Genomic DNA, 144,179 nt, shown 5'->3' with positions numbered 1-144,179 from the left:
ATCCTCGTCCGATGTCATGAAGCATTAAAGAGACAATGAATAAAGATATGTATATGGTGTATTACAGTTAGTCGAGTCTCCTTTTCAATCTATGGTGTTATACTCCTGTTATCATGATCACAGGCTGGGTGCGTTCGTCTAGGTCTCCAGCTGCCTCTACAGTTATCTTTTACGTGTATGTCGATGTGTACACGAGACCCCGGGTTGTCGTCTCATTCGAATGACAAGAGACTGTTCCTTGTCAGTCCCTTCGTTCTGGAATACTCACATGGGGGAAACCATGGCGGAAAAACCCTGGGAACTTGCCAGACAACACCGGGAGCGGACCCAAAACCTTCCTGTTCACGAGCCAGTTTATTACGCACTGAGCCAATGCGCCTCCCAAATTCCTTTTAAAATTTTCAACGTTTGCAACATTAATTGATGCACTATGGATTCAAAACCCCTGTTTGAGACAAAAATAAAATTTTGATGCCCAAAATGTGTTTATTTTTGTCCAAATAGCCTAGATATTATAGGAAATAATTTTAGGAATGGTATAAGTACCTTTGGGTCTAAGTGGGTTATAGATGCACAATGGATTCAAAACACCTGAAATGGTGATCAGTGGGTTTAAGTTCCCTGGTATAGTGTTGTGTGTACCGTATTTCTGTAGAATTGTATAGGAAATGTCAACTCGGCACCAAACCATAATTCAGATTGAATCCCCTTTTCTTGTAATGTTTTATACCACTTTATACAAACTGTTGTATTTTAAAGGCACATTATGTAAGAGCTGGCCTCATATATTATATAAATTATTATGTAGACATTTATTCACAAAGGAACAGTCTATAATCAACTCTCTAGACCATCGGCAATGCCCGACATTCAATACATAATGAATGACCTAATCAAGCTGCGGCAATGTACAGGAGATATCTTACTCCTTATAAACTAATATTGGAGAAATGTATTGCTTCTCAGAGAAAGGATCGTCTGATAAAGGATCATTTCAAAGTGCTTATAAACAATTTCAAAGTACCGAAACAGCTTTAATCCCGGTTTCAAATGTTATTTTACTGGAAATTGATAATAGAAAATATACATTTTTAAATTTATTAGATTTATCTGCCGCTTTCACGTAGACTTCATTTTAAATTCGGTATTTGTGGCTCTGCATTAAGTCTTATAGAACGCTTGTGGGCAGAAAGCAGTGTATCTTAGTTAATTGTAAAACGTCGTCTGAATCTGTTTTCTCATCTGGGGTTCCTCGAGTGTATCTCAAACGGTTTATAAATTAGATAAAGTATTCGGAAAGAAACCTTTATTCTTCGCGTATGTCCTTCCCCAGTATAACCTCGGACTCGTTCTTTATCAATTACATCATGATTCTATAATACGAATATCATATAATGGCCTGAAAAGTTTGGGACATGATGTGAAAATAGAGAAAATGAATTTGAATTCACATTTAAGTAGCGAGCTTGTACAACGAAGAGAGCAACATAATTTCAAAATTCAAAATACTTAAATGGATGGTCGGGCGCGTCACCCTTCTGTCCTCACACTGCACGCCACTTTATTAGACCACATACTGTCTATAATCACAACTAGCTGGTACTAATGGTCTGGAATTAACTATAGTCGATACTTCAGCAAAGACTGTAACCAATACTTCGTGTTCTTTTAGGTAAATTACATTTATTATATGTCAGTATAAATCATATTTTTAGAATACTGGGTTACCCCTTCCCCCGTCAATACAAATTATCTCCCCCGTTATAAATGATGATTCGTCCGAGAGAAGAAATTTAACCAGTTTAGCTACATCTTCTGACTCGGCTATTTTTCCCAGTGGTGTCGCTCTCACGTTGCTGGCTATCATCTGAAGAAGAAATATGAATGGTAGCTTTAATTATAAATCTTTGAATTTATATGGATCTACATGTATAGCTTCCAACTGGTAGCCTCGCCTACTGAATCCCTGGTATCCCCAGTGGTCTCATTCCGCTCCACTCTACTAACCCATGGGTTCATTCATGGGGGAGACACGTATTCAACAACAGTTATCTAGTCGTTCGGATGGGGTGTAAAACCGAGGTACCGTGTATACATTTGCATGCACGTAAATGAAATGAAATGGGGGTTTAACGTCCTACTGTTTGCTCCGAACTGGGCTAATGAAGACAGGCATACGCTATACAGTGTGCTATAAGGGAAATTTTGCGCGGACAGTGGCACGCCAATGTGTACACGGGACCTCGATTTTTCGTCCCATCCGAGCTACTAGGCAGCTGTCCTTGTCAGGCCCTCCGCCCTGCATCATTGACAAGGGGGAACCACGCCGGAAAATCTGGATGAACTTTCTCGGCCACGGCAGGAATCGAAAACCCGACCTCCAGACTAGCGAGCCAGCGTCTTACCCACTTAGCCACCGTGATCCCCGCATGCACGTAAAAGAGCCCATGACAATTTGAATTCGATATATGAGTGGAGAGTAGCGCCGCTGTCCAGGCAAAATTAAGTGAAGCTTCAAGTGAGTGTCAATGGGACAATAACTTCTGTTAAAGGCGCTAAGTCTCTAACTCAATATTTTCCATAAAAACAGAAATTAAAAACATGGATTAGAATTCAATATTCATCAATTTCAATCAATATCTTGCCGTGAAAATATAAGATCCTAATATCCAATATTTAACAAACATTTTGTAATCAGTACACGAGTCATGTACGCTATGGTTTCGGGTTCCATTTTGTAATGAACAAATAAAAACATATCCTACAACACAATGTGGAAGTAAAGACTGATTCACAAACGACAAAATAATGATTTAAAAAACGTGTAGAATACACTTAACAGGCATAAACGACTGTCGTTCAATTTGACTTGTTCACCTATTTCGCCGAACATAATTGATTGGAAATTACAATATTGTTTTCAACAATTGAATATAAATTACTTTAGATATATTCATATTACATCAAAATGGGCTTTTAGAACCATTTTTATCTTTTTGAAGGTTCCCCCAAAATAGAGAAAAACGCCCTTTAAAGGCAGAGTTCCAGAAGAATTTTCTCCGTCACTTGCTTCTGGTTTGTGCCAGTGAAAGTGAAGTTGGTAATAATTCGCATATGGTTAATATATTTCGACAAGAGGAATTTATATCTACCTCCGCTTTAGCTTCTTCTGACAGTCCTATTTTGTCGATAAATTCTGTTCTAGTAAAACCAGGACTGAAAGAATGAAATGAATCACATAATTATCTAGGAGGAACCAAGCCCTTGTAATAAACAGAAATAAAATTGAGTCAACTGGCGTGGTTTCGAATCCCCGGTCGTACGTGTCCAACCTCGTGGGTTTTCCTCGGGTCCACCAGTTTCCTCCCACTGCTAAGGACCCCTACGCGCAAGCGAATTATTGAAATAAAAATAAAAAACATATGTTAGTCTTTACAATCTCATCAATATTCGTTCAGATGCCATATAAAACCGGGGTGCCGTGTACATGACAGGCCAACGATCCCGTAGCAGTTGGAATTGAAAGAAACCGAGCTGTGTGGGCAAGGTGTATAACCGTCTTCATTATCCCAGTTGGTGTAAAACGGATAAGACGTGATTTCATTTCTTGTATCGTATGTAGGCTTATGTCCTTAACAATAATATTTACTACATCTCAACAGGAAACTTATGGCTGGGGATATTTGCCCCAGACCACAATTATCAACCGATATCCATGAAACTTACAGAATATGATAACATGAATAATATCTCAGAGTAGGCAAAATGTCGTCGACCACTTCCGGTTAGAGTTTTCTGAGTTATCAGGTTACCACACATTTCATGTGGCACGACTACAGACCACAGTTATTAACCGATTTCCATGAAATTTACAGAATATGATAACATTAATATTATCTCAGAGTAGCCGAAATTTCGACCACTTCCGGTTAGCGGTTTCGGAGATATCAAGTTACCACACATTTCATGTGGCACGGCTACAGACCACAATTATCAACCGATTTCAATGAAACTTGCAGATTATAACCGGAAGTGGTCGAAATTTTGGCTTCTCTGAGATATTATTAATGTTATCATATTCTGTAAGTTTCATGGATATCGGTCATAATTGCGGTCTGTAGCCGTGCCACATGAAAAGTGTGGTAACTCCCATATCTCGGAAACCGCCAACCGGAAGTGGCCGAAAGTTTTGCTACTCAGAGATGTTATCAATGTTATCATAATCTGTAAGTTTCATTAAAATCGGGTAACAATTGCGGTCTGTAGTCGTAAGGCTATTTTGAAATTCTTGCTTACCTCATGTGGCAAATAGCCACTGCCGAATTTTATATTTGAAGGAGAATTATTGCATTTTTCAAAAATTATCAATGCAATCTGGTGAGTTTAAAATTCAGCCGCTGCAATTGCGATTTTGTGTTATTGTAGCCCGTGAGTTAAGCAACATCAGAGTTGGCCAGTGGTTTTGGAACCGAAATCCCCCTCCCATTCTATGCCGATCTAAATAAGATCATCCAATTAGACTGTTTTAAAATATAGAGTTAAATATTACTCACTTGACACTGTTAACTCGAACACCAGATGGTCCAATTTCTATTTTAAAACAAAGATTTATTACAATTTATTACGTAACATCAATGTGCTTTTTTAAAATTTATGTTTATGTTTAGTGGCAAATAACTGAATTATTTGAATAAATATATTATGTTTTACCATCTGCCAATAAATGAGTGAAACTGTCCAAGGCAGCTTTACTTAGACTGTACGGTGTTACACTGGTCATCTGTAATATAAAATATATTATTGATTATTTATCATCTCTTCTGACGAGTAAGTACACGTTTCATCTTTAAGAGGGAGAGGGAGAGAGAGAGAGAGAGAGAGAGAGAGGTGGGGTTTTACGTCCACTCTACACAAACTAGGTCATTTCGGGGCTAACACACGGTTCAATTTTTATTTCAATAATTCGCTTGCACGTAGGGGTCTTTAGCAGTGGGATGAAACCAGAGGACCGAGAGAAAGCCCGTCAGGTTTGATAAGGCGACCTTACTCCTTTACAATTACAACCGGGGAATCGAAACCACGCCAGATGACTCAATGATAGACCTTATGATACAGCACGCACGTGCTAACCATTCGGCCATCCAACCCGATTTCATCAGTAAATCAAAACATCACAGATTGATGTGTGTTTGCCATAACCTTGAACGAAATTGTGACACATGCAGTACAAGAACAGAGTTCTCCAAAAATAACACTAAAGATGTACAACAATTACAAGTCATATTAAATATTTTACGAAATTTTATAACCTGGAACGAAAGTGTGATGCACGGAGTACAACAGCGGGGTTTTCCAAAATTAACACTAAACATCTAAAACAATTACAAGTCATATAATATCTATGTTATTACTTATGTTCTGGGACAATATTAGTTCAATAACCAATGGTCTTGAATTGTATGTTGAGGGAACTCTGCCTATTGAATCTCTTAAGGGGAGTAACGTCATAATATTTAATGTCTGCCGTTAAACGCCAGCATCATGGCATTATAGTATACACTGAAAAAACCCTTGTGTTGGATCTCAACACAAGAACTTGTGTTAAAAATATTTAACTCATGTTTTTGTTGTATTGCATTGCAATGACACAAGTTTGTGTTCTTTTCAATGTCTTAACACAAACTTGTGTACATTTATAAAATCTTGTGTGTTTCCATATAATTAATTACATCGACATTAAGGATAACATTTATTATGTTACTTTATCATATGATGTTTTTTATTTATTGAGAAAATCTGAATGGGATTGGGGAACTGGATTAGGGATCTGGCCTAGCCTATATGTAAAACCACTCTTCCTGAATTTGAATGTCGAGTAATTCGCTTGATTTATTTTTTAATATTTCTAATTATCTAAAAGGATATATTAATTATTACAAACATTAAGTATGTATCGCAATGTATGTATCGTGCGATGCATTTAATATCTCTTTTAAAACAACGTATTTTATAACAGTTTACTGATATAAAGAAATCAAAGTTTTAGTCAATTATTATCTAATTATAAACTATTTATTTAATTAGACATAATTAAAGATTATTCTGATTCTACTCTGTTTATTTTCACATCTTGTCTCAGACAATATACAGAGACAGACATGACACAATTATATGGAATACAAGTTACTTAAAGAGTTTATTACAGCGACGTTTCGACGAGGGTTCTCCCGTCTTTATCAAGCAAATAATGACCATCATCGTTCGTTCGTTCTTGGTGTTTAACGTCTGCTTCCACATAAGTGATATCGCAGACAAGACATAGGAGAGCCGAAGCTGAATCCTGTTTTTTAGAATATGATTTTGCAATCTTTCCATTTGGCCTTAGGCCATGGATTTGGTTTAGTGGGAAGTTCTTCCCTTTATTTAATATAAAACATATCGTTTGATAGATGATCTCGTCTGCTTCTGGATTGGTAGATGTCATCGTTTTAGTGTTTAGGTGCCAGGCTCGTCTTATCGTGGCCTCCCCTTACTCCACTATCCCACTCTCTGGGTTTGGTATCAGTTTTATTTGCAGAATAGTGTTTAGGTGCCGAGTTCGTCTGACCGTGACTCCCCCTTACTCCATTATTCTGCTAGTTTGGTAGATGTCATCTTCGTGGGGTTTGTGTTTAGGTGCCAGGCCCGTCTTATCGTGACCCCCCCTAACTCCACTATCCCACTCTGTAGGTTTGGTGTCTGTTTTTGGTGGAATAGTGTTTAGATGCCGAGTCCGTCTGATCGTGACTCCCCCTTACTCCACTATCCTGCCAGTTTGGTATAAATCCCATATGTAGTTTAGTGTTTAGATGCTGGGCCCGTCTAACCGTGACCCCCTCTTACTTCACTATTCTACTTAGTCCAACTGTGTCCATTAGGGCGTGGATTTGTTCGAAGATTTGCAGTTTCAGATCTGGTCTCGGGAAGAGTAGGTTCTTAGTGTTGAATGGTATGTTGTTGGTCTCCATTGTTCTCACTAGTTCCCTTCTCTCCTCCTCGTATACCTCGCAGTCTACCAGGACATGGTTGGTGGTACATTCTTCTCCGCACTCACAGATGATGACTTGGTGTTTGTAGTCTCGCAGCCGCTCTTTCACCCTTAGCTTCGATATAAGTCTACAAATATCTCTTCTAGGCTGATTGAGTGTTGTCTTTGTGTAGATCTTGTCATCCAGCCGGAATCTGTATGTGTCAAGTTCAACGAGATTTAATTCCCAGATTGAATTGACCTGTCTTTTGACCATACTGTAGATTTCCGTGGTGCTGTAGTCTATGGTGCGGAGTGGTGCTGTGTCCTTGAGACCTTCATTGGCGAGTCGATCTGCCTCCTCGTTTCCTCTAATGTTGACATGTGATGGAATCCACACGAGTTCTACTTTGCTTCCCTTCTCTATAACCCTCTGGTACAGCTGCCTGATTTCCAAAATGACTTCTGGTCTTTAGTCCGAGTTGTCATTTTGGATTGAAATCAGACTGCTCAGAGAGTCGCTTGGAATGACGAACTTACTAGTCTTTTGATGGGAAATCAATGATATAGCGCCACGAATGGCCACAAGCTCTGCAGTGTACACCGAATAGTTATTGGGCAGTTTCCTGCTTATTCCCTGTTTCCCGTTTGGCAGGTATATTCCAAACGAGCTGGTGCCCTTTTAGGATTGTGTGAGCCATCCGTGTACACATGGTCCCAGTCATCAGACGGCCAGTTGTCTTCCAGGTGTTCTAGAGAGAAAGCACGTGCAGCAGTGGGGTTGTTTTTCTTGTCAGTTTTCTGTAGGGGTCGTGTTCATTTATCACGAGCTCCCCCAGTTGCAGTTCCTTGATTGTTTCCCTGATACCCTGGCCGAAGCCTTTCTGTCTAGGATCTCTTACATATCTTGTCTTTTGTAGACTGACAAAAGTATGGGATCTTTCGCCCAGTTGCGAGATCTTGGCCCAATATCTTGTCGCTAGTTCTTTTCTTCTTAGGGATAGGGGCAACTCCCCGGCTTCCTGTAGTAATGCCTCTCTCCTAGTCCCAAGCCCTACGCCGGTCGCAATACACAGAGCTTTGTATTGGATGGTGTCAAGCTTACTTAAGAGTTTTGGCGCACAGTTCATGAAGGCCAAAGAGCCGTATAGTACTTTTACTACCTTTCTTAACTTTTATAATGTTATTTATATGTCTTATCTTGTATATTTTTGCATTTTTTGTATTTTACTCTGTAAAGTCCATCGAGATGTATATATGGTTGACTATAATCAATAAATTATTATTAATTATTAATTTGTGTTTCAAAGAGGAGTAAGCAATAATGCTACCTGACTAGAATACCCCCCCCCCCCCCCTTGAATTCGCATGTAGCCATACATATGAGTCTCAAAATAATATATATTGTTAAATTATGCTCTTTTCAACTCCCCCGCCCCGCCGCCGCCCCCTGCTCAATGGGTTATTTTACTTTTATTCTGCCATCTAAATAACTCTATACCCATGACTGGTGTACCAAGTTAAATCCACATTATTGTAGGATGAAATCAACCTTAATTTTTAAACATTTATTAAAACATTTCGAATGTTAATGCCTCTTTTATATGAAATGTTTTTATTAATTAATCAATTTTTGTTTTACAAATTTTTAATTTTCTCCATTTTATTTGATTTTTATGCTATATTTATTTTATCTATCTATAATTATTTGCCTATGCTTTATCTATTATTTCCCATTTATATACTGTAGAAAATTTTGAATTCCTAATCTGTTAAAGGGACTATTTTTTCTTAAAAGTATTTCAATTTAGTGCATTATTAATGTCTTAAGAGCTTGGTTTGGTTGATATTAAATTTAGATATATTTAAAATGTATGTTTTGGGACCATGGGTTAGGGATATTGTGAACATATATATTATATTCTCAGTTATTATTGAACACAATTTTATTAGTGTTGGAATTAACTTTGTTGATTTATATTCCAAATGTCTTGGTGCTTTATTTTTCAATTTAAATAGCTACTTTTTATTTAATAATTGGGAATGGGGGGTGGGGTATTTTTTCATTGTATAACACAATTTTATTAGTATTGGAATTAACTTTGTTTATTAACCTTCGAGATGTCTGTATTGGTATTACTTTGGCATTAATTTATTTTTTCATATCATTTATTGAATAAATAATAATTTAACAAACAAAATTATTATATGTCATTTATCAATAATTACCGTTTAAACAGAACGAATGGAAGAGGTTGCATTCGAAAGGTTGTTATACTGGATATAAATTGGTAAAATACAACACAAGTTTTTGTTATACACAAGTTTCAGAAATTTCAGAAATTTCAACACAAATAATGTATAGAGTTTCACACAAGTTTCAACACAAGTTTTGTGTTGTTTCAACATTTAACACAAGTCTTGTGTTGTTTCAACATTTAACACAAGATTGTGTTGTTAAATAGAGACATCTAACTTGTGTTGAAAATAACACAAGTTTGTGTTGTTTCAACACAATTCTTTTTCAGTGTAACTAAACTGTCTAACAATTTTTTTTATTGCAAATTGACCCGAAGAAATTGATGAGATAATTTTATTCTTATTCAAATAAAAAAGAAAAGAAAGTATAACAATAAACGAGACAAGAAGGTCTTACCCCTTTTTTTGAGGCGACACTAGAGATGTTGACCACACTACCTATAAGTATAAACACACCCATCATGTATTGTATGGAAGGATATCTCTGCCAATATTAAATGCTCTGCTACAATGTCTTTTCCGTTAATTACGTGTAAAAAGTACAATGTACAAAGTCTGAATACCGGTAATGATAAAGTCAAAATACTTCTAAGGCCAAAGTTAAATCTAAAACGTCAAATACAATGTGTCGAACGTCAAATGTTTTATTGGAAAATGCTGTTCTGACGTGTCTACATTTGACATTTTCCTTATCACATTTTACATTTGCGTTCTGTCGCATCTCATTTTGCTTCACGCCTTTTACATAGCATCTTAAGCACAGCGCTAAGTTCGATATGCTAATGTAGGATATCACGTGACTTAACCTGGCACACTATAAGCCAGCACACTATAAGATATTTACATTGTCTGCGGTGTCACCTCGATGGAAGCGAACTTTACACTTTATACTTTTTACATATAATCAATGGAAAAGACATTTTAGCAGAGCATTTAGTATTGGCAGCGATGCCCTTCCATAGTATTGTACTTATATCTCTCAGTGCCTGAATCAGAGATATAATGTTTTAAAATCAGGACAACAACATTTTAAGATCAGGGCAACAATGTTTTAAAATCAGGACTACAATGTTTTAAAATCAGGGCTATCAGGACAACAATGTTTTAGGGTAACAATGTTTTAAAATCAGGGCAACAATGTGTAAAATTAAGACTACAATGTTTAAGAATGCCACATTCCGAACACTGACTGTGGTCCATGTTTAACTACAGAGGTTATTTTTCATATATATATTTTCATAATCATTTTTATTTTCTGATTACATCTTTGGAAAAGTTGTGCAGGAGCCAATTTCACCGAGAAAATCAAAATAATTAACATGTCAGAATATCCGCACTAACACTGAATGCTCTAATTGACATAATCTGATCTACTTGGAGTACATTTTACAAGCACCCATAAAACTGAAGACATTTGTTTCTATAATTTGAGTTTCCCCGACAATGAATAATATGATAATTTCAGAAAGTGGTAGGTTTCCTTGCAACGAGATACGTGCCTACCAACAGCTTTCTTATCTGGTCAGTAAAACAAATATTCAACTGTTATCTTAAAATAACAGGTCAAATTTGAAGTGTTCTTTTAACAAAAGAATCTCGTCACAAGGCAGAACTTTGCGGATTAATGCAAGACAATAAAATACACGAGGTTTTATCTAAGGTTTACATCACCTCTTTTCTTGGGCAATGCCGTATTTACAGATACACCCTTACCCTTACTCCCTTTTAAATGTGATATACAAAGTTTACAGTTGAATCCTCACATTTGCTTTGTTTTAGATAAGGTATACAGGGTTTACAGTTGAATCTTTACTCCCTTTTTAAATGTTATATACAAAGTTTACAGTTGAATCCTTACTCCCTTTTAAATGTTATATACAAAGTTTACAGTTGAATCCTTACCTTTGCTTTGTTTTAGATAAGGCATGCAGAGTTTGGACAAATAAAACGGAGCTCTAAAATTGACTCTCATAATTTCATCAAAATCTTTCATGTCCGTTTGTTCCGTATTTCCCATTCTACTGTATCCAGCATTATTAACCTGTAAAATATCCATGAAATATGGTTTGACAACCCACTGCTCAGCTCCGCTTGGGCTGATGAAGACGGACATGGGTGATAAAGTGTGCTATGAGGGAAAGTTTGCCTTGGCAGCGGCGCTACGTCCTACTGCTATATCGAATTTTAACAGCTAAGAGATAGTTTAGGTGCACGCCAATGTGTACACGTGACCTCGGTGGTCGTCACATTTGGACGACCATACGTTGTCCACAAAGCCACGCTGGAAAATGCCGATGAACTTTCTCGGCCAACACAGGGATCGAAACATGGGACCTCCAGGTTTGCTAGCCAACATCTTACTCGCTGAGTCATCGCGCGACTCCAACTCACGAAGCCGGTCAAAGTTTCTAGTCACGGAATGGACAGTTATTTTATCTACATTCTCGAGTTGACGCATGTCGTACCGTCTAAAAAAAACCCCCAAAAAAACCCAAAAAACATGCCGTAAAAGTTGAATTAGGTAAAAGCCATTTATACTCTAGCCATAACAACCGTACATTTTTACTGTTGGCCATAACAACCGTGCATATATTTTCCGCAAAAATCTAAAACCAAAAGTCGGGTATTCGGAACGTATGCAGCCTGGAAAAGAATGTGTGTCCATTTTAGGTATACGCCGACGGATAGGTGTCGATATCCAGGAATTCTTGAAATGAAATGAAACGAAAAAAAAAGTTTCCGCCTGTCCATCGAATGATTCCAATTGTCAAGGGTTCTGTCATGTAGATACAAGTGAACACGGGAATTCGACCCACTCTAACGACTAAACCTCATTACTTTCCATGTCCTCCGCCCTGCATCACTGGAAACCTGGTTAGCTTCAGTGAGCCATCACCTTAAACACTGGGCCACCACTTATAAGGAATTACTAAAGCCCAATATGCGGGAATTACTAAAGCTCAATATGTGGGAATTACTAAAGCTCAATATGTGGGAATTACTAAAGCTCAATATTTGGGAATTACTAAAGCTCAATGAGTGGGAATTACTAAAGACCAATCAGTGCGATCCTGCTGAAACAGGATGGACTGGATCATTAGGTTGAACATCGACATAATAAAATAAAAACTGTGCTTACCAATCCATAAATAGAACCAAATGTTTTTATTGTTTTATCAACTAAATTCTGTACATTATCATCTTTACTGACGTCACATTCTACTATCAAAATCTAGAAATAAAATACACGTGCATTATTTATACGTTTATAATTAACCACAACAGATCTAGCCTCGAGATGTTAAAATGGCGTCGGTATACCGTTGGACACCGATGAAAATCAATAAGATCAGATCAAATTGTTACACCCAGTGTGTTCACAAAGAACAATACTGTCAATACTGCCCTAAATTAAAGCATGGAAACATTCGTCACGTGATACTAGAAATGAACACGTTATAAGTTTTTGAACATCTTAGAAAGGTCGATAAATATAGATGTTTACCGTCGATTATCGTGTGGTCGCAATAGCCAGGATTGAAATGAAATGAAATGAAATGAAATGAAGTTTAACGTCCTACTGTTCTGCTCTTATACTGGGCTAATGAAGACGGGCATACGCCATACAGTGTGCTATGAGAGAAATTTTGCCCGGGCAGCGGCACTATTGCCTACTCTTATACCGAATTCCAACTGCCAAGGGATCTTTTACGTGCATTCCAATGTATACACGGGACCTCGGTTTTTCGTCTCATCCGAAGGACTAGACAGCTGTCCTTGTCAGGCCCTCAGTTCTGCACCACTGACAAGGGGAAACCACGTCGGAAAATCCAGATGAACTTTCTCGGTCAATAGCCCGGATTGAACACGGCGACAAAATGATATATTTCTGTTTTGTTTTTTACCAAATTCTTCATGAAACTGATTTTCAGAATTTCTGTTATTTACACCCATGTCATAAATATCAAGCTTCGGAACTCCCAGATGAGTTACAACAGTCAGTTAGAAAGATCAACAACTCGTTGTGATTAACAAAAGTTACTGACACTTCAAACTATCGTGAAGATGATCCTGAAGTCATTAATCCCGAAAAGAGCAGAACGTACAGAATGCTGCGTAATGACAAGCGACATCGTACAAAAAGATGCGATAGAAATGCCTTTCGCAACTCCCAGCAAAATGTAAATATTCTAAACTATTAGTTACGATCGGAACCGCTACCCGAATAACGGATTGCTATAGTAGCTGAATCACTCTTATCCAGTTTGAAATCTACCATGTTATCGTATACGGAAAAATGTTCAGATAAACTAACCAAACAGACAAGAAAAGAATATAAATGATATGCTTACATTATCTGTAGCCAATCCTTTATCTTGACACTGTAAACTTGTATCCTTTAAACCAGCGATACGTCTAGCAGCTAGAACTAACTTGGGTTTGTATGGAGCAAGATGGACAGCTATTGCCCTTCCTATACCTGAGCTCGCACCTGTAAAGCCACAATAATAATAAAACGTATTAAACTAGGATGGTGTCTGTCTGCTTACCAGATCGGGTTTTTAAACAGATTCACCAGGCAAATCAGTTCGTTCATCGGGATTACTGTTTTTTTTAGTTGGCCCCCTGCACTAGGTGATTCGGTATCATCTTAATAACTCGTTGATCTTCGTATCGGCTGCAAACGTCTGTAGTTGGTGCCCTAGTCTAGGTGATTTTGCATCATCTGAATAATCATTTATCTTCATATCTGCTTGAACGTCTCTAGTTGAACTACAGATATGGATTAACAGAACACAATTGTTATGGGAAACAATCACTAGTTTTATTCTAAAAGCACGACGTTTCGACAAATATCGTCTTATCGTTGTCAAGCACAATGACTTTTAGTAAACCTTAGGTCAATATATACAAAACAGGCCCGGCGGAGTGGGGGCCTGGGGGTGGGGGATCTTTAGCACCCCCCACCCATCCCCCCCAATAATTTGACCGCACGTAATTTTTTTCTCCAGGTTATTGCACGCACGTAACTATTGAATGAGACTTCTAGAACGTAGACCTCCATAAGAAGAAAACCCTGCTATGCTCTATACTGATCTCTGGGTTAAGAAACCAACGGTTGCGAGGGTCGCGATTAGATAACTAACAGCCGATCTTTATTTTTCAAGTCCATCTCACGTCTGTTGTATCTATGACATATTAGGTAATTAGAAAAACGACGAGATAGTTTAATTATACTCTTTCCCCGTGTCACTTATCCATCAAATAATTCACTGCTATCAGTTATGGCCAGTTAAATCAAGGGTTTGCCTAGCAAGATATGCCCACGTTTTGCAAGAAATGAATGGGGAAGAGTTAAAATCAATAGGGTTTATCCTCTCATTCAAGAACTTTTGATCCTTAACATATTTAAGTTTCAACAGAATGGGACAACAATGGTACCCCCCCCCCCCCCCATGGAGAGCCTATAAAATCCGTACATATTTCAAATTTTGCGCGAAAAGCAGGGGCTATAGCTCTAGAATGTACGGTCTAATGCTACCATAGTCGAACTCATCCAAGAACTTCTGATCCTTAACACACAGTTTAACTTTCATCGTAAAAGGTCCACAAACTTCATTCATGTAAAAGGCAGGGGCAGATGCGCGTGATAGTTGAACTCACCCAAGAACTAGTGATACTCGTTTTAAGTTTCATCTAAATCGTGCATACTTTTTTTGTAAAGAGGAGTGGCTATTTGACGGGGAAGTTTTGGTCCGTTTTTGAGGAAATAATTATGGTGTAATGGTGATATATTTGAACATCTTTGAAAAAAAGGTACACAATGTGACCTCTAGGCGGCCCATAAGCCAAAGACATGATAATTCGTACAACCAGGGGGGTCATAATCTAGAAATTTACGATCCAATATGCGCCAATATCGAAAGGAACACAGCAGAAGTTTGGATTGTAAATATATATTTTAAGTTTCATCAAAATTGTATAAAAAATTGCAGCGGCTGGATGATCTACAACCTGTGTATGTTCAGATTAAATATTAAAGCCACCAGGAGATCACGAGAAGTAATCAGGCCGGGGGCTAGATCTTGGGTTAGGATTGGTGCTATCCTAATATGTAGGTAGCCTTGATATTTAGATCTAAAATTGGTATTACATGCGTTTATGGGGCCGGCCATTATATCGGGCAGCTCTGTCCTATTTTCAGAAAATGTGAACTCAACCGTAATTATGGTATAACGGAGATTTATACGAACGCCTTTTAAATATTCGAAAGTAACAAAACCGAGAACTTTGGGAGAAAGACCTATATTTCAAGTTTCGTAAATATCGGATAAAAATTGTGACCTGATATAGTTGAACGGTATTTAAAATCAAATAAAAACTGTTACTTCTATGGTGTCCACAAACTAAAATGTGATTGTTCGTACAAACAGTGGCCATAATCGGTCCACAATCTTTGTATTTTTATGCAGCATCACAGGAGTAAACCACAATCGACTGTGTTTTTATGGTAAGAGAGTTCAAAAAGGAATACAATTTCACTTCATTGCTGAGTAGTTTTATCAGCCAGAAATCGCTCAGAAAGCATCTCCGACGATCTAGACCCCCAAGGGATCCCCATGGACCCTCGCCTAAGGACCAAGGATGGTAGACACCCCCCCCCCCGCCCAATCAAGAATTGCTACCGCCGGCCCTGCAAAATTCATAGTGAAACCACCATCAACATGGATTAAAATAACAGTAACAGTAACAATAGAAGGTGGTGATTTTGTTTTACCTTAGGGTGCGTTTGGGGATTTATTCAGATAGCATTGAACTAAGATATTCTGGGGCTTTTCCATTTAAACATTTATGGGCCATACACAGGAGTTTGAAATGGATTCTGTGGGTGATTGGTAGCCAGTGCAGTTATTTTAAAACAAGTGTAATTTGACAGTTTCTGTCAGATCTGCAGACGATCCTGGCTGCAGTGTTTTGCACAATTTGAAGTTTGTTTATCAGGTTCTGATAAATGCATGAATGTGTGTATCCTGCGTGCTACTTGGCCACAGTGCTCAAGTTTAGCTAAACATTAGTTACTTTTAGCTTTTCGGATAACGTTGGTTAAGTAAGAGTACTGAGAGCAATACAGCTGTCTGTGGATCTCCAATTTAGATTTACGCCATTTTCGCTCTGCTCGGCGTCGAGCACGTTTTGCTTCTAGAACATTTGGGTCATACCATGGTGTATTAAGTCTGACAGCTACAGTTCTGTTTCTTGGAGGACCATGTGTGTCTAGAAGGTCAGACAGAGTCTTGTTATACAAAGTGGCAAGATCATTCACAGATTGGGGTGGATCTTGAAGAAGAGTTGAACTTAGCAAGTCAGATCTGAATTCAAAAGTAATGATTAAATTCCAGTCTTTATCACGGTTAAAATCACATCAAATATACACCTTCGTGATTCATAAAAATGGCTGCAGCACTATTCAGCGTGTAAAAGTAGCAAAAGATATGGTAAAAGGACGACGATTTTATACGAGCCTTTTCCGTATGAAAGCTGTTCGATGCGTGCTGTCGTATCCGTGTGCCGTATCCCGTATGAGAAATACACACGCATTGCTGGCATCACACGCAAAAACGATACGGATACGCGATACGGACCAGGTATTTACGCTTGCCAAAAGTCTCTAATTTTGGGTAGATCGTGCGTGTGTGTGTTTCAGGCTTTATGTTCGCTTCGACCTTTCGTCATATCGTAGACAAGAATAGAAACTTGCCTGAAGACCGACAGCATACGCGTCAGAAAATCCCGACAATGGGTATATTGTTTCACTTAGATATTTCTATACATGTAATTGTATACCAATGTTTCAGTGATATTTTAGTGAAGAACACTTTGACATTTGGACTTGATTATACTTATATATATATATATCTATCCACACTTATCAGTAGTGAATTATCGCTAGGCAGCTACAATCACTGATAAGGAGAGAGAGAGAGAGAGAGGGGTTAATGTCCACTCGACACAAACTAGGTCATTTCGGGACTAAGATTTGGATTAATTTTATTTTATAATTCGCTTGCGCGTAGGAGTCTTTACCAGTGGGAGGAAACCGGAGGACCCGGAAAAACCTACGAGGTTAGACAGGCGATCTTACTCCTTGTTACGTACAACCGGGGATTCGAAACCACGCCAGTTGACTCAATGACAGGCTTTATGATACAGCGCGCACGTGCTAACCATTCGGCCACCCCCCCCCCCCACTGATAAGGATGACATCAATGCGACTTAATGAGTCTCAAATATTAACGTCGACAGTTGTACTTTAATATAGTCATAAAATGCGCCTACCTGTTATAATAACAACTGTTCCTCTCAATGAAGCCATCTTATTACGTCGTGCTATTCGGACTGTTGAAAACTACGTTATGCTACAATACAGAAGATGAATGAATGTGAGACCATGCTCGCTTCTGAATGGCCAACTTGCTTTACCAGTCTAATTAATACCTGCCGATCATGTGATCTTATTTCTAAAAATATACCTTTTACCCGGGTTTCGAATAGTATCCTTATTTCTAGCAATATATACCGGGTCTACCCCCTTTTTCTATCAAGATATACGCGTTCTCTAGCGCTGCCCTTACTTCTAACAATATATACCCGTCCTCGAACGGTGCCCTTACTTCCAACAATATATACCCTTCCTCTAACGGTGCCCTTACTTCTAACAATATATACCTGATCCCTAACGGTGCCCTTATTTCTAACAATATATACCCGTCCTGGTCTCGTACCCATACTCCCGCCTTTATTAGCCCAGTCAGAGTAGAACAATAGGTCATTAAATCCCATTTCATTTCATTTGATGTCATTTGTACCCTTACTTGTCTTACCATATGTCTCGAAATCACCTCGATGTTAATCTGCAATATGAGGACAAAGGACAAACGCTGCACAGCTATGAATATATCTTATCTATGTAACATTTTATTTAGCTATGTCATCGCACGTAATTTATGTAACAACTGTCGTCTTGCCGTTGAATGAATGCATAGTCAAGTATAGACCGTATGACTTCCTAGAGGGGTAGCTATTGGGAGCACCAATTGTTTACATTCTATAGTTTCCTAATTGTATTTTATATCCGAAGTATAGATGTGTTTATTGGTATATTTTATATATGAGAGTAAATAATAAATATGTACATAATTATTCAGTTAATTAAATTATGATTATAAATATTTAGTTCGAATTTGCATGTGTACTTTATTAGTTACTCCTATAGATTGTGGTCTTTCGCCTGGGATCAAGCATGGCAGCCAAATTTGTGCGTTGCGGAAAGGGGTAAAGTCAAAAAGTTTTCACGTGTGTTTATTTGTGTAATCAACGTGATATTCATCATACATGTAATACTCAACTTAATAATTGTCTGTCAACTACTGAAATGATGATGATATAAAGATAACGAACTTGCGATTTAATCCCAGAGAATATCACACCTCTGTTCGTTAGTGTTTAACGGCCTGCATAACGAGGTGTGCTGTTACAATGTATAACATACTTAAAGGGGCTAAATCGCTAATATTTGGGACCTAGAAATTGACCCAAATGGGTCGAAACGCATATAATAATGTAATCTGGTTGTATATAAACTTGTATATTTACATTCAATTGTTTCCGTTTTAACTCTAATTTCAAATCAGTTAGATCCAGCGAAATACGAATGTCAATTTCTAGCGGCATATAATAATGTAATCTGGTTGTATATAAACTTGTATATTTACATTCAATTGTTTCCGTTTTAACTCTAATTTCAAATCAGTTAGATCCAGCGAAATACGAATGTCAATTTCTAGCGTCTGGTTATTCCAGTCTATTGCGCATGCTCTCATGGCGTCACCGTTTGACATGAGTTGTGGAATATGTCTAGCATCTCTCTTTCTGGTCACTTGTTACAAATGACGATGAAACGCCCCATGGTACACGATTCGTGTACCAATGGTAAAATGTTTATTTTGTCTTAAATATTGGATATAAGCCTACCTTTTCCCGGTAAGATAACAACATCAATGTTGATTTGAATTGACAAATAATTCGTGTTTTCAACGTGTAAGACTTTGGATGATATTGAGTTCGAGACTTAGCTACTTTAATATTATGTTTAAATGAATAGAATCTATAATAATATATTTTGCTATGTGAAAACACGTATCGAGTTCATTTTATTTTTTATATGAATCGGCATATAATATAGCTAAAATGTAAAGGGTCATATATACACTACCACTTAATTACCTTGTCATCATTCAAATTAATTACCTTATGTCACCATTCAAATTAATTACCATATGTCACCATTCAAATTAATTACCTTATGTCACCATTCAAAATTAATTCACCATTCCATGATTAATGTGTGATCATATGAAACCAATTAAATATTGGGTATCACCAGAAGTGATGTCACTCTAGCCTCTGAATCAAATATTTATTTGTTTGAATTTAAGACGTTATATATAATGCACCTGGTTAGTCCAGTCTAATCGGAAGTACGTTTCGGCATTTCAATTACGAACTGACGTTTGACCTCGATCATCAATTCCCATCATTACAAACCGCGCTCGAGTACACACCAAGTTGTACTGGTGTTAAACGTGTTCACTCCGTCTTATATATTTGATATCAGTTGCCTATATTTACACGGTAAGATAATTAGCAGTGGGAGCTAGGAAACCGGAGGACCCGAAGAAAACCCACGAGGTTGGACCCTACTCCTTGTCACGTACAACCAGGGAATCGAAACCCCGCCAGTTGACTCAATGACAAAGTTTGCGGGGAGAAATGCTGAAAATCAATAGGATTCGTCTTCTCATAACACCAATGCTTCTGTCTAATCCGTTGAAAACTGTAGCCTCTATCACGGTAACAAGATATATGGACAGGTGGCTGGATATTTAAAATAGAGTTTGTCCTCCCAAGGCACAATGGATTAAATATCCCTCCCAAGGCACAATGGATTAAATATCTTCTCGGCTTCTTGCCTTTCATTCTTCCGATTACGGACTCAAAGCAAGGCGATGAAGGAATAACATCAATCTATGCAGTGATTCGGCTTAGCTCATAGCCACGGAGTCGGTTAGAGCCATTTGTCGCAACTTGCCTTCGATATTATAAACGGGAAAGAAAGAAGGAGTACATATCAATTAAGCTTGGCATTAATTAATTTGACCTGACCTGATCTGCAATATGTCCTGAAACTGTCATTTTGTGTAAAGAGTAAGCAAAAGTGGTGCAACGTCAATACACTTACAGAAACATCAACAGGTGATTCTAGGCAGTAGGCGGATTAATATGTGATGATGGTACTGGTAACTATGATGATGACAATGTTGACAATGTGTTGATAATGATGAAAAGGTTGACAATGTTGACAATGTGTTGATAATGGAATACTAATTATGAATGTTCACTGAATATGTTGACAAATGATTGACTGATATATATTAAAATTCCTGACATAAATACATGTACAAGCATTGACATGCAACAATAAAATGTTAAAGTAATATTATGAAATAATTATTCCGTCACAAAACACAAATTCGTTTGCAGGCCTCTTGCATGTATGCCATCGAGTCAGATTTAGGTTATACTGGGCTTGTCTAAGAGAACAAGTTGAATAGGGTTACTTGGCATTCAATGCTACCATTTCCTGGAAGGCTGAACCAAATCTAGGAATACATAAAACAAAAGGAAATCAAACAAATAAAATACATACGGGACTTAAGTCAATAATACAACGAAAGGTGCAATTTGACCGTTACATTGTGCAAATCCAAATTCCCTCTTCTAAAATGGAATCATATTTTTGATAAACAATATTTGTTATTCAGGATTGGGGAACAGGCGAATCTATATTAAACCCCTCTCCATGTCAGATATAGACACTTATATTTACATTTTATAAATAAACAAACAATTTACAAGTTTTAACGCTGGTGTTATCCTTGCCCGTGGTGATAGTTTAAAAAATAATCAATGAAATGGAATGAAATGAAATGTGGTTTTGTGGCACGTCAGCTCCAACCGGGCTATATTGCGCCAAACATATGGTGAAAAATACAGCTTGTTTATTGTATTGTTGCTGGTTCCTGGATATAAGGGGGACAACCAAAGAGGGTGTTTAGTGAGGATCGTATTTATGAATTGCATTGTCAGCAATATGACGTAACAAATATATTGCCGCAAGAGGGACGCAGCTTACATTGAATGATTTGGTTTGCTCGCGACCCAAACGAAAATAATTTGGTGGTGTTGAATGTTGTGCCATTAGTTTCGATTTTAAGAGAAGTCTGCACTTATTGTATTACAATTCACTAATTGTCGATATGTATTTCACTTTAATATTCGAGTAATTTGGTTTTATAGAGATTAGAATGTGCCCTGTCTTTCACAGAGACAAGACGGTTTATATATCCCTTTTAGGGTAATAAAATCGGTTTCATTTTGACTGTCTATGGCTGATAATTATTCTTGATAAAATAGGAAGCAGGACAAACACTTAGTCATCAGGTTTGAAGTTTCCCCTTGTCAGTGATGCAGGACGGAGGGCCTGACAAGGACAGCTGTCTAGTCGTTCGGATGAGACGAAAAACCGAGGTCCCGTGTACACATTGGCGTGCACGTAATAGATCCCTTGGCAGTTGGAATTCGATATAAGAGTAGGCCGTAGCGCCGCTGCCCGGGCAAAATTTCCCTCATAGCACCTTGTATGGCGTATGCCCGTCTTCATTAGCCCAGGTTAGGAGCAGAACAGTAGGACGTTAAACCATATTTCCTTTCATTTCAAGTTTCGTTCAACTGCATTTTAGTCATACTTGTTTAATTAGATGTAATAACTAGCTATCGTTAACCGTGTAAAATGGTTCTACTTTTCTGCTACACGAAGACGCGAGAGGGGGGGGGGGGGCGGTGTAACGTGTTAACTCGACACAAACTAGGACATTTAGAGACTAAAATATGGTAAAATGTCAATCGTTGTTAGGGGTTTTAACAAACTTGGGAATGAAACCACGCTTATAATCTAGACCAGCCCACTTTAATGAATTGCACACTTTATACTATAATCAACCCGTGATAAAAAAGATCCTCATTAACATATGAATACGGTTGTTCTTTTTATATGAGTTGAAAAGAATAAAACACGCGTAGTCATACAATCATGAGATATGAATCATGATGTAGTTTATTTTCTATCATTAAAAAGAGACACGTGACGTTATAAATTCAATTTTAATGAGGTGTCAAATATAATACCCGTACGAAATTTAAACACACCTGAATATAAATAACGATGTGCATTAAATTTAAAGACACCTGAATATAAATAGCTGAAATCAAATGGGGTTTAAGATCCTACTTTTCTGTACTAACAGGGCGAATGAAGACGAGTATACGTCACACGATGTGCACATGTGGGATATTTTGTATTGACAGCGGCTCACCGTCTAATAGTATTTTGAATTCTAACTGTCAAAGGCCCCTCAATTCGTCCTACATCACCCATGAGGGAAAATGCCTCCAGAAAATATCGCGGAAGAAATACCGGGGGATGGGGGGGGGATTTAGAGTGGTTCCGAAATTTAAAGTGACGGAAATGTAAATAAATTTTGTATGATAATGTATATTGATAATTAGACAATGGGGCAGTGAAGGTTGCCATGGTTATATGGTTGTAAGTTCCTTAATGAATCGCTATAGGGTTTGTTCGCTTTAATAATAATCGTTTTCTATAGCGCTGAAAATTCAGTCAGTCTGACTGCTCTGTGGCGCTTTACAATGTAGATATGATTATGATTAGTCAAACAATTATCACGATTCTCCTTTTCCAAGTCAAGATAAAACAACAGTACATGAATACAGAACAATCTCAACATATAAACATAACACGACTACAGCACAGCCAATATCAACATAACGTAAAATGAAATGGGGTTTAACGTCCTACTGTTCTGCTCCTATACTGGGATAATGAAGACGGGCAGACGCCATACAGTGTGCTATGAAGTAAATTTTGCCCGGGCAGTGGCACTATGACCTATCCTTATATCGAATTCCATCTGCCAAGGGATCATTTACATTCACGCAGTGTGTACACGGGGCCTTGGTTTTTCGTCAAATCTGAACCAATAGATGGCTGTCCTTATCAGGCCCTCCGCCCTGCACCATTGACAAGAGGAAACCACGTCGGAAAATCTCGATGAACTTTCTCGGCCAATGCGGGTATCGAACACACGACCTGCATAGATATACTGAGCTCTAAACCCAGAAAGTATGGTGTCTACCTGTAGGTTATAGATATCATTGTTTTAATAGATCACATCTATTTTTCGTTATGACGTCATTATTTGTTAAACTCTGGCACACTGAGTGGCGACGATCTTACAAGTTACAAGTTAATGGTCCATCCGATTCGCCCAGTCAGCAGAAATAGCCACCGTCAACTTTAACAAGTCAATTGCCGTCTTTTAATTGGATCATTAACAGTTTTTTATGCTGTGGTCAGGTTATGGAAGATCCTAATCATCCCGAGAGAAAACAGGTACATAAGATTTGGACAATTGTTGAAAAATGAATAAAAAACATTTCGAATTATGTGACTCTGGCCATGCAGAACAAACAGTGCATTTATAAAAAATATAGACAATTTCGACTAGAACAAACGGAACAGATAATGTTAACATAAAATAGAACAATCGGAACAGATAATATTAACATAAAATAGAAATGAAATGAAATGAAATGGGGTTTAACGTCCTACTGTTCTGCTCCTAACCTGGGCTAATGAAGACGGGCATACGCCATACAGTGTGCTATGAGGGAAATTTTGCCCGGGCAGCGGCACTATCGCCTACTCTTATATCGAATTCCAACTGCCAAGGGATCTTTTACGTGCATTCCTATGTATACACGGGACCTCGGTTTTTCGTCTCATCCGAAGGACTAGACAGCTGTCCTTGTCAGGCCCTCCGTCCTGCATCACTGACAAGGGGGAACCACGCCGGAAAATCTGGATGAACTTTCTCGGCCAATGCAGGGATCGAACACCCGACCTCCAGGCTAGCAACATAAAATAGAACAAACGGGACAGACAATCTCAACATAAAATAGAACAAACGGAATAGACAATCTCAACATAAAATAGAACAAACGGAACAAACAATCTCAACATAAAATAGAACAAACGGAACAGATAATGTCAACATAAAAAACAACAAGTACATGGACACTTTAAATATTACACCTGAATAAAACATGTTAGCTATAAAGAAGAAGACACAGGAAGTAAAAGATATTCATGAGTCGGTTTCGTAATGAATCAACATTCACTACTTCTTTACATAATGATAAACAAAATGAACAGGAAGAAAATGTATTTTTTACAACGTCTGAGTCAGTTTGTTGTTCGTGTAAATCATTGGTATAGGATATTATCCAGATATCGTTAGTTTATTATAGTATCCAGATATCGTTGGTGTGGTATATTATCCAGATATCGTTGGTGTGCTATATATGTTATCATGAATGTTACACGGATATTTATACTGTTGTCACTTTCAGGTAACCCATATTTCTCTTGTTACGCCAGATAAACTATATCTCTATCTAGTTTATAGATTAATGTTATTACGTCAGGTAACCCATATCTGTATATAGTTTATAGATTAATGTTATTACGCCAGGTAAACCATATCTCTATATAGTTTATATATACTAGAGGTAAACAAGTAGTTAAAATCTATTTATATATATATATATCCATAGCAACATTTGTCAAAAGGTACGCATTCAAATCCATAAAGCAACATTTGTAAAAAGGTACTTTGACAGTTGAATAAGTCAGGTATTCGGTTCTGGTGGTTAGTTTATAATTATCGTTCTATACATGCATGTAGACATACCATTGAGATATGACATAAATCTGCACTCAACCATTCAATCGTTCAAATGATACTAAAAATATATTAAATACTATCACAATATATACCAGTCTGCTTATTAAATATACTATTCAAAAAAAGTAGGGGATATTTGATTTTGGGGGCATAATACTAAAATATGCAAATGACTACGAAAAAAGTCACTATAGAACCTAACAGAAGAAACATTTCCAGTTACATGTGACGCCCAAACGCACCAATAGCTACCGCATGGAATGCAGGTGATGCTTGGGATCATCATGGGGGTCCAACCCAAGATTTGCACGACTCTGACTTTGAATGTTACAGTCATTGTGGCATTGAATTCCAGGGTGGAAACATCAGTTTAATTGTTTTAGTGACCAGAAAACAAATTTTGATATGCATCGGCTTACCCAAAATGAAAGGTTACGTGCCCTTGGCATGCTACAGATCGGCACAACACAGGCGGTTGTGGCGCGGACGATGAATGTTTCTCAGTCTGTCATAAGCAGGCTATGGACCAGATACCGTGATACACAATCTGTACAGGACAGACCACGCTCAGGTCGACCAATGGCGACACCTCTAGCCCAGGATCGATTTATCCGTACCTTGGCCTTTAGAAATCGTGTCATCACAGCAAATCAGATCAGCGCTCGTCTTCAAACAGACACTGGTGTGAGAGTGAGTGGCCAGACGATTCGGAATCGACTGCATAGGGGTCACCTTCGCGACCGACGTCCTCGCGTGATCCCTTGTTTGAGAGATCATCACATTCAGGCAAGACGTCGTTGGTGTAGGGATCGTCAACACTGGGATAATCGACGCTGGAGCAATGTGATGTTTTCAGATGAGTCAAGGTTCACTGTTGATTTTTTGGACAGACGTAGGAGGGTGTGGCGTCGTCGAAACGAGCGCTTCCAAGACGTTAACGTCATCAGACATGATCGATTTGGGGGTGGTTCTGTTATGGTGTGGGGAGGCATCACTGTTGCTGGAAGAACGGCTTTACATGTTGTTGCAGGGCGTGTTACAGGCCAGTACTACCGGGACAACATCTTGGCAGTCCATGTTGTGCCGTTCGCACGACGTCGTGGCCGCCGTTTCATCTTCCAGGATGACAACGCAAGATGTCACAGGGCCAGGATCGTTACAGGTTACCTCCAACAACAGAACATCACCACATTACCTTGGCCAGCACTGAGTCCCGAACTCTCCCCCATCGAGCATGTCTGGGACATGCTTGGACAGAGGTTACGTCAACGTCAACAACGTCCTGCCAATGTCCAAGGACTTGCTGCTGCGTTGCAACAGGAATGGGACAATCTGGACCAAAATGACCTTAGACGTCTCATTAGGAGTATGCCACGTCGGATCAATGCTTGTTTGGCAAACAGAGGAGGATTTACCCGTTACTGACTTGGTTGTGATGCTGTGGTAACTTTGCTGTTTGACCCCGGGTATCATTTTACCCTTATAATGGTCAGTCTGTGCCTTACTTAGTCTAACGATCATTTGGAATAGATCGATGAATGTGAACTTCATTTCATTTTGTCATTTGTTTCTTCGTCAGTTTCATTAGGTGACTTTAATAACACTTAAAAATCAAATATCCCCTACTTTTTTTGAATAGTATATTATTCAAAATATGAAACAGCCAATGATTATTTATACAGAACATTGACAAACGTCTTGTTGAATTATTGAATCAAATATTGACATCTATAGAAACACAAGAGAATATACAACTAAAATATATTTAATTGTTGATGGTTCACTAACACACCATCAATTATAATAATATTTTTATTTCACTTCTTTCAGTGAACATGGTAGATGGTAAATCGGCGTATGCTTGCTATAGGCCAAGTAGTTCACCGTGTACGAGTACAGCGTTGACTTGTAAAGATGGTCAGGTGATTGCTATGGAAGGGACAAGCGATAGAAATAAAATCGAAATGGGACATTCCAATAAACAATGTGAAAGTGAAACAGGATGTAACTCTGGAGAATGTTGTCGATCATCAGAAGAAGATGAACCAACAACAGCTCTTTTTAAAGACCGTGTTAAAGTTTATGACAGATGTTCCAATCAACAATCGTGTAATGTGACCTCGCCTTATGTTAATAATACAGATTATGGTTATATAAAGTATATCTACTACTGTACAGACGGTATATTACCTCACCTTATATGGTTATATAAATTATATCTACTACTGTATAGACAGCAAGGTTCCTCTAGACATTATATATCGCTAAAGATCTTGGATGTTGATGATCATTTCCCGGTACTTTACGGCCGGTTATTTATACCGTGAAAGAGTTAAAGGGGAAGACCAACGATTTTCAATAAGGTTTCCATAAATAATAAATATATATTTAGAAATAATCCCTCATATAACATATGCAAAAAATAATTTGTAAGCGAGAAATTAATTTTTATTGATACCGGAAGTGACGTAGTTGGTTCGACACGCTCACTGGTCACTATAGTAAACATACAAATTTGGAGTAAGTTTATTAAGAACAAGAACTTACGGTGTTTTGAAAGTATAATATACAACGCGTTTGTGTAAATTAAGTTTCTAAACCGGACACTGTGACACAATTTAAGCCACATGGCTAATTGTTTACATCACGTGATAGCTGGCACGTGACAGATATTAACCGAACACAAATTGGCGACCTATTCGGCTAGCGACCTATTCGAACGATCCAGCTGGCAACCTGTTCGTTGGCAACCTATTCAGAATAAATTCAACAGTCGCCCAAACTCATCTATTTTTATCAACCAATAAAATCCAACGTAACGTCTATCAAATGAAAGTAGAATATATTATCATTTATCCATTCCTTTAGCTCAGAATAGAGATGTAATTTCGCATTATCTTACAAAATTCTGGACATTCAACTAAATATATTCCGAAAGCTGATTAAATAAGCTTTTGAAATATTATTAGTAAAAGTTGGCACAATCATATTAAAGGGATGCGCTCTCATTCTGAATAGGTTGCCAACGAACAGGTTGCCAGCTGGATCGGTCGAATAGGTCGCTAGCCGAATAGGTCGCCAATTTGTGTTCGGTTAATATCTGTCACGTGCCAGCTATCACGTGATGTAAACAATTAGCCATGTGGCTTAAATTGTGTCACAGTGTCCAGTTTAGAAACTTAATTTACACAAACGCGTTGTATATTATACCTTCAAAACACCGTAAGTTCTTGTTCTTAATATCCTAATAAAGATTACCTTTCATCAGATTTTCTGCCAAACGGCGAAACGAACACAAAATACAGCGCTAAACTTGCTCCAAACTTGTATGTTTACTATAGTGACCAGTGAGCGTGTCGAACCAACTACGTCACTTCCGGTATTAATAAAAATTAATTTCTCGCTTGCAAATTATTTTTTGCATATGTTATAGGAGGGATTATTTCTAAATATATATTTATTATTTATGGAAACCTTATTGAAAATCGTTGGTCTTCCCCTTTAAATAGATTTATGAATTTGGTTAATTCATTGAAACTGTTACTAATTACTATACGGTAACTAGGGTTTATATACAGTAACCGTGCTCACAAAGTGGATTAAAAGGTATACACGAGGAATGAAGTATAGATTATTCCAAAAAGCAAATAAATTATAATGAAAATTTAATAAACGAACAATTCTTAATCATATTTGAGTAAACGTGTATAATGAGGGCGATAATCCAGATAGAAATACGGAAACCGCTTTAATCTGTAACAATTAAGGAACATAAGGGCATTGTTCAATTATATCATTGCACAGAATGTAATCAGCTATATACTTGCAGGAAATGTCAAACTTGGCATTTTGCAGAAATGGGAGTTTCGAAATTTCTTTTAAAATAAGCAATCATGCTTCCCTGGGAAGTGCATTTAAAATAAAGAGTTCTCTATCGCGAGAGTTTGATCCCCGGGCATGTATATTGCACAATAATAACCTTCTATACTATTACACCATTAATTATAAAGATGCTGCCATAGCATTGAAATGAAATGAAATGGGGTTTAACGTCCTACTGTTCTGCTCCTATACTGGGATAATGAAGACGGGCATACGCCATACAGTGTGCTATGAGGGAAATTTTGCCCGTGCAGCGGCACTATCGTCTACTCTTATATCGAATTCCAACTGCCAAGGGATCTTTTACGTGCATTCTAATGTATACACGGGACCTCGGTTTTTCGTCTCATCCGAAGGACTAGACAGCTGTCCTTGTCAGGCCCTCCGTTCTGCACCACTGACAAGGGGAAACCACGTCGGAAAATCAGGATGAACTTTCTCGGCCAATGCAGGGATGCACTTCTTGAAATGTTGACTAGCATGATATAATACAGTATTTACTTCGTTTGGTCTAAGAGAAGATAAAACAGTATTTATATAATTACTTTTATTTTGTCGGATAATTTGTATAGTCTTTAATTAAAACAGATCTAAGTTGTTTTTTATTTTTGCCTTTGTACAGATCAACAGAATATAAACATTAGAAATGATATTGAAGACAGTTTTAAAAGGGAAATCTACATCTATCTCAATGGATCATCTGGATCTTGGCTACCACGATGTTGTCAAATCACCAGCTTTGTTACTATAGCTGTAAATAGTTATTATATCAACCTGGGTGCTGAATCCTGTCGGGGGATTAAAATAAACAACCAGACCTTGTTTAACTGTAGTACAGAAGATAGATTGATTAGGTTACGTAAAAAGTTGATTTCTGGTGTAGAAATTGATATCGACATTCTACAATTTGAACCACAAGACCTTATATGGATAAACCTACATATAGGTATTATGTTGTTTATTTTCTATATACCCAGCGTGATAATTTTAAGTGTATAGATAGAGTTTTGTGGGGGTAATGTTTCGACCAAATGAATTTACACAGTTTACTCTATGACAACATGCAATAAAACACCAGACCAGCCCAAAAACATAGATCAAAGAGGTTTATCATCTTTTTATAGATTAATATATATGCCATAAGGCAATATGTCTGCTTCTCTTTTTTTAGATCCTGGGTCTCAGTTACATGTACGATGTCATTCTTGTAATTCATATGAAACATCTTCACAGGAAACAACTTCAAACGGTAACGTACACTTGTATCCTATACCACCAATACGTTAAACAACTTCACAAATCTTAAGTTTGTGATAGAAACAGACAAATGTATTAAACCACCAACAATTAATGATAAGCTTACAATTAACTATGTTAAAACTTAATTATTATATCAAACATTAATGTTCACCTATTCCAACAAGATAACGAATCTGCTACTTTTAATTTACAATCAATCAATCAGTTTAGTATCAATATATTTCTTTACCATATAATTTTACCCTTAAAGAGTTATTCCTGTATATCATGTGTATCTTTATGTCTACCCTTTGATACTTACTAATGTTTGTTGTATTATGGGTACACACACCACCACCTCGCCTAAACATAGCGGTAAATATATTTATAATATGTTAACGTATTTACTTATTTATGTGATTGAGGAGGGGAGGGGATATTTTAATTTCTCTCTTTACTTATCCCCACAACATAACATAACTTATTTTAACATATAGAGATAGGATTGATTGAATTAAATCTACTCTAAGCTGCCTTCTTTATTCTTACTACACAGCCATCTTATAAGGTGAAGGTCTATTGACTGTAGGCCTATTGTGTTATTTATGACAGGCTATCAACTTTCTATTCATGTTTACTACTATTAATAATTGTTGTATTACAGGTGAGCCCGGTTTCCAGCATACCAAGATAATACTGTCCGTGTTGCTGTGTGTATTATGTGTGATAATTGTTGTCATGGTGTATTTATTCAAGCAAGTAGTTTTAGTTTTGATACAACTTCACATGCTAACTGGTTTCACTGTGAATATAATTAGACCATTACGTTAACTGGATGACGTGCACATAGCCATGTTTATGAAGGGGATGTTCATCATATAGTCATGTTGTCGTGCCAACATTGTTAATCAGGGGATATCAATCATCTAGATAGGTTGACTCAATAGCTATATATACATTCACCTGTGGACTACTTGCACGTGCGTTCAGCGGATGAAGACGTTTTCCAAGTCAGAATAGGTACAAAGGCGAAGTTTATGAAAAGTAGGTGACACATTAGCATAGATGAAACACATTAGATGTGGTGAACACGTTGGTCACGCGGGGGCCTGACGAATTTGACTCTCTTATATATGACAATCTAACGAATTATATGACTTCGTAATATGAAGAGGACAAATATCCCCTTTTATACGACGATTATTGACCACCCAACTCAATGTAAATGTTTTACCGATATGTTTTATATTTCATCAGTCTTTTAGGAAAGAAATTCATTCAGATTTTTCGGAGTGGTTTCCCCCTTGACAGCTGTCTAGTCGTCGTTGGATGGGACGAAAAACCGAGCTCCCGTGCACACATAGGCGTGCCCGTAAAAGATCCCTTGACAGTTGGGATTCGATGTAAGAGTGATCCGTAGTGCCGCTGTCCGGGCAAAATTTCCCTCATAGCTCACTGTATGGTGTATGCGTGTCTTCATTAGCCCAGTCGGAGCAGAATAGTAGGCCGTTAAACCCCATTTCATTTCATTTCCTTATGAAAGACTATAGAGTGATAGTGGAATCGCCACTCAGTAGCTAACAGTAATTGTATTCCATGGAATTATAGCCTGTGTATTCTTAACTCCTGTAGAATCATTCAACATCTTATCATACAAATATCCATGCAATGCTTTATCACTATGCAATCCCCGCATCAGCCCCAAACCGATGACCCATTTATTACAACACAACCTTACAGTTTTAGTGTTCGTGACTCAATACCAGGGTTATATTGTAGAACTCATGTATAATAATATCTTTTCACAAACGACGATTTTATTGTGTTCCTCAAATTAATATTACTCGAGTTTTATAATATCTGTTCTAAATATGGTTTATTGTATTTCAGGAAACTAAACGTGAATATATATATATTCTTCACGGCATGCTTTAAAACGAAATGTACAGAGGATGGAAATAGCCATATTATTAATGAAGGTTCCCAGTCAGTATCTAGTCACGATTATTATGAAGAAATACCATTTAAAAACACATCACATCACTATGCTGATCCCATAGATATTCTTCAACCACAAGAACAAGACAGTGTCACTGGTGCATCCCTACTCTATCATTTGGAACGATCCGTCTCTGTTGATAGTAAAGAACAAGAAGATTGTTCGCGATCTGATTCAAGGAAACGAGAGATTGATCTGGGATACACCCAAGTCAACAAGACGTTTCGGGTGGAGTCACAAAGTCACAATGGGAACCCTAGTTACATGACCGGAGATAAAAGAAGTAACTCGATGGATTCCATATCTGATCCAGATTATGATCATCTGGGATCCGACAAAAATTCAAAATCGGCTAATAATAGCCAGTCTGATTATGATCACATTTGTATTAATTATTAAAAACAGATTGAAGTTATTTGACAATTCTTAGTATCAAAGTGTAATATTTTCAGAGTAAATTTGAATATGCAAGTTATTCTGAATATATGTTTATTTGTTCTAAAGAACATTAATTGTTTACATCATGTAAGTAACCCGTAACGAATCCTCATTCACCCAGAAAGCATTCTAGCCCAGTCGAGATGTTTAGATACCAATCAGTAGCGTATTAATGGGGTGGGGAAGAGGCGAGGGGGCCGTTGGCGATGCCACTGTGAGTGTCGGGGTGCTAAAATGGTAGAAAAACTCAAATCTTCATGATCGATTATAGCTATAAATAAAACCATCCAAATTGGTTCACTCTAAATTTCATATCACAAGATAATTTTGGTCAAAATGGATATAATCTGAACTGAAATTGTTGTCCACTTGAAAGCGGAGGTTCATAAGATTGTAGCGACATATTTTAGTAATATCCGCTTTATATCGATGGATGCTAAATATTGGAGAATAATGAACGTAATTGAACCAATTATCATAATATTGTAGTTTCCACGGTATTACAAATAACGACCAGGGACGCGAAGAACCTTGGATTTGACTGGAAGCATACTCGGCCCTTACCTTTGATTGTATATAATACAACCATACCATGTTACAATTCATTATATGAAAACAGTGTGAGGAGAAATCCCGGTAATTAAATCTCGTATCAGTAAGGGTGTATATCCCATGTGGGGATGCAAAAGTTTACGATTACGTGGAGAGAGAGAGAGAGAGAGAGAGAGAGAGAGAGATGGGGTGTCGCGTCCACTTGAGACTGTCACTAACACATGGCCCATCTTTTTTTCAATAATACGTTTGCGCGTAGTGGTCTTTAGCTGTGGGAGGACCCGGAGAAAACCCACCGAGGTTGGACAGACGAACCTACTCCTTGTCACGTTCAAGCGAATTATGGAAATAAAATTGAACCATAGGTTAGTCCCGAAATGACCTAGTTTGTGTGATTGGACGTTAAACCCCATTTCTCTCTCTCTCTCAAGATGCAGAAGACTATGGAATATTTGGTATTAATTAGCATAACACATCTGGTAAATATAATGTAAAATAGCATACAAATAATAATAAATAAATAAAACATTTAACTCTAATGATGGTGATGATCATGATGAAGATATTTGTATCGCAAAAGTCACGAGGGAATGCTGCAGACTAGCGTAGTTCACAAAGTAATTGAAGAGGGATAACTGGCTTTATGTGATTGGCGTAAACAGAGGATTCCATGGCATGAAGCACTGCCGATGTAAGTCTAATTGACATACACTATCAAATAAATAATACAAATGACAGAAATGGCGTGCTTTATGCCCCCGAATACTCTCTAACATTGCCTGGCAATACTATCGACAAGATTTTATATTGACAACATTAATGAAGAAACGAAACAATAAACATATAAATATAATGGTTAGTAAATATAGGGATACAAATATTCATTCGTATACAAGGATGAAGTGATATCCGGATGTCAGTATGTCATTGATTCATATGTATAAAGAGATCTGGTCTGCACACGACTAGAAACAAACATAACTATATAATACTATATGGGTAATATAAATATGTCCGTGTAAGCAGCAAGCGAGGTGACTCGACGAATGAGTGAAGATACGTCATCAAAGTTTCCGTTTCCGTTAAAGTGACTTTTGGTCGTTTATAGGAAAAGAAAACACGTTTATATAATGTCTAAGAATCTGAACGTGTGGGTTTATCTAGGATACATCATCATAGTTCCCGTTTCCGTTAAAGTAACTTTTGATGGTGTCTAGGAATAGAAAGCGAGCGTGTGGGTTTATCTGATGTGTAAATCATCAAAGTTGAATCAGCTTACATTTCTATTTCAACGTATCCGTTTCCTTTAAAGTGGTGAATTTTGAAACACGTATAACATACAACGCTACTATTGAAATGTTATCACTGTTAACTTAACCGGGAGTGTAAAGGGTATTCGAGTTTTTCTCGCAAAACTTTCAATGAGATTATGTTCTCAGATTGAAATGTACAAACAAATCTTGAACTATACTGAAGGGTGTCGGTGAAAGTACGTTTAACCTTTTGTAATATCCAGTCCCGATTCTTAGTGGAATTTACTTTCTCCACTTCGGAAAGTCCACTTACAATTGTTCAGTTAACTCATATCCTACTATTTCCATGCATGGACCACTAATTTTTATAAACATTTACCCGGAGTTGAACCACTAATTCTTATAAACATTTGCTCGGAGTTGAACCACGAATTCTTAAAAACATCTGCCCGGAGTTGAACCCCTAATTCTTATAAACATTTGCTCGGAGTTGGACCACTAATTCTTATAAACATCTGCTCGGTGTTGAACCACTAATTCTTATAAACATTTGCTCGGAGTTGGACCACTAATTCTTATAAACATCTGCTCGGTGTTGAACCACTAATTCTTATAAACATTTGCCCGGAGTTGAACCCCTAATTCTTATAAACATTTGCTCGGAGCTGGACCACTAATTCTTATAAACATCTGCTCGGTGTTGAACCACTAATTCTTATAAACATTTGCTCGGAGTTGGACCACTAATTCTTATAAACATCTGCTCGGTGTTGAACACTAATTCTTATAAACATTTGCTCGGAGTTGGACCACTAATTCTTATAAAAATCTGCTCGGTGTTGTCTAATGAAATAGGGTTTAACATCTTACTGTTTGGTTCCGACTGGGCAAAGGAAGACGGGAGATTATCGTGGACGATTATATCTTATAAATACCTACCGAGGACCTTCTCTTGAAAACTACCATTATTCAGTTACTCCACATTAAATAATACTGCACACTTGCAGTCGCAAATTTCACAACGTATTATTTCAAACCGGTCCAATGGTTTTAATTTCTGTCCCCAATTTGGCTCAGTTATAGATTTTTGACAACTATTTAAATCAGATTTATTACCATTGGTCACTTTCAAAATTGGTGTAGACGCTAAAGTTGTTACATATGTCGTCGTCACCATCTATATCCGTCAATAATTGGCTGGTAAACGCGATAGAGGCGACATTTTTTAAACGAATATTTTCAGATTTGGTATGAAGGATTATGTTCTTGTGAGGACGAATCAATATCAATATTTAGAAGATTTTAAGGATCTTGTAGCTTGCGGCTGAAACACCAGCTCGTGCCGAAAAACTGTAAGGATGTTTGGAGAAACAAATAAATTAGGTTTAATGGGATTAATAATGGACCATCAAACTGTATAGTTTAGAGGCTCAGTGCGGTGGGGGGGGGGAGCGGCTGTTCATCAAACTGTAGTATAGCTAGACACAACACAAAGGTCGATAGTAACATCATTTAAGATACCAAATAAAAGGGCTCATTTAAGCTCTTCTGGATATAGAAGGGGTCCGTCATAAACCAGTCAACTGGGTCTGTATGAAATTGGAGATTGTAAGATAATTAAAAGGTTATCATTTTGAGATCTTATCGTGCGTGTGGGCACGGTATCAATTAAACACCCTTGACGATATTGTGGAGGCCCATTTGAGAAAAGCGCAGAAAACAATTGTGTACTTAATAGGAACCAGTAATGCTTTAAGAACAACTCGGTTGATATCCTCTTTGGGTACAGGTTTCGTAACTTTATTCTAGATTGTATTGTTGTCTAGGATACAGTTCCCTGTGGTTGTCTAGGATACAGTTCGCTATGGTTGTCTAGGATATAGTGTTGCCTTTGTTTATAGCCCCACCTGTTATATCAATATTTAAGTTGATAAAGGTATCCACTGCAGGCAAGTGTCAATTTCACGTTATTCAACATGTTATAATCGACTTGTAATACAATGGTATAAATTGCATCCTGTTTCTTGGTGGGTTAATACAATGGTATGAATTTCATCCTATTTCTTGATGGGTGAAGGAATAGAAATACAACTGCATGCATTTCACCATGTTCCTTGATGGACGAGGAAATGTTTCAGTTGTTAAAATGTGACGTTCATTAAGGGTCGTGCGGAAATTATGTCATTAGCATTGTTTGATGTGATATACGACGTACATGAATAATGAATCTCGCATGATCAGGTTTCCTTCCTTGCACGTATGCAGCTGGTGTAGCGTTTATTGATTCATATTCCCTGTAGCAATAAAATATATATTGTCATATACTTATATTTATGGTGGCCGTAAACTCGATAAAGTAAATACATTTAAACCATAAAATTTCTTTATTCTGTCCACCATAGGATTTATAAGTAAACCTTAAACCTTGTACATAGCGGTATTGAAACGCGTCACCGTCCCTTTAACTTGAAACTGCAGCCATGCCGTTACCAATACTCAATAGCCGATGTCTTGTTTACCGTTAGCCTTTCACATAGACACGACGAATTGAGACCTTAAACTAGCAGCTTATACAGTTCGCCATCGACACTCAATATCCGTTAACCGTGTGACATAAGCATTGAGCATCTATAGGAAAACTTTAACGTTAATACCGTTGACAACGGTTTTAAATAGTTTGAGACCGCTGTTTACTTCGCCATCTTTCGTTTGCACGCTTCCCGCTTGCTTACATCATCCTTTTTAATAAAGAGAGTTGCCTCCCTCTAACCGTTAAACTAAAATACATAAATTGATCGGCTGCGGGCACATACCCGGTCCCTAAATTAGGAAATCAATTTACAAACTAATATTCAGTCTTAATAACTGCAGCCGTTTAAACACATTAAAAATTGTCCACGTTAAACCGTAATACCATTAAAGTCATTTATATACTATTAAACATTAAATCACTTAAAAGTCACTTTAACACGTTAATCACCATCTTCCTTCTCAAGTAGTAGAACCAATTTAGCAATAGGTCGGCGTAGTTGAGTGGTTGACGTTCTAATTTTAGCAGCTCTAACTAGTCCTTTATTATCAGTTTCTGTTGAAACGATTCTTCCCATTATCCATTCGTTTCTAGGGAGACTGTCATCACACACAAGAACAATATCATCAATCTGGACATTACGTTGAGGATGACACCATTTATTGCGTTCCTGTAAACATATCATATACTCCTTCTTCCATCGGGTCCAAAACAGATTGGCGAGATACTGGACTCTGCGCCACCTGCGACGTAGATATAGATCTTCACGTTGAAAACATCCAGGCGGTGATAAAACAACTTGAGTCTTAGTAGTTAAGATGTGATTGGGCGTTAAGGGATCTAAATCGTCTTTATCAGAAGAAAAGAATGTAAGAGGTCTAGAGTTTAAGATTTGTTCGACCTCGCACATTAAAGTTCTAAACGATTCATCATCTAGACATCTTCCATGTTCCTTGAGGAGAAAATTGAAGACCTTTCTAATTGAGCGAATTTGGCGCTCCCAAATTCCTCCCATGTGGCTTGCGGTTGGGGGGTTGAATATCCAATCAACGTTGAAATGCAGTAATTTATTTCTAACTTTATCCTTGTCCATTTCATCTAATGCCTGACGAAGCTCCTTTTCGGCACCAATGAAGTTGGATCCATTATCACTTCGTATCTGTCTAACGGGTCCTCTTCGGGCTATGAAACGTTGAAGAGCTTGTATGAATGAATCCGTTTCCAAAGAGTTCGAAACTTCGATGTGAATACTTCTGCTAGCTAGACAAGTGAAAATAGCTCCGTAACGTTTAAGTTCACGTCGTCCATCCTTAATATAGAACGGTCCGAAATAATCTAATCCCACGTAGGTAAACGGTGGTGAGGGGTTGACTCTTTCGGCTGGCAAATTCGCCATTTTCTGTATGTTTGGTTTAGCTCGGTTGCGTCGACAGGGAACACATTTAGTTATCACCTGGCGTACTGCGGCGTTGGCTCCTATTATCCAATACTTTTCTCGTAGCGATGCTAGAACATGACCTCTTCCTGCATGAGCAAGTCGTTGATGAGCATGGCGAATGATGAGTTCTGTTAAGTGACCCTTTCTGGGAACGATTACAGGGTGCTTTAAGGATTCCGAGACGTCGGCTCTGTCTAACCGTCCACCAACGCGGAGAACACCATTATCGATAACTGGATCGAGCTTCCATAAATTTGACAAATTCTTCGTTAACAACTTTTTGCACTTAAACTGTTGGCGACGATTATTCTGATTGAAGTCTGTTGATCTAAGAACTTTAAGTTCTTCAGCGTATTGATGTTCGTGAACGTACTTAAAAATACTACTTTCTGCTTTCTCCATTTCTAATACAGTTATGGGTAAGTTTAAGGATCTGAATGAGGATTTCCTCCGTTCAGTCATAAAGGCTTCTTCTGATCTATTTAAATGATTATGATCTTTTCTGTCCTTACTCAAACGCAGTAGAATTGATTTAAACCGTAAAAATATAACAACAGCACGTTTTAATCTGTGCCAATCTGAATAGTGTTCAATAAACAACTTCACAGGATTATTATCAGAACAAGTTACGTTCGTTACACAATTAGAAACTTCATCCTTTACTTCAGGATCTGATGAGGGAATTAGTCCAGGTAACACTGGTTGTTTGATCCATTCCTCTTCTGGCTTCCATAAGAATTCGGGACCTTTAAGCCATCTGTTTGACTGTAGGAATGTTAAGCTTGTTAAACCACGTGAGGCGTCATCAGCTGGATTACTTTTAGTGTCGATATACAGCCATTGGGATGGTTCTGAGCAGTTACGAATCGTTTGAACTCTGTTCGCAACAAAGATTTTGAATCGTCGTTGGTCATTATGAATGTATCTTAAGACAGTAGTTGAGTCTGTGTGATAAAAGACAGAATCCGGTTTATCAGTCAACTCATTTAACAACAGTTGGCCAATGCGTGTTGATACTGTAGCGGCCGTTAGTTCGAGTCTCGGTATAGTAACTGTCTTTATGGGTGCGAGTCTACTTTTACCTAGTAAAAATGAACAGTGTATTCGATCGTTATTATCCTTGAGTCGAAGATAAGCAACCGCTCCATACGCTGTAGAACTTGCATCCGAAAATACATGAACTTGCTTTGATAGTATAGGTCCAAATTCAACCGGTTTAACACATCGTTGAATCTCTATCTTCTCTAAAGCCAGAAGATTATCTTTCCAGTTTAACCATTGTCGTTGATACTCCACTGGTATAGCGTCATCCCAATCAAGATCAAGGCGGCATAAATCCTGTAATATTCGTTTGGCTGTTAACGTTACCGGGGAAACAAATCCGAGTGGGTCATAGATTGACGATACCATGGATAAGATACCTCTGCGAGTTAAAGGTCTGTCCTTTAAGGTGATTGTGAAACCAAAAGTGTCCGATGAAACAACCCATTTTACGCCAAGTGCTCGTTCTACTGGTAGGTCTAAATTCAAATCCAACTCCCGAACTTCCTTAGCCCTTTCGTCCTCTGGAATAGATTCAAGAACCTCTTTATCAGAACAGATGAACTTGGTCAACCTAAATCCGCCTTTAAGGCATGCACCTTGTAACCTTCGTATTAAGTCTTTAGCGATTTCTGGAGTCTTGACACTTTTGAGGCAATCGTCTACATAAAAGTTATTACGAATAACATTTGCGACAGTTTTACCAAACTCTTCTTCTGATTCATCCGCAGTCTTCTTTAATGCGAAGTTTGAGCAGCTGGGGGATGAGGCAGCTCCAAACGGATGTACACACATACGGAACTCCTCTAAGTCGTTATCAATGTCGCCGTCCTTCCACCATAGAAGTCGTAGAAAGTCTCGATGGTGAGGTGGGACCATTACCTGATGGAACATTGATTCGATGTCTCCCATGAATGCGATACGTTCGTCCCGAAATCGAGTTAATACACCAATCAATGAGTTTGTCAGGTTTGGGCCCTGTAGTAGCTGATTATTCAAAGAGATACCTTGGTACTGCGCGCTACAATCGAACACGACTCGTATCTTGTCTAATTTACGAGGGTGGTAGACCCCATGATGAGGAAGATACCACGAATGTCCTGGTTCCGGTGAGGCATTTTCAGGAACTTTCTCGATAAAACCCTTATCGATATTGTCTTGAATAAAACGTTTATAATGTTCATAATACTGAGAATCGCTTGACATCTTTTTCTTCTGCCATTCACAGCGTTTAACAGCTTGAAGTCGGTTATCTGGGAAGAGAATATGCTCTTTACGAAAAGGAAGTGGGATCTGATAGTGGCCGTTTACGTTACTTATACCATCATTGACAATTTCTATAAACTTCCTGTCGTCTTGAGACAAACCATATTCTTCTGAGTTTTGATTGATCGGATCCTCGTTAAAGTCTCTTTCGAACATTTCAAGAACTGTTTGCGGTGAGAATATTTCCTTGAACCTTTCTACTTCTCTAACAGTTATGCGATTTACTGAGACTTCGTTTGTTGACAAAGATTCTTCTACGGCAACTGGCCCACACACGGTCCAACCATGAGGCAAGCGCATAGCAAATGGTCCATTTCCTTCACTAGGTTTTACTTCTAACGGCCCTAGAGCTACGGGACAATTACTACCGATGAGAAGCCCAATGTCGCATCCTTGAATAAGTTGAGGGATTTTCTTTGCTATATCTTGAAGGTGTTCCCATTTACTAACGATTTCTGGTGTAGGAACCTGTGAGAGTGTGACGGGTATTTCACCTACTGTGTACGTTTTAGGTAATTCTATTCCATTATTGCCATCGATGTCAAGCACCAACAGGTTATTTATCATTTCTGAGTCTAACATGTCTTGACCATGCATGGTGCCCAGTTGTACTTTCGTTGAGACTCCTTTGGCATTTAATTTCGTCTGGGTGTCTTTTAGTAGAAAACAACCGCTGCTGCCATTATCATAAAAGGCAAGCGTAATAACCATTTTATCTTTCCACTGTAAACGTACTGGAAGGATGGGTTGTAAAATAATAGAGTTTACTGATCTGGTTACATTGCACACTGTTTTAGGAATAACATCTGATATCAAGTTAGCTGTATTTTCACTAGCCTTAGACGATTCAAGATGATTATCAACCATTTGAAGACTGAATCCATCAATATGTAAAGTTGTTGGATGTTTCTTTTGACATTTACTGCATGTGGCCCTTTGTAAACATCCCTTAGCCATGTGATTTGTTCCGAAGCAACTAAAGCAGAGTCTATTGTTTACCAAGAAAGTCTTCTTATCTTCCATTGTTTTCTTCGCAAAGGTTGGGCAATTATCTAAACCATGAGCGCCCTTACAAAGTTTACAGCTTAGTCCAACTTCTGATAACTGATTTTTGTACCCGGTCCCGTTTGAGCACCCGGAATTCGATGATACTGAACTCGTATTTGTAGCAAAGCTTTTCTGTTTGGGTATAAACGGTTTCCTACCATGTCCGTGTAAATCTTTATGCTGATAATGTGGTTTAGTAGCTTGACTGTTCGTTGAACTCGATTTCACCAAAGCGTCTTTACCGTATATGGGATCGTTTGCAGCTTCTGCAGCATCCTTTATAAAGTCTACCAGGTCAGTGAATAATGCAGTTTTCATTTCAACCTTTCGCATTCGAACAACACGTTCTCTCCATCTTGCTTGAAGACTGTATGGGAGTTTCTGTACAATGCACTGCATATTTGGTGGGTGATTCAAGACTAACATATAAGATAAACTACTCATGGCGTTTCTACACTTGATGAGAAACAGAGAAAATTTCTTTAATGCTGACGAATCTTCTTTAACTAAGGACCAATTAAGAACTTTGTCTGTGTACGATATTGAAAGCTTGTATGGGTCGCCATATTCTTGATCCAAAAGTTGTAACGCTTCTTCAAATCCTTCTTCGGGATCTAGATGTAAACATCCGTCGATTAAATGTCTAGGCTCTCCTTCTAAGTGCTGTTCAAGATAATAGAGACAATCGGCACTGTTGGAGACTTTAGACCGAATCCTTGCGTTGAAGGCTTTAATGAATGGCGTGTATTCTATCGGGTCGCCTTTAAACTTATTTACTTCCGGTTGAGGTAATGTCATTGCAGCCATTAATTGTCTATGCATCAAAACCACATCGTGTTGAATATTAGAGCTTGTAGCATTCTGATTTTCGTTTGACCTTGTCTGTAACTGTGTTGAATCCAAACATTTAGTGTTTGTCGGTTGAAATTCATTGGCTGTGGGGTTAAGACGTTGACCTTGCGGTGTGGTATTCTTTGTGCAGTTAGGCAGGGTTTGCTCTCGAAGTTGACGATAAATAAGCGGTGTACTCGAGATGGGTTGATTTAAATTACTTGCACTTGTTTGTTTATCATTTACATGTATCAATGGCGGTATGGCTGTATGTGGAAGATCACTTGGTTTTACCGTACTAGAATGATCACTGTTACTTGAGGATCCGTTGACTTCTGAAAGAACAATATATTCGTTTGACAATCTGTTTACATTATCTTCATCAACGATTTCACGGAAAGCCTTCTCTCTGGCTTGGGCTTTAGCGATTTTCACTTCAAGTTCTAATTTCTGAATTTGTTGAGTTTTAGACAACATCGCCTGTTCAGTCAGCAGTTCTGCAACTTTGGCCTTTTCCCTTGCTCGGATCATAGAACTTGAATATCTTGACGAACTAGACGAATTTGAACTTTTGTGACTTTTCTTCGTGTGCCTTGATTTATTTGAACTGGTGTGTAAAGTACTATCATCATCGCTATCCCGTTCTGCTACCGTATCTTCATTATTGTTATTACGAAGTTCTATTATCAAGTCTTTACGTGAATCCATGTTGATAAACTGTCGACAATTGACTGTAGACAAACTATCAAAACACTATAGGACGTGTCATGCACTTTAATCTATGGAAAGTCACTTAATAACCATTAAACGAAACAGTTTTACAACGTTCATTCAGTCTATATGAGCGGCTATTTTATTTCAACCATTTGACAATACGTATGTATGGCGAGAAGTCAATAATTTTTACTATTTGAAACTAATATGGTGGCCGTAAACTCGATAAAGTAAATACATTTAAACCATAAAATTTCTTTATTCTGTCCACCATAGGATTTATAAGTAAACCTTAAACCTTGTACATAGCGGTATTGAAACGCGTCACCGTCCCTTTAACTTGAAACTGCAGCCATGCCGTTACCAATACTCAATAGCCGATGTCTTGTTTACCGTTAGCCTTTCACATAGACACGACGAATTGAGACCTTAAACTAGCAGCTTATACAGTTCGCCATCGACACTCAATATCCGTTAACCGTGTGACATAAGCATTGAGCATCTATAGGAAAACTTTAACGTTAATACCGTTGACAACGGTTTTAAATAGTTTGAGACCGCTGTTTACTTCGCCATCTTTCGTTTGCACGCTTCCCGCTTGCTTACATCATCCCTTTTAATAAAGAGAGTTGCCTCCCTCTAACCGTTAAACTAAAATACATAAATTGATCGGCTGCGGGCACAATATTATATAAACAAGTGGTATATATATACATACCACAATATATATAGAAATGTATATAGTTTCGACAAACTCAAAGAATCAAAGAATTAGTATTTATTGTTGAATTAGTGGAGGGAAGTTTGAAGCCTTAATAATCTTGTCAGAGGATGATTATTCATTGTAGCCAAAAATGGAAATTTCCTGGATTCAGATTGGTCGAAACGTGGTGCACTCTAAATCTCCTACCAATGGTATTCCAAGCATTTCCTGGTAATTTTCTTGGGAAACAATTGTCAGCAACAACAATAACCTGGGGCAACCAGTAATCTTTTGGATAGATTATCATTTTAGTCGATGGTAACAAGAACAAGTGAATCTTATCGACCCAGTTAATAAGGTTTACCATTCTGCGTGAACGAGTATCAGTTTTGGTATAAGTTGTCGGTCGGATATATTCCAATAGATTCCATACAGTTATGCATATACACTCTAAGTCTCTAAGTAAATTTATTTACAATCTGAGGAAATGGTTTACATAAATAATTCTATCTTGTTAAAAAAAAAGACATTTTGCAATTTTGACATATTTTTGAGGGATGTTCCCTTTGAGTCGAGTTAGACACAGCACAGGAGATGTCGGGCTAACCTGTATTTGACCTATATTTTATCAAAGTAGGAAATTAAAAAACGTTTTCCTCCCAGTGTTAAGATCCCTACGCGCAATCGAATGATTGAAGTAAAACTGAACCATGTTTTGGTCCTGAAATGACCTAGTTTGTGTCGAGTGGACGTTAAACCCCATCCCCCCCCCCCCTTTTGTTACAGCGACGATTTTTGAAATAGAACAGCCTTAATATTAGGTCAGAATAATATAATTATGTATTCGTTTGACAGTATTTCATGGGGACCTTTCTTGTCTAATCTGATTAAAGTGTGTATCGTTCTACAAAGACTTCACGTTCGCTTAAACTAACAATTACTGTTTACATAAAACGTGTCCGTTTCAACGGAAAATCCCATCGCTATATGACAACATATAGTTTTTGTCCGCGCTGAAAGATTACAGACCGGCCATTCATGAGAGGAAATGGATGAAAAGTTCGCGTCGACATCAAAAATGCTCTATATACGTCTCATATACCCATTATTTTTATCTGTTTATGAGGAAATACACGATAATAAAGCGCTTTAAAATACAGATGTGACGTCACCCTTTGATGTTGGCGTACCATTATTTCAAATAATCGTACGGGCAACTTGCCAATAGTACTTTATTCATACCAGTGAGATATTGGACTAGTGTGACGTAAAAGCTCGTGCGGAGTGTCAGTATTTTAAGATGTTGTACGGCCCTCATGTTGTTACAATATATTACGCAATGTCGTAAGCTCGAGACCATTAAACAATACATAACACCCAAGCAGACGACATCTGTGTCACTTGCACGAGCTCTATCAGACAAACCACGTGATAATAACAATCAGTCAATGACTGAATTAATTCACGGCGAACTATTCATTATGATTGAATTTGAGCGACGGCTTTGTCAAACGTTTCCAAAATAAAACAAAACAAACGTGATGTCGTATCTATAGTATGTTGAATTATGAACAGTCCCGTTCATTGGTTGTTATTTTGTACAGCGTTTGAGATATAAATTAGTTTTATTCCCTCCCCCCCCCCCCCGCTGCAGCTGTTACCGCCATGCATAATGGCCCATCTACATCTTATATTGGTTTTAGTTACAGGTAAAGTACAGATTTATTGTATTTTGATTGGTAGATGGCAAGAAAGGAGTTAGTGGGGTAGACAGAATGATGATTATGTGGTAGTGTGTTGCTACCATATGTCATTAATTCAAGATATTGAATAGAAGGTAGCCTATTATTGAATGAAAAGAATAGATACTAAACATGACCGCAATGCACTTGGTATTACATGTTATTTTTTCTCTTCTATTTTATAAACGATGTGGTGCGTGTGTGTGTAGAGACAGGAGGGAATGGGGGGTAGGGTGTAGGCGGAGGGGTAGTTATGAGTCGTGTTTCACATTTTGCAGCATGAGAGGCAAGAAAAACCAACCAAAATCGACATAATTGCGGTTAGGTCACACTGACTGTTAGTTTATCGATCGTCGTGTTACGTTATCGGGTTGATGTGTTGGATGGCTGAATGGCTGAATGGTTAGTGTGCGCGCGCTGTATCATAAAGTCTGTCATTGATTCGACTGGCGTGGTTTCGAAACCCCGGTTGTACGTGGCAAGGAGTAGGGTCGCCTGTCCAACCTCGTGGGTTTTCACCAGGTCTTCCGGTTTCCTCCCACTGCTAAAGACCCCTACGCGCAAGCGAAATATTGAAATAAAATTAAACCATATGTTAGTCCCGAAATGACCTAGTTTGTGTCGAGTGGACGTTAAACCCCATTTTTTTTCTCTCTCTCTCTCTCTCTCTCTCACGTTATCGGATGTTGTAAGATCAATATATATATATACATATATATATATATATATATATATATATATATTGATCTTACAACATATATATATATATATAGTCAGTTTCTAAAGGCGAAACACAATTACGTATTTTAAAAGAAATTTCGAAACTTCCATTTCTTCAACATACCAAGTTTGACATTTCTTATAATTCTATAACCGACTACATATTGGGTAATGATATAATTGAATAATTATTAATTAGAAATTATAATTTTCTAAAAATTAGAAATTATTTAACAAAATTAAAAATAGGAAATAAAAAATTAAAAAATTAAAAACTATTCTACAAAATCAAAAACTAAAAATAGATATTATAAAAACATTTTTCAAAATTAGATAATCAATAAAAATAGGAAAAAAACCAAACAAAAATAATTCTTACTAGAGCTTCCATATTTCTGTGATATTTTTTTAATTTGTCTCGTAGACGACGCCATATGTTTGGCGTAATATATCCCGGTTAGAGCTGACGTCCCATAAAACTCCATCTCATTCATTCATTGCTAAGAATTAAAGTTCACTAGCCATACACATAAAGATATGGCCAGGCCTCGTGGTCTTACAATTCAGATACTATATTTTAATTCAGTAATCTAATTGGGTGTATAATTTTTACCATCTATAAGACCAGACTCGGGAGTTTTAAACGTAAGCTGTAATATTTTGCTTCAATTACGGACGTGCGTATGATGAAAACCTACGGCGCGAACAAAACATGTTTAGGAAATCAGCCAAGGCTGGAGGTCAGTTTTCGAATAACTGTATTCACTCTATGTAATATTTTGCTTCAATTACGGACGTGCGTATGATGAAAACCTACGGCGCGAACATGTTTAGGAAATCAGCCAAGGCTGGAGGTCAGTTTTCGAATAACTGTATTCACTCTATGTATTTCACAATGGGACCTCGTCCACCCACCACAGCTAAATGATGGCAAGTTGAAAGATGGAGAGAATCACCCTATTCTTAAGCTATGCTTGTAACCTATTATCCAGTGCTTGAAATCAAAGTGTAGAAACAGTACATTTATTCCTGTCATCTTGTTTGTTAATCATGCGATATGTTTGGGACTGATAAAAAGATATACACAACATGAGATGTCAAAGAAACATTTAAAGGTTCCTAACCAAGAATGAAAAAAGAATTACAAAAAGAAACTATAGATAATACAAGACTAATAAATTATGTAGCAGAGAAGAGATTATGCGTCACACGTTGGATGTGCGGAGTTTTAGCCAGAGACTCAAAGAACTGCATCGTATGACATATTTGATTTGGTTGCCTCCATTAACTTTCTGGATTATGGCCCCTGATTGTACGAAAAATCATGTCTTTATATAGCGGTGCCTCTAGGGGCCACAATGTTTATCCTATTTTTAAAACCGTTCAAATATATCACCGAAAAATGACTTAGATTTCAATGTAATTCTATACATCATTGGCGGCAAAGGCCTATATTTAAGGAGTGTTCTAGGCTAGAAAAAGCAGAAAACCACAGAGATAAAATTATATTGATAAAAAATAGATTAATAAAACGTAAGGCAGTTTTAAATAAAAAGTTTCCGTTGGGACGTAATTCTAATGATTTTTATAAATTCAGTCTTTATTATTAGTTTAGGTTTTTTTTTTAAACGAAACGAAGTATCAAATAACTAGTTACGCTGCGCTGACTTGAAACAAGTTAAGGTTGTTTACGTTTTTAAACCCGTTTGTACTCGATTAAAATGATATCATCGGTAGTACTTCGGTCATATTTATAGGGTAGAGATGTAATGCTTCACAACGATGTCAAGGGGATTACCTGATTTTCCCACAACGAGCGAAGAAAAATAGCTAATTATGAATACGGTACTCTCACAAAACGTCCAAATAAAGGTGTTTCTAAATGTTTTATTTCTATTTTGATATATTGGGTCGATAGATAATATATTTATAAACTCAATTTTGTGAAAAATCAATATTTCACCTGTTTTGTCTGTAGCCCAATATTAGACATTGCACATTCCGACCCATTTAGCCCCACGGCTCACATACTGGAACACTGACTGCCACATTCCCCACCGTGGCACCTACCACCTACACCGAGGACCAGTACCGCGTATCATCACACCTATCGTATTTAACGACAGGCTATAATTATGATATTGTAGAGTTCATTGTTAACGTACCGTATGATTAGTAAAATGTACAACTTATAACAATTGATAACACCGTACAATAACATAATTGTATGTATGTAGCGATATATATGGAAAAAATGAAATAGCTCACAAGAAATACCAAAATTATATTCTAAAAATAGCAGATGTAAACAGTGAGCTACAAGTTATTTATATGCTTCAAGTTATTCATATACCTGAAATATTCATACACATGGCTGTATTTAAAAGCTGAAAGTGAAGAAAAACAACAACACACCCAAGAGTATACTTCCATAACATAAAATCTGTGTGTAAATAAGATGTGCATTCATAAAAATTAACACAGAATATAAAAAAATGCGATTTGACGGTTCGTTTAAACTTTACTCAATCGAGGGTTGCGAAACCTAGTTTCAATGAGATGTGTGAAATCAGTTTTACGACGACGGAACCGCCCCACCCCTCAGTTTGGAGTTTGTTTAAGCGCGGGTTTAACTATTTGATAGTTCAGGGTAAACTAACCATGCTTTCGGAATGTGGTTATAAGTTCTTATCAGTCAATTGATAGTGTCTTTGATATATTAACAGTTTGTTTAAATTTGGGAAGTTCCTCATTCCTCGTCGGTTTACCAAACCAACCCATGAATCCATTGGAGGCTTTCATCTGTGTAGAATCTTGACGATTTGGATCAGGTACTACACCAGGAATGGAACAGTCTAACGCAGGCTCAGATCAAATGTCAGCAAGGGATCCAGGCTGGCGAAGGTTATACCAGATATTGACTTTTTCACGGTTCTATGGACCACTTAGTAGTTAGGGGGCTTGTACAGCCATTTTTTTGCGCGTGCGTGCATGTGCGTGCACGTGACCTTGCACGTGCGTGACCTTGCACTGAGTGACCCCTTGCAGGTGCGTAACCTTGCACGTGTGTGACCCCCTGCACGTGCGTGAGAAAAGAGAGGGGGGGCGCGCGCGGGAAGAGAGAGAGCAGAAAAGGAGAAGAAGAAGAAGAAGAAGAGAGCAGAAGAAGGGAGAGGAGGGGGAAGGGGAAAAAACTCTTTTGCATTGATTAAGTTGGCCCTGAAAAGGGCCGTTGTCCTCACTAGAAAGCGAGGGTGCGACGCACTTTATGTCGGTTGCGTCTGATGGTCTCCACTAATTCGGGAGGGGTCTTTTCCTGGGAGGTGTTTTTAAGTAGGTCCAGTCTGTCCACCCGATCCCAATACAAAGACGTGTTACCGATGTCATCGTGTGTTTATGAGCCGGCAGTGTTTCGACAACCATCTCGCTACCCGTTCCAGAGCCAACTGCAGTATATGTCACCGCTGGAAGAAATGTGAAAAATGCCAGAAGGAGTGGGACGTCATCAAGGCCAAGCGAAATTTGGAAGAACACCGATGCGGAGAATACCAGTGCTCCATCTGCCGAGAGTGGCACACGGCCGAAAAACAGTTTTGCTACATTCAACAGCTAAAATCACCCATCGACATGGACGGAGACAGAAAGACACAAATCGACAAACAGCAGAAAACAACGTTGACCCGCTTCGTCTTCTTTGACTTTGAATGCGAGCAAGATTCCGGTGAACACATTCCCAACCTATGTGTCCTGCAAGCCTGTTGTCACTTTTGTCTCGATAATCAAGTACCCTGCGAGCACTGCGACCAATATTGGAATCACCAACGGGAAATTGTTTTTAAAGGTCAAGACACGCTGGACGATGCGGGAAAATGGTTTTTACAACTCGCTGCTCACAGTACGGTGGTAGATGGTCGGAAAAATGACAGTCACGAATCGAGTCCCGTGATCGCCGTGGCGCACAGTTTCAAAGGTTACGACGGACTGCTGATTTTACAGACGCTGCACAAACATTCCGCGGCGCAACCCGAAGTAATTATGAACGGGGGTAAAGCGATGACGATCACTGTCGGCACAGTAAAATTCATCGATTCCCTCAACTTTTTACCCACGCCCTTACGGGACATGTCCAAGACTTTTGGCCTGCAAGAACTCAAGAAAGGTTATTTCCCTCACCACTTTAACAGACCGGAGAATGAAGATTACGTGGGCGCCTATCCTCCCGACACCGATTTCGATCCAGATGGCATGAGTGTATCGGAACGAGAGAAATTTCACGAGTGGTACCAACAACACAGTCACGACGTCTTTGATTTTCGCCAGGAAATTCTCGCCTACTGTAAAAGTGACGTCGATGTCTTGCGCCGATGTTGTGGCGTGTTTCGCGAGATATTCCACATGGACACGGGCATCGACCCCTTTGAGAAGAGCCTGACCCTGGCCTCTGCCTGCAGTCGCGTACTACGCACACACTACCTGAAGAAAGACACCCTCGTCGTCATTCCTCGAGCCCTGATGCAATAGCTGAAACTGGTAAAGACTGGCATCGCTTCCATCCTCGACAGCAGTCCAACAAAGCACTTCGATGGTTGGAATGGGAACAACACCGACAGACCATGACCGCTTTCCGAAACCAGACCCTCTACCAAACATTCGACACGCCCGCAATGGTAGTGAATGCCGAGTCGGCCCTTACAGTTTAGATGGTATGGATACGTCCACCGGTACAGTGTACGAATTTCACGGGTGTGCCTTTCACGGTTGTCCCAAATGTTTTCCGGGCCCCGTCCAAGACGTTCAACATAAACATTCCTACGATCCCTCTCGTAGTATGAGAGACTTGTACCAGAAGACACAAGAACGTCACCGTCGACTCCAGGAGCAGTACGGTATGCAGACCATCCGTGTCATGTGGGAGTGTGAGATGGAGGAAGAACGACGCCAAGATCCCGAGATGAACGAATTTCTGAGCGGATTGGAAGATCAGCAATGGCCAGCCCCCGAACCTTTGATGCCCCGCAACGCTTTCTTCGGCGGGAGAACCAATGCCATTCAACTGATGGTCAACGAGTCGGCTGAAGACATGCGGTATATCGACGTGGTGTCTCTCTACCCCTACATCTGCAAGTACGGTACGTTTCCCATCAAGGAACCCACGATCGTCACACAGCCCGATCAAGACCAGTGGCAGCAGTACGAAGGGTTGGTCCAGTGTTCGGTTTTGCCGCCTCGTGGCCTGTACCACCCGGTGCTTCCTTTTCGACGCAAACAGAAATTGGTGTTTGCCCTGTGTCGAAGCTGCGTCGACGAACACATGCAACAAGGAGAGATTGCGGAATACCAACCTTGTGATCACACCGACGAACAGCGAGCCTGGGTGGGTACGTTTGTCACCCTGGAACTGAAGAAAGCGGTGGCTCTGGGATACCGCGTATTGAAAGTGTACGAAGTCTGGCACTGGAAAGAATTCAGCACCTACGATCCCGAGGCCAAAACGGGCGGTCTGTTTACCGGTTACATCAATCACTACCTGAAGAAGAAGATGGAAAGTAGCAGTTATCCCGACACTTGTCACACCGAAGAAGATAAGACCCGTTTCGTGAACGACGTGTACGACACCGAAGGTATTCGCCTGGATCCCGCCTCCATAAAACCCAACAAAGGTATGCGGGCGTTTAGTAAGCTTCAATTGAACACAGCGTGGGGAAAATTCGGACAGAGAGACAACTTTCCCAGGACCGAATACATCACATACATTACATAGATAATGACAAACTAAAAAATTACGTCATTTCGACAAACTGGTACGATCTGATACAAGATGACGACATTGATGACTCGAGTAGGAAATTTACAAGTGAATTTATCAATTTAGCTAAAAGAAATATCCCAAATAGAGTAGTAACCATTAGACCTAACGACAAACCTTGGATGACAAGCGAAATTCGGAAAATTAGAAGGAAAAAGAATATAATTCATAAACGTGCCACCAGCACCAATTATGACAATCAATGGCAATCTTTTAGGAACATTCGGAACCAATATATAAATTTGATTAGACAAGCAAAACAAGCATATTATGATAACTTAGATGAAAAGATAAATGACAAATCGCAGTTTGGCAATAAAAGCTGGTGGAAAATTGTTAATTCATTTGTAAAAACCCAAGGCTGTACTAAACAAGACACACCACCCTTAATTGTAAATAACAATACTTTATTCACACCGCAAGACAAGGCAAACGCACTGAATAACTTTTTTGTTGAACAATCTAAACTTAATTATACTAATAAATCTTTACCCTCCATTGACAGAAATGCTAATTCATTAGAACAGATTGTACCAACCCCCCAAGAAGTTAAAGACATTATTGACAGTTTAGACACCTCAAAAGCCTCCGGTCCGGACGACATAAGTGCCAAATTACTAAAGAAAATATCCACCGAAATTTCATCTCCGCTATGCTCTTTGTTTGAACTGTCATTAAAAGTAAGTAAAGTACCCAGTATATGGAAATTTGCAAATGTCACGGCTATTTTCAAAAAAGGATCATCAAACGATTGTGGTAACTATAGGCCAGTCTCTCTTCTTAGTATCATCATAAAAGTATTTGAAAAGGTTATATACAAACATGTCTTTAACTTTTTGAGAGGGAACAAAATACTAACGTCTTTTCAAAGTGGTTTTCTTCGTGGTGACTCCGCCATCTTTCAACTAATAGAACTAACACATATGTTTTGTCAAGCCATTGACCAACATTCTTCTACTCGAGTTGTTTTTTGTGACATCAGCAAAGCATTCGACAAAGTCTGGCACGCCGGACTTTGTTGGAAGCTGGATGGAGCTGGGATCAGGGGTAGCCTCTTAGAATGGTTTAAAAATTATCTTTGTAATTGACAACAATCAGTTGTTTTAGAAGGTCTATCTTCTGATCCAAGAACCATCCATGCTTGTGTACCACAAGGATCTGTTTTGGGACCGCTATTGTTTTTAATTTATATTAATGATATTGTGAACAACCTTGATTCCAATGTTAGACTATTTGCAGACGACACTTCACTATTTGTAAAAATGGATGACCCTTGTACAAGTTCGGATATTCTGAATAATGATTTAAAGAAAATAAATGACTGGGTAGACTTGTGGTTGGTAACCTTTAATCCTCTAAAAACGGAAACAATGACCATAAGCACAAAATCACAAACAACTAATCCACCTTTGTTCTTTGGCACATCACAGATTAAAGAGGTCGCCTGTCACAAACATCTTGGTTTAATTTTTCAAAGTAACGGAAAATGGAATGTCCATCTTGAGAATTTATGTAAGAAAATTTCAAAATTGACAAATTGTCTAAAATCGCTAAAATACAGACTAAAGCGGAAAACTCTACAAACAATTTACACTTCCTTTATTTTGCCCCATTTTGACTTCGCGGATATTATTTGGGACGGTTGTTCAAATGTACTAGCTAATAAATTAGAAAGCCTTCAACTTGATGCACTTAGGACTATTTGCGGGGCGGTTAAAGGAACCAATCGCGAATCACTGTACAGAGAAACTGGTTTTATTACTTTGATGGAGAGACGGAAACGTCACAAATTGCATCTTATGTACAAAGTCTTCAATAATATTGTTCCCAAATACCTTTTAAATCCTTTTGAAAAGTCTCCAACATTACCATATTCATTAAGGAACCATAATGATTTTACGGAATTTAAATCCCGAACACATCTCTTTTCTAATACATTTATACCGTCCTCCATCAGGGAATGGAACCAGTTAGACACCTCGGTTCGTAGAACAACATCACTATCTGGCTTTAAACAAAAACTTTCCAAAAATGACACAAACATTCCGATATATTATTTTTTGGGTTCGCGAAAAAACGAAATTATTCATTCAAAATTCCGACTCCGATGTAGCGATCTTAAAGGTCACTTGTTTTTGAGACATATATCAGAAGATCCAGCTTGTACTTGTGGTCATCCATTTGAAGATATTGAACATTTTCTTTTCATATGTACAAAGCACTCAGATGCACGCCACAGAACGATAAACACTTTGCCTCTCGAATACAGAAATAGCAATCATCTGTTATTTGGATCAAATAATCTTTCCGTTGCTGAAAATATTACCATTTTTAAGACCATACATGAGTTTTTTAACCTTTCTCAACGATTCTAAAAATTATTATTTTCAATTCTCTTTAAAATTCCCTAATTTAATAGATATTTTACTACAAGTTTTTCATTTTTATATAATATAATTACATGTACTGTAAATACCTTGTATATATGTAAATACTTTATTATTGTAAATTATACTGTATATAGGGAGAGGGTTTTCACATAGGCTCTGTCTGTTACCCAATCCCATTCATGTTGTTTGAATAAAATATGTTTATACAAAACAAAAATACATCACGGAGCCCAGCGACTATTTCGAGAAAATGTTGGACGTGACACAGACCGTGCGAGATGTCCAGTTAGTCAATGATAACATGGTATTGGTAGAAACACTGAAGAAAGATGAACACGTCGCACCCTGTCCCATCACCAACGTAGTTATCGCCGCCTTTGTCACCGCCCAGGCCCGCTTGAAACTCTATTCCGTCTTGGAAAAGTTGGGAGAACGTATTTGTTATTTTGACACAGACAGCGTCATCTACCAATACCACTCCACCTCATGGAATCCCCCGGAAGGTTCGAGTTTGGGTCAGTGGAAGAACGAGTTGCCCGAGAATGTTACCATTCGGGAATTTGTTAGCGGAGGGCCAAAGAATTATGCGTACCGCCAGAGTGATGGAAAAACTGTCTGCAAAGTCCGGTGATTCACCTTGAATTATCGTGCCTCCCAACAACTCAATTACAACATCATGAAAGAGAATGTACGGCGCGTCAATCAAAACGAACCGCTTGTCATCGCCAATCCGTTCAAGATTTCCAGATCACGTGACCGACGTCTCTGGACACGCCCCGAGAACAAAAGATATAAAATCGTGTACGACAAACGTTTTGTTCAATTTAACGACGGTGGCCAACCGATCAACACTTACCCCTATGGATACTGACTTTCGTGTGTCAGGACGATGGCGACCAAACAGAGAAGATGACGAACCGGCAGAAAATACGGATTTGATCGAGAAACTAAGACGACGATGGCTCAACGTTCGGGTCTGCAACTGTTACTTACTCATCACAGAGGAAAAGCAACGCGAGGAGTGTATCGGCTGCAAGTACGAGCACCCCAGTCAGAGATACCATTCGTGTCTGGGATTGGGCGTGTGTTCCATAACGGGCGTACCCTCACATCCCGTCGACGATTACAGTCACTACATCTGGGTGGACGAGCCGAAACCAGAAGACATCGATAGCGTGCTAGGCAGTATGATGGACGATCCACGGGACCGAGTCAAGAAGTGGGAGGATGAACAACGATGGCGAGAAGACGTCGACGAAGCCTTGAAAAAGTTTTGGCGTGTGGTTCCGGGATTTAAGACGGGGTTGATCAAACGCAAAGACGAGTTCCTCGAACCCAAAGACGAAGAGAATCCCATACGACGGTGGATAGACGAGTTACCGAAGAAAAAGAAACGATGGTCCCTGGATCAACTGGATATCAACGTCATGTCCGGCAAGCTGGGAGAAGGTTGGGAATGTATTGGCAGACATCTAGGAATCAGAGAAGCGCGGATCAGCCAAGCCAAGAGGAGTCATCCTAACAACGCGCGCATGCAGATTTTCACCGTGTTCAACCAGTGGCGACAAAAACACGGTAATCGAGCCGACCTGGTGACGTTGTTGTAGGCCTGTCACGTGAGTGAAGCCGTCATCGATTGGGAAGAAGTGCAAAAGTACGTGGAAAGCCTGGAAATCAAAGACTAGACACGAACCAATAGAAACGAAGGAAAAGAAAGAACCAATCAAAAGAGAGTGACGTCACGGCCAAGACTATAAGAAGCGAAGTGTCAGAATAAAATTTCATTCTGCTCTCGATGGCTAGTCAAGCTTGTTTCTCTTGTAACAATGTCGGACACTGGTATAGAGACTGCCCTACTCGTTCCCAACAACAGCAACGAAAACCAAGACAAGACAGACCAGCTAATGGCTCCTATGGAAGTTGTTACCTCTGTGGAGAACCAGGACACTGGGCACCCCAGTATGGAAAACGAGCCGAAGCCCAAAAAGCGAAGAGTGACGAAGAAAGAAAAGACACTGTCAAAAGAAAGTGTTACGGAGTCAAGAAACCCACCGACGACAATCACAAGTGCCTCAACTGTCGACAGCTCGGCCACGGCCTGCTCGAGTGCCAAGAAGAAATCCAAACAGAAAACAACTTTGAAGCCGTCGCCAGTCGCATGTTCGACAACAACATCGATGTGCCCAGAGACAACACCCGCAGTCAGCGATACTGGTACTGGTGCGGAGAAGCGTTCGAACTCTACAGGCGCTACAAAGAGAAAAAGAAAACAGCCGACGACGCTTTCCTGTCCACCAGTTATTTCCCCGACTACCAGTGAAACCAGTGAAACCCCGAAGCCGACCGTTCTCTTGTTGGCGGAGAAGGAAGCAGAAAGTTTTTCCCGAGCACTCATCCAATATGCGGGTCCGAGAGATATGACCGAAGTCTTGTCGTATCCCCCCTGTTTCGATATGAGCGAATGGGTACCCGTCGTCGTCACGTTTGCCGAATTGGAAGACTGGCACCCGCACGATACGATGCAGAAGCTTTTGGGACATGTGTATTGGATTCCTCGCGTCCTGCGAAACGTACCCTGGCTGAGACAAGAAATCCTGAAGAGACAACGTGATAACTAACATTTTTTCTTTTCCTTTGTACTATAGGCCATGTTTTTTTTGTATTTGTATTGAATGCCATGCTATGTTTGTATTTTTTGTAAAATAAATTCTGTTCTTATTTCACCCCATGTTTGTTGTTCTGTGGAGGGCGCGAAGGTATAAAAGGCAGGGGGAAAAGGCAGGGGGGGAAACAGTGCAAGATGGATGTGGCGTTCAAACATCCCCTTTACCATGTTAGTCAGCGGTCCAACGGGTGTTGGAAAGACGGTCTTTGTACAGAAATTTCTTCAAGCGTCCCTGTTCGACATTCCTCCCCAACGCATCGTGTGGGCCTACGGGGAATGGCAAGAGAGTTACGATCGCTTTCCTTACACTTACGTCAAAGGTTTGACAGACATTGACGACGTGATGGAGCAAGTCAAGGGTCCACAAGTCTTGGTCGTGGACGATTTGATGGGAGAAGACACACGAGTGTCATTTACAAGCAACAGCGTACCATCAGCCTGAATGCCCATTACTTGGTCTTGTTCAGGGACCTGTCACTCGACTTGATTCTGTTAGTCACGATGGCTCGTACGAAGAATACGCAGCGGAAACACCCGCCTCCGACCCTTCCCAAAGCGACATTCCCGACCCTGGCACCGGACCTTCGTGATCCCACGGTACGAAGGCATCGACATCGTGAACGATTTGGTTCGTCGGCGAAAGAATACTCAGGCTCCACTTGGATGGTTTGGTGTGATGCAAAGTTTGAAAGTCACGAACGTACCGCGCGAAGCCATCGGCAATCAAGAACGAAGGAACGTGTTGTCCACGCAACCCGCACGGACTCCCGTTCCGCCGCGACGCCCGAGAAAGAAGAAAATCTCAAGTACGGATACCCCTACTACGAGTACACCTACAGGGCGAGTCAGATCTACACCTACCAAGCGAGCCCGAAGGCTCCCCTTGCAAAAACTATAAATAGCCTGATCACATGGAAACCGACTGAAACAAGGAACGAAAGCTGAAGAAAGTCTATTACGACCCGAAACACCCGGCCGCTTTTGGTGGAGTCCTGGGTCTCCACAAAGCTACCGGTGTGCCCTTGAACAAAGTGAAAACATGGTTGAAACAACAAAGGCCGTACACCGTGCACAAACCACTGAAAAAGAAATTCTCTCGGACTCCCACGGTGGTGGCCGGCATAGATCATCAGTGGCAAGCCGATTTGAGCGATATGTCGGCCTTTGCCAAACAGAATGAGGGATACAGGTATTTGCTGTGTGTCATCGACGTGTTTTCCAAGTACGCTTGGGTGTTGCCCCTCAAAAACAAGACGGGAGATGGTTTGGTGGACGCCTTTCGTCGCATCTTTCAAAGTCGACAACCCCAGCGACTTCAGACGGACAAAAGCACCGAATTCCTCAATCGAAAAATGCAAGCTTTTCTGAAAAAGAAAAAAAACACATTTTTTCGTGACACACAACGTCGAAACCAAGGCCAGTGTGGTGGAACGATTTCAGCGGACACTGAAAGAGCGCATGTGGCGATACTTTACTCATCGACAAACACAACGGTACATTGACGTGCTAGACGAATTGGTTCGGGCTTACAACGCCAGACGGTATGGCACCCCAAGACGTTCGTCCCGAACACGAATGGATGTTGACAACACCTCCACGCCCCCTCAAAAAGAAAAAAGAGAACAATGGACGTCGGTACGACCGTACGTTTGGCTTTATCGAAACACGGTGCCTTCGACAAAGGTTACTGGCCGAACTGGACTCTGGAAACGTTTAACGTCGCACCCAACGTTGGTTCCGGTTACAAGCTATTAGACGAAAGAGGCGAACCCATACAAGGCACCTTCTATCCCGAAGAATTGCAAGCGGTTCAAGTCAACGACGACGAGATCTTTCCCATCGAAAGAGTACTCGAAAGAAAAAAAGACAAAGTGTTGGTGAAATGGTTGGGTTATCCGGCGAGTTTTAATTCGTGGATCGACAGGACCAGTCTCCAAAACGTATAAATAGGAGTGAGAGACGCTCACCTCAGTCAACATGCAAGACGAAACCACGTCCACATCCGCGACATCCCACAATTGGTCACTCTTGGGAAAACGTGTGCCCCAAGCGGAAATCGTCTTTTTCTGTCAAGTGATTTTAGTGTACGTCGTGGCAGGTGTTTCCTTGTCCCAATTGGCTTTCAAACCCGACGGATCACAGACCACGTTGTGGACGGCCTTGCTCTCCAGTACCCTGGGTTACCTGTTACCTTCTCCGACCTTGAAAACCAAACACAATGAACAACGACCGACCCTTTTACCTCACGCTCCCTAGTGACAGTTCCATGTCGTGGTATCCCGACAACACCGTGTCCACGTATCAAACACACCTGGATCCGCCCCTTCTCGTCGATCATCGGGAATGGGAAGTGGGGCTGCCCATGATCACGTTACCTGACCAATGGAACAACATCGATCACCGACACAATACGATCGGCTTACGCGTTCATTCTTGGTCGCCCTCGAGCGAAGAACCCGAAGTAAAGGTATGCCGAGAACACCACAGCATCGATCCCTCGTATTGTTTCAAGGGTGTCAAGGGCGAAGAGGCCAAGGGATCGATCGAAATGGAAACACACGTCAAGAGTGACGACTACGAGTCGCTCAGACATATCCTGGATGTCCTGAACACTAGACTGGATGATTTGTGGAATCTGGCTCCCATCTACAATCATTTGGCCAATCAACCCGTCCGCTTGGATCCCAACAACAAGGAAATGACCGACCACGAGAAGAAACAGCAGAGCGATTAAGAAACTCGAGAGATAATGCGTCACGGGGCCGTGCAAAGAGGTTCCTTCGTTTCTTTCAAGAAAGACAACACCAACGATAGAGTGTATCTGAAAATCAATCACGTGCAGACGCTTTTCTACTTGGACATATTGCCGAGAATCGATGTTCGTCTGCGGGGACCCATCGTGTCCATGTTGGGATGGACGGGAAACGAAATGATGATTTCCCTACAGTCCATAGAAATGATCGGCGACGATGGCCAAAGTCTCCTGCCTTACTACGCTCACCACACCCCAAATCTTCAAATCCAGTACGATCTGTTTTACGTGTACACGGACATTATTGCACCTCAGATTGTGGGCGACATGCAGGCTCCCCTGTTGGACGTGATTCCCAGTCGACGATTGTATCATCGTCCCGCCAGGATTCAATAATTACCATTGAAGTACAGTCGACTAAACTCCATTGGTCTCTATATAAGGAACGGAATGGGAAACGCCGTGCCATTTCTCGACGGTAAGGTGGTGGTCCAACTTCATTTCCGTCGCCAACGATGATTCAAGTGTACAAAACTGGAGCGCTGAGACAGCGAGGGGCTGGTCTGGTAGTATACAGAGGGGTAATTCTGCGACAACGGGGTGCCGGGCGATGGTCGGGATTGTTAAATGCCGTCAAATCCGTGGGAAAGACCCTGTGGTCGGCCGGCAAAGCGGCCGTGAAAAAGAATGTTACCCAAATGGAATTTGAAGAAAGTCGCTCAGGACACGCTTCGGCCCGTGGTGTCCAACACGATGTCCGACACACTCAAGAACGTGGTCGCCCACCTGGAACCTATAAAAGACCCCTCCGTCCACTTCACATCGTCCAAAGAGGAAGAAGAAGACACAGGTCACCTCTCACAAACGACGCAAATTAGATATCTTCGATCATGGCTACGCAGGTAATGCGTAATGATTCCTGTCCCTGTGCGCGAGACGAATTGCAGAATTTGTTCATCGTACTCGACACGCAGACGGCCATACACAAAGTGACAAATATCAGAAAGTATCCGTTGACACCCGACTTGAACCACGACAGGCCCATCGAATTACATATTTAATATCACCCTAAAGATTACATGGATTAGTCCAACATGACGCTGCACCTGGCCCTGAAGGTGACCAAGAACGACGGGAGTGACCTGGATGCGGACAGTCAAGTCGCACCCGTTAACAACCTGTTTCATTCGTTATTCAAAGACGTCAAATTACGCTTGGGAACAGCTGCCGAAACCTTGGTCACCACTTCTCTGCCGAACTATCCCTACCGGGCTTACTTGGAGAATTTGTTGAGTTTCGGTAAGGGAGCCAAGAACGATCACCTGTCGAAACAAGTCCTGTGGGAAAAAGACACCGCCGGTCAGTTCGATTCCACGAGATCCGTCGCCACCACGGTGGACGGTGTACGACAGGCGCCGAATAACAAAGGATTGGAACAACGTCAGAAAGTCATCGCTGCCAGTCGCACCTTTGAACTGCAGTCACGTCTACACTTGGACATGTGTCTACAAGATCGGTATCTGCTTAGCGGTGTGGACGTGCGATTGAAATTGGAAAAACAATCCCCGAAAGTTTTTCTGATGTACGGCGAAGGTAACGATGCAGAAGACTACAAAGTCGAATTCACCAAAGCCTACCTGAATATCCCGTTCGTCACACTGAATCCCAGTACCCGGACACGCCTCGAACAGCAACTTCTATCGTCCAACGCCAAGTATCCCGTGAATCGCGTGGTGGTCCGAGACATGGTCATTCCCGACAACCGCACTCATCACATCCTAGGTAATCTGTTCGACAAGGAAATCTTGCCGAAGAGACTGGTCGTGGGGTTGGTGCGCAATACGGCCTACGACGGAAGAAAAAACAGAAATCCGTTCCATTTCAAACACAATCAATTGGAAAACATCAAGCTGACCAAGCACGGGGAAATCGTGAGCGAATACGACGTGAACGTTCCCCAGCGACAAGCCATCGCACCCTACCTGGATTTGATGAAAAGGGTGGCCGTCTTAAACACCAGAGAAGACATGGACCCCCTTTCCACGACTATATTAATGGGTACAACCTGTATTGTTTTGATTTGACCAACGACCACGGAGCCGACGGTAACTACTTTCATCTGAAAGAGACAGGTGAACTGAATTTGGAACTCAAGTTCGGTGAGGCCCCGACAAATCACCTCAGTCTTGTTCTGTTTGCCGACTACGACAATGTCTTGGAAATCGACCACTTACGAAACATCATCACCGATTGGTGAGGCTCTCTCCAATGGACAACTGACACGAGCTTTAAAAAAACATCTCCCCGCTCCCATTTTCGAAGGCGTGTGTGCTCGTAATCACCTGGATATACTGCACCCGTCCTCGTACCCCAAAGCCTACGTCATCAACACGGATGACGAAGACCAACCGGGCAAACATTGGACCGTGTTTGTGTGTGAAGGGCCAAATCACGTCACCTTCTTTGATTCCTATGGTTGCCCCCCTGATATCTATGGAGACGCCTTTCGACGTTTCGTTCAAGATCAACGACTCGACTACCAACCCAGATGGATTCAAGGACTCGACAGTGTCGTGTGCGGATATTATTGCTTGTATTTTCTGTGTCATCGATTTCACGTTCCTTCCCCATATCCCCTTTCCGTTTTCGGTCGCTTGTATCGTGTAAACGATATACTCGTCGAACAATGGGCTAGGGATCATTTTCCCAACTTGTAAGAGGAACAGAAAAAGGGTCAACGATGTCGATGCTTTTTTGCTCTGTAAATATGTTTTTTGTAAGTTAGATTTGTCATGATAAAAAGTTTTGTTCAATAAAATGTCGACAACATATCACGTGTCTGTTTTTCTTGTGACTTCATGGTTTTTTGTGACGTCATGCTATTCTGATTGGTGAAAAATGGTATCGTCCCAACACCTTAGACTCGCCCCGTCCCGAGCCATAAATAGGAGTGTCGAAGCCACCTCGGTGGAAGCGGACGTAAAACACAACTAACAACTAACTAACTAACCAAAAGAAGTCACAAGCAAAATGGATCGACCTCAAACAGATCGTAGATTTTGTACGACTTGTCGGGGATATTACCCCATGTTTAAGGGGAACCGACCAGAAGCAGATTACCTAGTCTGCTTCTGGTGTGGAACCGAAATTGGGAACACCGACCATAGACGGCGCAAGCATTCAGTGAAATGCACCAAAAAACCCAATCGGTGGGAGCAGCCGAAGTGCTCCTGTTAGCCCTTTTCAGGGCCAACCAACGGCCCTTTTCAGGGCCAACTTAATCAATGCAAAAGCGTTGTTTCCCCTTCCCCCTCCTCTCCCTTCTTCTGCTCTCTTCTTCTTCTTCTTCTCCTCTTCTGCTCTCTCTCTCTCTCTCTCTCTTCCCACGCACGTGCAGGGGGTCACACACATGCAAGGTCACGCACCTGCAAGGGGTCACTCAATGCAAGGTCACGCACCTGCAATGTCACGGGGTCATGCACGTGCAAGGTCACGTGCACGCACATGCACGCACACGCAAAAAAATGGCTGTACAAGCCCCCTAACTACTCACTTCAACTTGCAATGAAATGGGCTCAACTGAAATTTAAGAATTTGCATATTGTTCTTTGTCAATCTAATTTAAACAATATTTCATTAAATAAACTGAACTGGATTGAACAACAGGCAAAGGCCTATATAAGTTCTCTCCAAACATATAAAATAGTTAAATCTTATGTTTACAATAAACAAAGGGTGGACATATGTATTGGTAGTGAGTTACAAACATATATATATATGTTACAGTTAATATGTATAATCAGGGAATATGTATAATCCCTGAAAATTTCAGTGATTATGTATATTCCCTGATTCACTCAGTGAGTATGTATATTCCCTGAAATTTTCAGGGATTATACATATTCCCTGAATGCTTATAAATGAGATACCAACACAGTTTACAGTTGTTTTCTTTATTACATTCCAACCCTAAACGACATGTCACACATGACACATGTCAGTGTACACAGTTGTCTCAAATATGTATTCATCAGTTGTACCAAAAGAAACATCTCATGACATTTCTGATGTTTTCATCAAACTAATTTATAACATCATGAAATAACTAGACACAGTTGTTTCAGATATTTGTCATCAACACAGGGTATAAATTGTACAAAATGCCATATGCATGTATCGCATGAAACTTCTGACATGGATATCAGACTAACTTTTGTTTTTACAGGAGAGTGAGGGGTGACACCTTGAATTACACTTGACACCAGACTTGTAGCACTTGCATTTATTTGTTTGACATCTTTTTGTCCCAGCACAGTTACATTTGGCAAATCCCTGTCCATTACATATCGATTCAGACTGAACAGCTGATCTCAGAGACACAGTACAGTCGGTAGACATGTCGGTCAGATTGTACAGCGCTGTGGCATACACGTCAAACTGGTTGCGGGAATACTTCCCACTCAGGATTCCAGCTTTCACAGCAATAGTGTACATGTCAGTGTCACTAATGTCAGTCACAACACCAATCAAATTGCGAGGATCAGCTCTACCTCTATCTACTGCGGGAATTAAGATTGTTACATTGTCACCAACTTTCACTTCTGACAGCACAACTTTACTTCTTTTCACCATCTTCTCAGCTTGTTGCAACTGGGATTCTGCAGCACGCTTCCTCTGGGTCTGAATTTCTTCTTGTCGGGTTTCAATGACATCTTGAGTTGGTGCTGGTTCTGTGTCTGGTTCTGTTGTTGGAGTTGGTGCTGGTTCTGTGTCTGGTTCTGTTGTTGGAGCTGGGGAGATGATGTTGAGCAGATCTTCTTCAGTTTGGAGTCTGGATATGATCTCTGCTGGAAGACTGGGTGTTGTAAGGCCGACCTTTGCATCGGAACCGAGAAGAGCAGCAAAGGGAGTTCTCTTGATACCGCTATGATAACTTGAGTTCTTCTGAAACTGGACAAATTTCAAACCAACAGTCCATTCAGTTGTGTTGTTGTCGGATAACCAGGCAGTGAGCATATCCTTTACATCGCAGTTGGCTCTCTCTACAGAACCTTGAGACTGTGGATGTCTGGGCTTGCCATGAACAATGACAAGACGTGGCCATAGCTATTCAATAATCTGAGCAGTGAATTCTGACTCATTGTCACTTTGGAGGATAGATGGAGCGCCTAGCATCAAAAATATGTCTAACAACTGAAATGCAACTTCGACTACACGTTTCGATGTCAGCGCTCTGAGAACAGAAAACTTGGTGAGATGATCTTGATAATGCATACTCAATTTGTACTGTCCGTGACACATCGATTGCATATCTATCAGGTCAACTTGGGCTCTGGCTCCAAAATCTGTAGAGGTGATGGGCTTCACAACAACACCTTTGGTTGTGGTTCTCTTTTTCTTCTGTTGACAGGGAACGCAGGAAGATTTGAAGATAGTCACAGCTTCTTGGGTGATGTTGGCATACTTCTTGCTGAGTTCTTTCATCATTTTATACCTTCCACCATGACCTGTTGCAATGTGGGCTTTCTGGATGATGTCAAAGCTATGTTCAATAGAGGCAAAATATACTGGTTCTTCACTACCATCTCTCTTGCGAATCAGCTTCTTCACGTCACCACATTCAAGAACTTCATACTTCTTTAGTAAGTAGTACTGGTGTGGAGACTTCTTGCTTGAAGAATTAGCATCAAGCAACTCACTAACGATCTTCTGGTAATCATCTTTAGGAATGAGGACGCGCTTGTTGACAGTGTGCATCTGATACAGTTGATCTCTAAACTGTACCTCTCTATCTGAATCCATTTTGGAAATAGTGAGGATCCACACACAGATATGTCTTTTATATCATTAACTTCATTAAGCAGCAGTAAATGGTATGTTATGAAAGCAGAAAACACCTGTTTACGCATTAATCCCCTTCTTTAGACAAACAATCTAGAATGAAACAGTTTAACAACAACACTAATTGTTATGTAAACAAACACTAACAATAGTGATTGTTTAAAGCACTAAACAAACACTAGTAGCAAACATTGTCATCACAACAAACAGAGATCATTTCAGGTATGCACCAATTGGTAAGAAAACTCATCCTTCTCTAAACCTACGTATTAAAATAGCCATGATTAAAGGTAGTTCTTTGATCACATAATGTTAAAAATTATATCAAAATAAGAACATTTATTATAAACTATGTTTCATACATGCATTTAAGGTTATGAAAATAGAAAAATATTAAATAATGTAAACATTTCCTTATCACGTGTTAGTCATTTCCTACACTTAACACTCATAGGAAAATCATTGTCTTTAGTTTAATATTAAAATGAAGATAATACAGATATACATATGGCTGTCACTTGCAGGTAAATAGCATTTATTATGTTATTTGTTTTTCTCTAACTTAGGACATGATACATCACCCTTTCTATACTATTCAAAAAAAGTAGGGGATATTTGATTTTGGGGCATAATACTAAAATATGCAAATGACTACGAAAAAAGTCACTATAGAACCTAACAGAAGAAACATTTCCAGTTACATGTGACGCCCAAACGCACCAATAGCTACCGCATGGAATGCAGGTGATGCTTGGGATCATCATGGGGGTCCAACCCAAGATTTGCACGACTCTGACTTTGAATGTTACAGTCATTGTGGCATTGAATTTTGATATGCGTCGGCTTACCCAAAATGAAAGGTTACGTGCCCTTGGCATGCTACAGATCGGCACAACACAGGCGGTTTTGGCGCGGACGATGAATGTTTCTCAGTCTGTCATAAGCAGGCTATGGTCCAGATACTGTAATACACAATCTGTACAGGACAGACCACGCTCAGGTCGACCAAGGGCGACAACTCAAGCCCAGGATCGATTTATTCGTACCTTGGCCTTGAGAAATCGTGTCATCACAGCAAATCAGATCAGCGCTCGTCTTCAAACAGACACTGGTGTGAAAGTGAGTGGCCAGACGATTCGGAATCGACTGCATAGGGGTCACCTTCGCGCCCGACGTCCTCGCGTGATCCCTTGTTTGAGAGATCATCACATTCAGGCAAGACGTCGTTGGTGTAGGGATCGTCAACACTGGGATAATCGACGCAGGAGCAATGTGATGTTTTCAGATGAGTCAAGGTTCACTGTTGATTTTTTGGACAGACGTAGGAGGGTGTGGCGTCGTCGAAACGAGCGCTTCCAAGACGTTAACGTCATCAGACATGATCGATTTGGGGGTGGTTCTGTTATGGTGTGGGGAGGCATCACTGTTGCTGGAAGAACGGCTTTACATGTTGTTGCAGGGCGTGTTACAGGCCAGTACTACCGGGACAACATCTTGGCAGTCCATGTTGTGCCGTTCGCACGACGTCATGGCCGCCGTTTCATCTTCCAGGATGACAACGCAAGATGTCACAGGGCCAGGATCGTTACAGGTTACCTCCAACAACAGAACATCACCACATTACCTTGGCCAGCACTGAGTCCCGAACTCTCCCCCATCGAGCATGTCTGGGACATGCTTGGACTGAGGTTACGTCAACGTCAACAACGTCCTGCCAATGTCCAAGAACTTGCTGCTGCGTTGCAACAGGAATGGGACAATCTGGACCAAAATGACCTTAGACGTCTCATTAGGAGTATGCCACGTCGGATCAATGCTTGTTTGGCAAACAGAGGAGGATTTACCCGTTACTGACTTGGTTGTGATGCTGTGGTAACTTTGCTGTTTGACCCCGGGTATCATTTTACCCTTATAATGGTCAGTCTGTGCCTTACTTAGTCTAACGATCTTCAACGGAATTATCAGTGAAATGAAATTCGTTCGTGTGTCAGTTATCGCTCGTTACTTCAGTCAGTTATATAGAAGGATAACTCGTGTTTGTCATGTTTGTCGTCACTTCCCGTTTCTTCACGTGCTTGTTACATATATCCCTTATACAATGATCTCTGTGTTAAAATTATATTTGGGATGTATTTAACCAGTTCTATCACATATTTTATAATGATTGACACCAATATTGTCCTTTAAGAGTATTTGGTGTTATGTTGTGTCACGGTGAAAGTTTCCTCATTTTATTGGACACATTTTCCTTGTTTAGAATAACATACAGTGGCAATTGACGTGCTTTTTGTCTACACAAATGGTGGCTACCCCTCCTCGAATTCCAACTGTCAAGGGATCTATTACGTGCACGTCAATGTACACATTCAAATCCTTGCTAATCAATGCAGATGATGGAAATCTGGCGTAAATGTTACAGACCAACTCAGCGCCAGTGAGCAAATGTTTGGATATATAAAGGCGCTATATAAATCCATTATTATTATTATACCCGAAATGCAATGGAATGGGGTTTAACGCCCTAAGTTGTTGCTACGATGGGGCTTATGAAGACGGGATTGACTAAGCACCTTCTTGTGTCAGGCTCGCGGCCAACACCTGGAATAAACCACACAGAAAATAGCTCTTGTGTTGGATCTCAACACAGAGACTTGTGTGAAAATTATTCTACACAAGTTTGTGTTGGTTTGCACTGTATTAACACAAACTTGTGTTCTTTTTCATGCATTAACACAAACTTGGGTAGGTTTATAAAATATTGTTTTTTTTCCACATAATTAACCCAAATAATATGTACCGTCAACAACAAACTTGGGTAGGTTTATAAAATATTGTTTTTTTCCACATAATTAACACAAATAATATGTACCGTCAACAAATAATGAATGAACTCCATAAAAAGTCTGAATTCGGGAGTCCACAAGTTAAAGAGGTCGAATTATGACTAAGTACGTAATACTTTTTTTTTTTTTAAAAAAAAACCTAATATTTTAGTTACTTAACTCAGACAATAGTCAGACATACATGAATGTCTCCATAAAAAGTCTGAATTCGGGAGTCCACAAGTTTAAGAGTTCGAATTATGACTACGTACGTAATACTTCATTTTTTTAAAAATTACTTTAGTTCCTTTACTCAAACAATAGCCAGACATACTTGAATGTATTAAGTTGTCTGTAGTTAAAAATGTTTTCAAGATGCCTATTGTTATTGACCCAATAAATTTGTAGATCAAAAGGAATATATAATTTGTGAATTGTAGAACACTGGTGTTTTCAAAAGTTAAAGTTAAAAATCTTAGTTAAATTCTCTTTTGATGTATTGGTTGATCAAATCGAAACTGGACATTATTGGTTAACTGCAAATTCTAGGATATTATATTGGCGACGTTCAGTTAGATATCTGAACGGAGTAGGCTATATTTAGCCCATTTAAGTTGGCATCAACAGCGTGCTGAGTAATATGGTTTTTGAGTAGTAATATTTTTTAAAAATATAATGGTCACAGAGAATACAAGAACACGGGTTTGTAAATATTTACAAATTTAATACCAATAGCGTCGATTTTGTTTCTATGTATATTAATGAGTTGTTTCGTTTAAAAGAAACAACGATAACTTCATGTTTCTGAAATCGTGCATAATTACCATCAGATGTTCGGCGCCGCGCCATTGTCCGAATACTTAGGATCGATCCAGCAGGTAAGAATCTGTCTTGAATGTATTTGCTTAAGGATTGAACATCTTTGTTTGTTTCATAATTATTTTGTTCTTACATTCTGCCAAACATAGAAATAAACCCAGGCATGGACTAGATAATAAATAACAAACGCATAAATATATATTTTCCTCAAACATTTCTTTCAGCCTTTTTTATTTATATGCCTTGACCTTGACCTTCACGTATACGGTATTCCAGTAGACCATTACCCCCCACCCCCATATAAAATAAAAGTACTTCTTATTTGAAATGATATTTGGCATATAAAGAGTGAAGAGACTTTCATCTTGCTAGAAAAATACTGGATTCCCCATGGTATCACAAACTGGAGGTCGAACTGTGAGAAAATTGGCAATCTTAAATAGCATCAATTGCGGAAAAAGAAATGAGCAAAGAATGATCCATAAATTTACTTAAAGGGGCATTGTGAAAGATTAGCTAACGAGGTGACAGTTGTTGCTATAATAGTTCAAAAGTAAATGTAGATAATGAAAACAGAATATACTGAAAATTTCAGTCAAATTGCTTAGCTATGAACTGAGATATTTGCTATTGAATTTTGTTTTATTTTGTGATTGGGGTGGAGGAATCTGTCATTATGTAACACAATTTTATTAGTATTGGAATTAACTTAGTTTAATAGCATTGCAAATGTATATTTAGTATTGATTTGGCAGTATTAATTTAATTTTTTACTATCAATTTATTATTAATTTATTATTATGTCATTTATCAAACATTACAGTTTAAACAGACCAAAAGGAGGTGTGGTGCATGTGGAAGGTTGCTCTACAGGATATAAATTGTAAAATACAATACATGTGTTTGTTGGTGGCTATACACAAGTTTGTATATAACAACACAAGTTTCTTAAATTTCTACCCAAGTTTCACACCTAACTTGTGTTGAAAATAACATAAGTTTGTGTTATTTCAAAAAATTTCTTTTTTACAGTGCACGAACATCGTGCAGTATCCTTTGAGCCAGCCTACCTCAAACAGTTTCAAAAGCAGGTCGATTCATAACGAAAATATAGCTTTAAACAATAAATTTTACAATAAACCCAAACACTTTGCCTCTAAAAGTGGAATCTATGCTCTATGAGAATGGCTGTGTTAAATCACATACTGTCCACTGGCAACGTTTATTTACTTTTATTTGATGACTGCTTACAGAAGTTTTAAACATTGTGTAAAAAGAATCAGTTCAAATCTGTTTGTAGTAGATGTAATAATTGCTACTTTAAAATCATTAAATGTCTTAAAGATATAAAGTTAATATTTACCTCCATCGACTATAAATGCAGTGTATTTACATAAACCATGTTTCAAAATAAACCCAAACCAGCTAACTGGAGGATATAATTTTAGTACATTGCCAAATATATGTTTTATTACTGCAATTATTTTTTAAACATAGATATATAATGTAAAAAGGTGTCATGCTCTTCATTGCAAATTGGGCAAGGAAAATATTAAATATAAATAGCACCTTTCATCAACTTCTCTGTCAATTATTAATTGGATTAATTGGATAACAGTAGATCAGTTTAATAAATATAGCATTTATTTACAACGGGAACCGAAAATCAAATAAATACATAAATACAATACGAATATCAACAATAGTGGAACTTAAACTATACAGAAACACATCAGGACGGTACATTAACTATAGTAAATCCACCATTCCTCTCTTCTGCCAAGGTAGCGGCTGAACTCCGGTGAGTCCATGCACTCGTCCAAGCCTCTCTACTTCTCTCGTCTCCACCCTGTGCGTCTGTCTAACTGTCGTCCTGGAATTTTAGACAAGTGTTTCCTAAGAAACTTGCCAGAGGAAGCCACAAAATAGGTTTGATCTAGCTTATTTGGATAAGACACAATGTCTTTGCAGGGAAGCTCCAGGTGTAAGAAAAGAAAGAATAGCTATAGTCTGCGCAGTCTGGAGCGCTTTGCCATAATGCTACGATCTCAGGTGTGGTAGGGCCCGTCACATGTCCGACCTAGGTTCAGGGACGTATACTGTCAGGAAAATGTATAAGAGTCATCATCATATATGGTATTATTTATTTATCAGATTATGGTATCTGTGATTGCACTTTGTATTTCCTTTGAAGTCATTACCAGGTCATGGTATGATGCAATGACCACTGCATTTCCTTTGAAGTTATGCCGAGTGTTGTACACAGATCATGTGTAGCCCGTAAAGGACATATTAGATTAATTACAGGTTTAATTAGAACAGAGACAGCCGTGACTTAACCGAAGTATATACAGAGTTGAAAAGTCAATATCATATATATTATCAGAAAACTGCTGGAGGTCAATAAGTTCTATGCACCTAAATGGTCGTTCAATTTGATGAATGGTATAGAGTACTTTGTCACACCGTTTCTGTGTAAACTAAATGGATAATCGAGACTTTGTACTTGACACTCTCGACTATCTATGCTATTTCTTGTCAAAACACCATACATTCATTTTGGAATTATCTTTTGTTGAACAAGGATAGCAAGAAAATGAAATAAAATGTGATTTTATGGCATGTCAGCACCAACCGGGTTAATTTTAGCAAAACCGTTATCTAAATCTTATATAATACCCTTTTAAAGAATCGCACAATTGAATCATTTTAATTTGTATAATGTCTGTAGTTTAATTATTTATAGGATATCTATTTAAATATTTGGTTCCATATTTGTGATTAGAACGTTGATTTTATTTCTCTTTCAGTGGCCATGGTTGATGGTAAATCAGCGTATGCTTGCTATGGTCGCATTGGTTCACCGTGTACGAATACTACGTTAACTTGTAAAGATGGTCAAGCGATTGCTATGGAAGGGATAAGCGATAAAAATAAAATTACAATTGGACCTTCCGACAAACAATGTAAAAGTGAAACAGAATGTAGTAATGATGAGTGCTGTCGACTATCACCAAACGGTGAACCAATTGTACCCCGAGATGACGATCGCCTTCCAGTTTATGGCCAATGTGCAAATCAACAATCGTGTACCGTTACCGCTTCGTATCCATATATACCGAGTAATTCTGGTTATATACAGTATGTTTACTTCTGTATAGACGGTAAGTACCAGTAGACCTTCTGTATCGACGGTAAGTACCAGTAGACCTTCTGAAGAGACTGACCAAATAGTCAGGTCACAACCCCCAGATTCCTGGCCATTTCTCGGGGAACAAAGTTTGACGCTGGTTGCGGATAGGATGACTCCTATTCAATGTATCTGCAGTTTGCTACCTCCGAAATCTACGGGAAAACTCCAGGGTATCCAAAAATGATCTGAAATTGACTTGGACAAGCATTTTTGGCGAAATTAATCAATTCCATAGGGTTTGTTAGTCACTCCTTTTGGACAGTTTCCGATTTATTTCAAAAATGGTTGATCCAATATGACCGTCAAAATCTTAAACACATGTTTTCTGCGAATTTTGAGTCATACTGCGGAATACATTATTATATATTGCATTATAATGTATTATGATAACTGAGATATGTGAGGGGGGGGGGGGCTAAATGGTTAGCGTGTGCGCGCTGTATCATAAAGTCTGTCATTGAGTCAACTGGGGTTGTTTCGATTCCCCGGTTGTACGTGACAAGGAGTAGGGTCGCCTGTCGAACCTCGTGGGTTTTCTCCGTGTCCTCCGGTTTCCTCCCACTGCTAAAGACCCTACGCACAAGCGAATTATTGAATATGTTCGTCCCGAAATGACCTAATTTGTGTCGAGTGGACGTTAAACCTTAATTCTCTCTCTCTCTCTCTGAAATATATGTAGGATAAGATTCATGGATGTGTGGACAATTTATGGTTGTTATTATTACACGTGTAGGTTTATAGTTGCGAAAATGCTTAATTTTAGTATGCTATCCCCTTTCAAAGTGGTTCTATCAGCTTGGAAAAGGCATTTTCGAGTATCTCGTCCCGAAAAAAAACCTCACTTCATAATCCACCATTGGCTCTTTGGAATGATTAGTAAATAGGAGGTGTTTGTCTTCATGATACATACCTGATGCTCTATGTCTAAGTGTTTAAACAACCTCTCAATCAATACTCCCAAAATAACATCAATTCTCAATCTGAGTGCGCAATTCCGATAGATTTTTTAAAATACTCAGATTCTGAACACATGTTTTCTGAGATGAACGAGTCATACTGCGAAATACATTATTATATAGTGCATTATAATGTATTATGGTAGTTGTAATATATGAAGGTCCCGTGTATATATTGGAATGCACGTAAAAGATCCCCTGAAATTCGATATAAGAGTAGGCGATAGTGCCGCTGCCCGGGCAAAATTTCCCTCATAGCACACTGTATGGCGTATGCCCGTCTTCATTAGCCCAGTATAGGAGCGGAACAGTAGGACGTTAAACCTCATTTCATTTCATTTCATTTTGTAATATATGAAGGATAAGATTCATGGATGCCTTGTCTGTTGTAAAAATGCTTAATTTTAGTATGCCATCTCTTTTCAAATTAGTTCCTTCAACTTGTAAATGGCATACCCATGCTTCCCGTACACTACAACCCCTGAAACGGCATCGCACACGTGTATGTTGCTAATGGTACTGAACGAATACTTTTCGAGCCAATTTATGTCGCCATTTTGGATTGTGGCGGCCATTTTGGATTAACCATAGAAAATTATATATTACACAGGTCATTTCGTCAACAATGTTTGTCAAGGTCAATTCCAGATCATTTGGATTTTCAGCTCTCTTGGATTTAGCCCGTAGTTTTCAGAGGTAACAAACTACAAATATGTTTACTAGGATGCCTTCTATTAGCAACCATCGTCACGGGATCCGAGAGTTCTGACACGACTACTAAGCGAAAGTTAAGAAAACCTACGTTAACCTATTTGCATTTTTCTTTTTATTACTTTAAAAGACATTTTTATGCTAGGCACTAGTGCGAACGGAGGAATTTCGTGTTATAATAGTTCAGATATGCATTTAATAGGTTATTGTAGTAAGTTGCTAAGAACTAAAGCTCAATAGTTATACGCATATTGGAAAGAAATGACTACAAATAATATTCTGATAACAACTTTTATTTATTTTGATTTCCATACACCATCTATGTTATGCGCGTACATTTTGTAAAAACAGTAGTGGTTAATTTCTGTACACCATCCTGGTTACATATTCTATGTTCAAGATGGTGTCCTTGTGGCTGCGCATGTGAAAGTGCACTCACATTTTGTTAATTTGTGTCGTAAGTTCCTGGATTTAGATTCTTAAATGTTGGATCTGTGTGTTCCATTAACTTTCCAGATCAGTAAAGTGATAAAATTATCCCTCATAATTTGGTGTTAAATTTTGAACCAAACTATCTGTGATCTTGTTTAAGTTGAAGACTTGAATTCATTTGATTTTCGCTCAAAGGATTAATTAGATTTACAGCTATCGCTATCATTAACACTCCAAAGTGAGAACATTTTCTAACACCTAGTGCATTCTTAGAGGATTTAATTGTTGCGCGATACAAATATCATTATTATTATTATTATTAAATGTACATTTTAGTTGGTGTTTTGTGTTCTATATTTGCACAGATCCACAGAAACAATCCATTCATATTAAGAATGATATTGACATGGGTATTAACAAAGATATGTTCATCTATCTTAATGGTACACCTGACTCACGGAAACAGTCACCAAGATGTTGTCAATTCACCAGTTCTGAACCAATAACTATCATTACCTATTACGTCAACCTTCATGTGGAATCCTGTACAAGTATTAAGATTGGGAATGGAACTCTATTCAATTGTAGTGGAGATCGAGCCATTGTGTTGAAAAAGAAATTGGGCTTGGAAGATAAACGAATTGATATCGATAATCTCTCAGTTCAACCACGTGACATTATTTGGATAAAACTGAAATACGGTATGATTGTTACATTCTTTATGACATTTCTCTCAATGGCCACGCCTAGGAGTCTTAAACGTCAGCTGTAATATATATTTGAATTCAGTAATTTGAGTCAATACTGGTATATTTGAGTGTGATAAAAAAAAGTTTTTTTCTGTGATTTTTAACCCCTTTCTTATTTTAATCTTATTGGCGCTACCCATAATATTTTTTTTAGTTTTTAACATCTGTAAATTATTGGTTCCTACATTGTTAAAATGTCTTTTTTTCAACGTGAAACCACCGGGGTCATACACGGGCCTATAATATTTACCCCATTTTTAGTTTTATTTAACATGTAAGATTAAACATGCATTATGCAAGAGCTAAATCTTCCTATTGCAGGTCTTTCTTTAGGCCTGAAATGTTTTCTAATTAACTGATCCAGGCCTTAATCAACTCTCGATGGCATCAGATTTCTCCGATATTAAATAGATTAGAATGGTTCAGCGATACTTTGATTTAATCAAATATGGAGGACCGAGATATAGCTTCGATCAACCAGTACGGTGGTTGAAATTATTGCACACGTCTGTCAAACATTCAAAGGCTAATATCTTCGCTTGCAATAGAGTAATTTGAATGAAATTTTCAAATTATTCATTTTACATCATCTACTTTCGAACTATTATAGCAAGAATGGCTAGTTTTTTTTATCTAAATCTTACATAATGTATCTTTAAGTATCTGAATATGTTTTCAGCTCCTGGTTCCCAGTTTAATATATCATGTCGATCTTGTATTCCAGCTGAAACAACTTCAACAGGTTCAGTATAATTGTTTCGTGAATATTACATAGGCTAAGCCTGTTCCCCAATTCAGATATCCTGAATAAAAATATTGTTTATAAACAAAATAAACAACTGATTCTAACTTCTAGATACTTTACTACACCTGATTGTGATACCTAAGGCCATATCGTGTAACCCCGCTTCATTTACCTCTTGCAGTACACTACATCAACCAATTATTAAAATATCCCATCAACTTTAAAATGCGAGGAAGAAGCATAGTAAAATACATCCGCACAGTCTGTCAATTTAACGTAGCCGCCATTACAGTCTATCATTTTAACGTAGCCACCATTACAGTCTATCAACGTAACGTCGCCCCATGGTACCGTCTATCAACGTAACGTCGCCCCATGGTACCGTCTATCAGGGTAACGTAGCTGCCATTACAGTCGATCAATTTACAGGAGAGCGGTCATATAGAATTTGCCTGTTCCTTATTCCCTTTTAATTTTTGAATTGAAAATTGGTTAAAAATAATGTTTCTTTGTCCCCTTTGAGGGTGACATGATTGGATGATTACCAACGTTCCCGTTCACCGTGATATAGCTGCCCACACTAAGATTACATGTAATCTGCATTAGCCCATCCCATTTAATTTCAGATGACAACAACTCTATTATGGTTTTATTATTGTCGGCTTGTCGCGGGATTTGATTCTGTGGATTAATTGCATGTTTTGTTTTTTTCAAAAAATGTTCCCTTCGTGACTTTAATTATAATAATAATATAAAGTGTACATTAATCCACAAGCGGTACAATATCTACCGAGTATGTAGGATACATATACAACCTGATTACCCCCCTTTACCCTTGAAGTCTTTAAATATTAGAAAAATAACCAACCTATGCTATACAACCTATGCTATACAGCAGTTTTTTCTGATGTAATTGCCTACATCATGCTACAGGTGCCCACACACCATCCTACAAGTACCCATTTACGGTTGGGTAGACTGTATGTCATATTCAATAACTCGACAATCTTTAGGTATTCACTAATCTTTAAAAAATAGCTATTTACTAATCTTTAAAAATACCTATTTACTAATCTTTAGAAATAGCTATTTACTAATCTAAAAAATATAGCTATTTATTATTCGTTAGGAAGAGCTATTTACTAATCTTTAGAAATAGCTATTTACTAATCTTAAGAAATAGCTATTTACTGATGGTTAGGAAGAGCTATTTACTCATCTGTAGAAATAGCTATTTACTAATCTTTAGGAATAGCTATTTACTAGTCTTTAAAAGGGGGGTTGGGTAGCCGAATGGTTAGCATACGTCCTGTCATTGAGTCAACTGGCGTGGTTTCGAATCCCCGGTTGTACGTGACAAGGAGTAGGGTCGCCTGTCCAACCCCGTGGGTTTTCTCCAGGTCCTCCGGTTTCCCCCCACTGCTAAAGACCCCTACGCGCAAGCGAATTATTGAAATAAAATTAAACCATATGTTAGTCCCGAAATGACCTAGTTTGTGTCAAGTGGACGCTAAACCCCATCTCTCTCTCTCTCAGTCTTTAAAAATAAATATTTACTAATCTTTAAAAAAATATATCTCATCGTTAAAATTAGATATTTACTAATCTTCAAAATTACATATTTACTAATCTTCAAAATTACATATTTATTAATCTTCAAAATCTAATCTTTAAAATTAGATAATTACTCATATTTAATATCAAATCTTTAAAAATAGATGTTCACTGATCACTAAAATTGATATTTACTCATCTTTAGAATTGGATTACTAATGCGCTGTATTATCGTCAAGTATTACAAGTAGTTATTATTATAAGGTATAATTCTTTGATAAACATTATTAGACCACATTAACTTGGGTATAATCTTATTATTGTTTATATATAAATATACAGCGAAAGAAATAATAAACAAGTCGATTCCCTTATAATTTTTTAACATGAACAATTAATGGTAACAATTAATGGGGTCAGCCAAATTCAACATTTTAATTTAGTTTAAATCAATTGGTTTAGCTGCCGTAGGGGCCATGGTGATTCAATGTATATAACGGTAGGTCACTCAGCAGGGAATCAGTCTATTCGATGCCTTGCTTAAAGTCTGGCAAGGGCTAAGCTACTAATCCCTCAGACAGAGAGAGAGGGGGGAGAAAAAAAATGGGGTTTAACGTCCACTCAACACAAACCAGTTCATTTCGGAACTAACATATGGTTTGACTTTATTTCAATAATTCGCTTGCGTGTAGGAGTCTTTAGCAGTGGGGGGAAACCGGAGGACCTGGAGAAAACCCACGAGGTTGGAAATCCCTCATAGGTACACAGCTGTACTCACGAGACTTCATCAATGTTAATGTATACTCAGATTGATTATTGACCATGTAATTAAATAGCAACGTTACATAATTTCCCAGTTGGAATTCAGTTGGGTTAAAAACATGTTCACCAATGTGGATCACGGCACATAAAGATGACAGCGGTCTGATTATGTAGGGAGCATCGTAGATTGATGTAGTTTTCAATTCAACATGTCTTTGTAAATATTACGGAAATGAATCAGTAAAATAGACGACAATTGTTCTCAAAACACATATTAATGTAATATGTAAAATCGTCATGGTAATATCTAATCAGTTATGTTTGGAGAAATACTCTTGAACCCATACTTCTCTACCATGCACCAGCCGTGTAGTGATATAACATATAACAATGTTCATTGTATCTTAGAACTTTGATTTTATTTTTGTTTCAGTGGCTACAAATGATGATAAATCACCGCATGCACGTCCATCTTCTACCAGTACAGCTTGTAAAAAAGGTGACGTAATAGAAAAATAATCACAATTGGTCGCGTTCTTAAAAACAATCAAAATGACACTGAAGATTGGTGTCGACCACTATCAGACGATAAACTGTTTATGACAAATATGCAAATAAGCAATTATGTGCCGTTACCTCTACGAATACATATATTTTCTCGACATTTGATATCCGACATGCATATACATCTATTAGAAAATATATCTACTTAACGTTATCGCCATGACAGTCTATCAATTAAATCTAACGTAAATCTAACGTCGCTGCCATTACACAGTCTATCAATTTAACGTATCTTTAGAATTGGATTACTAATGCGCTGTATTATCGTCAAGTATTACAAGTAGTTATTATTATAAGGTATAATTCTTTGATAAACATTATTAGACCACATTAACTTGGGTATAATCTTATTATTGTTTATATATAAATATACAGCGAAAGAAATAATAAACAAGTCGATTCCCTTATAATTTTTTAACATGAACAATTAATGGTAACAATTAATGGGGTCAGCCAAATTCAACATTTTAATTTAGTTTAAATCAATTGGTTTAGCTGCCGTAGGGGCCATGGTGATTCAATGTATATAACGGTAGGTCACTCAGCAGGGAATCAGTCTATTCGATGCCTTGCTTAAAGTCTGGCAAGGGCTAAGCTACTAATCCCTCAGACAGAGAGAGAGGGGGGAGAAAAAAAATGGGGTTTAACGTCCACTCAACACAAACCAGTTCATTTCGGAACTAACATATGGTTTGACTTTATTTCAATAATTCGCTTGCGTGTAGGAGTCTTTAGCAGTGCGGGGAAACCGGAGGACCTGGAGAAAACCCACGAGGTTGGAAATCCCTCATAGGTACACAGCTGTACTCACGAGACTTCATCAATGTTAATGTATACTCAGATTGATTATTGACCATGTAATTAAATAGCAACGTTACATAATTTCCCAGTTGGAATTCAGTTGGGTTAAAAACATGTTCACCAATGTGGATCACGGCACATAAAGATGACAGCGGTCTGATTATGTAGGGAGCATCGTAGATTGATGTAGTTTTCAATTCAACATGTCTTTGTAAATATTACGGAAATGAATCAGTAAAATAGACGACAATTGTTCTCAAAACACATATTAATGTAATATGTAAAATCGTCATGGTAATATCTAATCAGTTATGTTTGGAGAAATACTCTTGAACCCATACTTCTCTACCATGCACCAGCCGTGTAGTGATATAACATATAACAATGTTCATTGTATCCTAGAACTTTGATTTTATTTTTGTTTCAGTGGCTACAAATGATGATAAATCACCGCATGCACGTCCATCTTCTACCAGTACAGCTTGTAAAAAAGGTGACGTAATAGAAAAATAATCACAATTGGTCGCGTTCTTAAAAACAATCAAAATGACACTGAAGATTGGTGTCGACCACTATCAGACGATAAACTAATTGGACTCCGATTTACAAATCGCCATGCTGTTTATGACAAATATGCAAATAAGCAATCATGTGCCGTTACCTCTACGAATACATATATTTTCTCGACATTTGATATCCGACATGCATATACATCTATTAGAAAATATATCTACTTAACGTTATCGCCATGACAGTCTATCAATTAAATCTAACGTAAATCTAACGTCGCTGCCATTACAGTCTATCAATTTAACGTCGCTGCCATTACAAAGACTATCAATTTAACCTCGCTGCCATTACTGTGTATCAATTTAACCTCGCTACCATTACAGTCTATCAATTTAACCTCGCTGTCATTACATAGTCTATCAATTTAACGTAGCTGCCATTACACAGTCTATCAATTTAACGTAGCTGCCATTACACAGTCTATCAATTTAACGTAGCTGTTATTACAGTCTATCAATTTAACCTCGCTGCAGTGACAGTATATCAATTTAACCTCGCTGCCGCGACAGTATATTAGTTTGACGTTGCCTTAACTGCAATGTATCCATTTACCATCACGGGAGACTGTTCTTATAGGCCGTTCAACTTTTCGAATTAATATTGAGTGAGACATGGATGATTTCTACTGTTCACGTTCTCTATGCGACAGCAGCTCACACTCAGATTAAAACTAATATTTATTTTCCCAACTAGTCCGGTGGCTGAATTTATAAAACCGAGTTTTTTGAGTAGATTTCGAATCTGGACGGTGATCAGGCGTTTGTGGGGACGTTTTCGAGATACCGGGGATGTCAACAATTGTAGAAAAAATTGATAAAGTTGACATAAAATTAATGATGGTCATGTTATATACTATAGAAAGATAAATTTCTAGGACTGTCCATCTCTAAATAACTCTATATGATGACGTGGACAACTGGTTTGATTTGTAGAAAGGTAGGGCGGAGAGGGGGGGGGGGATTAATTGGGTTCATTTTAATATAAATGATGATTTTCTTAGAGCTTGGTAAAACATTCATTTTTAATGCCGCTGCACATCTCTACATATGTGTATTATATTCCAATTGTGTCGGGGCGGGGTTGCAAAATGTATTTTTGGGGACACAAACCACTTGGCTCAAAATTGACCATAAAAGTGACTTCTCCTTAGCTGTTTCATCATCCAAGATATTAAATTACTAGCAGGAGTCAAAATTTGTCCTGGGCCAAATTAGCCGGGGTCCCAAATTCGCCAGGGCCTCACGTTCACCCTGTGCACAAATTCGAGGACCTAAAACATTTACGGCGACATGCTTGTTAATTTGATACCACAAATGTGGCTGTGATATGATATTTACCTATAATAGGATACTATAATTATATATAATATTGTTGTATTTTATTCCCTTTGCTGTAATTTGTGTCAAAAATCTATTATACAGTGAAAAGTCAGGTACATAATAATGCTTCTTGTAGACTCCGTGGCGCAACGGTAGCGCGTCTGACTCCAGATCAGAAGGTTGCGTGTTCAAATCACGTCGGGGTCAATTGAAAATCGTCTTTTGTCCCAAATCCACAGGGGTGGAACCAATAGCCCGATTCGGAAGATAAATAATTGAAATCCTCCCCCCCCCCCACAAAAAGAGAAAAACTCGTCACGCCCACAGCCACAAATGTGGCTGTGATATGATATTTACCTATAATAGGATACTATAATTATATATAATATTGTTGTATTTTATTCTAGGTGGACACGGTTTCCGAATTGCAACAATTGTTTTATCGTGTGTGTGCTCCTTACAGTTGCTGTTGATAATAATAATAATAATAATATCCGTTCGTTTACATAGGTAAGATGATGGTTTTGTTAACTGGGCCCACAGTGGAATCGTGATCATTATCGAGTGATATCCGTATGCTTATTCATTAAGGGTTAATATATTCGTATGGATATTCATTAAGGGCTAATATATTCGTATAAATATTCATTAAAGGTTGAGATATTCGTATGAATATTCATTTAGGGTTGAGATATTTGTATGAATATTCATTAAGGGTTGAGATATTTGTATGAATATTCATTAAGGGCTAATATATTTGTATGAATATTCATTAAGGGCTAATATATTCGTATGAATATTCATTAAGGATAATCAGCTGTTGTTAAACACACGTCCAATAAAAAGAACAAATGGCCCCTTTTCAATGAGTTTGTAACCTCTCGGTTCGATATCGATAAAATTAGTGTGTACTACTGAAATGGTCGGGCTCGGATTCGATGTCTAAATCGTGATTTGTTTCGCGCCAAATCAATGAAAACAGTTTTGTGTGATTACGCCACTATGTATGTACATATGGAATCACAAACTATTTCACAGCGGTAATGTGAAAACTTTCTTTAACTATTGTTCTAAATGGCTGACTTTTAAAGTCACGCCCAGTATACTTCTATGGCGTCACCAACACATGCTTGTTTACATCGGATGTAGTAATGCAAACTGATCCAGGCTGAATTGCCGTGTTTTACTCGCATTACGCATCCTCGTATTATTTTATGTACCTATGCACATAGGAGATTTTTTAAATCGTGATATATACTCCAATTAAAAAAAAATGTTTCATAATTAAATTGAGAGCTAATTAACTCATACCGATGTAACCCGTATATGTTTTGCTAGATCTTTCTTGCCAAGAGATGATAAATCAAATCATATCTTCCTGTGTAGGAAATGAATATCCGAAAGGTCAAATTCGAATCAGTTTTCAAGCAAAATACATATATAGTAACAACATTTTTCTCACTTATTCCCAGCTTAACTAGTTGCTTGTAGTTTTTGTTTGTTATAGTCTGTCAGGAAATGATTGATTTTAAATATTTATTTTTGTTTTTGTGTTTTTTTCAGGAAAGGGGAAGAAATAAAGGATGAAAATCAATTAAAAAGCCTCGTTAGGGGCACCCCAGGCGTCTAAAGTTAGACAAGTAGGACGTTAAACTCCATTTCATCAATTATTTACCATGAATCTTTTTTTTTATTGGTTAAATAACCATTGTAAATATTTCCCATTAACATTTCACGTAGGAGTTAAACGATGCCTTTTTACCCACGTTATATCATCTATGGGGGAATTGAGTCTTTATTTTTTTAACAGATCTAGTAAATACTTGATTATTACAACTCTATAGTCAGTTAACGTTATTACTATTACTTTTACTGAGAATACGTACCTTGTTTATGATCGATTCTTTTTCTCGTGCAATTATTTTACAAGTATATTTGATTTGATTTTGTTTAATACTCATTTTAGTCTTCTATTATATTACATGTATAATTTTGTAGTTTAAGGGGGGGTGGGGGCTTAATAAGCCAAACTTCTCACTTTAAAATGAAATTGCGTTTCAAATGATTATGTTTTTTTTATAAATACAAGAAATTGCATTTCAAATGATTTTGTTTATAAATATGGAGCCACGGTGGCGTGCACGTAAAAGAACCCTCGACAATTGAAATTCGAAATAAGAGTAGACCGTACCTCTGCTGTCCCGGCAACATTTCCCGCAAAGCACACTGTATGGCGTATCCGTCTTCATTAGAACAGTAGGAGCAGAACAGTTGGACGTTAAACCCCATTTCATTTCATTTCAATTTTCTATAGAAAGGATTGAAATTCAAACCCACACCTAAAGCTATTGTACACACCAATGTTTACGCGGAACCCTGGTTTTTCTTCCCATCCGAACTAAAACAAGTCGTTCCTTCCCACCTTTCTATATGAGGTTTATCTCATAATGAATAGAAAATCGAATAATTAGTTGATTATATTTCATTGAATGTTTTACATGCTTTATTACATTTTCTAATTTATTTTTCGGTCATCAGAGATTATTTTTAACACGCAGGTACATAATTTCTTTATTTACACCACATCTTTATCACCTGCCATATTGAATCTCTTATTGTAATTGAAAGGACCACACCTTGTCCATGTTTACGTCACTATTTAGTCAACCAACTTTTTACTGCGTCTGGACTAGTTAAAGTATGATTTGCCTTTTTGTCTGAAATATTCTTCGTTCAGAGAGAAAGAGGGAGAAATGGGGTTTAACGTCCACTCGACACAGACTAGGTCATTTCGGGACTAACATATGGTTAAATTTTATTTCAATAAATATTCGCTTGCGCGTAGCTGTCTTTAGCAGTGGGAGGATTCCCTACTCCTTGTCACGTACAACCGGGGATTCGAAACCACGTCAGAGTTAACCCAATGACATGCCTCATGATACAGCGCGCACGTGCTAACCATTCGGCAAATCCAACCATACTTTCTTTCTTCGTTCAGTGTGTATAAATATTATTTTTACTATACAAGAAATAGAACAGGAATGTATTCAAAGTATTTCTTACAACAATGTGGAAATACTTCATTAGGTGTGTGAGATTCCCTCAAACACCTGATATTTTGTAAATATAATTATTTAATAGATGTGTGAGTTAATTGGTATGGATTCACTTAAACACCGGATATTCTGTAAATAAAATACAGTTGTAGTTGTAAAGATGAATGTCGTTTTAGAATGTATCACGGTGCTGGTAATGATTTAATTGTAATAGACAACAGACATGATGGTGATATTACTTCTATCACCACCCAGCAAACACAAAACGTTTTGGTAACATTCGTAAATGGTTCTAATATGGTTGCGGTCAGAATGTTTTTTAAGCACGTTCTCCAAACGTTCGAAAAGGGTTCAGAGATAGACTGTACTTTTTTATAAACGTTCCAGAAACATCGCCAGAATGTTATCTTTTGACGTTTTAATTTTACTTTCATTCAACAATGACCGAACGTTATTTTGAATGTTTTTATAATGTTTCATCGGCAAACATTGCATTAAAACATTAGATTAATGTTTCAACTCCGTTTTTTATGACGTTATATCGCTGATACTGTGAGACGTTACTAAACACTAATTAATATCGTTCTAGTGATGTTTACTTAAGAAACGTTCACATTAGTTGTTCCAAGAACGTCAACTGAACCACCTAAATCACCGTTATTTCCCAACCCTCGTCAGACAACCTGTAAACGTCAGTAAATTATGTTCTTCTTACGTAACTATTGTAGCGTTTTACCTTATGATTCTTTGAACTTTAGTAATATACTGAGCGCCATGGAAAACGCATCACTTAGTTTTTCGTATAACAAAATGATCCTGTAAACATATCTTATTTATTTTGCTTCTTATTGTGAACAATATTCAAATGGGAACACATCAATAACAACACATTTGTACACTTATGGATGTTTAATTTGTAATCAACAGTACAAAGTTAGAGGGGTCAAAACCAAAAGTACGACACAGACGTCAGTAGCGCGTGTGTCCTCCACGGGCTCTTACGCACGCTGTGCAGCGACGTCGCATGGAATTTACCAATGTTTGAAAGAAGGCCTGGGGCAAATTGTTCCATTCTTGGACAAGAGCAGCTTCTAAAGCAGCAATGGTGTGCATCTGTGGTCTCCGATACAGACGGCGTCAAATCCCATCTCAGACATGTTCTATCGGTGCCATGTTCGGAGACATGGCTGGCCAGTCCAAGACATTAATGTTGTTAGAAGTCAGGTAGTCCATACTAAAACGGGCGGTATGCGGACGTGCATTATCCTGTTGGAAGTGCTGAAGTTGTGGGTGCGCTAGAAACATCGGTACAACAATTGGTTGCAAGACATCATCACGGTAGGCTACAGCATTAACGCTACTCCTGCAAATGTGTAGGGCGGTCCGGTGATGAAATGTGAAGCCTCCCCACACCATTACACTTCCCCCACCCCATCTGTTCGTTTCGAAGACGCAGCACTCTGCAAGACGTTCCCCAAGACGTCTCCACACACGTTGACGGCCATCAGCGTGATAAAGATGAAAGCGACTCTCATCACTCTCATCATTAAAGAGTACACTTTGCCAGTCTACTCTTCTCCATGTCTGGTGTCCTCGAGCCCATATCAAACGCCACTGACGGTGATGATCCCTGAGGATAGCTCCAACGTAAGGTCGTCGTGCACGGAGTCCTACTTCTCTTAGACGACGTCTTACGGTGTTGGCACATACTGGTCCTTGTCTTCCGACGACTGCTGCACCTGTTCGAGTCGCTGGGCGGAATCTGTCACGCAGATGTGTGACCCGGATGTAGCGGTCTTGAGCCCGGGTTGTAACGCGTTGTGGACCAGGACGTTGACGGTCACGTGTTGATCCAGTAACTCGAACACGTTCCACCAACCTTACAATAGTGGACTGATGACAATTGAAGTGTCTGGCAATAGCACGTGTAGAAATGCCAGCCCTGGACATTTCCATGGCTTCATTCCGTTGATTTTCAGTACGTCTCGGCATGTCTAGCTCGATTCCTTCACACGTCCAACAACAAATTACGACAGATTCACGTTTCACAGTTCATGTACTGCACATTAAGTTGAAAACATGCTTTTAAAGGGCTCACACACAATGCTGCACGTGAATATTGGGTTTTTCATGTGCATCTCGTGCAATTTTTTTTTTGTGCACACGGCCCGATTTTTTTTTGGGTTTGGGAGCATTGTGGGAAACAATAGTTCATAGTATTACATTATATTATACATACAAAACCACCTAGTAATAAAATATTTGGGAAAAAAAGTGATGCGTTTTCCATGGCGCTCAGTATATATTTGTTTGTGACGTTATATTGATTTCAGTTTTTAAAACATTCTGTTTTCCTAATTTAAAAACGTTAAAATTAAACGAAAAATAAACCCTTCCAATAAAGTTTCTAAAACGTTGTATTTCTATTTTACATATTCTTTACATCTTACATCATTAGCTAATGTTGCATTAAAACATTAGATTAATGTTCCAACTCCGTTTTTTATGACGTTATATCGTTGATACTGTGAAATGTTACTAAACATTAATTAATATCGTTCTAGTGACGTTTACTTAAGAAACGTTCAGATTAATTGTTCCAAGAACGTCAACTGAACCACCCGAATCAACGCTATTTCCCAAGCCTGGTCAGGCAACCTGTAAACGTCAGTAAATTATGTTCTTCTAACGTAACTATTGTTGCGTTTTAACTTATGATTCTTTGAACGTTAGTAATATATATGTTTGTGACGTTAATATTGATTTCAGTTTTTAAAACGTTCTGTTTTTCTAATCCAAAAAGCGTTAAAATTAAACGAAAAATAAACCCTTCCAATAAAGTTCGTAAAACGTTGTATTTCTATTTAACATATGCTTTACATCTTACATCATTAGCAAAAGTTGCATTAAAACATTAGATTAATGTTCCAACTCCGTTTTTTATGACGTTATATCGTTGATACTGTGAAACGTTACTAAACATTAATTAATATCGTTATAGTGACGTTTATTTTAGAAACGTTCAGATTAGTTGTTCCACGAACGTCAACTGAACCACCTGGAGCACCGTTATTTCCCAAGCCTGGTCAGACAACCTGTAAACGTCAGTAAATTATGTTCTTCTAACATACCTATATTGGCGTTTTAACTTATGATTCTTTGAAGGTTAGTAATATATTTGTTTGTGACGTTATATTAATTTCAGTTTTTAAAACGTTCTGTTTTCCTAATCTAAAAACGTTAAAATTAAACAAAAAATAAACCCTTCCAATAAAGTTCGTAAAACGTTGTATTTCTATTTTACATGTTTATTACATCTCACATCATTAGCAAACGTTGCATTAAAAAATTAGATTAATGTTTCAAACCCGTGTTTTGTGACGTTATATCGTTGATACTGTGAAACGTTACTAAACATTAATTAATATCGTTCTAGTGACGTTTACTTTAAAAACGTTCAGATTAGTTGTTCCAAGAATGTCAACTGAACCACCCGAATCAACGTTATTTCCCAAGCCTGGTTAGACAACCTGTAAACGTCAGTAAATTATTTTCTTCTAACGTAACTATTGTAGCGTTTTACCTTATGATTCTTTGAACGTTAGTAATATATTTGTTTGTGACGTTATATTGATTTCAGTTTTTAAAACGTTCTGTTTTCCTAATTTAAAAACGTTAAAATTAAACGAAAAATAAACCCTTCCAATAAAGTTCGTAAAACGTTGCATTTCTATTTTACATATTCTTTACATCTTAAATCATTAGCAAACGTTCCATTAAAACATTTGATCAATATTTCAAACCGGGTTTTTTACGTTATATCCTTGATACTGTGAGACGTTAGAGTTACATGTAATTATTATCGTTCTAGCGAGTTTTACTTCAGAAACGTTGGGATTAGTTGTTCCGAGAACGTCAAATGAACCATCTGATTCAACGTTATTTCCTAAGCCTGGTCAGACAACCTGTAAACGTCAGTAAACTAGTATTAATAACAAATTAAAAACACTTATATGTGATTGTGAAATCTACCTCTATATGTCTTACAAGGATTATGTAAGTAAACTATGATCGTTTAACATAACTTTCGTAGCGCTTAGCTTATGATTCTTTGAACGTTATTAATAGATTTGTTTGTGACGTTATATTGATTATTGGATTTTAGTTTTTAAAACGTTCTCTTTTACTAATCTAAAAACATTGAAATTAAACGAAAATAAAAACAACCTTACAATAAAATTCGCAAATGTTGCATTAAAACATTAGATTAATGTTTCAACCTCGTTTTATTATGACTTTATATCCTTGATACCGTGAAACGTTACACAACATTAATTAATATCGTTCTAGTGGCGTTTACATTAGAAACGTTCAGATTAGTTGTTCCAAGAAAGTCAACTAAACCACCTGATTCAACGTTATTTCACAAGCCTGATCAACCAACATGTAAACTTCGGTAAATTATGTTCTTCTAACGTAACTATAGTAACGTTTTAACTTAGGATTGTTTTAACTTTATTAATATATTTGTTTGTAACGTACGTACTATTGGTTATATTGGATTTTGGTTTTTAAAGCGTTCGGTTTCCTAATCGAAAAACGTTGAAATTAAACAAAAACAATAACCCTCAATAAAGTTCGTAAAAACGTTATATTTCCATGTTACATCGTTTTCCTGTAATTCTATTGACATTTACCTTAGAAACATCCAGATTAATTGTTCCAAGAACGTCAAATGAACCATCTGATTCAAGGTTATTTCACAAAACTGGCCAAACAGCCTGTTAACGTCAGTAAACTAATGTATGTTTTTCTAACTTTTGTAGCGTTTTAACTTATGATTCTTTGAACGTTATTTATATATTTGTTTGTAACGTTATATTGATTGTATTGGATTCGAGTTTTCAAAATGTTCTGTTTTCCTAATCTAAAAATGTTTAAATTAAAAGAACAAAAATAATCTCCAATAAAATTCGTAAAACGTTCTATTTTTATTTTACATTTTACATATAATCCCGAATTATTTCCGAATTATAATAATTATATTGGATCTTACTTTTTAAAACGTTCCGTTTTTCTAATCTAAAACCGTTTAACTAAACAAATAAAAATACCCCCCTCCCACCCCCAATTTTCATTTAAAGTTTAGAATAATGTTTCAAACGCGTTTTATTAGACGTTAAATTGTTGAGACTGTGAGACGTTACTAAACAGTAATTAATATTACAGTAATAGTATTACATTATATTATACATACAAAACCACCTAGTAATAAAATATTTGGGAAAAAAAGTGATGCGTTTTCCATGGCGCTCAGTATATATTTGTTTGTGACGTTATATTGATTTCAGTTTTTAAAACATTCTGTTTTCCTAATTTAAAAACGTTAAAATTAAACGAAAAATAAACCCTTCCAATAAAGTTTCTAAAACGTTGTATTTCTATTTTACATATTCTTTACATCTTACATCATTAGCTAATGTTGCATTAAAACATTAGATTAATGTTCCAACTCCGTTTTTTATGACGTTATATCGTTGATACTGTGAAATGTTACTAAACAGTAATTAATATTGTTCTAGTAACGTTTACTTTTGCAACATTCAGATTAGTTGTTCCAAGAACGTCGAACCATCTGTTAACACGTTATTTCCTAAGCATGGTCAGCTTGTAAACGTTAGTAAACTATTTTCTTCTCTTTGACGTTACATCATTGATACTGTAGAACGTTACTAAACATTAGTGACGTTTACTTTTAAAACGTTAAGATTTAATGTTCTAAGAACTTCGGATGAGCCATCTGATAAAACGTAATTTCCTAGACGTAATATTGATATTAGATTTTATACTTACTTTGAAACGTTCCGTGTTCCTCTTCCAAAAAGTTTAAATTAAACGAACAAAAATAACCCTCCAATGCTTTTTTGATGTTACATTAGACAATCGTTGCATAAAGACTTTAGATTAATGCGAGACGTTACTAAACATTAATAAATATCCTTCTAGTGACGTTTACTTTAGAAACGTTCAGATTAATTGTTCCAAGAATGTCAAATGAACTGTCTGATTCAACGTTATATCTCAAGCCTGGTCAGACAACCTTCAAACGTTAGTAAACTATGTTCTTCTAGTGTATATTTGTACCGTTTTAACTTATGGCTCTTTGAACGTTATAAGTATATATTATGTTCGTGACATTATATTGATTATATTGGATTACATTCCATGTTCCTAATATAATAAACGTTTAAATTAAACGAACAAAAATAACCGTCCAAAATGTTCGTAAAACGTTTTATATTTAGATGGGTTTTTTTTAAATATTTTACTGACAAGAACTGCATTTAGACTTATGATTAATGTTTCAAGCGCGTTTTATTTGACGTTTCGTCGTTGAAACTGTGAGAAGTTACTAAACATTAATTGGTATTGATCTATTGACGTTTACTTTACTAACGTTCAAATAAGCTATGTCAAGAACACCAAATGAACCATCTGATACAAAGTTATTTTCTAAGCCTAATCAGACCTCCTGTGCACATTAGTAAACTATTTCTTATAAAATAAAGTATGTAACGTTTTAACTTATAATTCTTTGAACGTTATTAATATATTTATGCATGCCTTTATGTTGATTCTATTGGATCTTAGTTTTTTAAACGTTGCGTTTTCATAATCTAAAAAGGTTAAATTAAACGAAACAGTCGAAAAATCTTAATGTTTAATGTTTTATTTATTATTATTATTATTATTACAGCATATTTATATTGCGCCCTTTCATATAACATGTTCAGGAGCACTTTACAAAGTGACAATGTAAATAATACATAAACAACAAGATTATGGACATGTTAACGATTGTATCCTGATTAAATAAATGTGTTTTAAGTTGTGTTTTGAAAAGAATATAGAGATGTACAACATCTTAAACTAAATGGTAGATTATTCCATAAAACAGGTGCTTGATAACTAAAAGAGCGCTGACCGTAAGAGACTAGTTGAACAGTTTTGGGCTTTAAAAGTAGCTTATCTGATGTACGTAATGTTCGGCCAGGTGTATACAGTTCTAAAAGATCTGAGAGGTAAACCGGAGCTAAATTATTTAAACATTTAAAAGTAAGTAGTAAAATCTTAAAATCAATTCGATATTTAACAGGTAACCAGTGTAGATTATATAAAACAGGAGTTATGTGGTCACATTTCTTAGTTAAAGTAACAAGTCTAGCCGCAGCATTCTGTACTTTTTTGTAATTTATCTATAAGCTTTAAAGGTAAACCAACTAAAAGTGAATTAAAGTTATCTAATCGGGAAGTGACCAGAGAATTAACAAGTGACTTAGTGGCCTCTACAGTTATACATTTACGTATTTTACCTATATTTCTGATATTAAAATAGCACAATTTACAAATATTATTTACTTGAGCTCCCATAAGCATAAAACTATCAAAGATTGCGCCAATATTTCGAGCAGAATAAGATGAAAATATATCAAAATTACCAATTACAACAGGGGGGTTATCATGTGCAAATTTACTTAATTGATGCCCTGAACCTAATAACAAATATTCGGTTTTATCATCATTCAATTTTAGAAAGTTCTTTGACATCCATTTTCTAATTTCACTAATACAGTTCTCAAGTTGTAATTTTGATAAATTGAAAGAAGATGGACAATTAGGTGTAAATGAAATATATAATTGATTATCGTCGGCATACAAATGAAAGCTGAGACCATATTTTCTGACAATATATCACCTAATGGTGACGTATAGAGGGTAAATAAAATCGAACCAAGAACAGAACCTTGGGGAACCCCAGATGACAAAACAGATTCAGACGACGATTTACAATTAACTATAATACACTGCTTTCTACCCACAAGATAGCTTTCTAAAAGATTTAATGCAGAGCCACAAATACCGAATTTAAATTGAGGTCTACGTAGAAGAATGGAAGGGTCCATCGTGTCGAAAGCAGCAGATAAATCTAATAAAATTAGAAATGTACATTTTCTATTGTCAATTTCCATTAAAATATCATTTGAAACCCGGGTTAAAGCTGTTTCGGTACTGTGAAATTATTTATAAGCACTTCGAAATGGTTCATACAAACAGTTATCATGTAGATGGGCCTTTATCTGAGAAGCAATACATTTCTCCAATATTTTAAAAACATTAGGATCTAGTTTTTAATTAAAGGGGTAACATAAGCTTGTTTGAAAACGTTGGGAATAGTAGAGGATGATATACAAGAATTAATAATATTGGGAAAAACTGGAATAACTTCGTCTATACAGTCCTTAAGAACAGAACTTAGTTTTACTTGCTCAAAGCCTCGAATAGTGTATCAATTGTAGGCGTAGATAACACGGGTGAATATACAGATACATACGAATTAATGACTACTCTTATTATTTCAAAGAAAACAGATGCATATTAAAACAAACACAATTATCAATTTATTAAAACAAACACAATTATCAATTTATTATAACAACAATTAAAACAACACTTTATTATTGGTTGAGTAGTCATATTAAAACAGTCTTTTTTGTTTGGTCCGAGTGGTCTATCAGTTGGTCCGACTGATCTTAGCCCGAGTGGTCTTTGGTCCGAGTGGTCATGGATTCTTGCGAAAAAAACCCAAAGTGTACCGAATTTCTCGTTCAAAAATAAGGCGGTATTTTTGTCACAGTTAGTGAGTTACTGTCGAAGTTGATGAAATTTGACCAATATCTAATGCGAAGACATTCCGAACAGAAATTAGACGGTGAGTACAATTTATTTATTGTTAAACCATAAGTCATTGCCAATAAAACTGCGTGTTAGTTTTTTTACGTGGGCTTTTGTAGGCGCTTGACAATCACAATGACAGCCTTGTGTAACAACAAACACTTCGTGACTTACTTATAGAAGTCAGTAGGCCTAGCCCTAGCCAAAAAATAATAAATAGCCTAGACACTAGATGATGAGTATTAGGCCCTATAGAGTATTACTAGTCTAGATCTAATACGAATAGTAATAGTTTGAAATCTATGTATTATAAACCCATAAACTAGGCCTACCCTTTTTGTAGGTCTATTCTAGATAGGCCTAGATCATACTATTTAGATCTCTATGGCAGTGGCTAAATACCACGCTCCAAAATACCACGCACATTCCCTATTGCTTCTATACAAATGTAAAGTGGTACGAGATTTTGGTACCACGTACTTTTTAATTATGGTGATTTTACCTTATTAAAGGGACAGTAACACTCTTGCTGGCTTGAAAGCTCCAGAAAATAAATAATAACTCTAAGTACTAGATGTTTAAGTGTCCTACCTGTTGTGTAAATTATCCATTACATCTTATTTTACTTGTCCAGAGGGTTCGAAAATATTTTTAAATCGAAGTTTCATTTGAAAAGGTTTACGTTAGACGTTTCAAACCATTATGTTGAATTTTTCAAAATTTTTAAATAAGGTGTGTTAAGATGAAATTTGTATCATCAATTAATTGAAATATTCTAAAATAGTATAATTTGTTGACCAGAATAAAGATTGGGACATATTATTCAGTTACAACAAGAGTGGTATTGGGCCTTTAAAAGCTAATTTTGCAAATTATATCAATTATTTAATTGAACTCGATGTTTTATACTATTTTATATAGACAATATTTACACTTAATGTTTAATAATAAAATATAATAAAATTCAGACAGTCGATCGGTCGGTTAAAATTATCGCCATTTATATACGGTGTAAAGGTTATTGTAACCTATTTAAAAGGGCCCTACGTGGTATATTGGACTACTGAGTAGAAATGAAACAAAAAGTGGCAGTTAAAAATAAAATATGAGGACGATACGAAAGTGCAGTTAAAAACAAATGTGGTACAATAGAATCCGAGGCTGAGACAACAGCACCACGTTCGCTTTTCGTTTCTATGGTATAGTAGAATCCGGGGCTGAGATAACCGTACCACGCGTGCCTTACTGGTTCTGTACAAACGGAACGTGGTATACTAGAATCCCTTACTGCTTTTATACAAACGTGGTACGCGACTTCGGTACAAAAAACGTGGTATACTAGAACCCAAGACTGAGATAACCGTACCACGCCCGCCTTACTGATTCTATACAACTGAAACGATGGTATGCTCGCCTTACTGCTCCTATACAAATAAAGCGTGGTACCACATGCTTTTTATGATTTTACATTATTTGAAGCAAATTTTGCAAATCGTGTTGATTATTCACCCGATTAGATTTTATTACATACTTCGAGAAGGTATTTGTTGAGTAATAAAACCTTCTAGTAGTTTATCGAGGGCTGGCCGTCCTTACCGCACGGTACAAATAAAACTTTCTAGTAGTTTATCGAGGTTCGGGTGCAGGGCTCTATAAAAGTTGAGTGTGCCTGCGCACACACTTGAAAATGTGCCTGCAGGGTCATACTGAAACACAGGGATGTAGCCAGGATTTGGTGAGTGGTGTAAAAATATATGTGGCGAGCGGAGTGAGGCAAAAAAATTTTGGGAGGGGGCGTGGTCTTTTATGAAAATTAAACCCTTCTTGGTGTATTTTCAGAGCATCTGCTGCCTTTTGTATTTAGTTCAGTGCAAATCAAATTTCCATTTATATATTCAAATTTTACCAAATTCACTTAATTTTCATCAATGATACAGGGATCTAAAAACTTTTTGACACCACCCGACCGAGCATAAAATTGTTCCGCCCCACTCTGTTTCTCTGGATAGATAAGTTGAGGACCTTTCGGTATTTGTTGTTTTGTTGGGGTTTTTTTTCAAATATTACTTTATTACTTTGAGATTAAAAATTAAAACGATTCTTAAAACGGTGTTTGTGTTGTATTTGAGTACAACGAATTATGACAACAGGTAGATATTGATAATTAAAACACATATTATTTGACTTGTTTGTAAAGTTGTTGTACTGTACGTGTCTCACGAATATTATTATTATTACGGTGGAATGAGAATCAGGTCAGGCAGAAACTGAGAAAGCTCTCATCTTCCTCCTAGTCCTACTCTCGGGCCGTAGCAAATCCACGGTCAACATAGGTAAGAAATAAAATAAGAAACATCGTGAAAATTTGCAGGCACGTGTTGGACAATTACGACATTCAAACCTTTAACATTGGAGTGCCGTAAATTGGCCTGGGTGACCTATTTACGGCAAATAAACAAATATAAAGACCATAGAATAATTGTAAAATGAATAGACCTAGGCCTACACATCACTTAGTATAAATAAACAAAATACCAATACATCTTTCTTTAAACTAATTTGGGATGATAGGGTCTACTACGGCACACAAAAATAAATTATGCCGTGACAGACATGGTTTGCGTACGTCGGCTTTTATGGCTTTGCCGTTTAATTGCCGTGGTAAATTTCGAGCGCCGAGTTTGTGTACAGAGAAGGACGAAGGGGTTTAAATACGACTGGGCGGCTTTCTTCGATTTTTTCTTTGTGCTGGGCTGCAAAAAATAGTGCCGGGCGCAGGCGCTGCCCGGCGTGGCTACATCTTTAAAAATGTGCCTGCAAAAAAGTATTTTAAAAGCAAATGTGCCTGCGCACGCCGTGCGCATGTGCGCGGAAATATCGATGCCTGTTCCGGAGTCCAAAATGGCCGCTTTATATAAATGAGAATTTTGGGGATAACTAACCCTAACCCTAACCCTTTTTAAAAGACTGAACTTGGGTCTAATTTAGTTTTTACTTCTCTTAAAAGGGTTAGGGTTCGGGTTAGTATTCCCCTAAATACTCATTTGTATAAAGCGGCCATTTTGGTATGAGTTCTAGGGTCTTGTTAAGTAGGGTATAGTTCAATAACTTTTACACAATACATGTACTATTTACCGTATAATCATTAACGCTATTGTAACTTACTTTAAGATAAAGTGTAAATATGGCCTATAAAAACCTCAAATTGGATTAAATCATCAACACAATTTGCAAAGTTTGCTTCAAATAACGTAAATCCCTATAATTAAAAAGCACGTGGTACCAAAGCCGCGTACCACGTTTCAGTTGTATAAGAGCATATCGAAGCCGCAAGACGGGCGTGGTAAGGTTATCTCAATCACGGATTCTATTATACCACGTATTTTGTACCGAAGTAAGTCGAGCGTAACACGTTCAGTTGTATAGAAGCAGTAAGGCGGGCGTGGTACGGTTATCTCAGTCTCTGATTCTAGTATACCAAGTTTTTTGTACCGAAGTCGCGTACCACGTTCCGTTTGTATAGAAGGAGTAGGGCAGGCGTGGTACGGTTATCTCAGTTTCGGATTCTAGTGTACCACGTTTATTTTGTACCGAAGTCGCGTACCACGTTCCGTTTGTATAGAACCAGTAAGGCGAGCTTGGTACTTTTTTCTCAGCCCCGGATTCTATTATACAACTTTTTTTTAAAAACTATCAACACGTGGCACTCTTGTATCATCCACATATTTTATTATACTCCGTTTTTACCTGCCACGTTTTATTTCATATCTACACAATATAATACGTAGGGTCTTTTTAAATCAGGTACAGTATATGGCCTATAAAAACATCAAAATTGATTAAATAATCAAGCAAGGCGAGCGTGGTACTCAGCCCCGGATTCTATAGTACCACGCTTTGTTTAAGTTATCAACTCACTGCACTTTCATGTCATCCTCATATTTTATTATACTCCGTTTTTACCTGCCACGTTTTATTTCATATCTACACAATATAATACGTAGGGTCTTTTTAAATCAGGTACAGTATATGGCCTATAAAAACATCAAAATTGATTAAATAATCAAGCAAGGCGAGCGTGGTACTCAGCCCCGGATTCTATAGTACCACGCTTTGTTTAAGTTATCAACTCACTGCACTTTCATGTCATCCTCATATTTTATTATACCACGTTTTTACCTGCCACGTTTTGTTTCATATCTAGCCAATAGCCCAATTTAAGGTTGTTTTTTTTAAGTAGGGTATAGAAGGTCTACAATAACTTTTACACAGTAGGGTCTACAAGTATTACTAACCAAACGTATGATCATTAACCAAACAATCGGTTATCTGTATAGTAATTTATGCCTGTCTTTATTAGTCCAGTCAGAGCAGAACGTTAAACCCCATTTCATTTCATATCCAATATGATCCGTAGGGTCTTTTTAAATAGAGTATAGTATAATAACTGTTACACAGTATTATTAACCGTATGATCATTAACCGACCGATCAGTTATCTGTATTTTAATTAATTTTAACATAAAGTGTAAAGATGACCTATAAAAACATCAAAATGGAGTAAATAATCAACACAATTTGCAAAATTTGCTTCAAATTATGTAAAATCCCTATAAATAAAATGGACGTGGTACCACCAAGGCGAGCGTGGTACGGTTATCTCAGCCCCGGATTCTATTATACCACTTTTTTTTACTATCAACTTATGGTACTTTCTTATCGTTCCCATATATTATTATACCACGTTAGTTTTTATCTGCCAGGTTTTGTTACATATCTACTATCCAAAAATTCCAATATACCACGCAAAACCGTATATAGGTAAAGTTGCGACAACTGTGAAGCCAGAAATTTCATATGACATCATGAAAATATGACGTCCACAGCCGTATATAGATAAAGTTGCGTCAACTGTGAAGCCAGAAATTTCATATGACGTCATGAAAATATGACGTCAAGTGCACAAAGACGCCATCTTGGGTCCCAAGTATTTGTACCTACTCACTTTCTATTTTATGTCCTATCATACTGTTGTGTTTATGTTGGCTGCCAATGACAGGGATGTAGATGGATATCTCATAGAATTCCGCGAAAAAGAGATAAAATATACATTTTTAAACGAAAAGTATAGCTGAACAAACTATTATTATTATTATAAAACCATAAGCGCACATTATTGTTATAATAATATAGTCCAATTCATAAGAAAATGAAATGAATGATACACCAGATAAAAGCGCTATTAAATATATTTAACTTGCATACACTTTTAAAAATCAGATTTTTGTGCAGACGGGTAAAGTGAAAAATTAAAACTTAAATTATATAGTAATTTGGGAGATAAAACCTTATTGCCTTCTAGCCGGCAAAATAAATGCCTGAAATTCCATTATTTTTTGGTCTGGAGCCATTCCGGATTGGGTCATCAATCATTAATTGTATCATCAATTTTTCGAAAATAGAAATTTCTTTAAAGTGTAGCTTAAAATCAGTGTAATTTAAAGGAGCTAAATCGCTAATATTTGGGACCTAGAAATTGACATAATTGGGTCGCACAGCATATAATAATGTAATATGAATGTATATAAATTGATTTACGTTCAATAGTTTCCGTTTTTAATCTAATTTCAAAGCAGTTATGTTCGGCGAAATACCGAATCAGTTTATTTACATTCATATTACATTATTTCCGTACCATTTGTGTCAATTTGTAGGTCCCAAATATTAGCGATTTACCTTTAAATAAAAGGTGTCTAGCGTAACATGTGTTTCGGGCATATTGTTTCATCAGTGACATGTGAGACGAGATATCGCTCTGCGAAACTTCCTGGTGTCTTTTGCAATTTGTTTGGGGTAAGACGTTATCTCTCCCCGCCCATGCAGGGGCGGATTGGGCCATCGGGCGAAGGGCCGGTCGGGTGTGGGCCGTAATTCGGAATCCTGCGATGGGGATTCCGAATTTCATCCGAAAATTTCATCGGATTCACCCGACGCTGTCGCCAGAAATGTCTGCCGATGGTTCGTAACTCAAAAAAAAAAAAAATCAATTTTAAGGCCTCAGCAAAATTTGATGTTGCTGGTCTTGACGATACAATGATAATACGTTAATTAATATGACGATATGATAATTTCACAGGTTGATGGTTGTAAATTACTTGCAGGTTGGGGTTTTGGCCTAAATTAATCGATTGATGAGATATATTATTTGACAGAGATTATAATCAGATATGCCACCAAATCGCATATTTGGGGTTCCATTTTTCAAAATTTAATGGGGGAGAGCCCCCGGAACCCCCCTCCGGGCTCCGCGGTCAGTAAAAGGGGCCGCTCATGCGCCCATGAGTAAATAATAATATTAATCTAATATATAAACCTCACAAATTTAACAGATACAAATAATGTACATGTTATTCCACAGGTAGACATACATTGAAGGTGCCCAGTGAAAGAGATGCAGTTGCTTTAGTGTTTGTACGACACCTTTCGGTATTTGCGTCCCATACCCAGTGAAATAATCATGTTTTTCTGATGCTCAACTAGTATCAAATATATACTCTTCATAAAAAGTAGGGGATATTCAGAAACAATACAAAACTGCGGAAATGCACTGCTGTTTTTATTAGAGGTAACCAGTGTCTGTTAATAACAGGCCAATTGCCTACAAATGAACATAAACAGTTCATATGGGCGGCTTATCTGACGGTCCCTTTACACTCGCCAATAGATACACCGTCAAAAGTGAAAATGAACGTTTTTGATGTTTGTCTTAATGATGAGTAATTGCTAGAACCAATCCTCAGGCATTCAGCAATTCGTCGTGGCATGCTCCTAATCAACCGTCCAGTCACGATTTGGGGCAATCTGACCCACTCCTCTTGCAGTGCGACGGCTAATTCTTGCAGTGCGACGGCTAATTCTTGCAGTGTTGTCCGTTGACGTCGACGAACACATCGCCCGATCAAATTAAACGTAACACACTAAAGCAAAGATACGCTAAACAGTAAATATTATGCAAGAACCGATGGGAAAGCAAACATGGATAGGTAAACCAGCACACAGTAGTTTTCATCAACCCTTCCTTGAAGTGTCAAATTTGACAATGAACCCTCGCGTATGGCGCTATTATGTGTCGCATGTGCCGCTCAGTGGTTCTGTTGGGGCGATAAGTCCTTCATACGTGAACATACTCTCAAAGCATGTCTAGTGTCCATGACTACACATATTACACCCTGCATAGGTATTTGCATTTTAATATCCCCTACTTTTTTTTGAAGAGTATATCGTGCCTGTTACAAATCGCCTCGAGCATGTTCCACACATCTCAACATTTATCAGCTTTTTGTTTAATCTATAAAAGCCTACATTCCTACACAATGTTTTGTTTAGTCAAGTGAATCAAGAAAATGTATAGGCTAAATGGAACTATAGAACATGTACACCTTAATGTCGACAAATACGTAAAACTATCAAATAAGATATTCCTATGATGATATGATTCAAACGAAAGGTCCTATATATGCATGATATATCTACATTCAAGTTAAACGAACCGCATCTATTCATTTCAAATCTTGCTACGAGCTGAATAAATTATGTGTTTTATAACATCAAGTTTTTACACCTTGTCTTTTGCATCTAGATGTTTAAAGCGCGTTAACAATATATTCATTTAAGAGCAACTATGTCATTTCGTGACTAATATACCACATATTACAAGTCATAACCAACAGAAAGAAATGACGATTAATGAAAATTCCACCATTTTGAATTTCTACCATCAAGAATTCTCGAAATTAAATTTTTGAGATTATCGCTGCCCTTTTATTACCAAATTAATGGGGTTTTATTTTTCATTTTTTTTTTAATTTGGCAGTTACTTTGAAAGAAATGCCCGCCATCAAATGAAAAATACATTTTTAAATTGATGTTTGTCAAATTCGATTTTTCGACACACTTCGCTTGCATAGCCACTCTGTGTCTGAGGAATTTAAAAATAAATTATTTATCCTACCACCACTGAAAGACACTGATTACGATATAGCGCTCTCGATAATTCCCGAAGAACGCCAAATTGAATTATGTTAATCTTTTCATTTTGCCTTGGCCGATTTTGAGTATGATTTTGTCTGACATATTATCATTGAACCAAACCGCATTGATTTCTTTTGCAATTTGTTAAGTATAAATTGTAGCCCGTAAAACGTTATACCAAGAAAAAAATAAAACGTTTTAAGTAAAGCTATATGACGCCATGACGTCATAGTTTTTGTGGCGTCATAGTTGGGACCCAAAATGGCGCCTGTAAATGAGTTGTAACTTTCCCTATACAAGGCTTTGATGACGTCAAGTGCAGAAAGGCGCCATCTTGGGACCCAAGTATTTGTACCTACTCACTATCTATTTTATGTGCTATCATCAATGATCTATATATTATAATAACTGGATATATAGCTCATTGGATGAGATGTGTGAAGTCACCGCAAGTACCAATTCCGCCACGTTACCACTCTCAAAACAATAGAGACTTTTGGCAAGCGTAAATTGCTGGTCCGTATCACGCATTATGCTTGTGACGTCATCAATGTATGTGTTTTTCTCATACGTGATACGGCACACGGATACGGCAGCACGTATCGAACAGCTTTCATACGGAAAAGGTCCGTATAACATCGTCATCTTTTTACCGTCTTGTTTGCTACTTTTAGACGCTGAAATGTTGTGGTATAGCGTGTTTATGAATCTATGTGTATCCTAGAACACAAAGGTGAATATTTGATGTGATTTTAACCATGATAAAGACTGGAATTTATTCATTATGTTTGATGAGCTTTTATAAGAATTATCATATTTTTCCTGTCTGTCTGCATGCAGGTTGATCTACGTGCTAAATCTAGGGACCTTGCAAATATCTAAATGATGTGATTCTACGGTAAATGATACATTAGTGAAACCAAAAAATGCTGTCGAGTCGAAGTCGAAGATTTTTAATAATATTCGACATTAAATGTATCATACGGTCTGTCATTGAGTCAACTGGCAGGGTTTCGATTCCCCGGTTGTACGTGACAAGGAGTAGGGTCGCCTGTCCAACCTCGTGGGTTTTCTCCGGGTCCTCCGGTTTCCTCCCACTGCTAAAGACCCCTATGCACAAGCGAATTATTGAAATAAAAATTAGTTATTTCGTTTAAACGAATTAATTATTTCGTTGAAACGAATTAATTATTTCGTTTAAACGAATTAGTTATTTCGTTTAAACGAATTAGTTATTTCGTTTAAACGAATTAGTTATTTCGTTGAAACGAAATAATTAATAAATAGACTTGAATATACCAATTTCAACTAGTTGTAAAGTCACAATGGCTGAACGTAGACTACATTTGATAAAGTCTTACTTTTTAATGGGAATGAAACAGAGGGAAATTATACAACTATTGTCGGAGAGAAATGACATATCCCTTTCGCGTAGACAATTGCAAAATATTCTGTATAGTGAAAATGTATATAGATGTCGTAATTGGACTGATATTATGAGCGTAGTGGGGTTTATAATGAAGGAAAATATTGGATCTGGTGGGTTACATGGATACAGGTGGATGTACCAAAAATTAAAGGAAAATGGATTAAAGGCAAGAAAAGAAGAGGTTCGGCTGCTATTGAATATTCTAGACCCAGAAGGTGTTTTTCTGAGACAGCAACACAGACTAAGACGGAGGATGTATCACTCGAAAGGACCAAACTATATATGGCATTTTGACTCGTATGATAAGTTGAAACCATTTGGTATTTGCATAAACGGATGCATCGACGGATATTCGCGAAAAATAATATGGCTTAATGCTTATTCCACCAGCAGTGACCCAAGAATAATTGGAGGATATTTTTTAAAAGCCGTCGAGGAAATTGGATGTCCCAGAATTGTAAGAGCAGATAGAGGTACCGAAATTGGTCATGTGGATAATTTCAACGTTTTTTTCGCAGAGATGGAATGGATCAAATGGCTGGTGAACGTTCATTTTTGTATGGGAAAAGCACTCATAATCAGAGAATTGAATGTTGCTGGGGGGTTCTTAGAAGACAATGTGCAGAATTCTGGATGGCATTTTTTGAACAAATTAAAATTAATGGTAATTTTGATGGTGGAGGTCTAGATACAAATTTGATTATCTTCTGCTTTTTGCCTCTTTTACAAGTAAGTAACTTAATTATCCATATTTCGTGACAAACGTGATTCGCCTTCCGTGGTAATGCGCCAGCTTTTGACCCTGACAAGTGTGGATCTGGAAGGTGAAATTTTGTAATTACGCGGGAGTTTATCTTCAAAGGACATAATTAAAGCTTTGACAGCTGGTTGAACGCTTCTCGCGACTTACACTATAAAGGGTCAACTGTAGTGTATTCAAAGAGTAGAGGTCCGAGTACTAATCGATACCCATGAGCATGCGTAACTTCCGGCTCCTGCTCAAAGTGCCGAAACAGTGTAACCAGAAATGATATTCTACCAATATTTAAAAGCCTTTAAATGTAAATCTATAGTGGAAACATTCAAAATTATCTTCCTTGGCTGATATATAACATGTTTTTATTTCAGGATGAGATAGATTATGTTGCTAAAGTCTGGGATGATCATATTATTCGACCAACTAAAAACCAATATGTTCCATCTGGTCGGCCAATCATCATGTTTTCAGCACCTGAGCTTTACAATGTCCACGATTACAAGACGTTAATTGGAAACGACCAAATACTTATCTGCAAGGAAGAAGCGTTGTTCCGAAAAGCAATCCCATGTGATGAAGACATCTATGATATGTGTATGATATTGATGAATGAAAACAACATGCAGTATCCAACAGATGCATATAAAGCCCTTGACTTATATCTGGAACTACTTGAATGTTAGAATCATGTACGAATAAAATGATTAAACTGGATTTTGTTGTCAATAATAAATTATTTCCTTTTGATGAAATAAGATTTAAACTAACACGATATGATTCATCCAATGTCTACCATTTTTCTGGTTTCAACGCAACATTATTTTCCAGATGATCTCTATTCTCCTCTCATCCGATATCCCCCAGTATGCTGGTTTCAACGCAATATGATTCCCTCGATGTCTCGATTCTGCTTGTTTCAACCCGACACGATCCCCCCTAGGTCGCTGTTCTACTGCATCCCCGATGTCGCCATTTTACTGGTTTCAAACCCAACATGATACCTCGATGTCCCCCATGCTACTGGTTTCAACGATTTCAAACCCAACATGATTTCCCCGATGTCCCTCATTCTACTGGCAACAAACCGACATATTTTCCCAGATGTCCCCCATTCTACTGGTTTTAAACCCAACATGATACCCACCACCCCCTACAGATTACAACCTGGCATGATTTACCCAATGTCTTTCATTCTACTGGTATCATTCGAACATAATAATAATTATTGCTGTTAACGTTTATTATCCATCTCGTTGAGCTGCCCAATAAAGGTAAAATTATTATCCGATCTTGGGACACTAATCACACCACGAGCGTACCCAATTTATTTGTACAACAACAATAGTTTTAGTTCACACCGTTCTACGGCCATTTTGAATTTTGTTGCCATCTTTGATTTTGTACATGATCTAATGATCTAGTTGAAAAAAAAAGTGAATAGTAAATACTTGAAAGTAGGCTCAGTAGCTAAAATGTGTATAATGCTTCGTCATACTTTCAAGCCAGATATAGTGTGTTTAGATTTTTTATGCAAGTTAAATATTGGTTGTATTGACATTATAAAATTTCCATGAATGTAAGTCTAAATATCGGATAGTGACGCTGGTTTTTTTGCCTTCTAACAATATTTATTTAATCAGTATTACATAATCTAAAGATACATAATTACTGGATCTGAAAACTGTTAGCATTTTGTTGAATATATTAATACCCCTTTAAACTCCTCAATTTCTTTATGAAGATGTAAATACCCCTTTAAACCCTGTACTTTCTTTTGTAGGCCTCTGAATATAAGATGAGCTCTACCCTGCTACAACCCTCCATGAATAAAAGACTTTATTGCAAGTCAAAAGACTTTACTGTCAGTAATTTCGGACGGAGGGCCTGGCAAGGACATTGTCAATTCGATTCGTTGGAGTACATGTAAAAGAATCCTTGACAGAAATCGAAATAGGAGTAGGTAATTACCCTGCTGTTTGGGGAGCCAAACCATGCAGAAAAATAGGAGATAAACCCTATCTGTTAAAAGATGTAGCCCCTATCGTGTTTGGAGAAGGAGGGGGGGGGGATTCAGGAACACCACATTTGATATAAATCTGTTGAAAAACTGTAGCCTCTATTGCTTTTCGGAGGTTTTCAGGGGTTAACTCCGGAACAGAGTTTTGTGGAGCACTGATTATTGATGGAGTTCGTCCTCCCATGAATGTACAACCAGGGGTAATAATCCAGAAATTTAAGGTTCGACATGTGTCCGAGTTATTTGGGAAATAAACATATATTGTAAGCTTCATCTAAATTGGATAAAAATTGTGACCTGTAGAGTGTCCACAAACAAATGTGAACAATGGTAACAGTATGATACGAGTTGATTATTGGCTTGTCATGTGAATAAATGTCTAATTAATACTTTATATAACATATGTTCGTTAAAAAAGTATTAACATTAGTGTTACTTTGCTCTTATTTTTTGAAAAATTTTCACAAGTTGTTTTCCTTTATTTTGTTAATGTAGAATGGTAATGAACTGCTCTTTTCATTTTCTTTGTTTTATTTGTTTCGTTTGAATTTGATTTATCTGTTTAGTTTTTGATTGTTTAATTTTTGTTAATGAAGTTGATTCTTTTAAACTTCGTTTTTTATTTTTGAACTCTACTTGGTGTAGGTGTTCATCAGGTAATACCTCGACTGAGTTCAATATAGAGATTAGCCGGTTGATTTATTGGATATAAACCTTTGAATAATAGCGCCTAACAGGCAGCTGTGTTTAATTGTGTTTAATTATGTTCTCCTGATTTTGATTGTTTCTGTGTGTTTGAAGTAAATGTTTGTGATATGTGCTTAGAAACACTTCATGTGTAATGAAGCGCTATATAAATCGAACAATAATAATAATAATAATAATAATAAATTGATATCTGGCAACGTGAAGTTGGCACGTTATTCGGGATTCGGTATTCGCCAATAACGAATAACGAATAACGAGCCAGCACGTTATTCGGGATTCGCCACTAAAACAGACCGACCTACCTTGCATCCGACCATTTCCTCGCTACCCCTGACCGTAGGGGTAAGGGTACGTTGGGTGACCGACTGACAAGGAGACGACTGTTTGTCGAGCGAATAGGGTGCTAACTGGTTTGTTATAGTGCACGGGGCAGTCCTCTCATGAACTCACCTGTTTTAGTGGCGAATCCCGAATCCCGAATAACGAGCCAGCACGTTATTCGGGATTCGGGATTCGCCACTGAAACAGAACGACCTACGTTGCATCCGACCATTTCCTCTCTACACCCGGGGGGGGGGGGTGGATGTCCGAATGGTTAAGCACGTGCGCGCTGTATCATTAAGCCTGTCATTGTGTCAACTGGCGTGGTTTCGAATCCCCGGTTGTACATGACAAGTAGTAGGGTCGCCTGTCCAACCTCGTGGGTTTTCTCCGGGTCCTCCGGTTTCCTCCCGCTCCTTGAACTAACCTGTTTTATTGCCGAATTCGGGATTCGCCACTAAAACAGAACGTCCTACGTTGCATCCGACCATTTCCTCTCTACCCCCCCGGGGGGGGGGGATTTCCGAATGGTTAAGCACGTGCGCGCTGTATCATTAAGCATGTCATTGAGTCAACTGGTGTTGTTTTCGAAACCCCGGTTGTACGTGACAAGGAGTAGGGTCGCATGTCCAACCTCGTGGGTTTTCTCCGGGTCCTCCGGTTTCCTCCAACTGCTAAAATCCCTACGCGCAAGCGAATTATTGAAATAAAATTAAAACTATATTTTAGTCTCGAAATGACCTAGTTTGTGTCGAGTAGACGTTAAACCCAATTTTTTTTTTCTCTCTCTCTCTCTCTTTACCCCCGACCGTAGGGGGTAAATGAACGTTGGGTGACCGACTAACAAGGAGACGACCGTTTGTTGAGCGAATAGGATGTTGGCTGGTTTGTTGGCGTGCACGGGGCAGTCATCTCCAGTAATCACCTGTTGTTATGCCGAATCCCGAATAACGAGCCAGCACGTTATTCGGGATTCGCCAATAACGAATAACCAATAACGAGCCAGCACGTTATTCGGGATTCGGGATTCGCCACTAAAACAGACCGACCTACCTTGCATCCGACCATTTCCCCGCTACCCCTGACCGTATGGGTAAGGGTATGTTGGGTGACCGACAAACAAGGAGACGACCGTTTGTCGATCGAATAGGGTGCTAACTGGTTTGTTAGAGTGCACGGGGCAGTCCTCTCATGAACTAACCTGTTTTATTGCCGAATCCGGAATCCCGAATAACGTCACCAAACATAACCTTACCCCTACGGTCAGGGGTAGCGAGGATATGGTCGGATGCAAACTAGGTCGGTCTGTTTTAGTGGCGAATCCCGAATAACGAATAACGTGCTGGCTCGTTATTCGTTATTCGTTATTGGCGAATCCCGAATAACGTCCTGGCTCGTTATTCGGGATTCGGGATTCGGCAATACAACAGGTGATTGCTGGAGATAACTGCCCCGTGCACGGCAACAAACCATCCAACACCCTATTCGCTCAACAAACGGTCGTCTCCTTGTTAGTCGGTCACCCAACGTTCATTTACCCCCTACGGTCGGGGGTAAAGAGAGAGAGAGAGAGAGAGAGAGAGAAAAAAATTGGGTTTAACGTCTACTCGACACAAACTAGGTCATTTCGAGACTAAAATATAGTTTTAATTTTATTTCAATAATTCGCTTCCGCGTAGGATCTTTAGCAGTGGGAGGAAACCGGAGGACCTGGAGAAAACCCACGAGGTTGGACATGCGACCCTACTCCTTGTCACGTACAACCGGGGTTTCGAAAACAACACCAGTTGACTCAATGACATGCTTAATGATACAGCGCGCACGTGCTTAACCATTCGAAAATCCCCCCCGGGGGGGTAGAGAGGAAATGGTCGGATGCAACGTAGGACGTTCTGTTTTAGTGGCGAATCCCGAATTCGGCAATAAAACAGGTTAGTTCAAGGAGCGGGAGGAAACGGTCAGGGGTAGCGAGGAAATGGTCGGATGCAAGGTAGGTCGGTCTGTTTTAGTGGCGAATCCCGAATAACGTGCTGGCTCGTTATTCGTTATTCGTTATTGGCGAATCCCGAATAACGAGCCAGCACGGTATTCGGGATTCGCGAATCCCGAATCCCGAATAACGTGCCAACTTCACGTTGCCTTGATATCTTATCCTGAAAACTTATAATACGGAAGTAGACCTGGCGGTCATCTTAAATGTACATGCTAATAAAATGCTGTTGTTCATTGTTTATGATTGAATCATCTTTCTTCACCAATATATTCCATAAATACTTGAAGAAGAAAAAAATCAGAAATGGGCAAAGGGAACTCGGAAAATGCATTTTAGGTAATTTGGTGGACATTTTGGATTTGTGACCGCCATATTGGATTTGAGACGAATTTCAGTCGGGCCTAGAAGCTTATTTCAAATATTACGGTCTAAGATAGATGGATGATATCACGACTGATCAATCAAGACTACCTTCGATTACCTTTACACGATCAGTCACTTCCAGTCGTGCGAGAGTACTCCCGGTAATGCTATCAGTATAGGATGTTAACTAAAGAAGACCTGATCGAGGGGGTTTTTGATCGGAGACGGGGGCGGGTATTTGATCGGTGACAGGTCATATACTCCCCGGTCAAATACCCCCCCGGTCATATACCCCCGCTGTCATATACTCCCCAGTCATATACCCCCGCGGTCATATACCCCCCTGTCAAATTCCCCCTTGACTATTTACCCCCTGATCAATTACCCCTCGACCAGGTTGTCTTTAGAACAGGTTAACATCCTATACTGATAGAATTACGCATTACCGGGAGGTACTTTGACCGGGGGCGGGAGTATTTTGGCGGGGGTATTTGACCGGGGGATATTTTGTCCAGGGGGTATTTGACCGGTGGGTATTTGACCGAAGGGGTATATGACCGGGGGGTATATAACCGGGGGGGGGGGGGGGTATAATACTCTTAACACTTTACAGGCGAACGCTTCTCGACACACTAAGATGTACAACTCATCAGCCACCATAGACAGGCGAATTCGGTAGAGCGATCAACCAAGATCACCCAGAATTTAGTGCAAGATTCCTTGCTATTTCCAACTGAAGCTTGTGAGAAAGCTGTATCTCTCAGTGTGACTGTGAACCTCCCCATTTACGACAGACTGACTACCCAAGGCCAACACGGAATTTGGAATTATTACCATACCATTCCTTGTGATTTCTTTATTACCTACCCCATTATTGTATTCAATTTTGGTAAGTAACGCGAGTTATCCATTTGCTGTGCAAAGGGAGTTCGCCTACCGATGCCAAAATTACTATTCGAAAACAAAATGGGAGTAACATACGACAATTTTCTCTTTTTTATAATTGTATAGAAAAGAAAATTATGCACATACAGCTACAATGCCTCTAACTTTAAATACAATTACAATATACAACTTATTATTTCCCTATGGCATAATAAAACAAATACAACTTAAAATACATGCTAGTTTAGTTATTATTGTGTAGAAAAAACAATACAAAAATACAAATTATCCTGACCGATAACATGACTCTAACTTTAAATAAAATTATAGCATACACCTTATTATTTCTCTATGGCATAAACAAATACAACTTAAAATACATGCTAGTTTAGTTATTATTGTGTAGGAAAGACAATACAAAAATACAAATTATCCTGACCGATAACATGAATTTAACTTGAAATAAAATTATAGCATACACCTTATTATATCTCTATGGCATAAACAAATACAACTTAAAATACATGCCAGTTGTTATTGTGTAGAAAAAACAATACAAAAATACAAATTATCCTGACCGATAACATGACTCTAACTTTAAATAAAGTTATCATTTACTTAATAACATGATCCCGGCTGTTATAGATGTATGAATTTAAGCAATTGTCATTTTAATGCTCTCTTTGTTTTCTAAAATGTTCTCCCATTCGCTTCGAAAATCGGGGAAACTTAAATATGTTGACGGGAGCTCGAGTGAAGGTCCACATGTATGGATAGTTGGTATACGTTGACAGCCATGCCGAACGACAAAGCTCACTAGTATTTGATCTACGCAAATAACATCGGACCCAGTTAACAACCTTAATAGTCTCTTTAGTTGCCTCGAATCTCTTCCTCTAGTAAACCTTTTAAGAAACTCAAAAGATGTACTTTCTTCTTTACACAAAGGGGTAGCGTTGAAGAGTTTGATGACCTTTTGAACAGTTGTCTTCAAGCTATCATAAATGTTTAAAATCGAGTCAATGTCGGGAAGAAGGACACGAAGTCCACTACTGCAAACGGCCTTCATGGAATCTAATGCATATTTTGGTTCCTGTATAATCACTCTATGTGCCACTTGCAAGATAAAAGCATTTAATTCATCCTTGTGTGGTATAGCATGAGACTGAAATCGGTCCAAGAGGTCCAGAAGTTCATCTCTATCATAATCGCCCCCCTTTATAGTTTCACACGGGACGTCTTTTTCTGTGTTAGATAAGAAAAGGAAAAATGAATCTTTCAGAACTGAAGGTGTTAAATGTTCCTCTCCGAGTATTAAAGCTATGGAAAATGCTGGAGCCAAATTAATTGGAAAATACTTATGGTCTATAAAACCCTTGAGTAATATCCTGCCAATGGCACCCCATTCCTCTTGGGAATATTCATTGACTAAAATGGGGACCCGGTAAGTCTCTCCGTCGGTATTCTTTTGATAGAAAGAATCCCAGAACCCGGCATAAGCATCTCTAGACACCCCATCTGAGTCTTGCCCTAACTCATTGACAAAAGAAATATTTAAAATTAAATGTAGAATATCTTGATTTTTAAAAATTCCGATCAATTCATTTTGCAATATTGTTCGATGCAAAGTTATGTTCATACAGTTTGCATCTGCTAAACCTGCCTGTTGAAGTTGGTAGTTGTGGTGATTGATTCTAGTTTGATCCTGGCTAATTCTTCTAGGCTGTTCTCGATCGGTAGATGAACTGGATACGTTACGATGACTTGTATCCTGTATATGTTCTTGAAAAGGATTGGTACTGTTTTCGGGTTGTAGTTGAGTGTCGATATTTCCAGATTGTTGGTAACTGGTGCTGTGACTCTGAGTGTCAAGTATACTGATTGGCTGCTGTGGTATATCAGAACCCATCATGGCCTGTTGCAAAATGTCAAAAGATGGCGTTTGAATATCATTATAGACATACCTGTCCAAAAATTCTGTTGGTTCAAGATCGCTGCCCGTATCGTCTTCATGCGATGTATTTGTTGCTTCACTGTCTGGTTTCAATGTTCGGACTTTCTTCACCTGAGAAGTTAAATCTGGTAATGTATTTTCATCATCAATGGCTTTCGTAACCATGTAAAACCTCAGAGCTTTTAGCTTTGTTGTTTGACTAATATGATGTAGTGTTATGGTCAAATCTAATTTCGTATGTGTTTGGTCAGTAATGTAGAAACTGAAGTCTTTAGCATGACCCTTTTTTGATATTTCGTTCGGAAAAAACAATTGCTTGGCCTGAACAAGTAACTCGGTAAGCGAACTATCTAACTGCATATCAAATGTTCTGGTTCCACCACCATTTGGAGATCTAACTTGTTTCAATCCATTTGCACCATATTCATGTAACCAACCCAATTCTATTTTCCTTCGTCCTTTTATCGCATTCTTGTTTCCCTCTTGTGGTGTTGATCGTCTTCCATGTTCGCTCCGGCTTCCTTGTAACCTGGAGACTAATCTCCCTCTTAAACTCCGCTTTCTGTCATTGATCTGTCCGGGTGTATATTGTTTGGCAAATAATGTTACAGCTAAACAGTCTCCATATTTTGGTAAATATTTCTGCAGTTGATCGATTTCAATTTTAGCCAGAACTTGTTCATCTATCTAGAATACGAAAAGATTAGCCTAAGTATATTAGTTGTTTCACAAATATCGTGAATGGTAAAATACAATCCAAGCAGATAAAAATGCAGTTGTGACATTAGACCCCCCCCCACCCGGTGTCGGCTATCGCTCTTACCCATGACACCCACATCCTGAAGCGTCTCCCAGGACACAATCTTTGGAGGTCCCCTACCTACCCGCTAAGTTATTCTGTTCAGGGACAGATATGCAAGCTCGCATCAATCTGACATAAACATACATACATGCGTAAACATAGAATTATTGGATTCGTTGCAACATTTTTGTATCGCTGTAATGAGAAAATAACTTTATAGTCGAGTGATAGACAAATTGGCTGTTAACCTATGAAATCTGTCCATCCCGACAGATAGTCTCGACAATGCCGACAGATAGTCCCGACAATGTCGACAGATTGTCCCGACAAACACCCGACAAAAACCAGCTTGGAGGAGGGCCCCCCCCCCGGGCTGTATGCCTATGGCCATTGGCCAACGGCCTGCTCCACTGACATAGGGAAGCCGGATTGGAAAATCCCGATGATTTTTCTGCAATTTATTTTTTTTGCAAAACTTTTGGCACACATCGACCCATTTCGCCTCTCGGTGTTCTGTCACTGCATCTGTTCATTACACATAACTGGCCACGACGCACCCCCTCTCCTTGTCGGGGCCATGCCCCTACCTCGTAACCCACTATGCCTAGAATGTCCAAACTATGACATTATGTTACAGATAATATATGTTAATCCGTACATCCTGATCTATATTGACTTTTAAGTAAAAATACGGCAAGAATGCAGGCAGACATAATGGAACACATCGAGATTTTCGAATAATTATTTAATCACAGGTCTATTTTGCCTGGTAAATATCCAAAAAGGTAAAAAAAAGTCTTACGCTTACCCCGTCATCTTTCATTTTCTCTATTAATTCAGAATCATCATTTCTACTTTTCAAAAAGTTTTCCATGTCTACCTTCAAAAATAGAAAAAAAAAACATACACATTTATATTTCATTTAAAATGACAAGAATCGTTAATGAACACTCCAATATTAATTTGAAGGTTCAAAATGATATGGTGGATGTAATAAGGTTATGGTGGAACAATACAAATTCCGTATACCATAGTATCTTCGAAATTGTTATCTTTAATAAATTATGATCCAAATAATTCTCATTATGGCGTTTGAACTGTTGACCAAATTGAACAAAAAACAATAATGATAGGTCTATTATAAATCAAACTCGAAAAATAAGTATTTGATTAATATTTATCGTGGTTTTCAATGAAGTTTGTATTTGTATGATATTGTATGTTTTGTCGTAATATGTTGCTCTCATAGTATCAGGGGTGTTTTGGTAAATTTGGAAGTAGGGGGGCCCGAAGTGGGCGTGGCAGTCGACTATCATAGCCCAGTAGGCAAGGGTTCAGGGACGCCTAGGCCCCGGAAGCTAGACAATTTAGATTCACTATCATTCTAAGAATGATCTTAATTTGTGCAATTTTTACTGAAAAGTAAGAAAAAGTTGTTCTCATAAAACAGTTATTTTCCCGCCATTTATTGTAAATTTAATCGGTAATATACATCAACATTTCAGCTGAAAATGTTAATAAAGATAGCCTTGCGAAGCGAGGTGACATATGCCCACCAGCAGCTTTAATAGTGTCACATTAGTGTGTACAAGGTATGCGTCCTTTAGTCCATTCACATTGTGATTACTCTACAGGCAACAATTCTCCAAGAAAGAAAATTATACGACGGCAATCTACGATCACATTACACTGCCCAAGGAAGCAATTTTTGATAGGGGGTTAAAACATAAAGAAGGTGTGTTACCTGCACCAACAGTCTCCGATGGTGCCGCAGGCGCAAAGCAACTGGAGGAATACCTTGGGACCTCCCATAGAAAATTTTGACATTTCAGGTCCTACATATGGCATTTCGTGCATTTTCAGGTCATTTCAACAACAGTCAAAAGTCTGTCCAAGTTGAAAAAGTAAATATGAGCCCCCCCCACCCAGGGACCCCCGGGGTTTGGCCTTTTCAATAACTAGGGTGGCCGAGCCCCCCTGCCCCCCCCCCCGGAAAACACCCCTGCATAGTATTATTAGCGAGGTAGATGGATTAGAGTTAGAGGGGTGGATTCGTAACCTTGTAACCTATAGGTTGCGGGTTCGAGCCCCGAAACTGGCAAAGTCCATTCCTGTGTCCTTGAATAAGACACATAGGCCTAATCCCTATTATCTTTCAACTAGCAAAATCCAGTGATTTGCTGTACCAAAAAATTCCATATGGAACAGCTATTTGTTTATCGTGCAGAATAGAGCTATCGATTAAATATGGCGTCCGCTGTTGGTACACGCTTCGAAGTTTGAAACTTCTAAAACTTTTCAGATGTATATTTACTGTTGTTAAATTTATTTGCTTTTCTTTAAAAACTGTATGAACATAACTTTGCATCGAACAATATTGCAAAATGAATTGATCGGAATTTTTAAAAATCAAGATATTCTACATTTAATTTTAAATATTTCTTTTGTCAATGAGTTAGGGCAAGACTCAGATGGGGTGTCTAGAGATGCTTATGCCGGGTTCTGGGATTCTTTCTATCAAATGTCAAAAGATGGCGTTTGAATATCATTATAGACATACCTGTCCAAAAATTCTGTTGGTTCAAGATCGCTGCCCGTATCGTCTTCATGCGATGTATTTGTTGCTTCACTGTCTGGTTTCAATGTTCGGACTTTCTTCACCTGAGAAGATAAATCTGGTAATGTATTTTCATCATCAATGGCTTTCGTAACCATGTAAAACCTCAGAGCTTTTAGCTTTGTTGTTTGACTAATATGATGTAGTGTTATGGTCAAATCTAATTTCGTATGTGTTTGGTCAGTAATGTAGAAACTGAAGTCTTTAGCATGACCCTTTTTTGATATTTCGTTCGGAAAAAACAATTGCTTGGCCTGAACAAGTAACTCGGTAAGCGAACTATCTAACTGCATATCAAATGTTCTGGTTCCACCACCATTTGGAGATCTAACTTGTTTCAATCCATTTGCACCATATTCATGTAACCAACCCAATTCTATTTTCCTTCGTCCTTTTATCGCATTCTTGTTTCCCTCTTGTGGTGTTGATCGTCTTCCATGTTCGCTCCGGCTTCCTTGTAACCTGGAGACTAATCTCCCTCTTAAACTCCGCTTTCTGTCATTGATCTGTCCGGGTGTATATTGTTTGGCAAATAATGTTACAGCTAAACAGTCTCCATATTTTGGTAAATATTTCTGCAGTTGATCGATTTCAATTTTAGCCAGAACTTGTTCATCTATCTAGAATACGAAAAGATTAGCCTAAGTATATTAGTTGTTTCACAAATATCGTGAATGGTAAAATACAATCCAAGCAGATAAAAATGCAGTTGTGACATTAGACCCCCCCCCCCCCACCCGGTGTCGGCTATCGCTCTTACCCATGACACCCACATCCTGAAGCGTCTCCCAGGACACAATCTTTGGAGGTCCCCTACCTACCCGCTAAGTTATTCTGTTCAGGGACAGATATGCAAGCTCGCATCAATCTGACATAAACATACATACATGCGTAAACATAGAATTATTGGATTCGTTGCAACATTTTTGTATCGCTGTAATGAGAAAATAACTTTATAGTCGAGTGATAGACAAATTGGCTGTTAACCTATGAAATCTGTCCATCCCGACAGATAGTCTCGACAATGCCGACAGATAGTCCCGACAATGTCGACAGATTGTCCCGACAAACACCCGACAAAAACCAGCTTGGAGGAGGCCCCCCCCCCCCCCCGGGCCGTATGCCTATGGCCATTGGCCAACGGCCTGCTCCACTGACATAGGGAAGCCGGATTGGAAAATCCCGATGATTTTTCTGCAATTTATTTTTTTTGCAAAACTTTTGGCACACATCGACCCATTTCGCCTCTCGGTGTTCTGTCACTGCATCTGTTCATAACACATAACTTGCCACGACGCACCCCCTCTCCTTGTCGGGGCCATGCCCCTACCTCGTAACCCACTATGCCTAGAATGTCCAAAGTATGACATTATGTTACAGATAATATATGTTAATCCGTACATCCTGATCTATATTGACTTTTAAGTAAAAATACGGCAAGAATGCAGGCAGACATAATGGAACACATCGAGATTTTCGAATAATTATTTAATCACAGGTCTATTTTGCCTGGTAAATATCCAAAAAGGTAAAAAAAAGTCTTACGCTTACCCCGTCATCTTTCATTTTCTCTATTAATTCAGAATCATCATTTCTACTTTTCAAAAAGTTTTCCATGTCTACCTTCAAAAATAGAAAAAAAAACATACACATTTATATTTCATTTAAAATGACAAGAATCGTTAATAAACACTCCAATATTAATTTGAAGGTTCAAAATGATATGGTGGATGTAATAAGGTTATGGTGGAACAATACAAATTCCGTATACCATAGTATCTTCGACATTGTTATCTTTAATAAATTATGATCCAAATAATTCTCATTATGACGTTTGAACTGTTGACCAAATTGAACAAAAAACAATAATGATAGGTCTATTATAAATCAAACTCGAAAAATAAGTATTTGATTAATATTTATCGTGGTTTTCAATGAAGTTTGTATTTGTATGATATTGTATGTTTTGTCGTAATATGTTGCTCTCATAGTATCAGGGGTGTTTTGGTAAATTTGGAAGTAGGGGGGCCCGAAGTGGGCGTGGCAGTCGACTATCACAGCCCAGTAGGCAAGGGTTCAGGGACGCCTAGGCCCCGGAAGCTCTGAAAGTGAGAAAGCTCGTATATGCGATCTGGGCTATTTTGAGCAAGACAATTTAGATTCACTATCATTCTAAGAATGATCTTAATTTGTGCAATTTTTACTGAAAAGTAAGAAAAAGTTGTTCTCATAAAACAGTTATTTTCCCGCCATTTATTGTAAATTTAATCGGTAATATACATCAACATTTCAGCTGAAAATGTTAATAAAGATAGCCTTGCGAAGCGAGGTGACATATGCCCACCAGCAGCTTTGATAGTGTCATATTAGTGTGTACAAGGTATGCGTCCTTTAGTCCATTCACATTGTGATTACTCTACAGGCAACAATTCTCCAAGAAAGAAAATTATACGACGGCAATCTACGATCACATTACACTGCCCAAGGAAGCAATTTTTGATAGGGGGTTAAAACATAAAGAAGGTGTGTTACCTGCACCAACAGTCTCCGATGGTGCCGCAGGCGCAAAGCAACTGGAGGAATACCTTGGGACCTCCCATAGAAAATTTTGACATTTCAGGTCCTACATATGGCATTTCGTGCATTTTCAGGTCATTTCAACAACAGTCAAAAGTCTGTCCAAGTTGAAAAAGTAAATATGAGCCCCCCCCACCCAGGGACCCCCGGGGTTTGGCCTTTTCAATAACTAGGGTGGCCGAGCCCCCCTGCCCCCCCCCAGGAAAACACCCCTGCATAGTATTATTAGCGAGGTAGATGGATTAGAGTTAGAGGGGTGGATTCGTAACCTTGTAACCTATAGGTTGCGGGTTCGAGCCCCGAAACTGGCAAAGTCCATTCCTGTGTCCTTGAATAAGACACATAGGCCTAATCCCTATTATCTTTCAACTAGCAAAATCCAGTGATTTGCTGTACCAAAAAATTCCATATGGAACAGCTATTTGTTTATCGTGCAGAATAGAGCTATCGATTAAATATGGCGTCCGCTGTTGGTACACGCTTCGAAGTTTGAAACTTCTAAAACTTTTCAGATGTATATTTACTGTTGTTAAATTTATTTGCTTTTCTTTAAGAATGTTCATGATGGAAAGATAAAATCGTTACAGGGTCTGTGATTTACTGACACCATAAATCCCGTATTGGGTCACCAACATGCACTGTAACTTATATTATTCCAGTCTATCCAGCTGTAATTGGGTACCCATAAAATGTCTGGAACAAATATATTGGGTAATGCTTGTAGGTATATTCTCCCATGGGATGAGATTGAGTGCAGCTATACTGCTTCGCAGAATAAACGTTATTATAGGGAGGGTTCCAGATAATTTATGGAGGATAAAACTGCTTAATGTTGTGTAAAGCGTTACTAAAAGTCCTCAAAAACGTCTAAATTAGCAATGTTAATTAATTTTAAGCTAACTTGTGCGTTTTAAAAAAAAAAATAGTCAGCTAGGTCTAAATGCTCGACCAAGGTATTTTCAACGGCAAGAAGAATGTGCGCCTAGAAGAACACGAGTAAACATAACCACGGCTTTCAGCTAGACTCGATTAAAACTCTTCTATATGAAGTTTACAAATAGTGTATTATAGTCACGTTTAATTTGTCACTAATGTCTACAGTAATCAGCCCTGGATGCTTATCTGGGCACGTGTTCGGTTAAGCGATTTTCGTGCTCATGTTAAAACCACACAAAGTTGATAGTTGACAATTTCCGACAAGGTATTTACAATATTTTTCTATAGTTTGGCGTTTAATTTGCATACTTTAACGGACTTTTTTTTGAGACTCAGATATATCTGGGACTGGTACTTTAATTCAATAATCGACCAAACAATATGAATGTCAGAAAGAAGAATATTGTTTAGCTATATGTGTACGTTATAATGTGCTGTTGGTTAACTGGTTACTAGTCACTCTTCAACAAAGGCACTGGCACCGGTTTAGAGAATGATGTCAACGATAGGTAAAATACCAAATATTGATTCAAAATGCTTATAATGTTAATAATAATAATAATAATAATAATAATCTCGTCATTTTACAAGGGTAGCAAATTTGGCCTGAGGCCTGTTTTGAATTAGGCCCTTGGCGCATATCGTGGGAATGTTTCGATCATTATTGCAGGAGGAAACCGAAGAACTCGGGTGAAACCTGTCTGATTGGATGGGAGACTGAAGTTCCCTTTCACTAATACAACTATAAAGTTCTTGCTCAGGACAGGAATTGAACCCCCAATCGCCTGCATTGGCGAAAAGCCGCCTCTGTATCGACCAGCTTACACGTCAACATGCCCCGATGTGGTTTGTTGGGTTTTTTTTAAAGTTGTGGAGCAATTTTATAAAGTAAGACAAAAAGTGAGCAAAATACACTGAATTTAGAATTTTCAAATTAAATCTAGGTTTAGAAGAAAACAAAATCCCTTACCAATAATATACGTCTGCTTCTTTGAAAGTTCAATATGGGAATGACAATAATAATACAACAATACAGGAGGCGGTGTGATCGGAATTTCAAAGAAACCGTGTTATTTACTAGTAACGTGACAACATCAAAGGAATGAACTTTATCGTAAAAATCTGACTAACACTGACGATATTACTCTTTGAAAGTACCGACAGAGGAATTTTCAGATGGTTACAATGTTTTTAACATTTTGTCAATCACTTATTCGATAAGTTTATATCATATTATCCATACCGGTAACTTTATTTCAAACAATATTCTTATCTGGTGGGAGGGGATATACTACGCAAGTATTTTTGGCTCTAAAATAAATAGACTATGTCAGGAAATAAATAGACTGTCAGAGTACAACTGTCACGTGACATAGTCTAGTTATTACACACTACATAAAGTGAAGAGAGTCTTTAAACCTTGTGTGAATTGCCAAAAGTTTAGGTTTTTCAAAGCTTTGGTAAAATCAACAATAATATTTTTGTTGTCTGAATTAAAGAGTGGATCACTGATTAGCGCAGGGGACCCGGATTATGCCCCCCCCCCCACTGTACCGTGTACAAGTTGATTCAGCTGATGGAACTTAATTTCAGCTCTTCGCATCATACAACCAATTAAAACTCGATGCCTAGAATCCCAACATAACATAATTATGTATATATATAGAGCTCATTTTCCTCTTTAAGATCCATTTTCCGCGCCCTAAGACGAATCTCTACCTATATTATACACACTGTAGCGACATGGCTAAACCCATACGACATAGATCATAATTATGTCCTCCGGTGTCTTTTCCACCGGAGGTCATACCCAGGTACTTAGATCTCTTGGCGAGTCTATCAAAAAAATTTAATACCCTCCTACAAACAAAATTAAGTAGTTAGGTGGCTTGCTACACTGTTACTGTACTATTTTAAAACACTCAATGGCCAATATATCATCTAATTTAGCTGTAATCTATGAAAATAACCGTTTATTCGAAGAATTACCAAAACATTCCATCCATTTTGAATTTTGTGTCGTATTGTGCGCATGTCCTAATACTGCTTTCAATGACTTTAATTGTGAAGAGTTAATAAGGGAGATAATGAAAACATGGCGGCGACGACGAATCATCTCCACTAAAAAAATATTCAACTCGATTACTGCCAGTTAAAGTTACTCACGGTATTATTTATGCCCCCAAAATGACCGCTAAGGAGTACTCTACAGATAAAGGCGAAGAAAAACATTACAGGCTAGTTCTTTAGTATCGTATTTGTTCCCATAGAAATCACTGCGGAACTCGATTTATTTTCTCGCATGTATCAAGAACACTTGTTACTGACCTCGGCAATGCTAGGTCAGTTATTACGGACTACATACGACACAACTCGTGACAACTGTGCTTGACTACTCCATGACCAAACACGATAGCAGATGGCGTACATTTTGTTTACTGTCGGTACTATTTATTTGAAGACAGACTCGGTTTTCCAATTTATAATATTTACGTCATTGGGGATTTCCGATTTATAGTATACTCACTGGTTGCTATGGCCCGCTATGGGGTTGACTAGAAACGCGCGTGCTTGCGTAAGTTTAAAAAATTTTGCTATATGTTTATCATGGACTATTTTGGTAATTTTTCTGATATATTTCCATATATTTAGATTGTTTTTTTTTAGAAATTTTTAGCAAATGTTAATGTTAGGAGTTTTTGAATTCTAGCTAAAGTAAATTATTTATTTTACAATTTATAGCGAATTAAGTTATCGTCTCTGAGAGGCGGGCGTACTATTTTAAATGGCAGCCATTTGCCATCATGTGTATTCTCAAAGTAGGTACACATGATGTAATCGTATGGGCTAAACCTATATATATAGTAAAGGCTATGGATACTTGGGTACAGTTCAAGGTAATTTGGGTATTTGATCCACGGTAAATAGGCCCACGAAATAATTAATTCGTTTAAACGAAATAATTAATTCGTTTAAACGAAATAATTATTCGTTTAAACGAAATAATTATTCGTTTAAACGAAATAATTAATTCTTTTAAACGAAATAATTAATTCGTTTAAACGAAATAATTAATTCGTTTAAACGAAATAATTAATTCGTTTAAACGAAATAATTAATTCGTTTAAACGAAATAATTAATATAAATGGACTTGTATACACCAATTCCAACTAGTTGTATAGTCACAATGGCTGGACGTAGACTACATTACATGTAATAAAAGCCAACCTTTTGACACCCACCCACCCCATGTAAGGCATGTATGTCGCCACTGGAATGACCCCCAAACCCCCTCCCCCTCCCGTTACATAACAGTAGAGTACCCCCCTCTGTCACCAAGTACCTGCCGTCTGCTGATAGTGACTGGCGGCCAATTTGGTTGATATTCTTTCGAGTTTTGGGAGGTCCATGTAAACTGCTAAACGGTGACAAAACGTTGCCATTTTTGACACCCACCGCCTGTGCCGTTATGAATTACATTGAAACGTTGTGGTATGTTGTGGTTAGGACGCTTGTTACTCATGATGGGGGCTCGGTGTGGAAGAGTGAAATGAGGGTCCGGTGTGGCAAAGTAGAGTAAGTCCCTATGTGGCCGAGTGGGGGGGGGGTGTCCGAGTGGTGGTAGAAACCCGATATGACTGAGTCCCCTTTGTCACCAAGTACCATTCCGTCTGCTGATAGTGACTGGCGGCCATTTGGCTGATATCCTTTCGAGTTTTTGGAGGTCCATGTAAACTGCTAAACGATGACAAAACGTTGCAATTTTTGACACCTACCACCCACCGCCTGTGTCGTTATGAATTGCATTGAAACGTTGTGGTATGTTCTGGTTATGACGCTTGTCCCTCATGATGGGGGCTCGGTGTGGACGATGGAATGAGAGTCCGGTGTGGCCGAGTAGAGTAAGTCCCTGTGTGGCCGAGTGGGGGGGGGGGTGTCCGAGTGGGGGCAGGAACCCGATATTACCGAGTGGTTAGGACGCTTGCTGCTCATGGTGTGACAGAGTTTTTAGGATTCTTGTCGCTCATGGTGAAGATCCCTAGTATGGCCGAGTGGTCGAGATGTTTTACAGGGGTGGGTGGGTGGCAAAAATGGCAAAAAAAGCGTTACGTAATTGTTGAATGGTCTACGGTCAGCTATTGTAACTATACAACTAGTTGGAATTGGTACATACACACGTCTATTTATATGAATTATTTCGTTTAAACGAATTAATTATTTCGTTTAAACGAATTAATTATTTCGTTTAAACGAATTAATTATTTCGTTTAAACGAAATAATTAAAAAAAATATCGAAAATTGCGCTTAAGGGGCTCCGTAGTAAAGGATCTATGGGTGGGTAGTTACAATGTGTAACTAAAGACTATGATATTATGTTTATTGCTAACATTTCAATGCACCTAGAATTTTTTCTATACCAAGTCTATTGCATCTAGATGTTTAAAGCGCGTTAACAATATATTCATTTAAGAGCCTCTATGTCATTTCGGGATTAATATACCACATATACCCAACGGAAAGAAATGACGATTAATTAAATTTACACCATTTTGGATTTCATTTTGCCGACCTTTTTGAATTTCTACCATCAAGATTTCTCAAAATTAAATTTTTGAGATTATCGCTGCCCTTTTATTACCAAATTAATGTTTGTTTTTTCATTTTTATTTTATTTTTTTTTTAAATGGTATTCTATTACCAAATTTGGCAGTGATATTGAAAGAAATGCCCGCCACCAAATAAATGACAAATACATTTATTTAACTGATGTTTGTCGAATTCGATTTTTCCACACATTTCGCTTGCATAACCAATCTGTGTTTGAGGAATTTAAAAATAAATTATTTATCCTACCACCACTGAAAGACACTGATTACGAGATATCGCTCCCCGATAATTCCTGAAGAACGCCAAATTGAGTTCTGTTAATCATGTCATTTTGCCTTGGTCGATTTTCAGTATGATTTCGTCTGACATTTATCATTGAACCAAACTGTACCGGTTTCTTTTGCAATTTGTTTAGATGAAGTCAATGGGCGTCATAGTTGGGACCCAAAATGGCGCCTGTAAATGAGTTGTCGTAACTTTCCCTATACAGGGCTTTGATACCACGTAGGTTTTTTTTAAATGTGGTATAATAACTGTTACACCGTATTATTAACCGTATAGGTACAGCTAGATGCATTAACCGACCGATCGACTATCTGTATTGCAATTTATTTTAAGATAAAGTGTAAATATTGCCTATAAAACATCAAAATGGACTAAATGATCAACATAATTTGCAAAATAACCTTTATATAATGTAAAATCCCTATAATTAAATAGTAAGTGGTATCGAAACAGCGTACCACGTTTCGTGTGTATAGAAGTAGAAAGGCGAGCGTGGTATTTTGAAGCGTGGTATTTAGCCCCTGCCGATCTCTATCAGGATATTGAAAAGTCAATTTTGTTTTAAAATTCAACAGAATTCTTCGAAGTTTTTACGAAAAAGAAAAAATTGGTTTTGATATTACTGATACAAATTTCAAGGCCTAGATCTATATGACGCAGGTCTCGTGTCACTGTCAGTACCTTATTCAAATCGGTTCTCAATAAATTGTTAATTGAATGCTATGATTTACTTTGCAAGATGGACGAAGACCCCAGGACAGGAATGCCAAAAAAAAATTCATTTTGCTTCATTCTGAATGACAAATAGTTATAGTAGGCATGAAACAAATGGGACAGGCTAAAATTGTAAGTGCAGCTCTGTCTGTGACCACATTGTGGACTTGACTGGTCAAGACTAAAATCGTAGAATATTGTGTAGGTAGGTCTATAGTAGTTAGTACTCTGGGGTGATGTGAAAGTTGGAGGTCCGTAATAGAAATGCCCACATTAATAATATTTAAAGATACATTATGGGAGATTTTTATAGAGAGTTGGCCATTCTTGCTATAACAGTTCAAAAGTAGATGATGAAAGAAGAATATATTGAAAATTTCAGTCAAATTACTTTATTCTGAACATAGTTATCATCGTTGTAATATTTGCCTAGAAATGGTAGTGAAATGTGCCATCACCTTGGTCGATCGTTTGATTGACAGGCGTTAACTCCACCTACATATCTCGATTATCAAGTAAAGTTTTCAATGGTATGCGGAAACGCTCTACAGCGGCCTCGCTAAGTACACTCTATCATTTAGCCTTGATCTAACTGACGTATTCTCATCAGAGTGCGCCATATTTTAATTTATCAATGAGTGAAATCCTATTTAGTGAAATGTGCCATCACCTTGGTCGATCGTTTGATTGACAGGCGTTAACTCCACCTACATATCTCGATTATCAAGTAAAGTTTTCAATGGTATGCGGAAACGCTCTACAGCGGCCTCGCTAAGTACACTCTATCATTTAGCCTTGATCTAACTGACGTATTCTCATCAGAGTGCGCCATATTTTAATTTATCAATGAGTGAAATCCTATTTAAATCCGAGCTGTAGCCGATCCATCCGTGGGTCTACAGAGTTGATTTTGGGCTTGTTGTTTAAATAAAGATGTAATTTATAGTTTCTATAACATCTATTTCGTTCCCAAATAGCGTAAGAATATGGAAAATCAAGGTTGTGGACCCTATAGGGGTCATAATTTTTATCCGATTTTGATCAAACTTGAAATGCTTGTTTATATCCAAAAGATCTTGGTTCCTTTCGATATTCGCGCATATTGGATCGTAACTTCCTGGATTATGGTCCTTGATTGGTCGAAAAACCACATTTTTAGCTTGTGGATTCTCTAGAGGTCACAATTTATTTTTTCGATTTTAAAAACCGTTTAGATCACTATTCCACCGTAATGAAGGTTGAATTGGAATTTTGGGAAAATCGAAATGAAACTGCCGACAAAATGACCGCTCTTTGTATGCAAATTGTATATAAGTATGTAATTCAAAGGTTATGGACCCTCTAGAGGTCACAATTTTTATCCAATTTTGATGGAACTTAAAACATATCTTTATATTCCAAAAATCTCAGTCCCTTTTGATATTTGCGCTTTTCAGACCATAACTTTCTGGATTATGACCCCTGATTGTACAAAAACTTGTTTTTGTTTTTTGCTTGTTCTCTATCCATCTTTTGCAAAATGTTGGCGTATCCTGCCTGGCAGCCGCTGGTTTGTTATTTGGGGTGATCCGGTTTCCTCCCACACTGCTAAAGACCCCTACGGGTAAGCGAATTATTGAAATGTTAGTCCCGAAATGACCTAGTTTGTGTCAGTGGATATTAACCCCCTCCTCTCTCTCTCTCTCTCTCTCTCTCTCTCTCTAGCTCTAGGGTTATAAATTGACATTGATTATTAATCACATTCACCAAAAAAATACCAATTTTATTTACCAACTGTAATTTATATGAATATTTGCTGTTCTTTATACCAAATTTTCATTTTTGATTTAAAATAATAAAAAAATAGGTCCACATTTATTTAACAGTTTTGGTGTCTAATAGCGCTAAGTGGGTAAGATGGTGTTCAGGTGTTCGAGCCCTGCATTGGCCGAGAAAGTTCATCCAGATTTTTCATGTGGTTACCCTTGTCAGCGATGCAAGATGGAGGGTCTGGCATGGACAGCTGTCTAGTCATTCAGATGGTACGAAAAATCGAGGGCCTTTGTACACATTGGCGTGCACGTAAAAGATCCCTTGACAGTTAGAATTCGATATAAGAGTAGGCCGCTGCCCGGGCAAAATTTCCCTCATAGCACACTATATGGCATATGCCCGTCTTCATTAGCCCAGTTTGGAGCAGAACAGTAGGACGTTAAATTTCATTCCATTGTCTAATGCCCCCCCCCCCCCAAATTTGATTTCCAAGTAATTTGTGAAGTTCAACTTTTAACCAAATCCACCATTATTTCAACTCGTATCACAATAATTTACATGTACATGTATATCAATGTTGGATAATATAAGCGTACTGTTTTTTATATGCCCACATTTTGGAAATGAAATGAAATGAAATGGGGTTTAACGTCCTACTTCACATTTTGGAAGTTCCTCACATTTTCATGTGACCGTACCGGTATATCATGTCGTCCACCTGACTCCCCCCCCCCTCCCTGTCTGGACGCCAGTCCAGGGGGATCCTGTGGCTAAGACGCTGGCTCGCTAGCCTGGAGGTCGGGTGTTCGATCCCTGCATTGGCCGAGAAAGTTCATCCAGATTTTCCGGTGTGGTTTCCCCTTGTCATTGATGCAGGACGGAGGGCCTGACAAGGACAGCTGTCTAGTCATTCGGATGATACATAAAACTGAGGTCCCGTGTACACATTGGTGTGCGCGTAGAAGATCCCTTGGCAGTTGGAATTCGATATAAGAGTAGGCCATAGCACACTGTATGGCGTATGCCCATCTTCATTAGCCCAGTTTAGGAGTAGGATGTTAAACCCCATTTCATTCATTCAACTTCCACAATTTGTTTGTGGGCACTCGACAGGTCACAATTATCCGAAATTTTCCAAAGATCTCAGTTCCTTTTGAAATTGACATGTGTCGGACCTCTTTATTGTTTATGGCCACTGATTGCACTGAAAATCACGATTTTACTTTAGCTGGTGGACGGTCACAATTTTTATCTGGTTGTGATGAAACTTGAGGCTTGGATGGAAATGTATCTTTATAACCGCAAGATCTTAGTTCCTTTCGGTGATTGTGCATATCAGATGCAACTTCCTGGATTATGGGCCCTGATTGTTAAAGAAAATCATGTTTTTATACGCCCACATTTTCATGTGGACGTATTATGCCGTCGCCCCTGTCCGTCCGTCCGCCCACAATTGTTTGTGGACTCTCTACAGATCACAATTCTTATCCGATTTCGACGAAACTTGAAATATAGGTTTATCCCCAAAAGATCTCGGCTGCTTTCGATATTGGCATGTATCGGGTCGTAACTTCATGGATTATGGCCCCTGTTTGTACGAAAAATCACGTTTTTAGCTTTTGGACCCTATAGAGGTCACAATTTTTATCCGATTTTGTTGAAACTTGAAATGTAAGGTTATAACACAAAGATCTCAGTTCCTTTCGATATTTGCGCATATCGGACAGTAACTTCCTGAATTATGGCCCCTGATTGTACGAAAAATCACGTTTTTAGCTTGTGGACCCTATAGAAGTCATAATTTTTATCCGATTTAAAAAACCGTTCTATTATATCCCCGTTACACCTTAAGGATGAATGAGTTCGAATTTCGTGAAAATCGGCCCAAAATTGACAGACAAAATGGCCGCCGTTCGTTCCCAAATAGCGTAAGAATATGGAAAATCAAGGTTGTGGACCCTATAGGGGTCATAATTTTTATCCGAATTTGTTGAAACTTGAAATGTAAGTTTATAACCCAAAGATCTCGGTTCCTTTCGATATTCGTGCATATCCGACCGTAACTTCCTGAATTATGGCCCCTGATTGTACGAAAAATCATGTTTTTAGCTTGTGGACCCTATAGAAGTCATAAATTTTATCCGATTTAAAAAACCGTTCTATTATATCACCGTTACACCCAAAGGATGACTGAGTTCGAATTTCGTGAAAATCAGCCCAAAATTGACAGACAAAATGGCCGCCATTCGTTCCCAAATAGGATAAGAATATGGTATATCAAGGTTGTGGACCCTATAGGGGTCACAATTTTTATCCGATTTTGTTGAAACTTGAAATGTAAGTTTATAACCCAAAGATCTCGGTTCCTTTCGATATTCGTGCATATCGGACCGTAACTTCCTGAATTATGACCCCTGATTGTACGAAAAATCGCGTTTTTAGCTTGTGGACCCTATAGAAGTCATAATTTTTACCCGATTTAAAAAAACGCATTATTATATCACCGTTACACCCTAGGGACGACTGAATTCGAATTTCGTGAAAATCGGCCCAAAATTGACAGATAAAATGGCCGTCGTTCGTTCTCAAATAGCGTAAGAAAATGGCATATCAAGGTTGTGGACCCTATAGAGATCACAATTTTTATCCGATTTTGTTGAAACTTGAAATGTAAGTCTATAACCCAAAGATCTCGGTTCCTGTCGATATTCGCGCATATCGGACCGTAATTTCCTGAATTATGGCCCCTGATTGTACGAAAAATCGCGTTTTTAGCTTGTGGACCCTATAGAGGTCATAATTTTTATCCGATTTAAAATACCATATTATTATATCACCGTTACACCCTAAGGACGACTGAGTTTGAATTTCGTGAAAATCGGCCCAAAATTGACAGACAAAATGGCCGCCGTTCGTTCTGGAATAGCATAAGAATATGTTATATCAAGGTTGTGGACCCTATAGAGGTCACAATTTTTATCCGATTTTGTTGAAACTTGAAATATAAGTTTATAACCCAAAGATCTTGGTTCCTTTCGATATTCGCACATATCGGACCGTAACTTCCTGAATTATGGCCCCTGATTGTACGAAAAATTGCGTTTTTAGCTTGTGGACCCTATAAAAGTCATAATTTTTACCCGATTTAAAAAAACGCATTATTATATCACCGTTACACCCTAGGGACGACTGAATTCGAATTTCGTGAAAATCGGCCCAAAATTGACAGATAAAATGACCGTCGTTCGTTCTCAAATAGCGTAAGAAAATGGCATATCAAGGTTGTGGACCCTATAGAGATCACAATTTTTATCCGATTTTGTTGAAACTTGAAATGTAAGTCTATAACCCAAAGATCTCGGTTCCTGTCGATATTCGCGCATATCGGACCGTAATTTCCTGAATTATGGCCCCTGATTGTACGAAAAATCGCGTTTTTAGCTTGTGGACCCTATAGAGGTCATAATTTTTATCCGATTTAAAATACCATATTATTATATCACCGTTACACCCTAAGGACGACTGAGTTCGAATTTCGTGAAAATCGGCCCAAAATTGACAGACAAAATGGCTGCCGTTCGTTCTGGAATAGCATAAGAATATGTTATATCAAGGTTGTGGACCCTATAGAGGTCACAATTTTTATCCGATTTTGTTGAAACTTGAAATATAAGTTTATAACCCAAAGATCTTGGTTCCTTTCGATATTCGCACATATCGGACCGTAACTTCCTGAATTATGGCCCCTGATTGTACGAAAAATTGCGTTTTTAGCTTGTGGATCCTATAGAGGTCATAATTTGTATCCGATTTGAAAAAACGTATTATTATATCACCGTTACACACTGAGGACGACTGAGTTCGAATTTCGTGAAAATCGGCCCAAAATTGACAGACAAAATGGCTGCCGTTCGTTCAGTTCCTTTCGATATATGCGCATATCGAATTGTAATTTCCTGAATTATGGCCCTTGATTGTAGGAAAAATCACTTTCTTGTTAGCTTGTTCTCTATCCATCTCTCGAAAATGTGGGCGTATCCTGCCTGGCAGCCGCTGGTTAGATTGTTGACCCTCTAGACGTCACAATTTGTATTCATTTTAAAAAAACAAAAACGTTTTAACCATTACTATACTGATGAGTTCGAATTTCATAAAAATCGGACCAAAATTGCCTGACAAAAAGGCCGCTCTGTCTACACCAATTGTGTAAAAGTATGTAATACCAGGGTTGTGGGCCCTCTAGAAGTCACAATTTTTAACCAATTTTGATAAATCTTGAACTGTATGTGTATAACCCGAAGATCTTAGTTCCTTTTGACATTTGCTCATATCAGATCGTAACTTCCTGGATTACAGTGTGGCCCCTCCCTGATTTAACAAAAAGTCTCGTTTTCAGCTGGTGGTGCCTGTAGAGGTTATAATTTTAAGTTTAAATATATCACGGTTACGAACAAATGAAGGCAGAGTTCAAATTTTGTGAAAATCAGACTGAAATTACCCGACAAAAAGGCTGCTCCTTGTACACAAATAGTGTAATAGTATGTAGCCTAATACCAAGGTTGTTGTGGACCCCCTATAAGTTGTAAACTTACTAAAATTTTATGTTTATATCCAAAAGATCTCGGTTCCTTTCAATGTTGGTGCATATCGGACCGTCACTTGCTGGTTTATGGTCCCAGATTGTACAAAGATCACTTTAATTTTTTAGCTTGTTCTCTGTCCATCTATTGCAAAATGTGGGCATATCTTGCATGGCAACCGTTTGCTATGCTAAATTGTCATTTTTAAGGGCGTTGAGTAGTCTACGATATGCACTAACTTTTCAACTCCCAACTTATTAAGACTTTGCACACTTGTTCCTTGTGTAAAATAACCCAGAGGACACAATAACAGCCCGACCGTTTGTTATGTAATAATTGAGGTAGGCTACAAGCAGAAAGAAACATATTATTTATAGCAAACGAGAAGGTTTCCCCGACCTAGATCAGTTCTTGAATAAATCAGAAGGAATTCGCATTAAGGCGCAACTATCCAGGTCTACCATCTATCGGGACTGGAACATGGCTGAATTTCATATATTGATGATCAAAGATTACCATTTTTGAATGTATAAAATGGATTTTTAGAGCGGCAGAGTAGTGCACAGAAGTAAATATTTACTTTTACGTCAGAATTGTTGTATTTTAGAACTTGTTGTGGATGTATTCAACAAATCGACCGAAATCACAAAATCTCGTTTGAAGGTAAATAATGAAAAAAGATTTTAAAAGACTTTGAGATGATATTTTACGTTTTTGGTGTCGAAATGTCGCTTATAACCTCTACATTCGATCTACTGGGGGGATTATCATTAAATCTATTCGGCATGTACAGTACTAATAGAATTTCAAAGAAATTTTTAGAAAACTCATCGTTTTTTGACGTTTCCATCGATACCTGACAAACCGCAGACTATACCCCAAAATTGTCCAGTGGGTTTTTTTTTGAACTTGCAATTAGAATTGTTCATTGTTCATGCCCAATTTAATGAAAATCCATACGGGTATAACTGAGAAAATTTGACTTTTGTTCTCACCAACCCTCTTTATTGTCCCTCGCCTTTCAAAGAAAGCAGAGCAGAACAGTAGGACGTTAAACCCCATTTCATTTCATTTCATTTCCAAAGAAAGCACGGGACTATTAAAATGGGTTCGTCCGTCTGTCTGTCCGTCACACTTTTGGAAAACAATAACTCTCCTTCTAAATGAGCTAGAATGTTCAAACTTGGTGTAGGTGTTTATTAGGTCAATGCCTAATTTTCTGCTTATGGTAAGCAGATATAAGCAATTTGATTGGTTGATGCTTTGGGACATGATGACTTTAATTCTAATTAAGTGAGAGTGATGAAATTTGGTGTACAGTTTTATCACATCAATACCTTGACTAAGTTTGATAATGAACATTTTCTGCTCTGTGTAAGCAGAGCATTAAGCAATTGGATTGGTTGAGACTTTGGAACACAATAACTCTCCTTCTAATTGAGGTAGAATGTTCAAACTTGGTGTAGGCGTTCATTAGGTGAATGCCTTGATGGAGTTAAGTGATAAACATTGTCTGCTTACGGTAAGCAGAAATAAGCAATCTGATTGGTTGATGCTTTGGGGCATGATAACAGTGGTTATAATTAAGTGAGAGTGATGAAACTCTGAGTATAGATTCAGCATATCATTACCTTGACTAATGATTAACATTTCAAGCTAAAGCTAAGCAAAGCTAAGCAATTTCATTGGTCGATGGTTTGGGACAAGATAACTTTGATTCTGTCTGATATAAATTGATGAAACTTAGTGTATAGTTGATAATCAGTTTGATTGCTTGATGCTTTTGAAAAATGTGCGATTAATTAATATGTGTCCTCTATTTATTTTGGGATTTCGGCGTGGGACATCAGCCTCACCGTTGGCTTGTTATCATAAGTTTGGAACATAGCTGGTAAGAAAAAATTGGTATTGTTTTGGTGATTAATATGTAGTTTATCACCCCATGTAACAAAAGATGTCATATCTTATCAACAAAAATTACAGTGCTAGCTTTAAAATGTGCATTTTAGACTGCTCAACACCCTTAATTGACAAATGCGTCAAATATGCCCTTTAAAATTTTGGAGCAAGTTTGGAAGTTGTAACCAAGGTACGTAAGTGGTAACTCGTGTTTTACACGAAATCACTTGCTTGGAAATCACATTTTGAGGGTTTTTTAACACAGAAACATGACGGCTTTCAGTTAAAAATGACCATTTGGCCTGAAAACTGGTATTAACTATTATTATCATATCCTGTATTATTGTGGTATTTTGTGCATGTACTACGTTCATGGAGATGTTCGCACATTTGTCTCACGATATTCGCTTTCCCACTGCGGTATCACAGCTCTCCAGGTAAAATTGCTCGAAACAGACCCTATGACTCGGCATTCATTGGCACCCATAGAGACCACAGCACGATATCTGGCGTTTCCACCACGCTTATGGCGATATTGACTCGCTCTGAGGCCATTTTGTGTCGCCGTTGCATTGCAGTAAGAATGCAACCTTGGTCTAATATTGGCATTTTCAGTCCGTAACTTGTGGAATCCAAATAATGGCCCCTTATTGAACGAAAAATCATGTTTATAGCACGTTTATACCAGACGAAATGGACACTGTCCCTGTGTATGCAAATTGTGTAAAAGTTTTTTTTTATCTGATTTTGATAAAACATGAAATGTATGTGTATAACCCCAAAATATTGGTTCCATTTGGTTATTACCCCTCATGTTTTTAGCTTGTGGTGCCTAAGGTCACAATTTCGTGAAAATCTAACCGAAACTGCCCGACAAAATGACTGCTCCTCAGTCCTTGTACACAAGAAATAGTATAAAAGTATGTTACAATTTTTATCTGATTTTGATAAATCTTTATATGTTTCTATACCAATGATCTTGGTTCCTTTAGTTATTAGTGCATATCGGATTGTGACTTCTGGGATTATAGCCCCTGATTGTACGAAAAGTCGCGTTTTAGGTTATTGGCCCTCTGATTTTGATGAAACTTAAAACGTGATTATTAAATATCAATATTAGCGCATATCTGACCATAACGTCCTCGATTATGCCTCCTGATTGTACGAAATATCATGTTTTTAATTTGTAAACCCTCTAGAGGTCACAATTTTTATTTGATTGTAAAAAACATTCAAATATATCACTGTTACACCCTTATGACATTTATGTTTGGATTTTGTGAAAATGGTACCGGAACTGCCAGACAAAAAAAAATGACTGCGTCTTGTACATCAATACTGTAAAATTATGTAACACCAAGGTATTGGACCACCAACATGTATAGATGTACATGTATGTCACAATTTTATATCCTGAAACTCGTGGTTCCTTTTGGATATTGTCGCATGTCGGACCATATCATCCTGGGTTATGGCCCCTGATTGTATGAAAAATCACTTTTTTAGCTTGTTCTCTGTCCATCTCTTGCATATCTTGCATGACAACCGCTTGTTCCTTTTACAATTTTGTATTCCAGAGCATACATGATAAGCTTTTTAGCTTGTACAAACATAAACCTATTTATTATAGTGGTAGTGCATTTTGCTAATTAGAAGTTTCTTAGAAACAAATTTCTCTGTTGAATGATTTTTGTATTTCTACCACAACACCTAGAAGAAGGCCTATTGATTGTCAACAAAATCATAATCTGATTAAGTTTATATATCATACACACCGTTTAAGGTCACGAGATGAAGAATTCTATTGAGTTTCAATGATTTCCGATAATTACTGCCCAGGTTATTGCCCTTGATAACTTTGAAAAATTTTGTGTAGGCTAAGGTTTTAACTTGTGACAATTGCTATCGAAACATAAAGCTTTAGTAGAAGTTGAGCAAAACATGTATTGTATGTTCTGTAAATAATGAAAAAAATCTGTGATTCTGATTACTGTAGGATTATTTAATGTTTCTGTGATATTGATGTATGATTTCTGTGATATTGATTTAGGCCTATACTTTTTAATTTATTGTTATCATTACTTATTAAATTTATTTTAAAAAAAAATTCTGGTTAATATTCATATTTGTGATGATAGAATTAAGCTGACCTTTGAAGAAATGATATTACAGGTTATACTTGAGTTATACATTATCTGTAACTTTTAGGGGGAATAATTTAATGCATGCTATAGACGTTATAGAGAACGGTTCCGGGGGAGAATTGAAAACCTGCTATATACGTTATCGGTAACGTATTAGGGTGGGGATTTAGCATATGCTATTGACGTTATAGAAAACGTTTTAGAGGGAGAATTGAACACCTGCTATGGACGTTATCGGTAACGTTTTAGGGTTGGGATAAAAGACGTGCTATTGACGTTATCGGTAATGTTGGGGGGAGGGGGTATTTAACACATGCTATAGACGTTATCGAGAACATTTATGGAGGGGTATTTCACGCATGCTGTAGACGTTAACGGGAACGTTTATGGAGAGGAATTTCACAAATGCTGTAGACGTTATATGTAACGTATTGCGGTTAGAAATTAACACATGCTTTAGACGTTATAGGGAACGTTTACCGAGAGGATTTTAACACCTGCACTAGATGATATCTGTAACGTTGAAGGAGAGAAATAAAACACATGCTATAGACGTTATCTGAAACCTTACAATGAAGGGATTTAACACATTCTCCAGAGGTTATCTGTAACGTTTAGGTTAGGAGAACTTAACACATGCTATTGACGTTATCCGGAACGTTAAAGAGGTGAAGTGTAATACATGCTGTAGACGTTACCGGTACCTTCCCCATAACATAAAGCGAACCGAAATAAAGGTTTAGATAACGTCCTAGGATCATTTTATGAAAACCTTTTTAATCCGTGCCACGAGTACATTTTATAACATTCTTTTAGAAAGTTGGGAGAACGACAAAAAAAACTTTCCCGGGACACGTCAGATGAACATTCAAAACTAACGAGAAATAACCATAATAACTAATGTTTTCAAAACGTTAACATTAATGTTCAGTAAACGTATCCTGTAACGTTTGTAAAAACGTTAACGTTACGACAACAACACTTTCCTGCGTCACGTGCCACAAACATTCAGAACGAACGTGAAATAACAGTATAACTAATGTTTTCAAAACGTTAACATTAATGTTCAGTTAACTTATCCTCTTACGTTTGTAAAAAAACGTTGGCCTCACGACAACAAAACTTTCCTGGCTTACGTCAGATGAACATTCAAAACTAACGTTAAATAACCATAATAACTAATGTTTTCAAAACGTTAACGTTAACGGTTTCAATACGTTAACATTAATGTTCAGTAAAGGTATCCTGTAACGTTTGTAAAAACGTTAACGTTACAACAAAACTTTCCTGGGTCACGTGCCACAAACATTCACAACGAACGTGAAATAACAGAATAACTAATGTTTTCAAAACGTTAACATTAATGTTCAGTTAACTTATCCTGTTACGTTTGTAAAAAAACGTTGGCCTTACGACAACAAAACTTTCCTGGCTTACGTCAGATGAACATTCAAAACTAACGTGAAATAACCATAATAATTAATGTTTTCGAAACGTTAACGTTAACGTTTTCAATACGTTAACATTAATGTTCAGTAAAGGTATCCTGTAACGTTTGTAAAAACGTTAACGTTACGACAACAAAACTTTCCTGGGTCACGTGCCACAAACATTCACAACGATGTTCATTAGGTGAATGTCTTGACCGAGTTTAATGATTAACATTTTGAGCTGAAGGTAAACAGAGCTAACCAATTTCATCGGTCGATGGTTTGGGACAGGACAATCCTGATTCTATCCGATAGAGAGTGATGAAACTTAGTGTATAAATGTGTGATTAATTAACATATGTCATCTATTTATTTTGGGATTTTGGCGGGGGACATCAGCCTCACTGTTGGCTTGTTTTACTTTGGCTAAATCAAAGCATATTTGTTGGGTGAAAAGAGGCATACAAAATAATACACAGCCCATTTGGAAGAACTCGATCTTGGATACATTCGAAAAAGCCAAACTAACCAATCCTTTGAATTCAATTCATACGCGTAATTTTTAACTTAGGCATATATTAATTTCACTTCCTTATGCCATATGTTATAAAGGTAAATAACACCGTCTTGTTTCCAGGGTGAACAATGTGATTTTATTTGTTTTATAATATATCTTCATAGTGATGGCCATTTATTGCTTCATAGTAAGCTTTATTAGATAGGTATTGGGAACCGTCAATAATAATATTACTATTCCTTGCATCTGTACAATTCATTTTTAAGCATTTATTGACTTGTTGTTTCCTGAAATAAAATAAAAGCATATTTAGAAAAAAGATAGTATTATTATTGCTTTCGTATAAACTGTAAGGGTTCATCCAGATTTTCCGGCGTGCTTCCCCCTGGTCAGTGATGCACGACGGTTCTGGACAATGACAGTTGTTTAGTCGTTCGGATTGGATGAAAAACCGAGGTCCTGTGTACACATTGGCGTGTACGTAAAAGATCCCTTGACAATTGGAATTCGATATAAGAGTAGGCCGTAGTGCCGCTGTCCGGGCAAAATTTCTCTCATAACACACTGTATGGCGTATGCCCGTCTTCATTAGCCCAGTTCGGAGCAGAACAGTAGGACGTTAAACCCCGTTCCATTTCATTTAGATTTCATTCATAAACTGTAAGGTGATGTCTGCTGGAAGTATCGACTTAGATTCTATTGCCCTTATCAAGCAATGGTGAAATATAAAATATGCCTGTACAATATATCATTGAATTGAGTAGTCAGGTAGTCCCCAGGTGATTCTATTTATAGGCATTGGATCAATATTTATAATTAACATCTCCTGATTATCAATATATTCAGAACAATATGATGAAAATTCATTGTTTAACAATATCCAATAATCCCGAGAATTATACAGGATTTAAGACTGTGTCTGGTTTGGTCTCATTTTTTAATCAGATTTTGAATAACAAATAGTTGCAATTTGATAAAAACAATAACAGAATTAGCGCGTACCAGCTTGGATTTCGTAAAAATCACTCCACAGTTGATGCTATATTTATTTTACAGGTTCTTCTCGATAGAAGTTTTAAATAAAATGAGATTGTGTTGTTGATCTAACTTAGGATATAAATTAATTTATGAGGGCGTTAATTATCAGATCATATGACAAAGTTAAATGTTATGTGAAACATGCACAGCAAAAAAAAAGTTACTTCCATGAAGTTCATCCCTCTGAAAAATTAGGGGGTTGCTTAACTATTTTTGCTGTGTATATTTTAAATAACATTTAACTTGAAAATCGTTCAAATTCTCTTTACAGCCATAATCAGAAATGGGTTAACACTGATAAGAAAAAAAACATGATTTTTATAAATCGTGTAAAGATGTAAACCACTGAGTGTGGAGTTGATGTAGATATTGTAGTTAATTATAATTACCGCGGAAATTAGTAGACCAGGGTAGAAAAGCTTTATTTGGAATTCAAAAAGTTTGAAATGATGATTATTTCAATATTTCAACAAAACCTTCTGTATTTCATACACTTTCATGTAATATTTTATCGTACGGTTCAGATATATGAGGATATCACTAATCATCTTAAAAAAGCAATTTTGATACGGAATGAATTTAGGACTAAATGTATAAAGAAATACTTTTTTAACAATCACCGTTTTTATAAGTTCATATAATTATTAACTACTGATAAAATTAATGCATTGATTGACCTACGGAAATTCCTATATTTGACAAAGAAGCAACGTTCATAATTAAATATTCTCCTATAATCCTACCTTATATTTAAATATGTAATCCCGTTTAATTTAATATGTGTTGTATACATGTGTTTGATATTTGTTTTGTTAATATTGTAGTTTATTTCTATTGTACCCTATGTTATATCTGATGGATCGTGAACTTAAAGGAAAAAAGAACTCGAACTTGACCTAATTAGATTCTGGGCGATGCCAGATGGCATGGAAGGTCTTAAACTAAAGCTATTTATAGTGTTCAGCTTACCTGAGTAAACACACAATGACAATACTTAGCAACACGGACAATATTATGGTTAAAATCAGGAAACCAGACAGAGCTGTAATAAAATACAAAAATTATTAAGCATACATTATGCAAGAGCTAAATCTGTCTATTGCAGGTCTTTCTTTAGACCTGAAATGTTACCTAAATTCTTAATTAGACATTAATTAACCTATCCCGACCATGATCAACTCTGGATGGCATCTCTAGCCTGTGATCTTTAGTGGATTATGAGCTGATTTACTGAATAACTTTCCTTCAGGATTTAACGATTAAATGGATAATCGAGACTATGCTGTTTATCGTACTGACTTTAGTAATGATGATCGAGGCTAGGCGGAAATTTCAATCGCTTAGTTATCGGTTCATAGTTGATCAATTTGAATGACATTTTCAGCAAATTGCCTTTACATTATCTGGGTTTTAACTATTGTAGTGAGAACTGCCAAGTCGTTATCGAATCTCCCATAATGTTTCTTTAATATTAAAACATGAATAGAAAGTTGATAGCCTGTCATAAATAACACAATAGGCCTCAATAGACCTTCACCTTATAAGATGGCTGTGTAGTAAGAATAAAGAAGGCAGCTTAGAGTAGATTTAATTCAATCAATCCTATCTCTATATGTTAAAATAAGTTATGTTATGTTGTGGGGATAAGTAAAGAGAGAAATTAAAATACCTCCTCCCCTCCTCAATCACATAAATAAATAAATACGTTAACATACCATAAATATATTTACATCTATGTTTAGGCGAGGTGGTGGTGTGTGACAATGCTGTAGTTATATCTGTACCTATAATACAACAAACATTAGTAAGTATCAAAGGGTAGACATAAAGATACACATGATATACAGGAAGAACTCTTTAAGGGTAAAATTATATGGTAAAGAAATAGATTGATACTAAACTGATTGATTGATTGTAAATTAAAAGTAGCAGATTCTTTATCTTGTTGGAATAGGTGAACATTAATGTTTGATATAATAATTAAGTTTTAACATAGTTAATTGTAAGCTTATCATTAATTGTTGGTGGTTTAATACATTTGTCTGTTTCTATCACAAACTTAAGATTTGTGAAGTTGTTTAACGTATTGGTGGTATAGGATACAAGTGTACGTTACCGTTTGAAGTTGTTTCCTGTGAAGATGTTTCATATGAATTACAAGAACGACATCGTACATTTATCTGAGACCTAGGATCTAAAAATAGAAAAGAGAAGCAGACATATTTCCTTAAAACATAATTCCTATAAAAGATGATAAACCTCTTTGATCTATGTTTTTGGGCTGGTCTGGTGGTCTGGTGTTTTATTGCATATTGTCATAGAGTAAACTGTGTAAATTCATTTGGTCGAAACATTACCCCCACAAAACTCTATCTATACACTTAAAATTATCACGCTGGGTATATGGAAAATAAACAACATAATACCTATATGTAGGTTTATCCATATAAGGTCTTGTGGTTCAAATTGTAGAATGTCGATATCAATTTCTACACCAGAAATCAACTTTTTACGTAACCTAATCAATCTATTTTCTGTACTACAGTTAAATAAGGTCTGGTTGTTTATTTTAATCCCCCGACAGGATTCAGCACCCAGGTTGATATAATAACTATTTACAGTTATAGTAACAAAGCTGGTGATTTGACAACATCGTGGTAGCCAAGATCCAGATGATCCATTGAGATGGATGTAGATATCCCCTTTAAAACTGTCTTCAATATCATTTCTAATGTTTATATTCTGTTGATCTGTACAAAGGCACAAATAAAAAACAACTTAGATCTGTTTTAATTAAAGAATATACAAATTATCCGACAAAATAAAAGTAATTATATAAATACTGATTTATCTTCTCAAGCCAAACGAAGTAAATACTGTATTATATCATGCTAGTCAACATTTCAAGAAGTGCATCCCTGCATTGGCCGAGAAAGTTCATCCTGATTTTCCGACGTGGTTTCCCCTTGTCAGTGGTGCAGAACGGAGGGCCTGACAAGGACAGCTGTCTAGTCCTTCGGATGAGACGAAAAACCGAGGTCCCGTGTATACATTAGAATGCACGTAAAAGATCCCTTGGCAGTTGGAATTCGATATAAGAGTAGGCGATAGTGCCGCTGCACGGGCAAAATTTCCCTCATAGCACACTGTATGGCGTATGTCCGTCTTCATTAGCCCAGTATAGGAGCAGAACAGTAGGACGTTAAACCCCATTTCATTTCATTTCAATGCTATGGCAGCATCTTTATAATTAATGGTGTAATAGTATAGAAGGTTATTATTTTGCAATATACATGCCCTGGGATCAAACTCTCGCGATAGAGAACTCTTTATTTTAAATGCACTTCCCAGGGAAGCATGATTGCTTATTTTAAAAGAAATTTCGAAACTCCCATTTCTGCAAAATGCCAAGTTTGACATTTCTTGCAAGTATATAGCTGATTACATTCTGTGCAATGATATAATTGAACAATGCCCTTATGTCCCTTAATTGTTACAAAGTGGTCTAATATAGCCTAATTAAGGTGGGTGACTCGGAATTCCAATCAATCGTTTACAGTCCTCGAAGACGGGACCGTTAGGAGTAAATTTTGAAAATTTAACTGCCGCAAACGCGTTTTCCCGATATTTCAGCCAGTGAACAAAGCAACTTCAAGCGGTCTAATTTGGCCTAATTAAGGTGGCTGACTCGAATTCCAATCAATCGTTTACAGTCCTCGAAGACGGGACCGGTAGGAGAAAATTTTGAAAATTTAACTGTCGCAAACGCGTTTTCCTGCTATTTCAGCCGGTGAACAAAGCAACTTCAAAGTGGTCGAATATATATTATAGCCTTATTAAGGTGGCTGACTCGAATTCCAATCAATCGTTTACAGTCAACGAAGACGGGACCGTTGGGAGAAAATTTTGAACATGTAACTGCCGCAAACGCGTTTTCCTGTTATTCCAGTCTGTGAATACAGCAACTTCAATTTGGTCCAATATAGCCTAATTGGCTGACCCGATTTCCAAACAACCAATCAATCGTCGCGCGGTATATGGAGGCCTCATCCTCCCGGAGAAAAATTTGAAAATTTAATCACCGTCAATGCGTTTTCTGCTATTCTAGCCCGTGTAATCAACTCCAAAAGTATCCAATGGTTTTGTAACTGAAATCCCACTCTGAATTCTAACCATCCAATCAGACTGTTGCATCTGCATTCACAAATAATAATCGATGCCTGAAAAATGTCGCACAAAGTAGAGTGGCTCCAGACAAAATGTTTTAATCCATAGTCAACTCAGTACAAATTCGTGATATTCAATTACAAGAAAAGTAAAATTAGTGTTTTATTAGGGCTCGATGACAGTTAGGGAAGCAAAACTAGAAATGCCCGAAAAATTTCGGATTTATATAGACAGCGGCGCCGGTTTTCTTTGAGAGGCGAATGACCCGCCAAGAAAATTTTGGAATATTTGACGGTCGCAAACGCGTTTTACTGCTAGTTTCCTCTGCCGCTTTCCGGCCCGATGCCCGTTTTTCGGGCAATACCGTTTTTTCGGGCATACCTATCATAAGAGAGCTTCGGGCATATTTTCGGGCATATGCAGTGGACAAGAAAAAGACGAGAAAATACTTTTCGGGCAGTGTGGATCTCATAGAAATAAGTTAGTTATATTTTTTCTCTAAACGTTAATAGAAAAAAAAGGTCGTCGAATTTTTCATTGCCTATGCAGATTAAAGCGGTTTCCGTATTTCTATGTGGATTATCGCCCTGATTATACACGTTTACTCAAATATTATTAAGCATTGTTCGTTTATTTAATTTTTTTTATAATTTATTTGCTTTTTGGAATAATCTATACTTCATTCCTCGTGTATACCATTTAATCCACTTTGTGAGCATGGTTACTGTATATAAACCCTAGTTACCGAATAGCAATTAGTAACAGTTTCAATAAATTAACCAAATTCATGAATCCATTAAACCCTAGTTAGTAACAGTTTCAATGAATAACCAAGTCCATAAATCTATTAAACTCTTTCACGGTATAAATAACCGGTCGTAAAGTACCGGGAAATGATCATCAACATCCAAGATCTTTAACCTTGCCGTCTATACAGTAATAGATATAATTTATATAACCATATAAGCATACATGCCAACCTGAGGAGATTGAAAATCAGAATGCCTTGTATTGAGGGTAGAGCGAGGACCGCAGGTCCAAGTTCGATCGGTCGAAGCACCGTGATTGCTGGAGGCGCCGCAGGCGCCGGAGACTTGAAGGGCGTGGGGTATTGAGAAATTAGCACCTATTTAAAGCAGTACCTTGTATTATTGGATAAAAACAGCTGGTGATTTAGGTCCATGCATCTGAGGTTTTTTTTTTATCAATTTATATACGAAAGACTAAACAAAATGCGAATTCGTCGCCTCCACGCGAGGACGTAGTGGTTCCTGGAAATTCTTTGCCGTAAGTTTCCCGGTATTTTTGTCTGACATTTGTTTTGGAAGCCATTTTGTTTGTCTTATGCAAATTAGACACGGCAAATGACGGAAATAACCACATGACATTTTGATCTTGATTAGTCCAGACATAATAGCTTATTCCATTTTATATAATAATAAGGAAAACATGACACATGTTTTCGACTATTTTCGTTGTTTTACCGACTCATACTACGACAAACAGTATCGCCATCAGATTCACAACAAACAGCGAGAATGCCGAGACAGTCGTCAATGTAAAAATAAAACGAGAGGGATTTTATCAATCAAAAAGGTCAGGCATGAAATATAATCAATTTCTTCCAATAAATTTTAAAAAACGGAATTATAAAGAGTAAAATCGGAATTCAGAATTAGACTCAGAAAATCGGAATGATTCCGACAAAATCGGAATAGTTGGCATGTATGCATAAGGCAAGGTAACTTACCGTCTATACAGTAGTAGATATAATTTATATAACCATATAAGGCAAAGTAACTTACCGTCT

The 144,179-nt window shown here is 37.9% G+C and overlaps 6 protein-coding genes and 1 non-coding gene across 11 annotated transcripts in view; 4 read left to right on the top strand and 3 right to left on the bottom strand.

Annotated features, from left to right (window-relative positions):
- LOC130010348 (uncharacterized) overlaps window positions 1-61 on the top strand; it is a 3,854-nt gene extending 3,793 nt beyond the window's left edge. Inside the window, exon 2 of the mRNA XM_056101657.1 lies at window positions 1-61. This exon is cut by the window's left edge and continues 121 nt beyond it. The gene's annotated coding sequence lies outside the window, so the exon portion shown is untranslated.
- A 1,602-nt stretch (window positions 62-1,663) lies between these two features.
- On the bottom strand, window positions 1,664-17,756 carry LOC126823974 (estradiol 17-beta-dehydrogenase 8). The gene is made up of 9 exons (XM_050553055.2): window positions 17,603-17,756; window positions 13,618-13,757; window positions 12,405-12,497; window positions 11,168-11,306; window positions 9,663-9,703; window positions 4,711-4,780; window positions 4,554-4,590; window positions 3,153-3,216; window positions 1,664-1,867 (listed from the first exon to the last, which is right to left on the bottom strand). Exons 1-9 carry the CDS (start codon window positions 17,637-17,639, stop codon window positions 1,712-1,714), a joined length of 777 nt encoding a protein of 258 aa, XP_050409012.1. The 5' UTR covers window positions 17,640-17,756; the 3' UTR covers window positions 1,664-1,711.
- Window positions 17,757-24,611: 6,855 nt separating this feature from the next.
- LOC126823964 (uncharacterized) lies at window positions 24,612-32,804 on the top strand. Its single transcript, XM_050553036.2, has 6 exons — window positions 24,612-24,874; window positions 27,040-27,390; window positions 29,714-30,037; window positions 30,263-30,340; window positions 30,995-31,085; window positions 32,221-32,804. The coding sequence occupies exons 1-6, from the start codon at window positions 24,835-24,837 to the stop codon at window positions 32,726-32,728; spliced, it is 1,392 nt and encodes a 463-aa protein (XP_050408993.1). The 5' UTR covers window positions 24,612-24,834; the 3' UTR covers window positions 32,729-32,804.
- Window positions 32,805-45,798: 12,994 nt separating this feature from the next.
- On the top strand, window positions 45,799-106,397 carry LOC126823967 (uncharacterized). Of its 5 annotated transcripts, XM_056101957.1 has the most exons (9): window positions 45,799-45,851; window positions 72,510-72,863; window positions 75,357-75,692; window positions 76,420-76,482; window positions 79,235-79,300; window positions 80,594-80,659; window positions 82,463-82,565; window positions 83,619-83,695; window positions 105,841-106,397. In XM_056101957.1, exons 1-8 carry the CDS (start codon window positions 45,815-45,817, stop codon window positions 83,683-83,685), a joined length of 1,092 nt encoding a protein of 363 aa, XP_055957932.1. In that variant the 5' UTR covers window positions 45,799-45,814; the 3' UTR covers window positions 83,686-83,695; window positions 105,841-106,397. The 5 variants fall into 5 exon arrangements, with proteins under 5 accessions (XP_055957932.1, XP_050408999.1, XP_055957934.1 ...); XM_050553042.2 differs by lacking the exon at window positions 105,841-106,397 and having other exon boundaries at window positions 83,619-87,496; XM_050553040.2 differs by lacking the exons at window positions 45,799-45,851; window positions 105,841-106,397 and adding an exon at window positions 66,551-66,582 and having other exon boundaries at window positions 83,619-87,496.
- Window positions 82,191-82,262, top strand: Trnaw-cca (transfer RNA tryptophan (anticodon CCA)). Its single transcript has one exon. It is a non-coding gene; the product is annotated as a tRNA-Trp (tRNA).
- A 4,605-nt stretch (window positions 106,398-111,002) lies between the features above and the next one.
- Window positions 111,003-116,100, bottom strand: LOC130013114 (uncharacterized; the record flags this gene model as incomplete). Its single annotated transcript, XM_056101659.1, has 3 exons — window positions 111,003-111,371; window positions 111,633-112,032; window positions 116,009-116,100. Coding segments are annotated over 3 exons (861 nt in total), but the record flags the coding sequence as incomplete, so codon positions are not given.
- Window positions 116,101-137,161: 21,061 nt separating this feature from the next.
- Window positions 137,162-144,179, bottom strand: part of LOC126823588 (uncharacterized) — a 7,337-nt gene continuing 319 nt past the window's right edge. The window contains exons 1-6 of the mRNA XM_050552506.2: window positions 144,175-144,179; window positions 140,629-140,952; window positions 140,319-140,396; window positions 139,918-139,986; window positions 139,172-139,244; window positions 137,162-137,451 (exon numbers count right to left, since the gene is read on the bottom strand). The exon at window positions 144,175-144,179 is cut by the window's right edge and continues 319 nt beyond it. Coding sequence (XP_050408463.2) covers window positions 137,310-137,451; window positions 139,172-139,244; window positions 139,918-139,986; window positions 140,319-140,396; window positions 140,629-140,952; window positions 144,175-144,179 — 691 coding nt within the window. The 3' untranslated portion in view covers window positions 137,162-137,309. The remainder of the gene's footprint in view (window positions 137,452-139,171; window positions 139,245-139,917; window positions 139,987-140,318; window positions 140,397-140,628; window positions 140,953-144,174) is intronic.

Source organism: Patella vulgata, chromosome 6 (genome assembly GCF_932274485.2).
Source record: "Patella vulgata chromosome 6, xgPatVulg1.2, whole genome shotgun sequence".
NCBI classification, from domain to species: domain Eukaryota; kingdom Metazoa; phylum Mollusca; class Gastropoda; family Patellidae; genus Patella; species Patella vulgata.
The sequence above is the reverse complement of the archived record's forward strand: the minus strand, read 5'-3'. Positions and strand labels throughout refer to the sequence as shown.

Bases quoted from the DNA above. Each gene is read 5' to 3' on its own strand.
- LOC126823974 (XM_050553055.2), bottom strand. From the start codon at position 17,639: ATGGCTTCATTGAGAGGAACAGTTGTTATTATAACAG. The intron at 13,758-17,602 runs GTAGGCGCATTT...GTGGCTTTACAG, and splicing joins AACAGTTGTTATTATAACAG to GTGCGAGCTCAGGTATAGGA. The intron at 11,307-12,404 runs GTAAGCACAGTT...GATATTTTACAG, and splicing joins TTGGTTCTATTTATGGATTG to GTTAATAATGCTGGATACAG.
- LOC126823967 (XM_056101957.1), top strand. From the start codon at position 45,815: ATGGCCCATCTACATCTTATATTGGTTTTAGTTACAG. The intron at 79,301-80,593 runs GTGACGTAATAG...TTTTTGTTTCAG, and splicing joins CAGTACAGCTTGTAAAAAAG to TGGCTACAAATGATGATAAA. The intron at 82,566-83,618 runs GTAAGATGATGG...TGTTTTTTTCAG, and splicing joins ATATCCGTTCGTTTACATAG to GAAAGGGGAAGAAATAAAGG.
- LOC126823964 (XM_050553036.2), top strand. From the start codon at position 24,835: ATGAATGTTACACGGATATTTATACTGTTGTCACTTTCAG. The intron at 27,391-29,713 runs GTATATTACCTC...GCCTTTGTACAG, and splicing joins TATCTACTACTGTACAGACG to ATCAACAGAATATAAACATT. The intron at 30,341-30,994 runs GTAACGTACACT...GTTGTATTACAG, and splicing joins ACAGGAAACAACTTCAAACG to GTGAGCCCGGTTTCCAGCAT.